At 42.4% G+C, this 144,179-nt stretch overlaps 1 protein-coding gene across 1 annotated transcript; it reads right to left on the bottom strand.

The window, feature by feature from the left end:
• Positions 1 to 28,263: 28,263 nt before the first annotated feature.
• Positions 28,264 to 94,848, bottom strand: LOC148022212 (thiosulfate/3-mercaptopyruvate sulfurtransferase 2-like). The gene is made up of 12 exons (XM_087697859.1): positions 94,648 to 94,848; positions 94,203 to 94,457; positions 52,552 to 52,611; positions 52,370 to 52,432; positions 52,140 to 52,264; positions 51,712 to 51,874; positions 31,399 to 31,458; positions 31,238 to 31,296; positions 30,099 to 30,180; positions 29,847 to 29,910; positions 28,773 to 28,840; positions 28,264 to 28,688 (listed from the first exon to the last, which is right to left on the bottom strand). The coding sequence occupies exons 1-12, from the start codon at positions 94,810 to 94,812 to the stop codon at positions 28,584 to 28,586; spliced, it is 1,269 nt and encodes a 422-aa protein (XP_087553985.1). The 5' UTR covers positions 94,813 to 94,848; the 3' UTR covers positions 28,264 to 28,583.
• Between the last annotated feature and the right edge of the window lie 49,331 nt (positions 94,849 to 144,179).

Raw genomic sequence — 144,179 nt, forward strand, 5'->3', positions numbered from 1 at the left:
ATTGCCTTCCATCATTGGCCTAATCTAATGCCCTAATTGACGCCTTTGGCTACATGTCCCTAGGGACTAGTCTATCCTCTTTGTTAAGCATTCCTTTGGAGTTCATTGCTTATTTTCTCCTTCCATTCTCTTCTTTCATTGTAGTCTTTATTTTCCCTTCCCTCTTTACATTCGTGTTTCCTCTTCTATTGCATTGCTCTCACATGGTACCATTGTTAAAGTGAGGACTTGGAGGTCCTATGAAGAGAATATCACACCCAACTTGCTATTTAGAGCAGATATGTCACAAAGAATGTAGATTTTTTGCCCTTTCAAACTCTCTACGAATTATGTGGGGGGACTACGGCTTCCCTTTGCTAGATATAGAAAATGTTTCCTCTGTTTGGGTAACTCAACACCACAATGCAACATATTCTTGTGTGTTTGCAGGTTCTTTTGAATGATAATGGAGTATCATCACTTCGATGCTTTTGATGACTATGATGTGGAGACTATTCAATCTGCTGCTGCTCCCATCAATTAGAGTGACGTGAAAATCAATATCTAGAGCCGTGTTCTCACTCTAATAAATTGAGAAGATCAAAGGTCCCTTTCCCTCCCCTTACTTCTCTACAAGTTTCTCACATGGGCCACTATAGGTCCTCATATAGCCATGATGGCTCCTTCTGCTCAAATCCTAGTGCTTTCTTTTCTTCCCAAGGAAGATTGACTTGATGATATGGGCTACTCCCTTTAGTCCTATTGGGGTAATGGCCAATGGTCAATAGTCAGGTGGGCACCCCTTGTATATGTACACACTGTATAGTCATATATAAGTGAAGATAACAAAGAATCAGAAAAACTGTTCATTTTAAACCCACATAACTCTCTTGTGTTCTTCTCTCTCTCAACTCTCTTGCACCCCATAGCTTCTACCTCTCATCTCACCATTGCTTTCCTCTCAAATGGTATTAGAGCAACATTCAATGTTTGTGGGAGCCCATGCTTGGAGCAAGGAGCACAAGGAATGAAACTTTGTTGTGAAGGTCAAGGATTTGATCTTCTTCTTCAACATTGATGCTTGCTACCCACACATTGATAGAGGTACTATTCTCATAGCGAGGATCTAGATCTAAGTCAAGCATGTGCTTAAGCCATTGAGGCTTGATTTGGGTTGAAATAGCCCATTTTAGCATTGATTTAGGCATCGAATTAGTGGCTGGAAGTGATGCAAAACAGCTTGGCTTCGAATGCTCAAAAAGAGGTTTTAGATGCTCAAAGATATTGAGTAACATTGAAGCTTTTCAAGAGAAGAAAAATGAGCATGGTCTTCCATTTTCTTTCTCTCAAATGCATATATAGTAGAGGAGAAAGTAAAATTACCTTTCAAGCATTTATTTTGGAGCCATTCTATTCATTTTGACTGGATACAGAGCATGCTATAGAAGTCCTAGATAATTATGGTAGCTTGATAGCACTTTTGTATTTTGGCCATAAATTTTGCATATGATATTGGATTGAGGTGTCCTAAAGCTCAAAACAAAGATACAATGAGACTTATATATACGAGAAATCATAGAGTTGATTTTGTGCAATTTTTTTTCTTTTATTTTACATAGAACATAATAGCTTTGGTTTGGATAGCACTTTTGGATGGGACCTAATGCCATAGCTTTGGTCCACTATTTCATTTTGAATGCATTCCAAGAGATACCATGTGTCCTTACTAAACCATTTCCCAAGAAAACAATCGACTAGCCTACAACTTAGGTCGTCTCACACACTCAAGCGTAAGTCATCATAACGAAAAACAGGTGTTATGCATCTAGTTCTTTGTATTCTGATCCATGGTTGATATGCACATGCAAAAGTGGATGATCCTAAAGTGCTCAAACATAATTTTCAATAAAAAATGTGTTATGCACAATCAGGCTTTCCAATGCTCATTTACTAACTTTTTGTGGCGATGTAAGGATAGCACTGAGACAATGCCCATGCTACTATCCTCTTAATTAAAATACAACGAACCCTATATCATGCTATACATAAGCAAAGTTAGGAATAAACAACACCCAAATCGCATCATTCAAACATCCCACCCCCTACTTTTAGGTAGTGCTTTCGTTGCATAGGTGTAGGGATTTATTTAGTTATGTTTTGATGTATGAAAAGTGATAAATCACGAACTTTGACAAAGAAATAGGGCAAACTGAGGCTAAACCTCATGCTTTGACACTACCATACATTCACAAATACTCATTATATTTTTTCTTATTTTTATGAAGCGTATTTCTAAATCTTCTCTTATTTTTAGCATTTATTTGTCAATAATCACTATTATCTTCTATTTTTTTTTTCATACCAATCATTTCGACATATTGAAATTTAGTTATATTTTTCATTTTTCCCCATAGGAACATATTTCACCCACCCAAAATGACAAAACTATCATTTTACCAAATCGTATTTTGGGTTTTGTAAGATTTAAATAGCACATGTAAATCATTATGAAATCAAAATTTTATGATAAACAAGAATTAAACATGATGCAACCAACACTCAAACAATTTTTCATCGAATAAGAACATCATTTCCATCCTAACATGTCGAAAAAACCTTCATTTCCTTCATAAAAATTCCATGCTACAAATCAGGCGGACGAAGCCTCCATTGCTATAAAAATTCCATTGAATGAATGTGTGACCAGCAGACGAAGCCTCCATTGCTCTCAATTCCATGCTACAAATCAATCTTTAGCATCTCCATTAATCTCCATCATCATTTTCTTCAATCTCCTTCCCGATTCCTCATTCAAAGTAGTGCATGAATAGCCCATAGAGAGGAGAGAGAGAGGGAGGAGAGAGAAATACTAAAATAGGAACTCACCAAGCGGACAGCCATTGAAGCGGAGAATGACGATGGAGGGTGAAGACATCAAGCGCATCAGGCTGGTATGGTCACATCATAGGGTTGTGTTGAGGCTCCATAGCCCCCCCTCCAAAATTCGTCATGCAACAAAGGACGTTGCCATTTTCTCCACGTGCAACACACCCCCCCCCCCCCCGGCGGTCAAATTTTAGGGGCCCCAAGGGGAGCCCCTGAGGGTCACACCCTTTTACACCTCCTTAAGTCTTTTTAGACTTGCCCCCCTTTTGGTCTTGGCCTCGGGCACCCCTGATGAGCTGAAAATTTGTGACTGACCGTCTCAAGCTTCCCTACTTCCTGGCATCTTCTGAAGTCCCGTATGACATGCTAAGAAATTATGAAAATTTCCCAACCATCGTTGGTGGATCTTTAGAACACTTTTGGCACCAGTCAAAATCCCGTATGACATGTCGAGAAATTTTGAAAATTCCCCAATCGTCGCTCGGTGGGTCTTTAGAAGCTTGTTGCTTAAAATCAACTCAACTTTTTATACCACCTTCGACGGGATCCAAAATTTCCTTGAAATTTGGAATTTTTGGCAAATTTTAAGTACCTTCCAGAGACAAAAATCACCGCTCATTGGAGACCACGGGATAGGGCGACTCAGCTCGTCAAATCCCACGAATGGATCTGCACATACAAAACCACAAAGAGTATCAAGCTTATACAAAATAGATACACAACAAAACACATCACAGCTCTCACCCTAACCCCTGTTAATACCAAGGCATGAAATCCACAAGGAGTAGGCTTAGCATAACCTAATAGAAAGCCTAAAGCTGGTCACTAACTGATTGCTCCAACACAGCTAAGCTAAAAAGCACTATCAAAGGGGTCATCCTCAGTGGTGGTCTGAACTACCTTTCTAACTAAGAAAAACTCGACCAAGAGCTCCTCTTAAGTGAGGACTCCTATAGTTTGATCAAGAAATATTTCTTTTAGCACATTTTTCTTTTTAGGCATCGATTTTCCATACTCGAGCATGTAAAAATAAGGAAGTTGAGCATAGTGACCCAAGGAGGACAAGGCATCGCCCTCAAGACCTGTCTCAGTACCCAAGAACCTACCAAGCCCTTGCAAGGCAACAATTAATCCTTTTCTAATACTCACTTTTATTTTCACTCCAACCTTCTCTTATTTCTATTTTTAGCTAGATGCCACCCCTAGGAAGACAAGGTATCGACAGCCCCAGGTCTTGTCTCGTCCCTAGGAACCTACCAGGCCTTCGCAAGGCGATGAACAATTGCGCAAGGATTTTCCTTTCTTTCTTTTCCTATTTTTAGAGGGGTTAGAACCTCTTTTTACACACTTCTGTATATTCATATATTTTCTTTTAGATATTTGGGGTTTTTTCATTTGTATCATCATTTTGTCTGGCAGGCTTTTCTAACTGCCTCACACTAACAGAAACTCCTAGAATGGCCGCCTAGCAAATCAACAGAACAGGGTCACTAGAACTCTCGTCTAAAACAGGTCTTTCAGTGCCTGACAATGCCTTTGTAGGAGGCAATGTCTACTCAAACCTCCCCCAGACATACGAACCTATACATGGGACTTCATGCCTTGATTGTCGCTCCCCAACAAACAAAAAGAAAGTACCCCCTACACATACACATATATCATTATTTGCTTAAGGGAAAATGAAAAATACTCGGGAAGGGGGACAAAACCACATGGAATAGCCACAAGAAGCTCCTCCGTAGCAAAGGCTCCCTCCAGTGACTTCGTCAACCTGTATGATGCAATCACTAAAATAGAAAACTATTAAACATAGTCACACCAAACAAACCAATGGCCCTCTTGGCCTAAAGAAATAGCACATTTTATTACAAACTAACATGCCCTCTTGGCCTAATGAAATAGATCCGATCATTGCAAAACTGACTGGCCCGCTTAGCCTAATGAAATCAAACATTAAAACTCTAAAGCAACTGGTCCTCTTGGACTAATGAAAGTAAACATTAAAACTTGTAAGAAATTGGCCCTCTTGGCCTAATGAAATCAAACATTAAAACTCTTAAGCAACTGGCCCTCTTGGCCGTGTGGTGGGGTTGTCTATTGTGCGCATGAGGTCCAGCTAGTGCCATAGCCAATGTCGGCCCATTTTAGGTCCCATCAGCAACTTACACTCATAGGCTCCTAGACTACTTCTAGCTTGGTATTGCACACAAATTTTCATGGAATTTTTGTCTTAAAGGATTTATCATGCTCGTTTATGCTCAATTTGTATAGATTATATGGGCTGACATCAATTTATGAAGGCAATTTGCATGTACTTGGTCTCAACTGGGTGTTTAATGCTCAAAAGATAGCCAAAACACTTAAAGAAGCTTGCAAAAAATTCATATGCCCTTGGGAGTATTGAAACATCATTTATATATCGGTTTTATGCTAGATTGATATTTCGATAGTTGTTGCTTGGCTCTGTGGGGTGTTGCATTTGTAGCTCGTTGATCTATTTTGAGCTTACAGTTAGGTATTTCTTGTTATTTTTGGTGTGCAAACATACTTTCATCACGATGGCTTCTTCACCAAGTTGAGAGAATGCATTGCTCAATATTAGAAAGCTTGATGTTATAACTTTTTCATATTGGAAATAATCAATATACAATGTATTGGTCTAGAAGAAGTAGGTAAAGCCGATCAAACGTAGTGGGATTAAGCCTAAGACATGGATGCAGATATATGGGAGGAATTGGATGAGCTGGCATACACTAGTATTATGTTTACACTCTCAAAGTCTATATATTTTAATGTGAAAGATATGACAAGTGCATACGGTGTATGGAAAAAGCTTGGTGACTTATATGAAAAAGAAACTGCAACCTCCCAAGTCTATTAGCTGAAAAAATTCATTGATCTCTGCATGTAAGAGGGGACTTTGATGTCTAATCAACTCAATGAATTCAACACCATTTTCAGTCAATTAACATCTCAAAATATTTTTTTTCATGATTAGATGAAGGTCATATTCTTATTAGTCACCTTGTTTGAGAGTTGGGATACTTTTAGAACTTTCATTAGTAACTCCATACCCGTAGGTAGTCTTACCAATGCTCATGTGGAGAGTAGTTTGCTCTCAGTGAGGTCAAAGAACTTTAGTGCACTTATGGTGAGAGAAAGGTCGAATGCCCAGGGAAACTCTTATGAAAAAGGTAAATCAAGAAGTAAGTCACATAGCAAAAAGGATGTAGAATGCTACTTTTGTCACAAAAAGGGAGACATAAAAAAAGATTGCTACAAGTGAAAAAACAAGCAAAAATGTGAGAAGGTAAATGAGAATAATGGCAAAGAGAAAATCAAGGTAAAAATTGAGGAGATTAATACATGTAGCATTGATAATGGTGATATCTTATTTGTATCCTCTTTTGATGATGCATTCTTAGTTGCCATGGACAATGGCATATCTTGAATTTGGCTTATGGATTCTTGAGCATTGTTTGATGTTACTCCACATAGGGATTGGTTCTTTGGTTATGATGCTAGAAAAAGAGAATGCTTTTGTCTTGGAAACAACTATGCATGCATCATTGTTGGCATTGGGGATATACACTTGTCATTGCCAAACGGTTCTTCTTTCACCTTGTGGAATGTATGGCATGTTTCAAATTTGATAAAGAGTTCAATCAATATATGATAGCTTGATGATTGTGGTTACAAAGTGATATTTGGTGATCATATATGGAAGATTTGCAAGGGATATCTTGTTGTGGTCAAAGGGCCGAAATCTAGTACTTTGTATTCTTTGTGTGTTTCTAGTACTAAAGACATGTTGTTTGAAGTATCTTCCTTGTCTAAATTTTTCTAATCATGGTATTTGTGAGCATTGTCTCTTTAGAAAGCAAACTAAAATGCCGCATAAGAGAGGTAGTGGAAGTAGAAGATTAGAATGTCTTGGTTTGGTCCCATAAGGAAGGTTTCGGCTTATCCTCTTTGCAAGAAGAGTGATGTATTGGATGCATTTCAAAAGTTCTTAGCTTTTTCAAAAAATTAGTCAAGCAATAAGCTTAGGTACTTGAGGACTAATAATGGTAGGGAATACACCTCACATGCCTTTATAACTTTTTGTGCAAGTCATAGTATCAAGAGAGAGTTGAGAACTCCTTAGAATACTACTCAAAATGGTGTGGCTAAGAAGATGAACATTTGATCAACTGGTCTCTTAGCAAGCCATTGCATAGCAAGTTATAAGAGAAGTTATGGTCTAGCAAAATACCTTAGTTACAATCACTTGCATGCTTTTAGTTGTGAGGCATTTATGCATATACCTAGGGACAAGTGGAGTAAGCTTGATCCTAAGTCTAAGAAATGTACTTTTTTTGGCTATGCAGAGTCAGGTGAAATATGCTATCACTTGTGGTGTGGGAGCTTTCGCTCAACCGCCAAGACCCATGGACCGTTTATTGCTTCAAGCGTTTTAAGCGAGCTCTAATGGCTATCTCTCACCTAGCCGACGAGCCGTCAATCCTACGACTGTAGTGATCTTACCTTGATGCCAATGTGAGTACCTCCTCTCTTGCACACCTCGGTAGCTCCACAATTCTTGATGCTAGCTCAAGCATCCTCAAGCCTCCTCCATCTACAAGCTCCATCCTCCATAGCCGTGAGTGCAAGAGAAGAGAAGAGAAGAGAGGAGAAGAAGAGAAGAGGAGATGGTGAAGAGCTTCACCCTCTTGATCTCTCACTCCCACACACTCACTCCCTCACACTCTCACACTCCCTCTCTCAAGAGCACACACAAGCAAGAAGGAGAGAAGAAGAGAAGAAGATGAAGATTCCTTTTGCCACACACCAAAAGAATGAGCTTCTCATTCACTTTTCAACCTTATATACAAAACCCTAAATCCTTTTGGGCGGTCATCCCTTTTTCCCCTTTTTTATATGGCCGGCCGTAGCCTAGGCTCTTTTTCCCATTGTCCTTCTATCTTCCTAGCTTCCTTTCCACCACCCGTCTATATTTACAAATTGCACGGGTGAGAGCCCGGCACTCCTTGAATTAAACCATGATGCGCTTGCGCTCTTTTACAATAGTTTGACTTGCGCTTTTCCTTGTGCGCCTTTGTCTTCCGTTTCTCTTTGCCTTGGCCTTTGTCTTTGTCTTCTGTTTTAGCTTTCCGGATTTTCCACTGCCTGGCACTCTTTTACAAGATTTCAGGGTGCGCCCTTATATTTTAAAATGCACATTTCTCCTTTTGCATTTGCCTTGGACTTTTAAGGTTGCCCTTGCGCTTTTGTCATTTTCTCCTCTTCTTTCTTTAGTCAAGCTACCTTTTTTCTGCCTTTGCCCTGTATCTTTTTTATTTTCTTTTGCTTTCTTCATGTTGGGGTTAACATTACCCCCTCCTATATGAGTGCCAGTCCCATGGCACTCATCATCGTAGGTAGGAGGCGTTAGCATGCACCAAAGATATGGGTGGCAAGGACATCAATGGTTACCATGGCAGAGTGTTGGTAGTGGTGGGGAAGAAGGTCGTTGGGGGCACGTTGGTGGGTTAAGTGGTGGTAGGTGGTAGAGCAATGGAAGTTGGTGGTAGGTCTATTCTTTGGGGGGGTTGCACTGATGGAGTACAAGTGGCGGTTTGGTGAGGATTCTATACATGATGATTCATGGCAGGCTTACCAGGTGATAAGGATAGGAAGTCAGAGTTGAGTGTGGATGAAGAGCGAACGACACCTTCGTTGGATCATAATACCTGCAATTGAAAAACCTCTCATGTGGTCTCTCCCTAAGGGGTAGTGCTAGTCTTCTTTATCGTGCACAAGACATATTTTGATTAGTTTGGGAGACATGTCGAACTCTAAGCAAGCCTGGAGTATTGTCCTGCACTTGAGGATCCAAACCGTGTATAGATTATAGTGTGAATATTAAGTGAGTACACGTGCATATTTAGGTATTACTTAGTTAGAAGACTGTCGGCCTGGTTCCTTGTACAGCAATGGGTCAGTGAAGTAAGGGGCTAAGTTGATGGAAAATTTGTCGATGAAGACGGGGACTACACTTGAAGAATGCTTTAGACATCATTATGGTCTTGTCAAGGCAATGTAGCATAATTGAGCTCCTTGATGTCTTAGCTGTTAGTAGCTAGTGGCTATTTGTAGTGCTTGAAAAGTATGGTGTACGTTTCCATTGTCTTTCATGCCTTGCTTACCACTGCTGATTGCAATAGCATTGAGATGGAGTGCAAAATAATTGTGCAAGTGGTTCAGGGTGACAGGTCTAACCATAGGCGAGGCGGGCTCCTGAGGTATGTCTTGCCCTTGATGTGTCCTGAACAATTGTGGGGGATGTACAAAGGGCTAGGGGATTAGGGACGGAGCCAGCCAACCAAGGGCACTGGACGAACCTCACTTAAGGACCCCTAGGTGCGGTGCTGTGAACGTGGGTGCTTCTTATTGCTCCGTGCTTTGTTGTCTTTTTTTTCTTTGCCAAAGTACAACCATGCAATATGCTGAGGCTATGAGCCTTTTTGGCTGGGAAATGTCAAGCCTGGAAGGTTCATGAAATGGATATGACAATGATGATTGTGCCCGAGCCTCGTTGTTGCGATATTGGTGTGATTGCGGGGACACTCGTCGTGAGCCCACTATAGCACTGAGTGGAGCCCATGACTATGCTTTGGTGAGTGCGATGTGGGTACTCGCAAGGGTGATTTTTCACGTTCCGCATCATGGCTGTGTTGTGGTTCGTGTGCGGTTGGTGGTCTTGTGGTGGCCTAGCCATTGGACATGTTTGCGCGAAGACCTGTGTCATCCTACATCCACTTGTCACTTCATGAGAGTATATGCTCGCTTGTGTTAAGTACATCGAACAAATGCAATCATGTTTAGACATAATTTTTTAGAATTCTATGATGTCTATTGGGATACCTATTTCATTGCTTGTTAAGGTCGCATACAGTAACGAGAGGTAACAAAAATGTGTACAAGTGGGGATCTTGCCCCTTTACTCATCAAAAACAAAAAGTTATGGCATGCTGACTTGTCGAGCTACTTGTACATCATAAGGGTTTAGTCGATAGGTACAAGGCAGGGTGAGTCTGGTTGGCTAGGCGACCTGGGTGGTGCTAGTGCGGGGTTCCCGTGAGGTTGGGTAGGGAACATGTCGGCCAGGACATGAATGGTGTAGTCCTGGGCCGCTACCATTTCCAGAATGTCTTTGAACAATTCATTAAATTCTTCTCTATCCCGGGCCACCTTGTCACTTCGTGAGCACCTGGTGCTTGAGCGTGCGTTGGGGGTCTGTGCAACTGGGGTTGCCACATGCTGTGCGTTTCTTTGAGCCTCGACTTTCTTGGCCCAGGGATTCTTCGGCCTTCGTCCGGGACGGTGTCTCTTAGGGCCTTGCTTCTTCGCGTATCTCTTGAGGGTGGGCACGTAGCACACCAATGGAGGGGCACGTGCCGCATGTTCCCGGCGTGTGCAAAGAGCGTCCTTGCATGCCAGCTGACCGTGGTTCTCCATGTTTTTCTTCTGGAAACCTGCAAAATGCAATCCAAGAGTTAGGCTTTGATACGAGATAAGAGCGTTCCCATAGGAGGGACTTGGTGTGGGTTGTCAAACGTATGTGATTAGAAGAGGAAGTGCGGAACACGTTGGACTCTTGTAGTGGTGTCCCTCTGACTGCTGACTATGAGCAGGTCTTGACTCACACTGAGTTGGATCGGTTGGTGGTTCTACGTTTGGAAGGCTCCTCCTCGAAAGGAGAGGCCGGGGAGGGGATCGTGTACAGAGAGAGAGAGACTGCGGCCTGCTTACGTCCTTAGGGATGTTGGACAGAGCTACCATGGTGGTAATGCAGAGCACATGCTCTTTGCGCGGAGGGGGGCATGATCTGGTGAACATGGAACCGGCCTAGCATAGCTTGGCAGCCCCGATTTGTCTGTCTGCGCTTGACTTGTTACGGCTTGTGTGTGTTGATAATGCCTATATAAGGTGATATGAAAATCATTGGATATATATGTGCACATACATTTGTCCGAGCCCTTGTCACTTCACTAGGATAGAAACCAATGGTAGAACTCGGGATTGTACTGAAGCGTGGCACACGCATCTAGCACACGTGGTAGCTTACTTAATACTGATAAATATTTTGCCACATCGAGTAGCATGGAACCTTGTCCGAGTCTACTGGCAACATGTAACTCCTCCTCAGCAATAACTTTATCAAACAGAGGGTTTTCTTGGCCTGGTTCGGCCAAGTCCTTGCCCCGAATGGCAGTCAGTACTTGAAGGGAAGTTGGTGCCACATAGGTTGGGGGTCTTTGGGATCGCCATTTGGCCAATTGCTCCTCAGAGGCTATCACGATCTGAGTCCCTAGTTCGGCCATTGCAACATGGCCTTCGCACCAACGCTGCTCAAATTGACTCTGGCCTACTGACAGTTGCTTTAGTTGCTTTATGTCTACGAGATTTGGTCAGCAGAGCACTTCATTGAACGTGACGGTTAAGCGCAGTTCGTCAGCTTCCTCGCCCGAGATGAGCCGCAAGCGTTCGTATAGGAGCCTGCTATAGTGCTCATCAAGGTGTTCTTGCTCTTCCCAAGATAAAGGGAAGGGCAAGTAATCTCCAAGCTGCTCCTTAGGGAATGTGCCCATGTCTGCAAGGACGTAGACCCGTGAGAACACCTTGAGCTTAGCATCCAACTCAGTTAAGCATTCCGCGACACTTCTATGTTCAACGAGGCTTGCTCGGTTGCTATCTCATGCAAGGTTCTAGGAGTTTGCCTAGGTTTTAGCACAGCTGGGGGTTCAGGCCTATATGAGCAAGATTGGTCAACGCTAGGATTGCTCATGCTCTTGGGGTTTCCATGTTTCTCTTGAGGCTTCATTATTGCATCATGGTTCGCCTTGGGTGTGACTAGTGTGAATTCGTCACCCCATCGTGACAGTGTTGTATCCACTCTTGATTTGTCAATGTGAGTTCTATTATCAGTGGATAGAGTGTTGCAAGTAGCCATTGATGGTAATGACTGCTTTGATTTGTTGGAGAACACGGATGTGTCTGAGGTTTCACCGCTATTAGGAGAGGCATCAATGGGCTCATTGGTGGATGGACTCGATGCTTTATTCATCAGCTCTCCAGCACTCTTCGTCCCAATGTCCTGGGGGTCCGCAACCACCTGTAACTATTGTTGTTTTTGCTGTTTTTTCCTCTTTTTCTTGGTCAGTGTAGGCATCTAACATCTCAAGACCCTGGGCTATATCGACCGTTGATGTGCTTGGTCGGGCCTTAGCATTTCCCTTCTTTAGTGGGTCCTCATGGGACCTAGTCGTGGCTTGCAGAGTAGCCTTGCCAGGTTGCATGGGTACAACTGTCTCCCTTTTGGGGGAGTCTAGATTTTCTGCCTGTTCCCCTATGCTTACTCCTCTAGCCCAGGTTGTAGGCGCTTTGGAAGTGCTGGAGTTGTTAAGGAGGTAGGTTGCGACACCTCCTTCACAGGTAAACTACTAAGGACACGTTCTGCAAGGGGCGTTGTCACGGCCAAAGGCTGTGACTGTTGTGGTCCCTGATTGGAAGTAGTGGTGGCCAGTACAGTGGACTGGATACCATTGGTAGACTGCGGTGTCAAGTCCTTAGGCAGATTAGAAGTGATAGTGTCTTTTGTTGCCCTTTGCGCATTCACTTGTGCAGGTTGAGCAGCAGCACGAGGCTGTTGCCGTGTTTCCCGTGTAAATTTAGGTGAAGATGATGTAGGAGATTTGGGACTCCTATGTGGGCTTGGCACTGACTAGAGAATTTACTTGTGATTGTTAGGTGATTCTGTCATTAGCTTTGTTGAACAATCGGCCTTATCATGAGCAATGTTGTGCCTGTGGTGCTCATTATCCTCTTGGGAAGTCGAGGGCTCCTTGGGCACTAGTGGACCTTGTGCGTGCTCTACAGTTACCTCTGATATATGCTTGCTAAGCACGCTAGGATGAGGATCTGCTTTTTGATAGGTCATGTTCGGTTTCTTGATTTCAATCGTGAGGGGCTCAATCACTCCAATATTTTTGGTTCAAGACTTGGATTTTCATTTAGATTTCCTCCTACACCTCTTTGCCGTTGATATAATTGGGGCTTCTGACAGAGGTGGTTTAGCAAGGGGTTTTGGTACCCAAATCCATTGGTTGCCTGCATAATACCCTTGAGCACGAAGCAACGCTTTGGATATCCATCGCGGCGTTGTGCTGACCCTCCATCGATGCCTACGTCTATAAGGCTTGGGCTTCTTTTGGGGTCTTCTAAGATATTTGTAAGTCCAAAGCCCGTCCTTGGCATTGTCTCTTGACCTTCTTGTTTCAGGCATGGCCTCACTCATTGGTTCTCGTTGTTCGACCTGTGCTTGTATTAACTCTTCCAACAAGTCCTTGCTCTCGTCAGCAAGCTTGACTGTTGTGTCAGCACCTTGCTTGCCTTTCCCTCGAGATTTGATGAGATCACCCTTGCTAAAGGTCGTGACTATCCTTACACTCGGTAGTGTCAGGTGTATCCTCTGTGCTACATAGTTGGCCTCACACTTGGTCGCCCTTTTGAAGGGTCTTCCTAGGAGGGTTTCTTTCCCGTAGCTAGCACTATTTGGAGGAACATGAAATAGGATAGGCAAGCTTTCCGCTTCAATTGTTGCAAGGATTTTGCACTTCCCTATGAGTGCTTGTGGATGTCCCTCATAAGGGCTAAGAGTTGCACTAGTCGGTGTGAGCTCTGGTTGGCCTAGTAGGGTCAATGATTCATAGGTCAAGATGTTAACATCTGCTCCTTCATCAATCAGAGCATCAATAGTATGCTCTCTTTTCACGGTGAGTTTGACCCTAAGATAAGCAGGTGGTACTATGTCTTCATCTTCCGGGTCTTGGCTTGTAAATTTAAGCCTTTTGACAGATGCCCTTGAGTCCCCACTTGCATGATCGGACGTGGATTCTCCACCAATGTCTTGGGTTGTCTGTGCAGTGTTGCTCAAGGTACATCTCTCGTCAAGAGTGTCATGTCTAGTCATCTTGGCATTTGTAGCTTGCTGATGTTGCATTTCGCTCTAACTAGACATGGTCTGAACACAGTGTCTTTGTGTTCTCGTGGTGTGGCCTTTTTTCCCTTGATGGCTAGATTGGCCCGTTAAGGTTCTAGGATCTCTGTTTGCCCCTATTCGAGTGCGCGCTTTTGGTTGCTCTTCTGCAAGGGAGCCTCCATGCTCGCGTAGGGCCATTACTACCCGAGGGTCTAAGTTAGAGGGCCTGATAAGCTTCATCACTCAAGTCCTGGCCGTTCTAGCAGATTCTAGGGTCTACGTTGCTTCTTGCTGTTCACCCAGGGGTCGATCACAAGTCCTACGATTGGATTTCCATTCTCAACGGTTAGGTCGCTGGGGAGTGCTCCAGCACTGTTTCCCTATCCCTTGGTCGTGACTCCTACGTCGCGAACTGCCTACAAGGCATTCGCTATGTTGTCCTGGAGCGGGTTACGCTTCCAGTCGGTCGCGGGGGTCAATTTTTGATGTTTTCTTTTTTTTTGCCTAAGGGTGTGTCCGATTCTGAGAATCGGACGTCCGATTTACCAATGGTCCGATTCCCAAAATCGGACCAGGTCGGTCGGATTTTGAGCTGTCCAATTCTTAGAATCGCACAGGGGTCAAGTGTCCGATTTTCAAAAATCGAACAAGTGGTCCGATCGGACCAGGTGGGTGGGTCCGATTGCTGACGTGTCCTAATCTGTGGGTCCGATTCTACGAATCGGACAGGGGTGGGTCTGATTTCCTCGATCAGATGAGGCGTCCGATCGGACAGGTGGTCCGATTTCCTATGGTCCAATTTCCAAAATCGGACAGGTTGATTCGAGTGGTCCGATCGGACAGGATGGTCTGATCGGACGGTTGTTCGAGCTTCCGATTCTGAGAATTGGACACCGGATTGAGTGTCCGATTCCGCCGACCCGAACGCACTTTTGAGCATGAAATCGTAAAAAATCTTAAGGTATTGATTATTACAAGCTACAAGATTCAACAGGAATGATGCTGGAGTGATGGGGAAGAGATCTATACACCTAGGGATCGCTGATAACAACATAACTCCTCACACTGATCGATCGAAATGGGTCACCCAAGCGCTCTCTCTCTCTCTCTCTCTCAACTAGTTGCAAATGAGGATTTCCTTGCCCTCTAAGAACTTATACCCCTGCTGGATATTAGCTGGATGTTATCGATCACTCTCCTTGCGATTCCTACACATTCAAATGAGCATTTCCTCCATTTTCCACTTGTTTTCCCCGATTTTCTCCCTGTTTTACAATAGCAAAACCGATACCTCTCAGGTGTGATTTCCTAATGTTAGCCTACTCTAAACGCAACAAAAATCGAAAGCAAAAAACTAAAATAATTTCTCCATGTTTTTCAATCATCAAACACACAAAATATCCCAAACTTCCTACCTATCTCAAGCTCCATTTCGGGGATGAATCCCCTACTTCAATGCTCGATATGAGGTGCACAAGTGCTCAAGCTTGAAGTCGTTGGTCATGGCAATGGAACCAAAATGTGGGAGCTTTCACTCAACCGCCAAGACCCACGGACCGCTTATTGCTTCAAGCATTTCAAGCAAGCTCTAATGGCTATCTCTCACTTAGCCGACGCGCCGTCGATCCTACGACTGTAGTGAGCTTACCTTGATGCCAATGTGAGTAGCCTCCTCTCTTGCACACCTTGGTAGCTCCACGATTCTCGATGCTAGCTCAAGCATCCTCAAGCCTCCTCCATCTCCAACCTCCATCCTCCATAGCCGTGCGCGCAAGAGAAGAGAAGAGAAGAGAAGAGAAGAAGAGAAGAGGAGATGGTGAAGAGCTTCACCCTCTTGATCCCTCACTCCCACACACTCTCACACACTCTCTCTCAAGAGCACACACAAGCAAGAAGGAGAGAAGAAGATGAAGACTCCTTTTGCCACACACCAAAAGAATGAGCTTCTCATTCACTTTTCAACCTTATATACAAAACCCTAAATCCCTTTTGGGCAGTCATCCCCTTTTTCCCTTTTTTATATTGCCGACCGTAGCCTAGGCCCTTTTTCCCATTGTCCTTCTATCTTCCTAGCTTCCTTTCCACCGCCCGTCTATATTTACAAATTGCATGAGTGAGAGCCCGATGCTCCTTGAATTAAACCATGATGCGCTTGCGCTCTTTTACAATAGTTTGACTTGCGCTTTTCCTTGTGTGCCTTTGTCTTCCGTTTCTCTTTGCCTTGGCCTTTGTCTTTGTATTCTATTTTAGCTTTTTAGATTTTCCACCGCCTGGCTCTCTTTTACAAGAATTCAGGGTGCACCTTTGTATTTTAAAATGCACATTTCCCCTTTTGCATTTGCCTTGGACTTTTAAGGTTGCCCTTGCGCTTTTGGCCTTTCCTCCTCTTCTTTCTTTAGTTGAGCTACCTTTTTTCCACCTTTGCCCTGCGTCTTTTTTATTTCCTTTTGCTTTCTTCGTGTTGGGGTTAACATGTGGGATCCTAAATTAAAGAAGATGGTACACAACCATGATTTCATCTTTAATGAGAATAAGATGCATAAGCAGCCTATCAAAATAGTTGAGATTTGCAAAGTGGTATTTCAAGAGTATGGGTAGCCGCATATGAGCAAATTGTATGACCTTGTCCACATGATGTAGGGCTTGGACAACCATCAAATACAGAGGTGGGAGTGCCACAAAATGATGGATAACCTTATGTTTTACATGATAGATAAATGGGATAGCCAAAGGCTCTGATTAAGCTAGTTTTATGGAAGTCTATGAGGGTTTCTAGACTGCTAGATAGATATACATCATCTCTAGAATATGTCATGGTCACATATTGTGGTGAGCCTTCTTGTTATGTAGATGCTATGCTAGGTATGACAATCATAAGTGGAAGAGGGCTATGTAGACAAACAGATTCTTTTGAAAAGAATGTTGCATGGGAGTTAGTCTCTTTTTTTTGCTAAGGGCAAAAATACATTGCTATGTAAGTGGGTCTACAGGTTGAAGGTATCTCCATTTGACTGACTGCTAATTCCTGGTCTTAGATTTTTGATGTGGCTAAAGGTCAAAGAAGGTAGAAGATTGAAGGGTGATAGAAGAAGTGCCAATGCAAGTGAAATCTATTCAGTGAAGTCTATCGATGAAGAAGCTTCTCACCATCCTAGGAATCCCTCTTTAAAACATAAGGGTTAGAAAGTCCACAACCGCCCGATCGATATCATCTCCCTCAAGGGATGGAAGATATGATGAAACTAGTAGAGGAGGTGGTGGAAAATGGGATGGAGCTTGTGGAAGAGATAGTGCATGATTGGGAACAAGTGTGGCTATGGAAGACTACCTTGGAGGAATTGTACAATGAAAGGGAAATGAAGTTGTATAACCTCTCTCCTACCAACTTATCATTAAAATGGCTATTGTAGAAGAATTCTCAATAAAGATGTTGGGGGTAAAGGCGCCTCTGCCTAGCCACCCATGTATTACTACATTGACAGTCATCGCCACTGCACACTACAGGTGGCGGGCGCCCGTCTCACTGTCACTTTATTCTTTATTCTTTTAGTGACAGTTTGAATAAAGGAAGGCTTGGTCACACATTATGACTGTTGGAGTTCCCATTTCTAGTCTCTCCCTTTCTTGCTCTTGCTCTCCCGCCATAGCTCTCGAGTCCAACCTTTGATTCGTCACTCCCTTTCAACTGGTATCAGAGCTTTTCTTTCTGACTCTTGAGCTTGGTTCGTGGCATTCTTAGCATCCCATCGACTCCCTACTTGCATTGGGTCTCCTTCCCGGTAGCCATATCCAACTCCTTCGAGCTCCCGTCACTCCCCGGCTTCCCGAGCACCTTTCTAGCATTGTTAGGCACCTTCAGGGCATTACATCAGAGGTATTTTATCATTTTCTTTAGGGTTTACTTCAGCTCTTATGTCTCACAAGCTGTAAACAAGTTGTGGGCAGCCATAGCTCACACCTCTTGGAGCTTCCTTCACCTAGATCTTGCTTCTAGCCTATCAAGGCTTGCTGAGGCTTGGTGTAGGCCTTCTTTGGCTCTCATTTGTGCCCCCTTTGGGCCCCATTGTTGACATGTGGGACAGCAAGCCCCCCAGCAAGCTCACACGTCTTTTTTGCGCATGTTTCAAAATCTGGCCCAAAAATCACTCTTTTTTAGCCTGTTTCAAAATCTGGCCCAAAAATCACTCTTTTTGAGCCTGTTTCAAAATCTGGCCCAAAAATCACGTTTTTTTTGCGCCTATTTCAAAATCTGGCCCAAAAATCACTCTTTTTGTCATATCTCGGGCATTTGAAACCCGATTCAGGCAAGATTTCAGGTCTGAGACAGCATGTATTTGTATGCCTATGCTTGTTTGGGCATGACTACATAACCGGTTTGATGCCTATTGCATCCCGATTGATTGGGGGATTGAAGCTACATGTAATGCTATGATTTTGGCTTGATTTTGGGGCTGGAAATACACAGTTTATAACAGTAAATGCACGCTGAATACTCTTGGACCGAAGCTATCTTTCATGCTTTGACATATGCCTATTGGTTCCGGATATATGTCTGGGTTATGATATGATGTATTGATCATCGAGGGACGACTTTGAGCTTGTCATTGAGTCCGGATGCTTTTGGAAGCTTGAGCTTATTTCAGCCCGCACTTATTGACATTTGGTATATGCTTTGACAGTGATGCTTCTTGGGTTTATGCATACCCGTTGCCTATGGCTTGATGCTCATGTCACGGTTGATTACCCTATGCATATGTTGAGCTTGAGTGCTCATTGAAGCTCCACCTTGGATGTATTTTGGATTATCTGGAGTGGTCTTGGATATTACTTGGCTTGTCAGAGTTTGGATTGGGATGTATTTGATGTCTTACATGCTTACGGATGCTACATACGGATGCTCTACCGCCTACATGTGTTCGGAATGTACTATTGATGTATTGTCTTGGACTTATGTCATTGGCACTGTGTCTTACCTTGTCTTGAGCTCTTGAGCTCATACATACGATTTTTGTGCCAGTGGAAGCATTCTTGAATGCTTATCAGACATTGAGTAGGCGGTACTTTTATGCATTGAGCCGTTACATGCCATTGAGTAGCTACAGACACTTGAGACTTCGGGACTTCTTACCTTTTGGGATGATACATCATATGCCTTGGTTCACTGTATGTTTATGTGCTAAGTCTCAGTTTTGGATTCGTATATTTGTGAGCTGACACCTACTTGTGTCAAGTTTTGGTAGTGGCAGAAACACTCTGCCCCGTTGACTGGGGGGTGTGCCTACTCACACTGGTAGATATTTGTATAACATACTTGGGTGTTGGATTCATGCCTATCAACCGTCATATGCTTATGCTATGCCCGCATGATGCCGGCTTTGGTCTTGGCAATATCTGATTGCCTTGGGATTCGATTTTGGCACTGTTAGCTCTCTTTTACTGAAATCTGAAATTTATTACAGCAAGCATATATGTATGGACTGACATGGATTTTTCATGTTGAAACACTCTGAAATGATGTACTTTCACTAGTACTTGGTGGGCAGCAGCTTTGGTTCCACTTTCCTCGCCATTTTTTCTCGATTTTTGTGATTTTTTGGTCATTTTCTGCAATAAACAGCAAGCAGTTTTGAATTGTCTACAATCTTCCAACCTACATTATGGCGAGTTCGTCCATTGATCATGCTATTTTCAACATCACTAAGCTTGATGGTACGAATTACAATTATTGGAAGAGCCAAATTTGGCAGGTGTTGGTGGAGAAATCGCAGATCAAACCTTTGAGGTTAAGCATGCATCCACTTGCAACTATGCCAGATGAGGAATGGCTTGAGCTCAATGAGTTATGCAAGTCCACCATTGTATTGTCTCTCACAGAACATGTTCATTACAATGTATTTCAGGAAGAATAGAGTGCATGGCAATTGTGGGATAAAATCAAGAATCTCTATGACAAGAAAAGTCCAGCGAGTCAAATGTATTGGCTGAAGCAGCTTATGAATCTGCGCATGAAGGAGAATGTGACCATGTTTGCTCACTTGAGCCATTTCCATGCTATACTCAAGAACTTGACTTCGCAGGACATCACTTTTGCAAAGGATGTCACTCCTCTTTTCTTGCTTGGTACTCTTAATGTTATGGGATGTATTCCGCAGTGCATTATGTGCCTCTAGTGCTACCTTGAAATTATCTAATGTTGAGAGTAATCTTTTGCAAGAAGAGGTTAACCGTAAGAATTTGGATGCCTCTCGTGTGTTGCATGCTATGACAGTTAGAGGCAGGAATGATGGATATGGAAAGCATGGCAGTGGCAGTGGCTGTGGACGGGATTCTCAAAAATCTCGGTCCAAGTCTCGTGGGAAGTCACGTAGCAAATCCTGTGGCAGGAATGCAGATGTTACTTGTCACCATTGTGGAAAAAAGGGCCATATTAGGCCACAATGCCATGAATTGCGCAATGAAAGGCACAAAGATAAGGGGAAAGAAAAAGTGTTGGATAAGTCTTCTAATCGCAGCATAGTGCTTGCAAAGTCCAGTGTTAAAATTGAAGAGATCAATGTTATGCAACCTAAGGATGTTGATGATGATGATTATATCCTTGCAGCTTCTTCTAGTGCTTCGCAGATGACAGAGATACACTCTATGTATGCACAGTGTTGGCTCTTGGACTCAAGTGTATCCTTTCATGTGACACCTTGCCGAGAGTGGTTTCATTCATACCGTACTATTTCGGGTACTGTGCACTTGGGTGATGGCAACTCTCTTGATATTGTGGGCATTGGTGATGTTAGGCTACAGTTTCCTTCTGGCAACAGTTTTGTTATGTAGGATGTACGTTATGTACATGCTTTGACACGCAGTCTCATGTCAGCTGGACAGCTTGATGACGCAGGTTATCATGTATCTTTTGGAGACTTTGCATGGAATATCACTCATGGAAGACTTGTAATTGCGAGAGGTGCCAAGGCTGGCAATCTCTACCCCTTGATTGTATCAGCCTCTTCCCTTGATCATGTTTTGTCTGTGGGTTCTATCCCACATGTATCTCTTTGGCATGCCTGTTTGGGCCATATGTCTTTGAAGGGAATGAAAATGCTTTCTGGTTTGCAGTACTTACCGCCCCTTGATTATGCATGTTTTGATTCATGTGAGCATTGTCTTTATGGCAGGCAAACTAGGTCTACACATAAGAAGTCTGGTAAGCCATGCATGAGTGAGCCCTTGGCATTGGTACATTTGGATGTTTGTGGGCCCATGCCTTGTCAGTCTATGGGTGGTGCAAAGTATTTTGTTACGTTCATAGGTGATTTTTCATGGAAAGTTTGGGCTTATTCCATTAAGCTGAAATCCAATGTCTTGGCTGTGTTTCAGAGATGGCTTGCATTGGTTGAGAACCAATCTAGGTATAGGCTAAAATGCCTAAGGACAGATAATGGGGGTGAGTATGTCTCTTGTGCTTTTGAGCAGTTATGTGATGAGAGGGGTATTAAGCGTCAGTTGACTGCCCCCTACACCCCCCCCCCCCCCCAGAATGGTTTGGCTGAGCTGATGAATAGAACCATCCAGGAGCGTGTACGCACTATGCTTAGTCATGCAGGCCCACCACAGAGCTTTTGGGCTGAGGCAGTTAGTACAGCTGTGCATGTCATAAATAGATCACCTTCTAGTGGTTTGGATTTCCAAGTTGCAGAGGAGGTATGGACTGGAAAACCCCCCTCTTATGCGCATCTCCATATCTTTAGATGTGAGGCATTTTGCCATGTGCCCAGGGACAAGAGAAGTAAGTTGGATCCCAAGAGTGTCAAATGCATTTTCCTTGGTTATGGGGATGCAGGCAAGATGGGTTACTGTCTCTGGGATCCACAGGCGCGGAAAGACATCCGCAGTCATGATGTAGTCTTCCATGAAGACAAGATGCATATGCAGCCTGAGAGAGTTGTTGAGATCCACAGGGTCATATTTCAGGAGGAGCCGAGAGTTCCCGCACAGCCAGTTGGACAACCTACAGTTGGAGTAGATGCTCATGGTTAGGGCGTTGGATAGGCAGCTGGGCAGGCAACAGAGCCTACCGTGAGACGGTCTACTAGAGACAGACGTCCACCAGGTAGATTTCAGCCCTCAATGCATTATGTCTTGGTTATAGATGCAAGAGAGCCTTTCACTTATGATGAGGCTATGCGTAGGGGTGACAGTCACTCTTGAGAGAGGGCTATGCAGTCTGAGATAGACTCCCTACATAAGAATGTCACTTGGGATTTGGTTTCCTTGCCTACGAGCAAGAAGGCTTTGCCATGCAAGTGGGTGTACAAGCTAAAATGTATCCCTAGACACCCCAAGCCGGCATACAATACTAGATTGGTAGCAAAGGGTTTTAAGTAGGAGCATGGTGTGGACTTTGATGAGGTCTTTTCTCCTGTGGTTAAGATGACCACCCTGCGCTTAGTCTTGTCTTTGGTTGCTCAGCTTGACTTGGATTTATACCAGATGGATGTCAAGACGGCTTTCTTACATGGGGATTTGCATGATGAGATTTATATGGAGCAGCCTAAGGGCTTTGCAAAACCTGGCAGGGAGCACCTAGTGTGCAAATTGAAGAAAAGTATTTATGGCTTGAAACATGCACCTAGGGAGTGGTATCATAAGTTTGATGCCTTTATGCAGTCACAGGGTTACAGCCGGAGTGCTATGGATCTGTGTCTTTACACGAAGAAAGCTTGTGATGGTTCTTTATTGATTTTGGTACTCTATGTGGATGATATGTTGATAGCAGGGAAAGCTCATGATGAGCTAGATGCTCTTAAGGCTCAGCTCAAGAAGAGCTTTGAGATAAAAGATCTTGGATAGGCCGCTCACATACTTGGTATGCGCATTACATGCAACAGGCATCAGAGACTCCTCTACTTGTCACAAAGGGAGTACATTCATAAAGTCCTTGAGCGCTTCCGCATGCAGGACGTAAAGCCTATTGGCTGTCCATTGCCTTATTATGTGAAGGTATCACAGGCTGATTTTCCGCAGACAAAAGAGCAGAAGGCCGAGATGGCCAAGATTCCCTATGCATCCGTAGTGGGCAGTCTTATGTATGCCATGATAGCCACTCATCCAGATATTGCATTTGCAGTTGGTGTTGTGGCAAGCTATATGACTACACCTGGCAAGAAGCATTGGGATGCCGTGAAGGGTATCATGAGGTACCTGAAGGGCACTCTAGATATGTGCATATGCTATGGAAGCCAGGATACAGGAGTCGTGGGGTACACTGACTTTGATTATGCAAGACATGCAAATAGTAGGAAGTCCACTTTCGGCTATGTATTTACCTATGCTGGAGGTGCTGTTTCTTGGATGTCCAGGGTGCAGAAATGCACGGCTTTTTCTACTACAAAGACCGAGTATGTTACAGCCACTGAGGCTTGCAAGGAGGCCATTTGGTTGGGTCGTTTAGTTGCTGGCCTTGGTATTGATGCTATCCCTACACTATTCGGATTCTATGAGTGCTATTTAGTTAGCCAAGAATTCGATCTTCCATGCAAAGATGAAACACATTGAGGTGAGGTATCGCTTCATATGTGGGGTCGTAGGACAAGTCTGTTGATCTTGTCAAGTTCTCGACTGACTAGAATCCTACAGATCTGCTCACGAAAAGCCTCTCTACAGAGCGCTTTGTCTTTCTCAGGAGGTTGATGGGCGTGGGATGAGATGACGTATTTCCTCACCCTGTTGTACATGTATACATGTTGTATTGTCTTTTTTCTTTTTCTTTTCACTCCTCACTGGGGCAAATGCGCCTTTAAGTGGGAGGTTGTTGGGGGTAAAGGCGCCTCTGCCTAGCCGCCCGTGTATTACTACACTGACAATCACCACCACTGCACACTGCAGGTGGCGGGCGCCCGTCACCGTCACTTTATTCTTTATTCTTTTAGTGACAGTTTGAATAAAGGAAGGCTTGGTCACACATTGTGACTGTTGGAGTTCTCATTTCTAGTCTCTCCCTTTCTTGCTCTTGTTCTCCCGCCATAGCTCTCGAGTCCAACCTTCGATCCGTCGCTCCCTTTCAAAAGATAGCCTTCTCAATGAAGACAAATCGCGCACAGAGTCAAGTAAGATCATGAACCAAGAGGAGTGGGAAGCCTAAGTCTAGGACATGTAGGACTTTTGAAACAAAGCTCGATGGATGATCACACAATAGTGGCAAAGTGCCAACACTACTAATAGACATTGAACAAATGTCATAAACATATGACTCGATGCACCATTATCAATGAGCCAAGGCCGCTCTAAAGATGAAATAGTTGATGAAGAAGGTTTCTCCAACTCATGGATGTGAAGGAATATGAACTCATGTGTAACGGTTGGTAAAGAAGCATACGACTTAGACTTTTTAGCTCCATCCTTCACTCCCCAATAAAGATGAGGGTATTTCTTTCAACACTTCTCCTCAAGATGGATACCCTTCCCATAGTGTGGGCATTTAGGATTCTCCGAATCTATATGAGAGTCCAAGAAACACTCCAAATGTTTAACTTGCTTCTTCTTCTTGTGATTGGCCTCTTTGTCCTTCTTATTGCCCCCTCCTAATCTTGCAGTAAATCAATCTAATGTTGCCAATCTCTCTAATCACTCTTTGTGCTTCAAAACAACAGATCTAATGTTGCCAATGGATGCAAGCTCATCCCATGTGTCCTCCATATTGTTGATATGATTCTACATAGAAGGGGAATCATCAATTGAGAGCATCCGAAGTTTCTTCTCTGTGCTAATATGGTGGGTAAAGGTCTTCTAACGGTAGAGAGAAAAGAGCTTTGTCCACATCCTCATTGTGGTCCAAAGTCTACGCATATATATAAGGACACAATACTACAAACTCATGAAGAGAAAGGATTATGCTTTAGGATTGAGATGATCTCAAACGGCTACTTCGTCTATCGTAGAACCAATGTAAGAATCCTCCATTGGATGGGAGGTACCAAAGATACACTTCACTTTGCAAGACCTAAGAGGGAAGTAATGATGGGATGTAAGGTAGAAGTTATTAAGTGCAAGAGGGTTGAGAGAGAGAAGAACACAAGAGAGTTATGTGGGTACAAAAGGAACAGTGCCCTTATTCTTTGTTATCTTCGCTTATATATGATTGTACAGTGTGCACATATACAAAGGGTACCCATCCCTAGCTATTGACCATTGGCCTTTATCCTAACAACTTTCCACTTGAATCTTTATGGGAGTATAAGAATAAAGTGAAGATACTATCCAATGCCCATTAGCACTTTGCAATGTGCAAAGTGCTCAAAAGGTAAACTCTTAGTAAGAAAATTTGTAGGGTTATCATTTATATGGATCTTGACAAGCTCAATGCACTTGTCTTGAAGCACCTACCTAATGAAGTGATACTTCATCTCAATGTGCTTTACATTTACATAAAGGTAGGGTTCCATGCCAATTGTCGGTACCTCTCTTACAATGCCCAAGTCTCCCACTAGACGAGTAAGCCATATAGCTTCCTTGCAGGCCTTAGCGGTTGCAACATACTCTACCTTTGTGGTAGATAAAGATGTATATGGTTGCAATTAAGAGATCCAAGAGTCTGCACCACTTGTGAAAGTAAAGACAAAACTTGAAGTAGATCTCTTAAAGTCTACACTCCCTGCAAAAGCAGCATTTACATATCCAAGAATAGACACATCCTTCCTTCAAAAGCATATCCATATAAATCTACTACCATTCAAGTATCTCATAATACTCTTTGTTTCCTCCCAATTCTCCATATACCTACTAACTACTCCCACTACATAGGCAATGATTAGTTGTTTAGTAACCATGGCTTACATCAAGCTACCAACTACATATGTATAAGGAACCTTGGTCATTTCAATATTCTGCTAATCTAACATGGGACTGTCCTCTTGGCTAAGTTTCAAACATGCATACAATGGAATACTAATAGCCTTTCCTCTCTTTGCTTGCTTATGTGTGCTTGAGAGAGGGAACATGAGTGTGAGGGTGAGGGATCAAGGAGGTGAACCTCTCCACCATCTCCTCTCTTTCTGTTCTTCTTCTTCTTCTTCTTGTCTTGCATGCGGCTATGGAGGATGGAGCTTGGAGGTAGAGGCTTGAGGATGCTTAAGCTTGCATCAAGAATCATGGAGCTACCGGTGTGCTTGAGGAAGGAGGAAAATCATTGGAGGATCGAGGTAAGCTCACCACACCCCAATAGGATCTAAGGTGTGTCAATTAGGTGAGAGATAGCCATAGGTGCTCACTTGAAATGCTTGACAACCTTTTCTTTAAATCATTGATATCCATAACTAACTTTCCAACAAAACCATATCATCCACATAAAGAATCAAGATCATAAGGCTACCATCCCTAGCCTTCCTTGCGTATAGATAGTAATTGATCTCACTTCTAGTATACCCTTGAGATTGCAGAAAGGCATTGAACTTATGACACTACTCCCTAGGAGCTTGTTTCAAACCATATAAGCTCTTGTGTAGCTTACATACCAATTGTTCTTTGCCTTTCACAACAAACCCCCTAGGTTGTTGCATGTAAATATCCTCATGTAAGAAAGTAGTTTTTATATCCATTTGAATCAACTCCATATCCTCTCTAGCAACCAAAGCAAGAATCGTACAAAGGGTGGCCTTTACATCCATTTGAACCAACTCCATATCCTCTCTAGTAACCAAAGAAAGAGATATATGAAGGGTGGTCATCTTGACTATTGGTGAAAAGATCTCAACAAAGTTAATCCCCGTCTCCTACTTAAATCCTTTGGCTACTAATCTTGCCTTATACTTGGGCAATGCACATAGTCATCTCCTACTTATGAGTCTCAACCTAAGTCAAACAAGGACATTAGAAGCTTGATATTCAATCTATCATGCGTTTCAATAAAAGCTTGACATTCAATCTATTGTATATTTTGATAAAAGAGGCAGCTCTTTTAGAAGCTTTAACATTCAATTTGTCATGTGTTTTGACGAAGGGTATATCTCTTTCCAAAGCATATATTCCTTTTTCAATGAGTTTTGGTGTGTTCAAACTACCAAAGTCAATTTCTAACCCCCTCGCATTTCTTACTCAATGGTTCAATCTACATTTTACATGGACACTAGCATTATTTTATTATTGAAAATGCAATCGACCAACATTTTTGGGACCAATTTAATCAAGTCAATCAAATTTGAAAATTCCTTACTATTTGTAGCAAGATGATTTGGTAGCAATTGTCATTTATAGATTTTGGTACAACTCTATGTAGCCCAAACTCTATTTTGACTTAATTGTTCTCTCAAGATCTATAATGGTACAACTCTATACACTGCCCACATTTTGGTTGGACATGGTTAAAATCTAATTCTTAATCTTAATATATATTATCAAATGCAAGAAAGTATGCTCATATGCTCTTATTGTAATGCATTTGAAACATTTTAGAATACATAGTTGATTATCCTTTGTCACTGTTGTTAACAATGTAGATTATCAAATGCAAGAAAGCATGCTCATCCACTCTTATTGTAATGCATTTGAAACATTTTAGAATACATAGTTGATTATCCTTTGTCACCGTTGTTAACAATGTAGATTTTGCCTCACGTCATATGTAATGCTTTGATTTGAAGTACACTATCTAAAATATTAGGGTCATGAACACTCATTGGTCAAAACGTTTTAATGCCCTCTCTAATGATCAACATATAAGACATATATAAAGGAAACATGCATACAAAGCATTCACTTTTGAGTAAAGTATGACATGTTAGCATACATCACATGGTATGGCAAATATTATCATTCTTGTTATTTGATCAATGATGAATAGAAGAACAAAGGATCAATTTATATAAATGATATTGTGATATACAAATACGTTTTATGTATTGTTTCACCTAATCTATGCTTGAAAGGGCATTTGAAGCCAACTTGGACATCACCACCACACCAGCTATTTCTAACCAACAATGCCATCTCTTTCTCCAACTATAATTACATTGCATGTATAGTTGTGCAAACACTTCAAATAGCCTTTAATAACAAAACCTCAACGCTCTCTTGAGATTCATTGCAAATGCTTTATCTACAAAGTCTATCATTGCCCTTATTTAAAGCATGTTGCCCCTTGTTGCAAGGTTTGAAGATGCCATCAATTACTTATGGAGGCATACTAGACTTTAGGTATCAATCTTAGGATGCAACCTATGACTTCATGTCTATTCATATAATAGCCTCTCTACTTTGAGTACAATAGCCACAACTCCTATACATGCCTCAAAATGTGTGTGTGTGTGTGTGAAAGAGAGATCATGACAAAGGCAAAGGGTTACAAATCAAGCAAACATCAACGAATCAAGAGAACAAGAAAGCGGTCGAGATTAAGAAACTAAATCGCCCACCAACCTCAAGTCTAGTTTCAATAGGCCTGGGTTTGATCCATTGTTATTTATTGTGCAAGGTATCTATTGAACAAGGGATTACCAAGCATGTAGCCAAAGTAAAGAGGTTTGTGAAAGGTTTACAACTAACCTTTCACAAAAGTGAAGCCTAAAATTCTTTCCTTCATGACGTAGGAGACCTCTTGTGAACCCTTCATTGAAACTCTGATGAAGCTTTCGTGAGGTAAAGTTTACTTGCCTGCCAGCATAATGGACAACTCTCACAACAGCATATGATTTACAGAGTTTCTAACAACAAATCATGACTGGCAGTTTGTGGCAATGGGAGTATCAGGTTTGCTCCCCCATTCAGTCCAGGATCCATCATACACAGCAACATCATTGCAGCCAAGGCGATGCAGTGCCTGCATACAATCCACTCTCATCAACACTTCTATAGAATGTATGTCATACTGCACAAAAGGCAAGAGTTGAAAACAAAAACTTACCAATGCTAAAACACAAGCAGTTACCCCAGTACCACAAGATGTAACAATTGGAGAACTCAGATCCACCCCTGCCAAAAGCCATAAATCAAGCTTAGTAACTAGCTGCCTGGTTCACATATTCTAAACAGCCGTGAAGATGAAAATCCTACTGCCACTAGGATAATCTACAGGAACAGCTAAACCCTGGATTCCTTCTCCAATTAATTTTAGTACCTTCAAAGGATTAACTGAAATTTGAAACCTAAAACAGCATCAATCCTTTGGAAGTTAGTGAGTATATAATTTCGGTTGAGTAGGACCTAAGGTAGTATACTGAGAATCTTTCAAATATTTATTCCAATGTTCCACTCACAGTTGAAACACCGAAGAGTGTCAAGCCTTGGGATGTTATATGAAATTGTGAGTACATGATATCAGTTCTGTCTAGGACCAAAATATTGTATACTGAGACAATCACAAGTGTACTCGTCCATGCTCTGCACATTTTTTCAACTTGTGCGTACGCAAGTATTATCACTTCATGCTCCACTTTGGATGGGAATTTATTTTCTGAAGGGAAACCACCATTTTGATGAAAACAGGGTCGTTTTTGGGTTTTGGGGTTTTGGGGGGGGGCGCGGGATGGGATCATGCACAACCACATATACGAAGGTTATTGACAAGGAAGATCTGATTTTATGATCTTATTGAGTGACGCAGGCTGTGTTGGGTGTTGAAGCCCACAAGAGATGAAACAGTAGCTATAGCAGACGGAACTCCATGAGAGCAGAAGAGACTTATCCAGCCGAGAATGAGACCACATCTGACACATGCATACCACTCAAACATGTATTAGCACAGCAAGAGGTAGGACCAATGACTGCACCTTCCAAACTGTGTAGAGAGCTTCAGTCCACTTTGTGGGCTCCTGATCTAACTACTTTGACTGCAACCTATGAATACAAAGTAGAGAGCTTCTACTTTGTGGGACACCAGTGCTCAGACCAACTCAGCCTCAAGTCTTAGCCTTTGCCTGCTTTATCACATTTTACAAAATCTAGCGATACAGTTTTTGTTTTTTACAGGAATGCATACCTGCTTCCTTGAACTTTTTTTCTAACTCCTCCTGTCTTAGTAGTGTTGCACCATCCTTGAGAACCTATTTGACCACAGCTCAAACATGAGGATTCGTAATCAAGGATTTTAAAACCGCCCCAAAGTCATCTCATGATCAAAATTTGTTTCATTTGAGTTAGCACTTATAAACATTCACATCAGAATTTCTAAGTATATGCACATACAGCATCTGAATCGCAAACCCGCATAATTTATTTTCAAATTACTTACTTCATTAAAGGGCACACACTTGCTTCCCGGAACATGACCTCCCCTGATACCTTTCCGTGGCTCTGGCACGACACCATCAAATCTGTAAGGCAAACAAATCTACATCAAGGTTGGATCCACTACACACTTCCTCTCAAAAGCCCAGCATTACAACTTACAGCCCATATCCAGCTGTATAATAAGGACTCGTATACGTTAACAGCAGGCTCCAGTACATTTGTTGTTATGTCACAAATTTGATCTGAGTGCTGAGCTAAAACAGTACAACTAAGAAAGAAAAGGGTATAGTCACTGATGCATGTCTACCTGCCACCCCACTCCCTGCATGCATGCACATACCTATATAGTCACCTGCCTGCCTGCCTACTCACCCACATACGTGCCAGCCTGTCTGCCTACCTACTGTGTACTTACCTACCTATGTACCTGTGTATCTCACTAGCTCCCTGCTAAGCACGTACAAACGTACCTACCTGTCTACCTTTCGACCTACATGGCCACCTACTACCTAGTGTGCATGCATGTAATAGATACTGTCTTAACAGGCACATACCTACCTATGTACATGCATGCGTGGCATTCTACAGACCTATCTACCTACATATATGCCTGCCTAGCTGCATACACAAATGTATGTAGGCATGTACTAGGTTCGTGCTTACACATGTACCTATTTACCTACCTACTTAAGTCTGTGTCAGCCGGTCTGCCCACCTTTCAGCCTACACACCCATCAACCTGCCCACTTATCTGCAGGCCTACCTATCTTCTTACCCATACCTACCTACCTACCTATCTATCTATCTGTGTGGTGCCAGGCAAGGATAATGTATGCAGGTTACCTCTCTGGCAAGTATATCTCTACTTACACACAAAACATCATAGATAGATGCATGTATACGTGCATAGTACAAATGTACATGCATTACCCACATGGTCAACCTGTATGGTATACGTTACCTTATTATTGAGTAAGAGAGATTACAGTGTTTGTACATAGCTTGTTTTGACTGGAACTCAAAAACTCGAAAACACATCCAAACCATTACGTGCTCTTTATCTCCTGGAGAAAATGCAATTTACCTGACACACTAAACAGATCATCTCTAAATCATGTCCAAAAATGTGAAAATACAGACCTAGCCTTGCTGCGTGCATCTATAAGCTCTCGGTTTTTCTCCTCTATGTTGCATTTCACCTGAAACGCCATTATAAAGTCAGGTTCTCTGCTCTCATTTCATAAATGATGTCATCTGAAATATGCAACTACACATACATACAAAGGTCTTCTTTATCATACTTGTTCTAGTGACCACACAAGATGTGGTCGAAATTTTGCTTTGAAAGTTTGGGCATCAACCTGTGACAAAAAGAAAATCATTCTGTTGAAATTCATCGAGGTTTTGATGCTCAAAAGAATGGCACATCCCAATAGTGCACAAAAAGAGAATATCAGAAAGTAAATGTTTAGGTTCAATGGGTTAAATTTTTCTTGTCACATTTTTTCTGCCAAATAAGATAAAAATTCTGATATCCATGGAGATTATCTGTTGGAAACTTTGGAGCTGCCAGCAAAGCTCTCTGTTCAACAAAGGATACTCTAAGTAGCTTCAAGATCCATGACCTTTGTGCCTGAGTCAGTGATGTTACAAACAATGGTCAGTCAGTTGTAAGAGTACATGTGCTGGGTGAACGACAACCCTCTGCATGCTAATGTCCATCCATTTGGAGCAACAAGGGATAGTCCAGAAACTTTCACCCTGCATATATGAGCACTATAATTTCAGGTTGGGCAGGAACTGTCCGAAATTTTACCAGAAGCATCTCATGTCAAAATTCCCCCATGATTTTCTCGGACTGTCCAACCATGTCTCCAAAGAAAAACCAGTGCATATGGCACACAAATGTGACCTCCCCAGGATTGACATGACTATCATCCATGGTCATGACTCGTAAGGGACAACGTTTTTTTTGGAAAACTCGGATGCACATTATTATTGCCCTAAGATGAGATGGTGTTCCTTGCACTTCATTACATGGTATATCATCATCTTCACAGTTTCATTTTCAGTCTTTAAATGATAAAAATGAACAAAAAGAATCTACACCTCACTTTCAAAACCCACCCATCCCACCACATTCTTCCGCTACTTCACCACTTCCATTTACACCATTTACATTTCCATTTCAGACACCTCATGTCGCACCGCACATCACTCCGGGGGGTTATGGAAACATAGGCACATCCTTTAGGACCTCGTTCTTCCCTCAGTCGGGTGGTGTTCCACCTACCTCATACACACTTTCGGGATCATTGCAGCCTGGGTATCCCACTCAATCTCTCCTAAGTGTGGATCAATTGCCTCCACAATTTGCCTCCATGCCATTGCCTAGTGGACCTTCTGGTCACAATGCTATGTCCTAGCCTTACTTTGGACAAGGCTACTGTGTCCCAGTGCCTCCACCTACACCGGCACCTTATGGAAACATTCATGTTCCAGTGCCTCCGCATCAATCGGGACTCATTGGACACTCACAGCCTACTTCTGCCTACCCACCTCTTCCCCCTCCTTCTTACTCTTATCAGACACTCTCACCTCCACCATCTTTCCCACCATCATCTTACTCCACCTACCCGACACCTCATGGTTCTAGCTCATCTTTTGCCAAGAATGCATTTAATGAAAAGACTCGTTTTAACGGGTCAAACTTTACTATGTCAAATTTGATGAGACATGTCATTGATTCACAGAACCTATCGGATCTAGTGCAGAGGTTGAAACCCCAACCCGATCCCACATTTGTTCCATACAAGTCATCCGCTCATGGAAGGCTAGGAATGCCTCCGCTATTGTGGAGCTGATGCAGGACTTATTGCCAGAGTTTTATTCTCAGCTTCAGCATTTTGACTTAGCGTCAAAGCAATGGGCACACTTGGCTGACCACTATGCAGCTCGAGATAGGATCCATCGTATTAATCTTGACCATGAGCTTCAGCTTTTCAAAATCACTGACCGGGATGACTTGAAAGTCAAGTTGGCTGAGTATCGGCGTTTCCTCGTTGAATTCTCCGCTACGGGGACTCCCAAGTCATCTGACGACCAGGTCACATTGTTCCTAAATAAACTCCCCAAGAAATACTTCAATTTTGTGGAAGGAATAGTTTCAAAGCCTATCATGCCTACATTCTATGAATTTGAGTGTCAGTTGTTGCGTTACGCACGGTTGTTCGATCAATTTCATATGAATTCCTCTTCAGAGGGGGCTCTTCTTGCTCATTCTCAGAAAGGGCAACAAGGGAAAGGCAAACCAAACCAAACCTCCACCCAAAATCAAAATCAAACTCAAAAGCTAAATCAATCTAGGGATTCTCAAGGAAACTCCCAATCACAACTCAAACTTGGGTGGCAGAATGTACTTAAGAAGAATAGGTATTGTCAGCATTGTCAAAAGGCCGGCCATTTTGATGACGAGTGTCGATCAAAGGCATGAGGCACAACACCAAAACCTAAGCCTCAAATCCCCACCCCTCAGTCGGGCAACCCCCAGCAGGGGAGGCAGGGTGATGGCAAGGGGCAGTTTAAAGGTCAGACAAACACTGCCACCGCACAATCATCTCAGTCGCGACAACGTTCTCAACTCCAGAGGGCTTGTCTGACTGGTCTGCAAAGGCCCATATCGTCTCCATAGAGACATCAGATGCGAGTCTCGTCCACATCTGTGAGTTGCCTCCCGACAAGGTTACTGCAGAGGCCCACTCGTCACAGCCGAGCACTTCAACTCCAGTTCGGATTGTGAACAGTGGAGCTACACATCACATGACTCCTATAGAGGACATTTTCCGTACCCGAGCCCCTGCAGCCGAGCGAGTCCGTGTAGGAAACAACTCCTCGATCAAGATTCAGGCTCAAGGTTGCATCAATTTTGCCACTAACAAGGGTCCGGATCTGGCTTCGCTGGACAATGTATATCATGTCCCTCAGCTTGGGGTGAACTTGTTATTTGTTCAGCAGCTTTGCCGGTTGGGGCGAGCAATTTTCTTTATAGCAACCACAGTCGAGGTTCTTGACTCTCTGACTAGTTTAGTGCTTGCTCGTGGTGAGGCACAGCCTAATGGCCTATACCACATGACACACTTTCTAACTGAGTCGACCGCCGAAGGCTCTATGTTCTATAGCTTCCAAGCCTTAGCCACATCTCGGGAGTCTACACACAATGAGCATCTTTGGCAATTTTGCTTAGGGCATCTTGGTTACGACTCACTTTATGAGTTATCACGCCATGAGCTGGTTGAGGGCCTTCCACGCTTGAAGCTAGCTTGAGATGTCTGTAAAGCCTGTCAGCTCGGGAAGCAACACCGTACCCCATTTCCTGAGCAGTCTACACATAGAGCTGAGGAGCCTCTTAGATTGATTCACGTTGATCTTTACGGGCCGACATCCACTGCTGCTATTAACGGCACGTTGTACTTCTTTTTGATAGCGGATGATCACTCTCAATACATGTGGGTGTATTTCCTCAAGCATAAGTCATATGCTTTCACATATTTTTCTACTTGGGTATTGTTGGTTCATAACCAGACTGGTTGTCGTATTGGGTACATGAGGAGTGATAGCGGTGGTGAGTTTATCTCCCACGAGTTTTCCGAGTTTCTACAGAAGCATGGCATTTCTCGCCAGCTCACCTCTACCAACTCCCCCTCTCAGAATGGAGGCGTACAACGTAGGAACCGTACAGTCATGGAAATGGCACGATCTATCCTGTCCGCAGCAGAGCTTCTTGAGCGCCTTTGGGTCGAGGCTGTTAACACTTCGATGTACATCCTCAACCGGTGCCCGACTGCGGCTCTTCCTCAGAAAACCCCATATGAGGCATTTTTTGGCTCTCAGCTTGTTATTTTCCATTTCAAAGTCTTCGGGTGTCATACGTACACACGCACACCTGATGACAAGATAAGAGAGTACTTACTCCTTGAGCTGATCTCCTTATTTTTATGGGATATTCCTTTGAAGCGAAAGCCTATCGTTTGTTCAATCCTTGGACAAACAAGGTGATCGTTAGGCGGGATGTCATCTTTGACAAGAGGGATATTGTGCAATCTTCTGCACCGGATTCCGACCCGCTTCCTTCTTCCACATCATCAAAGATTGTGCCTTATGAGCTTGGTCTACTTCCCACTCCTGACATTCCTGTAGTTTCTTCACCTCCCAGGCCCCCTTTGCGAGACCCGTTACCTCGCTGGTACTAGCAGACCGTGAGGGATTCGAGGATCCTACCACCGGATTCCACTCCGGAGGGACCTAGAAGATCTGCCCGACTTGCTCCTCAGGCATCATTTGCATCTTTGTTTACAAATGATTACATAGTGCATTCTGAGCCGAATACCTAGCAAGAGGCTCTTCAGCACCCTCAACGGCAAGAGGCCATGGAAAGGGAGCTAGAGAGTATTGACTAAAATGAGACTTGGACATTGGTGGATCGTCCGAGCCACAAGAAAGTCATCAGGACAAAGTGGATTTTTCGGACAAAGCTAAAAGCTTATGGAACTTTAGCCAAGTACAAGGCTCGCCTTGTAGTGCAAGGGTTTCAACAAAAGCATGGTATTGATTATGAAGAGACCTTTGCCCCTACTGCACGGTTGACTTCCTTTTGGTTGCTACTCACACTCGCCACTCACCACGGCTGGCCGATACATCAGGTGGATGTCAAGAGTGCCTTCCTGAACGGATACTTGAAGGAGGAAGTCTATGTGAAGCAGCCACCGGGCTTTCCCTCAGGGAACCCTAGGGATACGGTATTCCGCTTGCAAAAAGCTCTTTATGGGCTGAAGCGAGCGCCACAGTCTTGGTTCCATAGAATGGATGAGTTCTTACAGACTCACGGATACCATTCTACCCCTTATGACCCAAACTTATATATTCGATCCACTCTAGAGGGGGTTAGCTATATCCTGCTATATGTTAATGACTTACTCATCACAGGTTCAGATTCTACTGCCATAGCGGAAATTAAGACTAAGCTTAAAGCTACATTTGAAATGACAAGCCTTGGTTTGTTGTCTTATTTTTTGGGGATGGAGGTAGTTCGTTCTGGAGGATGTATTTTGTGTCACAGCAGAAGTACGCACTTCAGCTTGTGGAACAATACACTTCGGATCAGACACGGCCAGTGGCCACGCCTATTGATCCTACTGTCTACTTGTCGAAGGATACCCTAGGACAGCCCTTCGATGCACACACCTATCGTTCTGTTGTAGGAAAACTTCTTTGGTTAATTCACACTAGGCCAGATTTTGCTAACTCAGTTAGCATACTCAGTCAGTATTTCACAGCACCTAGGATGTCACATTGGATTGCATATCTTCGTGTGTTGCGTTATTTGCCGTGTACTTTTTCTTATGGCTTGACGTATGGTTTTGGTTTATGTTTGCAAGGGTACATTGATTCTGATTGGGCAGGAGATCCTGACACCTGGCGTTCCCATGGCGACTACCTCTTTACCTTGGACACGGCTCCCATTTCTTGGTCCAGCTGTAAGCAAGAGATGGTCGCGGCTTCCACGGCTGAGACTGAGTACCGGGCTCTCTTTGATGGCACTACCAAGGCCATCTATCTAAGAAGTTTACTAGCGGCGCTTCATTTTCCATGTGACTCTCCCACAGTTGTCTACTGTGACAACCAGAGTGCCATTGCCCTTGCGAGCAATCCGATCATCACACCACGAACACGGCATGTGGGAGTCCACTTCCACTTTTCCAGAGAGCAAGTTAAGCTAGGCACTATTCGCCTAGAGTTTGTGCCTTCATCAGTTAATTTTGTAGATATCTTGACCAAGGCAGTCAACCGGCCGGTTCTTCAGTACCTACTACCTAGGATCGGCTTGGGTACACCCTTCCCTACTTCTTCAGCTTGACAGGGAGAGGATGCTTCCCTCTTGCTTTCCCTTCCAGTTTGAGAGGGGACGGCTCCTACTCTTGATCATGAGAATGATGATGCTTACAGTTTTTTAGACATTACATTCACTTATTCTTTTGTATTGTATTATGTGCATTTGTAACTTCATCTGCACTATCAAGATGACCTGATTGTAAAAGGGCACTTTGACAAGTGAACACTTCCCCTGCGAGGGCACTGTCCCAGCGGCACCGTTGCATAGCATATTGCATGAGCATGACATCTTGCATCTCCCTTTGCATTACCCTATGCATTGGCATTCTGTTCATGTCAACATGCATCTGTGCGCATTTATCCCTTTTCGGTCTTTTGGAGTGGTCGACTTTAGGATCCACCATATTCGTAGCATAACACATGGTAGTTTTCCTAAAGGCAGTTTCCCTACCCTTGCTTGCTTGCTTACTTGCTTTGCTTGTCTTGCTAAGCCCACCATTTTTTTTGCCTTTGCCATATTCAACATATGATTGGCACATACACTCACTTTTATCATCCTTAGGCACTTATCCTCGTCAATGCGAGGGATTAACTTGCTAGTTTTATGAATAACTTGGGTTTAAAACTCTCTTTATTTTTTCCTATCTGTCACTTAAACGGTCATTGCCCCTATATTACTTATGTATTTTCAAAACACTTTTCAAAAAAAAAAAACAAAAAAAACAAAACAAAACAAACAAGTCCATTGTTGATTCCATCCGCCTTTGTAGGCCTTGGTAGACCCTTGGGCAGCCGACGAGCACCCTTGGTCTAATACCCTGACCTCTTTGGGGTGATCACTTGGGCTCCCTTGGTAAGATATCCATCGCCTCTGTAGTCTTGGTAGGCCACTGGGCAGCCAACGTGGACCTTTTATCCGATGCCCTGGCTGCTTTGGGATGGGACGCCTTGGGGTAAATCAAAATTTAGGTTGGCCTACTTCTCTCGCCCTATTTTGGGCCTGAGAGGGGGTATTGTGCTAAGAAATGCACTTACCCACTTAAACAGCACCAAAACATGCTTATTTTAGGCTTATTTTAGCCAAAACCCTAAAACGGGGAGCGGATCGAGAAGTGGGAGAGAATCTAGAACCCTAATTTTCTATAAATTGACAACCAGCCCTCCACTCTTTCACAATCTCGTTTTTGCAGGTTTCAAGTATTACTAGCCACACCCCGGTCACAGAGGACATCTCAGCCCTTGCTGTCCATCACTGTTCCCTGCAATCTGGCACCTGTTTCCAGCCCTCCACACGCTGATTGCTGCTGTTTCTGACTAGCGACTGACTGTTATTCATCTCCACTGCTATCGTACAGCCTGCCACGCCAACAAACTGCTGCGTTTGCAGGCTCCAGCTGCCGCCATGACAGTTTTCTCTCTTCTGCCTGCGTTTTTAGTCTGTCCTGCCTGCGTTTTCAGTCTTTCACTCTCCTGCAGGCTCCATTTTTAGTCTTTCTCTCTCCTGCAGTCTGTCCTGCCTACATTTTCAGTCATTCTCTCTCTTGCAGGCTCCGTTTTTAGTCTTTCTCTCTCCTCACTGCTGTTTGCATTAGATCCAGTTGCTCACTGCTGCATTTGCTGGTGTTCAAAATTCAAGGCTGCCTTGCTGCGATTCGGGATCCATTCGGAGTACGACACACTCTCCAGCTCATTACCCCTGCCCTAATCCTAGAGATACAAGAGTTCGAGATTCAATATTCATTCACTGTATAGTGTGTTTGTTGCATGAGCATCGTGTTATTAGTAGTCATATCATTTCATTTATTCACTGTGTTCATTGTCTCTGAGTTACTCTAACCCTAACGCTAACTGTGTTTTTTTTATCAGTCTGTGCTTTGCCGTACGGTTTCTGTTTATGTTTCTGTGTTAGGGTATTTTTCTTTACAACAACTAACACCCCAATTCATACAAGGTGGTCAAGGAACACTATGTCATCACTTGTTGCAATAAAGCTGAAATATTCTTGAGGCAACTATCATAAGCTGCATAGCAATCGATCAAGTGTGCCCACCAATCAAATGCTAGGTCAAAATGTTGTAATCAAGAGTGAACCTCAAGTAGCAAACCTTGCATCGGCTCGACTATGGCTGTGGCATTTCTTATTTTCCAAGAGTAAAAGGCTTGTATGAAGACGATCAATGGTCTAGTTAGGATTCTAGCCCTTGAACAAGGTTCCATAAGTCTTGAGAATCCAACACATGCTGCATGAGATTGGGCCAAGCAATGAAGTTTAACCCAGTAAACCTCTATACGTCCTGTCTGTGGAAAGCCAATCTCTGCCAACAAGCAACGGAGCCAAACTACCTTCTGAGCTATAGAACAAAGTGCATAGTACTCAGCCTCCATAGAAGATAAGGCCGCGGTAGGCTACTTTTCAATGCTCCAAGAGATAGCTCCCAATCCAAGGGAGGAAGCAAGACCTGTAGTGGAGCATCTTGATTCTACATCACCTATCCAATCTCAACCACTCCATCCAACAAGAGTGGCCCCCTCTCCATACATGATCCTAGAGGATCGAGTCCCTTGTAAGTAGCGCAACATGTGCATTGCAAAGCAACTCTCCAATGAGCCTGGTAGGAGACTTTATAAAAGAAGACAACAAGGCCACCACAGAAGAGATATCTTGCCAAGTATGAATGAGCACATTTCTTCTTGTCCACATGGACATAAGCATTGCACCCAAAGATGTGAAAGTGGAACACAGAAGGCTTCTTCCCAAAGAAAGCCTCATATAGAGTCATGTCTTTCAAAGTCGAAGTCAGAGACTTATTACCAATAAGGACTGTTGCGAAAAAGAGAATGAGGAAGACCTCAATGCTCTACTATCAATTGAGCTATCTTAAGCATGGTTCGATTGGCACGCTCCACCACACATCTATCTAAAAACCTAAGATACACTCTCGTCATTGTACCTACAAACGTGCTCACTCTCTACTCTGCTCTCTCTCACTCTCTCTGTCTCTCACTGCGCGTAACAACAGTCTATCTCGATCTTCGTGCCTAACCGGTCCCTACAAACTAGTATCAGAGCTATGGTTGAGGCGTTCGTACCTCTCGAAGTTTAAGCAGGACAAATGAGCAAGTTGTGAGCTGTAGGCATCGTGGGCACCCGCAGGCGAGCAGGAAGTGTCGCAATCAGGCTCGACAGAAGTTGCAGGTGTCGTAGGGCGTGCAACAAGTTGACAAACAACAAGCCGCAATTGACGAGAGCGACAGTCGACTGGAGCAGGGGACTACAGTTGACGTGGACCAAGGGCGTGACGGACAACAACTGAAGCGTGAGCAGGAGACCAGGCGTCGTCGCGTAACGACTGGGCGACTGGCGACAAGCACGAGCAGGCAGGCACCGTCGTCGTGAGCACGCATCGTCAGCGTCACGCGACGCCTAGTGGGTCAATGGACCCATCAAAATTTTCTGTCAAACTCAATCTTTTTTTTTTAATTCCTTTTACCCACTAATGGGCGTTCACGCGTGGAGACACAGCTTCCAATTTTCATGCAATCTTGGCCAAAAATTTCGGGTTTTTCCCAGATTTGGGGAATTTGATGCAGGACAAGCAAATTTGTCTCAAAAATTGCAAGAATTTGTGACATTTTGTCCCCGACATTGGGCCTTTTCATGTACATGCACAAATTGGGCTGAAATTTACCCAATTTTCTCAACATTGATGCACATTGGACCTCGTGCAATTTGGGGCTTTTGCAGTTTGAGCAAAATTTGTGCAGCATTTGGGCATTTTATGTACATGCATGTTGAATTCCACACAATTTCGACATCAACACTAGATAAATTTTGGGGCTTTTGCTGAAATTGCTCTATTTTGGCAACACTGGCCTGTCCCATGCATGACACAGAAAATGCAGATGTGTGTTTGATGCTTTGAGCACAAATTTTTGGGGCTTTTGACCGTTCGTGTCAAATTTTATGCCCGTGGGTACACGTACAACAGAAATTGCAGCTGAAATTTTGGGATTTCTCATGTAATGTGATGCATATGCCCTTGGAACAGCTGTAATCAGTTGGACAATGCTGTAGCACATGGATCAGTGCTTCTGAAAATTTAATTACAGATCTGAAATCTGTGCTTCTGCGTGGTCATTTATTGCTGATTGGTACTTGTTTGTACCTTGGTCACTTGGGTGACAGTTTGGGCCTGCATTTGCTGTTTCTGGTCACATTTGGGCTGAAAATCATGGCTGGCAGCAATGACAGCAATAATCTGATGCACATAAAGAAGCTTGAAGGCGCACATAACTTTGAAATTTGGCAAAAGCAATGCTACAATATCTTGTTACAAAAGAAGCAGGCAAAGCCGATCAAAACCAAAGGGGCAAAGCCCACGGACATGGAACAGGACGATTGGGATGAGTTAAATGAGCTTGCACGCTCAACCATAGAGCTATCGATTTCTGATGCCTTGCTGTTCAACATTGAAGGTTTGGATTCTACATATGCTAAATGGACTAGACTGGAAGAACTGTATGCACAAAAGAGTGTGACAAGCAAAGTGTATTGGCTGAAAAAGCTTATGGATTTGCGTATGAAAGAGGGTACAGCAATGTCTACTCACTTCAATGAGTTTAACTCCATTTTCAGCCAGCTAGTTGCCTTGAAGTTCATGATTGATGAGGACTTTCTTACTTTGCACTCTACCAGTGAGTTGGGATACATTCAGGACTGCTATGAGCAATTCTAATGTAATCCTTTTGTATGCTGATGTAGAGAGTGCTCTACTTATGGAAGAGATGAATCGGCAGAACAATGCATCCAGTAAGTCTTCTAGTGCTTTGCATACTAGGGGCAGATCACAACAAAAGGGCAAATATGATGGCAAGGGACGCAATAAATCACGTGGCAAAGATGTTGAATGCCCTCATTGTGGCAAGAAGGATCACTTTAAACATGACTGCTACAAATGGAAGAAAGAGAAAGGAAAAGACAAGAAGACAGATAATAGCAAGGAAGAGAAGAAGGAAGAGCACTGTAAAAATTGAAGAGGTGAATGTAGTCACTCATGATACTGACAATGAGAGTGGCGTACTCTTTGTCTCTTCACACTTTGGTGCGCATACTTTACTTGCAAATACAGATGATGACATGCATACCTGGATTCTCAATTCAAGTGCTTCCTTTCATGTCACACCTCATCGTGAGTGGTTCTCCGCATATACAGGGGGTCGACATGGTGTTGTCCATCTTGGGACAACTATGCATGTGAGATTGCAGGTATTGGCAATGTGCAGTTATAGTTTCAACATGGCTCTGTCTTTATACTTCAGCATGTACGGCATGTATCTCAGCTCAAGAAGAGCTTGATTAGCACAGGGCAGCTAGATGATGATTGTTTTCATATCACCTTTGGTGATGGAAAATGGAAGATCTCTAAGGGATCTAGGGTTATTGCCAGAGGTTGCAAGAGAGATACTTTGTATCCACTTCATGTATCTAGTGTGTCTAACCATATTGTTGCCGTGACCGAGCAACCAAGCATTTCTTTGTGGCATGGCCGGTTGGGACACATGAATCAAACAGGAATGAAAGTGTTTTCTCATTTGGGTTACTTGCCTTGTCTTCATTATGCTGATTTTGAGCATTGTGATCATTGTATTTATGGCAAACATGCACAGATGTCTTACAAAAAGTCCCTTTCTTTGAAATCTTCTCCTCTAGAGTTAGCACATTCGAATGTGTTTACCCTATTCGTAGCAAGGATGAAGTGCTTAACAAGTTTAAAAGATTTTTGGCATTGGCTAAAAATCAGACAGATAAGACACTTAAGTGTCTTCGCTCTGACAATGGTGGGAAATATGTGGTCAAGGCCTTTCAAGCATTTTGTGACAGCAAAGGGATAAAGAGGGAGCTCACTGCTCCTCATAATCCGCCCCAAAATGGAGTTGCAAAGCATTTGAATCGGACCATACAGGATAAGGTCCGTACAATGCTGTCTCATGCTGCATCATCCCATGGTTTTTAGGCAGAGGCTGTTATGACAGTTGTTCACTTAATTAATCAATCACCAAATAGGTCTTTGGGGGGGGGGAGTTCCTCAAGAAGTGTGGTTGAGTAAGCCACCTTGATATGCTCATCTGTTGAAGATTGAGGTAAAGGGAGCAAGAGAGGATAAGAGCCAAAGAAGCAAAGGATCCTCAAGTACTCAAATCAAACAAAGAATCTTTAGAAATGGGAGAGTGGAATATCACATACCTTGCATTGAAAATTTGAAGCTATTTTATCTTTTTTGATATCTTCTAAACTATCATGATCAATCTTCAATCATCTTTACTCAATATGGAAGAAGAATTATTAGCAATAACGTAAGAAAAGTGCATATGGAATATTTTTGTTTTTGCAAAACTGGAAAGCATAGTTAAGATGACTACATTGAGAACCATTTTCAGCTTGGTTGCAGTTGAGGATATGGAGCTCATACAGATGGATGTAAAGACTGCGTTTTTACATGATGATCTGCATGAAGACATGTATATGCAGCAGCCTAAAGGGTTTGTTGAACAAGGGAAAGAAAAAATGGTATGTAAACTCAAAAGGAGTTTGTATGGGCTGAAACAAGCACCAAGAGAATGGTATCATAAGTTTGATACATTCATGCAGTCCCAAGGCTTTCATAGAAGTCAAGTGGATCACTGCTTGTACACCAAGAAGGCAGCAGATGGCAGCCTGATTATCTTAGTTTTGTATGTTGATGACATGCTGATTGCTGGCAAGGATACACATGCCTTGGATTCATTGAAGCAAAGTCTTCATGGCAGCTTTGACATGAAGGATCTTGGTGATGCAAATCACATTCTTGGCATGCAAATACTCAGAGATAGATCAAAAGGCTTACTCTATCTATCTCAGCAGGAGTATATCTCCAAGGTTTTGCAGCGTTTCAATATGGAGGGGGGAAAAACAAATGGGGTTCCATTGCCTCCATATGTGAAACTTAGTGCAGAGGACAGCCCTACATTTGATGATGACAAGGCTGAAATAGCCAAGATACCATATGCTTCAGCTGTTGGCAGTTTGATATATGCTATGGTTGCTACACGTCCTGACATTGCCTTTGCAGTGGGAGTGGTTAGCAGATACATCGCAACCCCTGGCAAGAAGCATTGGGATGCAGTGAAAGGTATTATGAGATACCTCAAAGGCACAAAGGAATTGTGCATCCGCTTTGGAAAGTAGAAGGCATTTGTTGTTGGCTTTACGGATGCAGACTATGCTGGTCATGCGGACTACAGGAAGTCCACTTTTGGGTATGTGTTTACTTTCACAGGAGGAGCAGTCTCTTGGATCTCCAGGCTACAAAAGTGTGCTGCATTGTCTACTACAAAGGCAGAGTATGTGGCTGCCAATGAGGTATGCAAGGAGGCTTTATGGCTTTCACATCTAATGGGAGAGCTTGACATCTCAGAGTTACCTGTTCTCCATTGTGATAGTCAGAGTGCTATCATGCTAGCACGGAATCCTATCTTTCATGCAAAGACAACGCACATACAAGTGAAATACCACTTCATTAGAGATGTACTTGACAGCAAGAGCATTGAGCTTGCCAAAGTGCATACAGATGATAACCCTGCAGACCTTCTCACGAAGGGTCTTCCAGCAGAGCGGTTTGCTCATTGTCGACAGATGATGGGAGTTGGATAGATATATGTATTTTAGCTTTGTACATACCTAGACTTAGCTGATTCTTTTCTCCTCTTAAGGCACATTGCCTTTAGGTGGGAGGTGTTGGGAATAAAGGCTTCGTGCCTTTTAAATGTGCTCGGGGGTGAACGCACCCTTAGCACTTGTACTTCCACGTATATATCTATCTAAAAATCTAAGGTACACTCTCGTCTTGTACCTACAAACGTGCTCACTCTCTACTCTGCTCTCTCTCACTCTCTATCTCTCACTGCGCGTAATGACAGTCTATCTTGATCTCAGTGCCTAACCGGTCCCTATATGTTTGGATGGGAATATTCCATCCTGATACTATTAATCCCTGCAAAACTTAGAAAAAACATTAGAACAAAACTCGCCATTGAGATCAACTTAGACACCTCGAACCTTGAAAGTAATTTGTGTTTCCACAAACACCTTCTAGTCATAGAAGTTAGAGTACCTCTCACTCTTGTACTCCAAGAAGTCGGCATACATATATGGTGAAATCATCAATAATTTCCATCAAATACTTGGCCTTTCCAAGCGAGGCCATGCCCACATGTCTACATAAGTCAATGTGCACCAACTCTACCGATATAGAAGTCCTCCAAGAAGCAACCTATGGATAAGGCCACCTATGCTACTTGCCTTACAAGCAGTTAGGACATAACATACGAATGGGAGGAAAATCTGGTAGTCCCTCCACTAACATCTTCTCAGAAGCCTTGCATATGGAGTTGAAATTCAAGTGTCCATAACAAGCATACAAAAGTAGCCCAAGCTCATGGGAAGTGCGCGCAACAGGGTAGTGAGCTTATAAAGCCCACCCTCCTAAGTACTCGTCCAAAGAGTAGAACCTGTAGAAGAATCCTCAATTGTCAATATGCTAGGTAAAGACCAACAAATATCTAGTTGATGGATCAAAAGAAGGTTAACATCCAAAGCTAGTACATAAAAAGCTTTGGTTTTTGAAGCCTAATAATCTAGCAAAAGCAGAATAGTCCCCACTCCACGAGCTGGTGCAGAAGAGATTTTACCAATGGTGACCAAACCCCCTCTAGAATGATCTTGAAGCCAATTATATCAATAGGTCATATGGAAAGCAGCCTCACTATCAACAAGCCATGGCTTCTCCTGAATGGAGGAAGAAAGGGTCCTCAACCTCAAATAGATGCAAAAAAATACACTCATTAGTAGTAGGGATAACCTTTGAGTCCTTCGAACCATCGTTTTAGCTTCAAATGGAGATACTTCTGCCAACACTTCTCCTTAGGATGAGCATTGTTCCCACTGTGTGAGCACTTGGGCTTAGACTTCTTCTCGTCCTATTTCATGTTGTTGTCGTTTGCCTTCATATTCCCCTTCTTGTTCCCCCTTCTTGCACTTGCAGTAAATGCTTTAGTAGAGCCAAACCAATTGGCTCCTATCTCTTTGAGACACTTCTCATGCTCCAAGACAAGCAGGGCTAACTCCTCCCAAAGAAGAGTCTTATGGACTCTCGAGATAAGAAGGTTGATGTAGAAAATATCATAAGAGATGGAAGTTGGGTAAGTAGAAACATTGCCTATCCTCCGAAAATATCATGCGTCCAAGGGACGCCAAGGCTTCCCTCGTATCCTCCATTATGTTGATGTGGTTCTTCATAGAAAGAGAGTCGTCAACCAAAAGCATGCAAAGCTTCTTCTCCAAGGTGATACAATGGGCAAAAATTTTCTAATGATAGAAAGAAGAAAGCTTTTGTCTAGGCTTCTGCGGTCGTCTTTAACCTACATACATGAACAAGGATAGAATCTTGTAGCTCATAAAGAGAGAGGAGTGGGCTCGAGTTGAGCTCATCCCAAAGGATTGCACAATCCATAGATGAAATAATAGTGGGATCCTCCATAGATGAAATCTTGTAGCTCATAAAGAGAGAGGAGATGGGCTCGAGTTGAGCCCATCCCAAAGGATTGCACGATCCATAAAGAGAGAGGAGATGGGCTCGAGTTGAGCCCATCCCAAAGGATTGCACAATCCATAGATGAAATAATAGTGGGATCCTCCATAGGCCTAGGAATAGGGGTAGTCACAAAAGCCAAAAGATCAAATGTACATTGTATAAGGAATACACTCCACGTTGCAAGACCAAAGGGAGTAACTAGATCCATCCAAACAAATCTTTGGGTAAAGAAGGAAGAACAGGCACCTGTATGGAAGGTGCTATCATAGGGCATCCTTGGGCCAAAAGGATGGGCTCTATGAGAGAGATGAAGAGAGGGGGAGGAGATGGCTGCTCCAATCTTTGCAACCTATCAGGTGATGGTTCCCATGTAGAATGGGATTCTGACCTTTGATCTTCACAATGATCAAGACACCTATCAAAGGGAGCATGTATAGACTCCTCATCTGAGTCATCAAAGCCTTGGAACTAGTGATAATCCATGTTTGTCTCGACTCTCTAGGCCTACAAGCATACCAAATCTGTTGTGTTTTGTTGTAGAAGAGCCCAAACGGAGAGAATAATCAGCTGCACCTGCAAGAAATTAGTTGTAGATGTCTCACCTTTGTCAAAAGCACCTGTAGAACGCAAAAAATCTGTGTTTTCTGCAGCAAACAAGAAGCTGAAATTTTGTGTTTTCAACAATAGGGTGGTCTTCTCTGTAGGAAACTTCCATGTTCTCACTTAGGCGGTGATATTCTATGAGAATACACAACAAAAGAGAAACATGAATACAAAGAGAAAAGAATAAGAGAAAGACATCAAGAATGGAAGAGAAATCTGCACTGAATCTGAAAACAATGCTGAATACAACAACGATGGACTGATCAGTCCTTGCACACAACCCAAAGCGTCACTAGGAGGGCACCAGATCAAGCTGATGATGATGGCAGCGCTGGGGAAGGAGTGTGCAGCCTGTAGAAAACACAAGTGATCTGCCCCACCCCAAGTGGCCTGCTATAAATAGTAAAAAACCAGCCCAACTGACTGACCTACCATAAATGCCACTAAAATTAGCAATCAGCATGCCAAAACTTTTAGCACTTATGTTTGGCATGCACTGTCATCTCCTCCCCAATGCCTCAATCTGAGTCAAACACGGACATTAGTAGCTCTGGCATGTTTGTCATGTGCTTTGACAGAGAAGGCAGCTCATTTTAGAGTTTGCATTTCTTCTAGTTGGTGTTTGGCACTTGTGCAGCCCAAGATGGTTGCGGACTCTCGTGTCAACATGTGCAGTTGCCAGCATTTATTGCTGCCACATCAGCATTTTATGCAGGTCAGACAGCATTTATGGCCTTCTTTATTGCTGGTTGGCCAGTTTCCAGCATATTCGGCTATTTATAGCCGTACCCAGCTAGCTGGTCGTTCATTCACTTTCTGACATAGGTGCTCCATCAGGTGGCTGCAGTCTTCTCCATCTCTGGCATGGACAACAGACTGCATACTCTCCCTCACCGTTACTATCCCCATCACCATCGCTCGCTTTGGTCTTGTAACGTGGAATGTATTCTTCACACCTTCGATCTTTGGGAGTTTGTAACCCACCCTATTCCCCATCCCATGGAGGATCCTAGAGTGGGATTGACAATGGATCATGCAACCCTATGGAATCGGTTCAATTCTAGAGCTCAATCTTTCCTCTTTATAAACTTACAAGATTCTGTCCTAGTGCATGTGTGCAAGTTGCAGTAGGCAGCGGAAATGTGGAAAAAACTTACTTTTTTATACCATCAAAAGCCATTTGTCCATCAGCTTACTCTAGAGAAGAAATTACGGATGCTCACTATTGATGACTCTCCTTCCAAGAAGGATCACATCAACACGTTGGAGGATATGAGAATGAGCTTTCTTCCCTCGACAAGATCATCTCATCAAAGGATATGACCATGATTCTTTTGACTCGGCTCTGCCCTCTCCAAAATATGATGTCTTCTACACCAGCCTGCTTACAATGAGGGCCCAAGATACTCTTCTATGGGAAGAGTTTGCCCCACTTGTCTTGGAGAATGATGAGTGTCTAGAAGAGGTAGCCAATGGATCCAGCTCTACGAAAGCTTTTACTGCAAGTATGGGAGGAGGAGAAGAAGGAGAAAACAAAGGCCAAGCCCCAGAGGGAGACATAAAAACATTCCTCAAGCTCTTAACATAGATTGAGAGAAGCCTTGATGCCCACACTATGGAAAGGGGACACATCCTCAGAAGTGTTGGAAGTAGTACCCTCACCTTCATCTGGGAGCGAAGAATGGAGCTACATCATCCGAGCCTTCCTCTACCTCTACACCAACTGTTATCCATGAGTCCGTGTTCCTTCATATTTATGAGTTGGAGGAGCCTTCTTCCATGGTTGACTCATCTTTAGAGATCCCTTGGCTCATTGACAATGGTGCTTCGATCATATGACTCGACAAGGAGATATGCTACAATATGTTTGTCCATCTAAGGGTTAAGTCACCATTCGTGACATTTCTATGGTGCCTATTATTGGTATTGGCACTTTGCCATTATTGCCAAACCGTTCCTCGCGCTCCATTTTGGAGGTCCTACATGTTCCAAACTTGGGCTTTCCACTCCGCCCAGTTTAAGGCCTTACTAGACTTGGTACCCGAATGGTCTTCACCGAGCAAGTCATGTTTATTGAGGATTTTTCTTCGCCAGTTGTTTTAGCAATAGGTTGGTAAGAGAGCGGGCTCTACAGGCTCCATTCCCCTTCTCTTATGCAAGGTCCTCCGAGGTAGTTATCAATTCCTACCCCCGTTCCTACTTGTACACCCTCTATTCCACAGGTTCTTTCCCATCCCCCACCCTCTCCTCCAGTGGTTTCCTCATACCACCCCCCATCCCTTTTAGAGGGGAATGATATCAGTGATGCGGTTGTGGCTTTCCTAGACCCTAGTGTTTCAGAGAGGGATTCCTAGGATCATGAGGAGCTTCTTCGTCGGTGGTCTAAATTGACGGCCTTCATCGGCATTGATACTTTTCTTGTCACCCTCGGATCTACATCTTTTTCAGCCTTCAAACCCATCTAGGATCTGAGAGGGGGTGTTAGCAGTCAGGTTTGTCATGCACTATCATCTCCTACCTGTGAGCCTTTATCTAAGTCAAACAGGGACATTAGGAGCTCTGACATGTTAATCATATGCTTTGACAGAGGAGCCAGCTCATTTTAGAGTCTACATTTCTTCTTTTAGTCTGTGTGTGGCACCTATGCAGCCCCAGATGGCTGCAGACTGCCATGTTTGCATTTACTGTGAAATCGCCAGCATTTATTGCTGCCACATTAGCAGTCACCAGCAGTTTGTGATGCCCCGTCAGCATTTTATGCAGGTCGGACAGCATTTATGGCCTTATTTATTGCTGGTCAGTCAGTTTTGAGCATATTAGGCTATTTATAGCCATACCCAGCTGGCTGGTCATTCATTCACTTTCTGATACACATGCTCTGTCAGTTGGCTGCAGTCTTCTCCATCTCCGGTGTGAGGACAGCAGGCTGCATACTCTCCATCACTGTCAACAATGTTCTCATCATTTTTCAGCCTGATCCAGTGCCCTCACTGATGCCTTGGGCTGCGTGTAGGGACTGATCAATCCTCATTGTATTCAACCTTCTTCTTTGTTCTGTGCAGATCAATCTTCTCTTTCTACTTTCCCTTCCTCTCTCCTTTTCTCTCAGTGTTCATGATTCTCTTCTATTGAAATTGGCCGACCAGCACTAACTACTTATGAAAATGCTTACGTGGCACTAACTGGGGCAAACCACAATTGGACAGGCTGTCCAGCCCCTAGCAAAGCTGGAAAATGACTGTCTACTCAGTGTGAACACACCTGACACTAAGGAAGAAATGCACACAAAACAGAATGGGAAAACGCAATCAGAGCTCCAGTGTCTCCATCAGCTCACACCCAAGAGATGACAAACTGACAAAATATGGCAGCCTAACACATTCTTCAGTCTCTCTCCCGTCCAACAAGTTGGCACCCTAATCATCAAAGTTCCTACTCCTGCATTTGGGTTTCTAGCAGGTCGCCTTGCTGTCCACAACATCCTCACTGCTTCGGCAGTTCATTTGCTGGACTAGTGACTCTATCATACAAATTGTGACCTGTCACAGCTGGTTTGTACCTGTGTTTTGCTGAGTAGGAGGGCATGTAGCAGATATCATCATCAACACTCATTCTCCATCTGTCTAAGACCTATTACAACCTGTTTACACCTGCATATTACATCATGGAGACTCCTTCACAATGGCGATATCATTTTCAGTGTGTTCGACCAGCTTGCAGTCCTCTTACTGCTGCATTTGGTCGGCAGCTGTTCTTCAACAGCAGACACCATCCACACTTTTGCATTTTCTCCTCCAATCGGTTTTCCAAATGTCAAATTGCTAGCAGCCATTATTCCAAATAGAGTACAGCATCATCTGCAGCTCAAGGACCGCATTTCGCTCCCTCTACTGCTCAGTGCTGTCATCCAGTGTGGCCAACATACCCCTGCCCAAAGGATTTCATTTCTCTCCCTCCACAGAGCACCCTCTCGGCCAGGACAGTACAGTCATTTCCATGCTTTGATCAGCTCCATCGACTCAACTCTGCTCATCTCAGTACTGATCTTAGCCTCACTGTCTATTACTTCTCAATGTATGACTTAGCAATCAATCCTGTGCAGCCATGAAGCAGAAGTACCGAGATACAGTTGGGGTGTGTTCTTCTTAAGTGCACTTCAAGTGGCATTTAAACACTAGAACAAAAGTTTGTCCCTCTGTAAAAGTGTTATGATACAGAATTCTGATTAACAAATCAAAGAGGCAGTTTCTGTATAGTGTGAACCCCTCCTAGCTCTATGGCCCTTATAATACATTTAGGCCATCACTTTATGAGACCAAAACAACAAACACAACATTTAATGAGACTGTTGGGACAGATTTCTAAATATCAGATTTAAGAGGCTGTATATAATGCAGATGCTTCTCATTCTACAGCCATTAGAATGCATTTTGGCCTAGCTTATAAGACTTTAGCTAAACTGATTCAGATGCACCCTCCTGCATCGCTTTTTACCTGCTGTCCTTGGTAGACACACTTTACTGATTCAGATGCACCCTTTATTCCTTCTAGCACCTCCATAGGAGTGCTACTTTCCACATCAAAACCAGCAGCACGCCATTGTGGTAGCCCTCCATCTAGGACCACGACGTTGTCATGACCAAAAGCTCGGAACATCCTACATGTTCGGGCATTATATACTCCGTCAGGATGTCCTCATCAAGATGAAAATCCCGAAGTTCAAGCCCCCAATTATCTGCATAGTATGAACATAATCTATACACATATTTTTAGTGATGTTTATACCACACCAAAGCAAATTTGGCAAATGATGTTTGCTTCTTTGGCTAGGAGAAAGGACATTGAAGTTGAGGGAGTAAGAAAAGAATAATATACATGTCATGATATCACAATGAGTAACCACAGAAAGTTATGGACTATACCACCAGACTCGTGCTGCACTGAATATTCCTGCCCCATCATATACAACCAAGGTATCACTATTGCAGATGCCTAGAGAAGATACAGCAGCAGAAAAAGCTGACTCTGATGGCAACATGTGGGGCAACTGCAGTGTGAAGAAATTTGTTTTTCAGGTTAATGAGGAAGTTGGCAAGAATGCAATCATAATAGGAACTCTTCCAAATGCACAAAATCTTGTGTGCCTACTTACATTGGAGGTGGGATCTACCACTCCATCAACATCAAAGAAGAGAGCACCTGGAATATGAGAAACCTGCACACAAAAAACATTAGAAACCTGCATACAAAATATGTGACCCCAAATTTGCGTTTTAAAATACAAGTTGTCTTGAGTATCACTTATATGAATAAACCTGGCTCAGATTACTACACCTTGTATTCTTGAAAAGGATCCCTTTTCTCATTTGGCATGTACCAAGATGCATCCAACACCTGCAACAATAGCAATTTCTCAAATCTGTATATTTCAGCAATGCGTAAATAGCAATATGCATCAACTGAGCACAGTTTCTATAATAAAGCCTAAACATGACAATACTGGCTGGGAATGTGTGTGAAACCTGGAAGACATCAAACTAAAATTTGAAAATAAAAAATATACACAGATGGTTGAGCACGCAGAGACTTTCTAGGTTTAGATTCATGACATGTAATCCTTGTCAAGCTACCCAAGATACACACACTTGTGTTCACTCGCTAACATTTGGGCCACAGAGACATGACTGGACAGGGAAAAGTGTTAAGGTCTCACCAGTCTAGATAGATTAGAGACGTTAGAGGCACAACCAATGTAGCCAAAAGTTTCAGAAATGGGAGAATGGACCTGAACCCGGGTGATCTATCCATGACCAGGATGAAGCTTGGGTGAAACTAAGTGGGAGTTAGGTTGTGTTATGCACTAGCTTAAGTGGGGATTCTAAGGCCTAGCTTATTTGTATCTTTCAATATAAACTTACTTGAAAGTGGGTTTGGGACCCCATGGAGTCTTGAAATATTCTCTCTCAAACCCCTACACTCCTTACATTCGAGTTCAATAATGCTAATGATAGAGCCCAACGGTTGGCTCCAATTGAAGTATCAAGGTAAAGTTATAACAAAGAGGTGATTCTACCAAATCATCCTCCTCCATCCATTTCGCATCAAGTGGTGCATAGTTCTAAACCTCGAACGGTGACAAGGGACTCTACCCTTAACCTTCCTTTCCTTATGTGCAATATCTACTCAAGAACCAAGTTTTCATCCAAGTTCCTCAGACTTTGGCTCCATCTTATCACTAATATCCTCAGGCACATCACCACAAAAAGACCTAAGAAGACTCACATAAAAAGCATTGTGAATCTTCCAATGACTAGATAGCTTCGGTCTATAAGTCATCTCATTGATTCTTTGCAACATTTCAAAGGGACCATAGTACCTCATATTGAGTTTGGGAAAAAGATGCTCTTTACCATTCATTTTCTTTAACTTGGCCTTTTCAAAGCATAACAAGACCCAATCACCCTTTAAACACCAAAGCTCTACAGTGACGGTTAATTGCTTTCTTTCACTTATCTCACGTCTTTTGAAGAGCTACATTCACTTTAGCATAAGCTTCATCCATATTCTCAACATCCTTATCAACCTCAAATACCTTATCCTTTGTATCCAAAATGGGTGGGACTTTCTTCCCCCCTTCCACAATCTCAAACAATGCCTTGACATAGTGAAACTATGCATTGTGTTGTTATAAGCATATTCCATAAGAAACAAAAACTATTCCCATTTGGTTGTATGCTCAAACACATCATTTCAAAAGATATAAAACAATAGCATTTGCCTCTTCAAACTGCCCATTTGTCTATGAATGAGAAGAAGATAAGGACTTTAGGGTCGTACCCATATTCTCAAAACTCTCTCTCCAAAAGAGACTCATCGTGCAAGGTGTTGAGAAACCACTTCTTCAATTTACACACTTCATTTAGGGCTTCGCACTCACTACCCCAAAAAGGATTGGTGTCCACACTTTGGTCATTTTTCAGTGGGCACCCACACAATGGTGCACCACCCTAGATAGTTTTGTCAAAGTGAAGCAATGCGGAAGCAAATGACCGTGACAAAGAGTGAACAGAGAGAGAAGAGTGTCATGAGGACATGTATTTTTGAAACCTCACTTAACATGTGGATTAACTTTTAATCACATGATTAAGTAAATGTTGCACATGTGAAGTGCAATAGGGGTTAGAGTAAATTTATGAGCCTGGGACCCGAGAAAATCACGAGATGTCAAAGGCAAAAGTTGCTATAAGTTATGCCGCATAGGTACTTGGTGGTATCTGATGCCAGTTGTTGGCGTAGGTTGTGGCATTAGAGAAGTGGCGTTTAATGGTACCTAACGCCAATCTGATGGTCAAATATGGCACAGAGACACTCAAGAATGGAAGTTGCCTAGCCAATTTAATTATTGATCAATTAGACTATTTTTAAGGGCACTGAAATAATTATTAGATTAATTTTCAGTATTTAAGGACTGAGAACTAATATTTAATTATGGTTAATGTTGGACAAACTATTTGGGAAGGCTACTACTTGTCAAAAATGCCCATGCAAGACTGAAAAACGTCTTTAGAGGCTCAAGAGAGGCATTTTTAGTATATTCAGCCTCCAAGAGAGAGGGAGGAGATGTTGCTAGTCTGATTTGCAGCCATTGGAGGACCTTCTGAGGCAGCCAAGGGCAAGAGAAGACCAATCAACAGCAAATGACAGTATCTACAGGCTGTTGAGTCAGAGCAACAACAATAAATGACTGATTTTCTTTAGTTCTTTGCATCTACAAGCTGTTGTGGCCGGGCAACAATTGCATTTGACTGCTTTTCAGTCATTCTTCGCGACAAAAGTCTAAATTTTCTCTCTCTACAGCTTTCTCTCTCATTTTCCAGCCATTTCACAGCCTTGCTCTAAATATCTTATCATTTGGACCGTTGAAGGCTGAGAGATTGCAAATTTCTCTACTGTGATCCCTAATTTACAGCAGAAATTAGGACTTAGCAGCAGCCTTGGAAAGCGTGCCAAAAATTGGAAGCTCCAAGACTTAGATTCAACATGACTGAAGGTGAATTTCAGCTAAATTCAAGTGGAAGACTAGCCAACCATTGAATTTGCGACATTTCCATCGTCTATGAAGTGGGTGAAGGCCAATTAAGTGTCCGAATCAAGGGGCAAAATAGATTGAAGACTTGCTAGTCACTTTGGACAGCAAGGGGAGTTTGGATTGCGAAGGGGATCAAGAGAATCCCATTGTAAATCAACTTCTTCTTCAATAAAGCTAAAGAAATACCAAAAGGGAAACCAATTTTGGGGGCAATCGGATGTGCATTGTCCAAGATCAATAGATAAATTTGTATTTTCAAGTTTGCATTAATTGTTTGCTGTTGTAATTGAGTTGTAATTAAGGATTTACCACCCCTTCACAGAAGAAAGGCTGGTTACATGGTTCCATTGCCGAGATACCATCAAATCCTTTGAATTGGTGAGCCCGTGGTACTTGATTGCAACTTGGGACTATTGCATTATTGCTAAAATTGTTCTCAGCAGTGAATTACAACAAGCATGTCTTCACATGGTGATACGGGATCAAGTGGAGAGGATACATCACTCCCTCCTTGGTCAATCACGTGGTGAAGGGGGAAATGCAAGGACTGATATTGGGCATGGTTCTCAACATGGACAGCATGCTGAAAATGTGGAAAATGTCCCAAATGTTGGCACTTCAATGCATAAAGAGGCTGATGACCAGCAAGGGGCTGAAGAATTTGATGATAGCTTCAAGGATCAAATGTGTACAACAACAAATCTTTTTGCTGAATTGGCAAAGGATCCCCAATTTACTCGATTCTTGAATGCCCCAAAGAAGGACAGCAAAGGCAAAGAGAAAAAGACACCTTCTACAGCTTCGGGACAGCCACAAGATTCGAAGGAAATGCCTAAGCCTTCTTTAGAAGAGCCCAAAATGCTTGATGATCACAAACAGTTGGTATCCATGGGACAGCAAGTGCAAATGCATGGCCAACTTGGTAGTGCCAATCCATGGGAACATGGGCAACAAGGCAATTATGCACTTGCAAGCATGGGATAGCAAGGATACTTTGGTAGTGGTACCATTTTTCATGCTTTGGTTGGATAGGCACCACATATGGGAATGTATGGCATAAATCCCTATGGTATGCAACAGCCAATGCATGGCTCACAACACCCAATATATCTGGGTAAAGCAAGTGGAATGCCTAATCCCATATATTGCAGAATAGGCATGATGCCTGGGGCACGAAGCAAGCCATATAGATATATATTGGCACCCCCAAGGACTATTGGAGCACAAGGATTTGGTGCTGGTCATGTAGGTGCTTCAGATAGTGTTGGTTTTTATGCAAATACAACCAATGCACCCTTTTTGCAGCAGCCCATTTATGATAACTTGACTCCCATAGGTCTGCCGAAGGACTATGATGAAGGTGGCAAAAGCGTGAAGTTTGAGCCTTTCAGTGGTGCACAAGATAGACTGAAAGCACTTGTTTTTATTTAGCAATTTGATGCAGCCTATTCTAGAGGCAACTTCACAAAGGCATCTAAGATACGCAAGGCAGCCACATTTTTAAAGGGAAATGCATTGCAGTGGTGGATTACACTTCTTATTCAAGGGAAGTCACCTACCACTTGGGTCCAATTCAAGTAAATGTTTGCTTCAAATTGATTGACAAGTATCTTTGAAGTAGACATTATGATAGCTTGGAATTAGTTGAATTCCAAAGATTGCAAGAACTTGGATCAGTATAATAAGAAGTTTTGGGATGCATTGTTGCCAATTACTTCTTATTAAACAGTACCCCTCCATGAGCAGGTGGAGAAGTATATTTATGGTTTGCCAAAGGGTATTCGGGATTTTTGCATTAAGTCCACTGTTTTCAGCATGTCTTAGCTTATAGAAACTGCTACTACAGGCGACACATTGTTGCGTGGAGAGGATACAGGATTCCACGATGATGATACCAAGTCACATGTCAAAGAGGCAAAAGCTTAGAAAAAGGGTAAATCTGAAAATAAAGCTGAAAATCAAGGCAGATCTGAAAAATAAGGCTGGAAAGAGGAACAGATCGCAGAGAAAGAGTGGGAAAAGTGATGCACTGTCATGTAAACCTCAGTGATCGGCTGTCAATATGGTTTCTCACACTGAGTTGGATGCCATGAAAGAGCAATACATTGTTGATTCGAACTTTGCTAATGTTTATGATCAGCTTTGCAATGCCCAAAGGCATGGACACTTTGTGTAAGAGATGGATTTCTGATGATGCATGGACGACTATGTGTCACAAAGCAATTAAGGCCTAGAGTTATCTCTGAAAGTCATGCTCCTCCGTATGCAAGACATAGAGGTATTGATGCCACGATCAAGGCAGTGGAGCATTTCTTTTATTGGCCAACTTTGAGGTATGATGTAGAACAATTTGTTAAGACATGCATTGTATGCCAGAAGATAAAGCATGATAGGCAAAAGATATCGGGTTTGTTGCAGCCCTTGCCTATTCCAGATAGGCCTTGGTAGAGCATTGCAATGGACTTTATTTTTTAGCTTCCTAAGACACCCACAGGGAATGATGGGATATGGACTATCATTTGCAGGTTTAGCAAACAAGCCCATTTCATTCCAATGAGGAAGAAAATAAAGGCTGATCATATGCCACAATTGTTTTTACAGCACATCTTTAAGTATCATGGTATGCTAGAGTCGATCATTAGTGATTGAGACCCCCAGATGACCAGTTTATTTTGAAAGGGTTTGTTTGAGAATATGGGTACCACATGAAATTCTCATCATCCTTCAATCCGCAAACAGATGGTCAATCTGAGGAAGCAAATTCCATAGTGTTAGATCTTTTGAGATGCTATGTTTCAGACCACAAGACGACGTTGTAGTGTTGCACATCCACACATGGAAAAACTACAAAATCTCTACAGGATTTACAGGAAGCAAAATTGGTTTACTAGAATAGTCTAAAATCTCTAGTATCATGTCTAGATGACCTAATTCTCACTTTAGATGGATCCAAACATATACTGTGACTTATTTTGAAGGGAATAAGTCGTCCAAGACAAAAGATGAAGAAAAATAGAGTGATTTACGAAAGTCAATATTTTCGTCTATTTTTTCTGGATTTTCGCAATTTTGCCCGCCTTGGCTTGCTGACCAAATGCATTGCGATCATTTTGAGTACCCGGAGACTATATTCGAAGTTCATATCACAAAGTTATGATCCAAACAAGTTGCAAACAAAAATAGGGCGGAAAAAACGAAAATAGTGAAAAGCAGTAAAAAAATGCATAAGCTTTAAAGCTAAACGCCTTAAGCTTTTATGAGTGGAAGGGAATGGAAAAAAACTATAAAAGGGAGGACAAGGAGAGAAGGAGGAGCCATCATCAAACCAAGGGAGAGAGGCTAGAGGTTGAGCTTGTATCCCTCGCCTTCTTCGAAAACCGTCATCGAATTTTGGAGAGAAGGCTTGAAGACGAGCTTTCAGCCCCTTGCCTGCATCGAAGTTTCCATCATCGCCTTCCTTGAAGATCTTTCCACAAATCATGACATCTCACCTTCTTCTCAAAATTAATAGATGCAGTTATCTATGTAGTAGCAACAGCAGTTACATCAGCAACAATTGGATCAACAACGAATGTTACATCAAGAACAAGAGCATACGCATGGTGCAACCAAAGCGATCGAGGTTGTGGTTAGTGAGCGTAAATTATTTGATGGCCGGAATGTTTCAACCTATCTTAAAGCCTTTGAAAGCCAAATGTGCTTCTTTGGAGTTCCATCCAATCGAAGCAACTATTTCCTACGGCTTGTCACGCCTGCTTTGCGGGTCAAAGTGACTGATTTATTCGTGCAAGAATCAAACTGCAATGTTTTCAAGAAGGCGCTTAAAGATGAATATTTTCTGGAGGATTATGGTATTGCTACGTGGAAGACATTCAGAGAGTGGATCTATCAGTCTAACAAAGGACTTGTTGCTTCTGAGTTGTTGCGGGAGTTTGAAGAATGATACAACCAGTTGGATGCACGAAAGCAAAGAGCTCTAAACTCAGAGAAAGTGGAGTTATTCTTACAAGCGGCTGATCCTGCACTTCATGACGAGTTGGGAGAGCTTCTTGAAGACCGTATGCAGCCTATGGGATTGAATACTGATTGGCAGAATGTTGTTGATGCGGTTTCCACATTGACAAAGAGAAGGAGGAAATGGAAGGCTCGCTTGCAAAACCGCATGCAATCAACCCCAACGATGTCTTCTCCTACCTCAACTTCTCCTACTTTTCATGTTGCTCCTTCCACTTCTATTTCTCATCTTGTGTCTATGCTTACTTCTATGCCTATGCCTATGCCTATTCCTAATGCAATTGACAAATCATTTGCGATACCGACTATCGAAGATATGATAGTGTTAGAGATCAGCACCTGGTGGAACTGCACAGTCCAGTCGGACTGTGCAGTCGGACTGCCACGTGGCAGTCCGACTGTCTGCAGTCCAGTCGGCTGCATTTAATGCAGCCAACCTGCCCTGGTTTTCCCCCAGTTTCCTGGCTATAAATAGCCGAGGACTTTAGCAGTCTCCTACACTTCTCTGCTCACAGATTACAGACCGGTGACACGCGCAGATTCCGTCTCTGTTCGCAGATTTCAAACAAGAGACAGTGCAGACTGCAGCGGACTTCGAGGTGAACAGCAGGTTGTATCGTCGAGGTGGAGACACATAGTCCAGCGCACTGCGCCCGTGTATATATCTGCATATCTTTGTATTCAGTACACTTTATACAGCAGATCTTCATCATCCACTGTCTCTCTCTCTCTCTTCTCTTTCTGCGTTCTCTCTCTCTCAGTCCTACGCTTCCGCACCGCTGCACTCTGACATGGTATCAGAGCAGTGTTAGAGGGCTGACTGAGCGCAGAACCAACCTAAAGAGGAGTTTCTATCGCGACACAAATTTGCGTTTTCAATGTTCGAGGGCAGACAGGAGGGCTGCGCCTCGGAACAAGGCTGAAGCGAGCGTGGGCGCGCAGGAAAGGAGTCCAAGTGGTGGATTTGCTGCTGTTTACTGCTGTTTGACGCGGAGGAAGTTTGAGTTTTCAGCTTTCAAGTGCAGGTTTTGCTTTTTCATCGCCTCCGACGGGTGAAGAAGTTTCCCGACGCGGAAGAGCCTTAGTAGGCTGAGTTTTCCCAGTCAGAGGGGGCTGCTTTTGCGTTTGTGAAGGCATTACAGGTGAAGATGTCTACAGAGATTGACTTGGAGTTCCAGTCGATTATGGACCGGAAGGTGCCTGTCTTACCGGCTCTTCTTGCAGATCAGAAGCTCGACGGCGACAACTACCGCATGGCGCGTCATGATGTTGGCCATTCTTGAGTCCTATGATTTGGCGGAGCTTGTACAGGAGGAGATTGACTGGCCCTCGTTAAGAGATGAGTCCAAACTCTCTTCCGAGGCTCGTGCAGAGTTGGCCAAGGCTCAGTCTCATTGGGACAAACTGAATGCCAGGATTCCTTCCTTTCTTTTTCTATGTACTACAGCCGTGATAGCTCACATCGAGCACTTGAAGGTGGCTCGGGAGATATGGCTAGAGCTTGATCAGATGTACAACTGGATGACCCTTATGAAGCGGGTTTCTTTGGAGGTTCAGATGCGGACCTTGTCCGTAAACAAGTCTTCTTCGCTGAGGGAGCACATCAACAAGCTAAGACAGCTTCAGATGCAGGTTCAAAATGCAGGGAAGCCGATTTCCTCCGAAGACATGGCCATCACACTATTGTCCCAGTTGCCGCCACGATTCGGTACATTCTACTCTGCCCTTATTGCTTCGGGGCAAGAGTCTACTCTTCGTTGGGAAGAGTTGGTTCCTATGGTCTTGGACCAAGAGGAATAGCTAAAGGGACAGAATGCTTCCAAGTCGGAGGCGCTGACAGGTCAAGCCTCTCAGAAGAAGGGGAAGGACCAAAAGAAGAATAAGGGGGATAACAAGTCAAAGAAGGACAAGGACAAGGACAAGGACAAAGAATCCACATGTCATATTTGTCGAAAGACTGGCCATTGGAAGAAGGATTGCCCTGACAAAGACAAGAAGAACACCAACAAGAAGGACACGAAGGATTCTGGAGCGGTGGCTGCACCCTCATCAGCTGCATTTCTTCATCTAGCTGTCATTGAGGACTCTTCACCGAATGCTTTTGATACTGCGATGACGGCTCCCCAGGCTCGAGAGTGGATCGTTGATAGTGGTGCCTCCCGGCACATGACTCCTTCATCAAATGGTATTGCCCAGTTGCGACCCTTGCGTGGGCAGATTCTCATTGGAGATAGCTCTTCAGTGTCTATTGCAGGACGGGGTAAGATGCAACTTATTCCAAATGGCTGTGGTGGTACCCATACCTCAGAGGTCTTGCATGTACTGGGTTTAGGATATCATCTCCTGTCAGTTCATAAGATTTGCTCCCTTGGACTTTTGGTGGAGTTTGACAGTAATTCGGTGCGAGTCCTTGATCGTGGGTCAAGGAAGGTTCTATCATCCGGATATGAGGAGAACGGCATCTATAAATTGAAGTCTTCCACCGCCCTCTCTACTCTTCTTCTTACCTCTCAGACAGTCAGAGTTATGGCATACTCGAGTTGGTCACCTCAACTATGATTATCTTCGGAGAGCATCACATGGACAGCTTGTTCGAGGGTTGCCGGATATAGTGGTGAGCCAGCAGCCATGTGTCTCCTGCATTCGTGGGAAGCAGTATAGGGATGCCATTCCCCACACAGCTTCGCAGTGGTCTACTTCACCGATGGAGCTTGTATCTACGGATCTCTGTGGCCCTATGAGGAACGAGTCCTTGCGTGGGCGCTCGTACTTCATGTTGATCGTAGATGACTACAGCAAGATGACATGGGCCTATTTCTTAGCCTTGAAGTCAGAAGCTTTCTCCGACTTCAAGGATTGGCTTCTCTTTGAGGAGAACCGATCGGGCCGGAAGTTGAAGACCTTGCGATCTGACAAGGGTGGTGAATTTGTTTCTAATGAGTTTGCTTGGTTTTGTGCAAATAAAGGTATTCACCAGGAGTTTGCCAATACCAACACTCCTCAAGAAAATGGCATTCTTGAATGGAAGAACCGCAGTGTGATCGAGATGGCGCGCACCATGATGGAACACCGCCAGACCCCTCAGGTTCTGTGGGTTGAGGCTGTGGCTACTGCAGTCCACATCCTTAATCGATCCCCCACTTCGGCCGTTGAAGGGATGACCCCTTTTGAGGCTTACTTTGGGACTAAGCTTGATGTTTCTTACTTTCGGGTCTTTGGGTGTGATGTCTATGTTTACATTTCCAAGGTCACCGTGATAAATTTGAAGCAACTTCCCGAAGACAGGTATTTGTTGGCTACAACTCCCAGTCCCAAGGCTATCGATTGTATGATCCCGTCAAGCGGGATGTGTACACTAGTCGTGATGTGCGGTTTGTAGAGGTTCCGGCCATATCAACGGGTGAGGAGCATCCCGTTCTTAGAGATCCAAGGGAGAGTTGGGCTCCTGCTACAGTTTCATTGGAGCCCGTGTCTTTTGATTATGATTCTGTTTCTAACACAGAGTCTACTGTTCCACCGGTCACCCCTGAGGAGTTACCACTTCAGCTGATGGAGAGAGACGAGGGGAGGTTCAGCCTCCTCCTCGATGAGCCTCCTCGATGGGCCCGTGACACACTCCGTGATTCACGGATCGAGGGGGTTCCTAAGGAGTGGTGACACACTCCGTGATTCAGAGCATCAGGCACATTCTACGGAGCTTGTTTGCTCTAACTATTGTTTGTTGTCCCATGTTATGCAGGATCGAGAGCCCACCCCCGTGAAGGAGGCTTTACAGTCCGCACCATGAAAGAAAGCTATGGAAGCCGAGTTGGAGGCTATTGAGAGAAATGGCACTTGGTCACTCATGCCCCGCCCCCCGAATAAGAAGGTGATTGGCGTCAAATGAGTCTTCAAGACCAAATACCTTAGCAATGGTTCTTTGGATAAGCACAAGGCTCGCCTTGTTGCTAAAGGTTTTGCACAGCGCCCAGGGATTGATTGTCATGATACTTTTGCCCCCACAGCTCGTATGGCGACCATTAGAGCTGTTCTTGCCTTGGATGGCCATAGGCGATGGCCTGTTTACCAGTTGGATGTGAAGTCGGCCTTCCTCAATGGTGATTTGAAGGAGGAGATCTATGTTGAGCAGCCTCCTGGCTTTGGATCTTCGGATGGGCAAGTCTACAGGTTGAAGAAGGCCTTGTATGGCCTCAAGCAGGCTCCGCGTGCATGGAACGAGAAGATTGATTCATTCCTTCAGTCTCAGTTGGGATATCGGCGTTCTAAGGCCGATCCGCAGCTTTATGTTCACACTTCTGAGGATGGTTGTATGCTTTTTGTGCTGTATGTTGATGACTTGATTGTCACAAGTGATCATGCACAGCAGGTCCAAGAGACGAAGTCAGGTTTACATCGAACGTTCGAGATGACGGACTTGGGTCTACTCCATTTCTTTTTGGGCCATGAGATTTATCAGTCTCAGAGGGGGATATTCATCTCTCGGCAGAGATATGTACAGGAGCTCTTAGTGTCTTTTGCGATGGAGGATTGTCGGGCCCTTTCTACTCCTATGAATCCGAACTGGAAGGCCACTTCCCATTCCGCTTCTCCCCTAGCAGATGCTTCCCGCTATCGTCAGTTGATTGGATCCTTGATTTGACTTCTCAACACTCGTGTTGATCTTTGTTTTGCTGTTGGGCTCTTGGCAGGGTTCATGAGTGAACCTAAGACGGCCGGTGCATTGGCAAGCTGCTCAGAGGATACTTCGGTATTTGAGGGGGACGTCTGATTTAGGGATTCATTATCCCGTAGGGACAAATGGTTCAGATCTTGTACTTTCCGGTTGGAGCGACTCGGATTGGGCCGGTGATGTGGACCACAGGCGGTCTACTACAGGTTACTGTTTTACCTTGGGTGCAGGTGTTATCTCATGGAGTAGCAAGAAGCAGCCCACGGTAGCCCTTTCGTCTACTGAGGCAGAGTATCGGGCCGCGTCTTCCACCACATGTGAGGCTGTGTGGCTTCGGAGATTATTAGAGAAGCTTGGGTGTCCCCAGACTCGTCCTACTTTACTGCAATGTGACAATGAGAGTTGCATTGCCTTGGCACGGAACCCTGTTTTTCATGCCCGGACGAAGCACATAGAGATCCAGTACCACTTCATCAGAGAGAAGCTTCTGGATGAGACCATCACTGTGGAGTACTGCAAGACGGAGGACAATCTTGCAGATTTGTTTACGAAGGCACTTCCCCAGTGTGACATTAATGTGACATTAAAATGGATATTTAATGTCACATTAAGGTCATAAGTGTGAAATGTGACATTAAAAGGGATATTTAATGTTACATTAAGGTAAATTTAGGGGAACATGCACGAGAGTGACCGTCCGGGCTCTTGGGCGCCCGAACGGGGTCAAGGGGAGCCTAGAGAGTAAGGGAGTCCAGGAATAGTAGGACTCCAGCAAGTTGACGGCTGGCAAAGAGATAAGATTGAGGGCCAGCACTTATCTAGGCGTGGCTGGGAGGTGAAGGACACTCGTGCTTCCATCAGTCTGAAGAAATCTATCTCCCGTAATCTAACATTGGTATCAGAGCCTATGTTTCTGATCATTCGTCAAACAAGAATCCGTCAGGTCGTCAGTTTGGTCATATCGTGTGAGCAGCCGGAATCAGGAGCTGTGAAGACGTGACGTGATTCATCACGGAAATAATCGTTGGGGTCGCTGGTCATCAAGACGTCGCGTTAATACTTGACGGGTCGTCAGTTAGAAAATAAGCCGCCAGTCAGAAATGCCCCGTCCCGTCGCGTTAGAAAACGGGCCGTCAAAATTTTAAAGATTGCAGTGCCACGTCACATAAGTGACATTGAATACTGGTCTAACGTCACGGGGACCTGCGACAGGAACGAAACGGGCAGAAAAAAAAATTTAAAAAAAACGTAAAGACCAGCGCGAAGACCAACTAGACCAAACGTGCAGCCGCCAGCATCCACGAGGACCAGGAGTAGAGTCGCCAGCATTCGCGAGGACCAATCAGCTCAGATGAAGCTGCCAGCAGCTGCGAGAAACAGATCAGAAGTGGAGCTGTCAGTATCAGATTGCTGAGTCGGATTGGACTGCGACTGCTGTGAGATAGGCAGAAAAACTTCATATATAACTGAAGCCACAGCCTGCCATAAAAATCAGGGAAGTATTTTATCTTGTATGCAAATTTCTTATTTTTGCTTTCCAATTCCAGTGTATTAATGGCAGAAAAAGGGAAAGAAAGGGTAATGGAAAGTCCTAGTTCTGGGGATCAACCTATGGTAGATCCCCATGAACCAGACATACAAGAAGAACAATGGGAAGAATTTTTTGCCACGAGAGAGCAATTTGATGATCTTTCTGCTCGTGTGCAAACTCAAGGGGTTCAAATGGAGTTTTTAACTCAAACACTTACTGAAATAAAATCTCAGCTAACTTTATTGTTGGAAAAAGATAAAAATAAAATAGAAATCTCGGATGTCCCATCTTCATCGAAAAATTTAGATGCGACTATTCGAGATTCTAGAGAACCCCAAACCCATCATAAATTGAGGGATAATCTGGTTTTAAAAGATATGAAACCACCTCAATTTTACGGGGAGGAAAAAGATAGGAATAAAGATACAATCTTTAATTTCCTCCAAAAATGGGAAGATTTACATAAATTAAAAAATACACCACCACATCTCCAAGCACTGGAGGCCAGTTTAACTTTGGGCCCCAAAGCATATAAGTGGTGGCGAACCTTAAAGGAGGCGAATAAAATACCTGAAACTTGGGCTCAATTTGAATCCGTATTTTTAAAAGAATTTCTTCCTGAAAATGAAATGGAAAGAAATTGGGAAGATTGGGATTATGTCAGACAAAAGGGACGACCCCTACTGACATATTTGGAGGAATATCGTGAGATAATCCTCAAACTGGAAGGAATTGATGAATTCCAAAAAACTAGAGGATTCATTAGGGGACTGGATAAAGCCTGTAAAAAGGAAGTAAAACGGAGTTTACCTAAGACGCTTGAAGAGACAATTAAATTTGCATTAATTTATGAAGATAGTACGTGTCCAGGTACACTCACCAGTTTCACTGATATGGAGCCCAAGTCTAAGGAATTAGAAACCTCAAAATTTGTGGGCAAATTTAAAAGAAAAATGCCATTTTTCAAGGGTAAAAAACAACCCTTTGAAAAGAAACCATATATGAGGCCAAAGCTAAGTCCTGATGACTTTGATAAGGCCAAAAAACAAAAATTGTGTTTTAATTGCCTATCCCCTAACCATGCTGCTTGGAATTGCCCTCAAAAGAAAAAGGGGGAAGACAAAGAAAAGGACAAGGGCAAGGGAAAAGAAAAACAAATCCATGTAGTGTAGACCTTAGAATTAAAGGGTCATGAAAAGTATAAATCTTTAAAGGTCTTGCACATGGATGTACAACATAAGTGTTGTATGTCAACTTCTTTGTGGCAGCCTACCTTTGGGCCACATGATTTACTTAGAGTACATGGATTGATAGCTGGAAAACGGGTTAGAGTCATGATTGATGACTCTGCCACACATAATTTTATAAATTATGCACTTGTCAAAAAATTGAAACTTCCCCAACAAAACAGTGAGCATCAATACGTTGTGCGTATGATGCAAGGCCAAGACAATAAAATATGGGATACAATGGTATCCAATTTGGAAATCGAGATTCAAGGATATAAAGATAAGCTTGATTTCCAAATAATGAACATGGAAAGAGCTGACATTGCTCTAGGGAGGGAGTGGCTATGGGGATTGGAACCATCCTTGAAACGTAGCTATCACCATAATACACTGGAATTTGAAAGGGATGGTAAGACTTTTGTCATTCAAGGTGAACATGAAGTATCTGATAATCCTTTGCTGTGTTCTACTGAAGTTCAGAAGTTGATAAAGAAGGAAGTTTGTGAGGTATATATGCTATGGTCTTTTCCTGTACAAAATACTTTTATTTCCTGTAATATAAAGCAACAATTTTCTTATGTCTGCGAATTGAATGTAAATAATGAATTGAACAGTTTGTTAGATGATTTTAAAGATGTGTTTCCTTCTGATTTACCTAGTGGCCTTCCACCAGACAGGGGTGAAATAAATCACCCAATTGATATAAATAAGGACACACACCCAATTTCAAAACCACCATATAGGTTAAGTGAAACACAGCATCAAGAAGTTGAAAGACAAATTAAGGATTACCTGGATAAAGGGTTTATTCAACCCAGTAATTCACCTTGGGCTTCACCAATTTTATTGGTAAAGAAAAAAGATGGTTCTATGCGACTTTGTGTTGACTATAGAGCACTTAATAAAATAACGGTGAATAATAAATTTCCTATGCCCAGAATGGAAGATCTTTTTGATCAATTGCAAGGGGCAAAATTCTTCACAAAGATAGACTTAAGATCAGGTTATCACCAAATAAGAATTAAGGCACAAGATATTTCCAAAACGGCATTTTGTACTAGATACGGGCATTATGATTTTTTAGTGATGCCTTTTGGTCTCACTAATGCACCAGCTACTTTTATGAAGCTGATGAATAGTGTTTTACGGCCCTATCTAGGACATTTTGTAGTAGTCTTTTTGGATGATATCTTGATCTTTAGTAAATCAAGAGAAGAACATTTGGAACACTTATTATTAGTATTCCAACTGTTAAGAACACATTCCCTTTATGCGAAGAAAACTAAATGTGAATTCTTTGTACAAGAGGTCAAATATTTAGGGCATATAATCTCGAAAGAGGGAATCAACATGGATCCAGAAAAAGTAAGGGCAATTATTGAATGGCCACCTCCACGGAACCTGGAAGAGCTGCAGATCTTCCTAGGTTTATCTGGATTTTATCGTAGATTCATTCGAGATTATGCCAAAATAGCTGTTCCAATGACAGACCAACTTAAAGGGAAAGGGAAAAGTTTTAATTGGGGAACAAACCAAAATGAAAGTTTTCAAAAACTTAAGGTAGCTATTGCTACAGCTCCAGTATTATTAATAGTGGATCCCAATAAACCATTTGTGGTTGAAGCTGATGCCAGTGACAAGGCAATAGGCGTGGTCTTATTACAAGAAGGTCGACCAGTTGCTTTTGAAAGCAAGAAATTAGATCGTGCAAAACAGAATTATTCTGATTATGAGAGGGAGCTGTATGCAATAGTACATGCAATGAAGAAATGGAGACATTATTTGTATGGTGCCAAACTTTTGATCTTATCGGATCATGAAAGCATTAAGTGGCTTAATGATCAACCAGATTTACATGGGCGTAAAGCCAGATGGGCCGAACTCCTCCAAGAGTTCGACTATGAAATAAGATATAGAAAAGGAAAGTATAATATAGTAGCTGATGCACTCAGCAGAATGCCCATCATTAATGAATTGAGTTTTACTCAGTTCACTTCCAACTTGCTTGAATCTTTAAAAGGGAAATGTCAGGTTGATCCGGCATATTCCAACATATGGGAAGCAATAAAAAATGGGGATCCAAATAAAAGTGCTTCTACTGAGGAAGGAATATCTGAGGATGTTCAACTAGGAAATGGAGCATCAGGGGTTGCTCAAACTGGATTCAAGTGGAAGAATTTTACCATTGATAATGGTTATTTACTCTACAAGGGTAGGGTATGTGTCCCGAAAGATATAGAAATAAGGCGCCAGATACTCTTTGAGTGTCATGATACCCCTAGTGCGGGACATCCAGGAGTTAATAAGACTTATAGTCTTATTAAAAGGCAGTTCTATTGGCCTGGAATGAATAAGGACGTCCTTGACTATGTGGTCAAATGTAATAAATGCCAGGTTAATAAAGCTGAAAAATTAAAAATGGGAGGACTTCTCCATCCATTAGAAATTCCTTCGGGAAAATGGGAGAGTATCTCCATGGATTTTATTGTTGCTTTACCTAGAACACAGAGGGGGCACGATTCTGTGTGGGTAATTGTGGATAGGTTAACCAAAATGGCTAGGTTTATTCCAACTTCAACTGATGTTAAAACACCAGAATTGGCTAGATTGTTCGTAGAGAACATATACCGATTGTATGGCCTTCCGGCAAATATAGTTTCTGATCGGGATAGAAAATTTGATAGCCATTTTTGACGTGCGGTATTTAAGAAATTGGATACTAAACTTAGCATGAGTACGGCGGATCATCCGCAAACAGATGGGCAAACTGAAAGGGTTAACCAAATTCTTGAAGATATGCTTAGGGCATATGTAAGCAAAAGGCAAACTAATTGGGAAGAGTATTTACCGATAGCAGAGTTTGCATATAACAGTGCCAAACACTCTTCCACTGGATATAGTCCGTTTATGTTGATGTATGGGTTTCAGCCCAGAGCTCCTTTTGCAGTAGGACTGCATAAGGAAAAGGTTCAGGCAGCTAAAGACTTTTTGGAGGATATGAATAATATGTTAAAATTTGCTCAAGAAAATATTAAAAAGGCTCAAAGTCGAGCTAGAGCATATGCAGATCCTCACCGAAGAGACATCTCCTTTGAAGAAGGAGAATTGGTCTATCTTAAGGTGCCTGAACAAACTAAAACTATGAAAAAGGGACATTGTCCAAAGCTTTCACCAAGGTATTGTGGTCCTTTCATAATACTTAAAAGGGTGGGAGAATTGGCTTACAAGCTCCAACTACCTGCTGGTAGTAAAATACATCCAGTTTTTCATGTAAGTAAACTAAGGAAGAAGCTGGGGGATTTGGATAATCTAATCCTAAATGATGATATTGAGGAGTTATTCTATGACCAATCTAATCCACATGAACCAGAAAAAATATTAAATGTTCGTAATAGACGAACGAGGAATACTATTTATCAAGAATGTTTGGTTAAGTGGAAAGATTGTTCAGAGGAAAGCTCAACATGGGAGCGAGTAAGTACTTTAAAGAAAAGGTTTCCCGATTTACAATTAGACCTTCCAAATATCGTTTTCGAGGACGAAACCGATTCTTAAGGGGAAGGAAATGTGACATTAATGTGACATTAAAAGGGATATTTAATGTCACATTAAGGTCATAAGTGTGAAATGTGACATTAAAAGGGATATTTAATGTTACATTAAGGTAAATTTAGGGGAACATGCACGAGAGTGACCGTCCGGGCTCTTGGGCGCCCGAACGGGGTCAAGGGGAGCCTAGAGAGTAAGGGAGTCCAGGAATAGTAGGACTCCAGCAAGTTGACGGCTGGCAAAGAGATAAGATTGAGGGCCAGCACTTATCTAGGCGTGGCTGGGAGGTGAAGGACACTCGTGCTTCCATCAGTCTGAAGAAATCTATCTCCCGTAATCTAACACCCAGGCTCTACTTCGGAGACATTCCAAATCCCTCAGGCTTTTGCCCCGCCTAGGCTCTGAGAGGGGGTATTAGAGATCAGCACCTGGCGGAACTGCAGGCAGTCGGACTGCCACGTGGCAGTCCGACTGCCTGCAGTCCATGCCCGACCTACCCTGGTTTTCCCCCAGTTTCCTGGCTATAAATAGCCGAGGACTTCAGCAGTCTCCTACACTTCTCTGCTCACAAATTACAGACCGGTGACACGCGCAGATTCCGTCTCTATTCGTAGATTTCAGACAGGAGACAGTGCAGACTGCACCGGACTTCGAGGTGAACAACAGGTCACATCATCGAGGTGGAGACACGCAGTCCTGCGCACTGCGCCTGTGTATATATCTGCATATCTTTGTATTCAGCACACTTTATACAGTAGATCTTCATCATCCACTGTCTCTTTCTCTCTCTTCTCTTTCTGCGTTCTCTCTCTCTCAGTCCTACGCTTCCGCACCGCTGCACTCTGACAGATAGAGGGAATTTTAAAGAACTTAAAAAGACCTTCAAAACAAGATGGCTAGAAGGGAACAGCATCAACCAGCTCCAGTTTTAGCCCCAATTCATCTACCCTTGCAAATTCTTCCATAATGGTGAAATCTTAAGGAGTCAAAGCGCTTATTGAGGGGAAGCAAAAAAGAGATGATTCAGTTTCCCAGCCTTCTTATTCAGGACCAGAGCAGAGTATGGCTGAAGTTCAAAAGCCGAAAGTACAAGAAGATCAAAAATCCCCAAAGAGAAAGGATCCGAAACCGGAAAAGCAACCTGGATTCAAGCTCCTATTCGACACTGAGACGACTACAGACTTGAGAAAGAGTGAGAAGATTGATTCTGATGAAGAGGTTACTAATGGTCTTTATAACGGGCTATTATGCTCAGATGCTATGGAGGATCTTTCAGCATTGCTAAAAACTGAAAATCAAGAGTTATCATACGTCTCACATGTCAATTCTTTGGTGATGAATTGCAAATTTGTTGATTTCATGCAACAAGAAAATTTGGGTGCTAAGAATTCTCAACAAACGGTGTTTTTTGTTGAAATATTTCAGTAAAAAGATTTACAGAGTGCCGATTTACAGCAGCAAACAAGATTTACAGCTGAAGTAAGCTATGAGCCTCACTGTTGGGCTGTTAATATGCAGTCTGAAAAAGATATGGCTGATTTTTGTCTGTCAAAAGAATTGGGTGTTATTTATACACAACAAAATTTGTGTTTTCCAAGGTATTTGCAGCAAAAGCTGAAATTTGCAGGTTGTAGCAAAGAAGCCAGAGTACAGAGACTTTGGACAGTGTTGATGATTTTCCAATCATGGATATGAATAAGATTGGAGTCACAGGATGAACCAGCCAAAGAAGATCTAAAAGCTATGGAGTAGATTTTTGTAGGAGAGAAGACTATGCCATTGGATGCTGTGATGATCTATGAAAACTTAACTACTTTGATCTGTCCATATGATCCAGGAGGATGCTGTGATAACACATGCCAACTTACCTACATGTCATATTACCTAGATGATTACCCATATGATCCTGGTGGCAACAATATTATAAGTGGTAAACGAGTTGACACATGCTGGAAGATGTGCAAGTTTGGAGGGGCAGATGTTGTGGTGTTCCCACGTCCACACATGGAAAAACTACAAAATCTCGACAGGATTTACAGGAAGCAGGACTAGTTTACTAGAATAGTTTGAAATCTCTAGTATCATGTTTAGATGACTTAATTCTCACTTTAGATGGATCCAAACATATATTGTGACTTATTTTGAAATGAATAAGTTGTCCAAGACAAAAGATGGAGAAAAATAGAGTGATTTATGAAAATCAATATTTTTATCTATTTTTTATGGACTTTGGCAATTCTGTTCGCGTTGGCTTGTCAAGCAAATGCGTTGCGACCATTTTGAGTACCCGGACGACTATATTCAAAGTTCATATGACGAAGTTATGATCCAAACAAGTTGTAGACAAAAACAGGACAGAAAAAAAGAAAATAGTGAAAAGCAGTAAAAAAAAGCATAAGCTTTAAAGCTAAACGCCTTAAGCTTTTATGAGTGGAAGGAAGTGGAGAAAAACTATAAAAGGGATGACATGGAGAGAAGGAGGGACCATCATCAAACCAAGGAAGAGAGGCTAGAGATTGAGCTTATATCCCTCGCCTTCTTTGAAAACCATCATCGAATTTTGGAGAGAAGGCTTGAGGACGAGCTTTGAGCCCCTCACCTGCATCGAAGTTTCCATTATCGCCTTCCTTGAAGATCTTTCCACAAATCATGACATCTCACCTTCTTTTTTTTTCTCTCATTTCAAAATCTATGAACCTGTATTTTACCTATATTTTTTAAATCAAGAATTTGTTTTCCTCATTCAAAATTCTTATGAATAAGTTTTATTTTGTTTAGTTCTCTCATCTCAAAGCATCCCTGCGGCGAGCAGCTTTCACGAACCCCCTGCGCAAATCCCGTGCAACAACGCAATGGGAGCAGTATTTGCCCTTGGTTGAGTTTCCTTACAGCAACACAGTGTATAGTTCTACGGGCAAAGCTCCATTTGAGGTGGTAGAGGGTGGTAAGAAAGTACCCCCTATTTTACACACAAAAGAAAAGATCTTTGAGTTTGATCGCTATGTGGAAAGCATGGATGCAACTTAACTAAAGGTTAAGTATGCGCTTCAAAGATCACAGGATAAGCAAAAGAGAGCAACTGATCGTCATAGGCGTGCTTTGCACTTTGCAAAGGGCGATTATGTATTGCTGCAATTTGAAAAGGCATGGCTGAAAAAGATGAAGGGCAAAGAGTGATTGTATCCAAAGTTGTCTATGAGATACTATGGGCCATTTCAAGTGTTGAAGAGGACCACTGATGCATGCTATAGGCTGAAATTGCCTCCACACTGGCGGATACACAATGCCTTTCATGTGAGCTTGCTTAACCTTTTCATGGAGATGTGCCAAAGAATGTCTCTGCTGAAATTCAGTCGAAGGTCGAAGAGCTCGATGAAATATTGGTACCAAAGCAGATTTTGGCACACAAAGAGAGGAAGATCAAGGGTAAGGGTTCCAGAAGGTACTTGGTTAAGTTTCAAAATTATTCACCAATGGATGCCAAATGGATTGCGGAGGATGACTTGGCAGACCATCCTCAGTTGTTGCAGCTTTACCTTGATGCTTTCCGGTTAGAGCCGACTTTAGTTCGGGCTCAATCAAGTTCAACAGAGCAGAGGTCCAGATTATTACCTGATGCTTGTGAGGGAGCTAGCACCTTCGCTCCTCAGTAATGGACAGCTCTAGAAGTAGTGGATCTCGAATGTATTCAACATACATTCAGGGTACTGTAGATAGCTGAACAGTATGTTTGCCACAGGATCACTATTCAGTGTACTAGTCACTATGTTTGGTATGCAGATCGGTATGGTTTTCACTACAGCTCTAAAACTGTACATTTGCATCCGTTATGCTCGGTGTCATCAGTTATGCTTGGTATGGCATTGGTTATGTTTGGTGTAGCAACAGTTAATGATCATCAAGGGCTGATTATCGAATGTTGGTTTTCAACGTATGATCATTAATATTTAGTGGTATTCAGCTCAGTTTTTTATCAGCTTGAGAACCGTTTATGGTCACTTTTTGGATCTGTTTTGCATCTGTTTTTGCATTGATTGCTGGTCAGTTTTAGCAATGAGTTTGTGATCAATTTAGGGTCACATTTGCAGCAGTTTGTGTTCAGTTCTCAAATCAGCAAGTGATCAGTTTATGATCAGATTATGCTCAGATTTCAATGGTTCCATGGACAACAGCATATGTTATGATGCCATTGATGTTTTAGCCATGGTTTATGCTTGGTTATGCTATGCTATGGTTTGGTTTTGCCACATGAGTTGAGCTCATGAGAAATAGACATGTCACATGATAATCTAGCAATGTTTTTGAGATTCTTTGTGAATCTTATGTTATGTTATGTTGGCTGGTAATTTTCAACATACGTCAAGCATATGGAATGGTTGAACAACACTGCACAATGTTGTGTTGACTATGATACCTTATGGAAAACTCCGGTGTAGTACTTTGCTTTTGATGCATTTGGCAGTGCAATCGAGGACGATTGAAAGGATTTCAAGGGGGAGGACTATCATGAGAACATGTATTTTTGAAACCTCACTCAACATGTGGATTAACTTTTAATCACATGATTAAGTAAATGTTGCACATGTGAGGTGCAACTGGGTTTAGAGTAAATTTACGGGCCTGGGACCCGAGGAAATCACAAGATGTCAAAGACAAAAGTTGCTATAAGTTATGCCGCACAAGTACTTGGTGGTATATGGTGCCAGTTGTGGGCCTAGGTCATTCATTTGGCTATAAGTGTCAGTTTGGTGACACTAGAGAAGTGGCGTTTAATGGTACCTAACACCAATCTGATGGTCAAAGATGACACAGGGACACTCGGGAATGAAAGTTATCTAGCCAATTTAATTATTGGCCAGTCAGATTATTTTTCAAGGCACTGAAATAATTATTAGATTAGTTTTCAGTATTTAAAGACTGAAAATTAATATTTAATTATGGCTAATGCTGGACAAACCATTTGAGAAGGCTATCACTTATCAAAAATGCCCATGCAAGACTGAAAAACGTCTTTAGAGGCTGGAGAGAGACATTTTTAGTATATTTAGCCTGCAAGAGAGAGGAAAGAGATACTGCTGGTTTGATTTGCAACCATTGAAGGACCTTTTGAGGCAACCAAGGGCAAGAGAATACCAATCAACAATAGGTGACAGCATCTACAAGCTGTTGAGACAGGGCAACAGCAATAAATGACTGATTTTCTTCCGTTTTTTGCAATCCATCCAATAACATTACCAATATCCTACAACTATGCAATAAAGTGATCTTCATTTACAGCCACTCACATGTTTTGTATAAGTTTCAAAACAATGATATATTACCACAAATCAGAACAAAATAGAGGCAATTACAAGTGAACTTTGAGCATTCTTATTTTGGGCAATATTATGAATATTATGAGAGTCATGAAAAGTAACTTTCTCTACGTAAATGAATTAGCAATCATAGAATAGCTCTCAATTTCATCAATATCTTGCTTGTCGTTTACATTGGATGTAGAACCATGCCTAGTTGTAAATCTAGTAGTTGCACTATCATGGACCTTATAAATGTAATTGTATAAATAATTTATTAATACAATCATCGAGCGCACCTCTACATTTATATGATCATTATACTTGGAACTCAAATAAAGATTATCAGGCACAACCCATCAATTATCTAAGATACTTCCATGCCATGGGATGGGTTGATGCATTTTTTGCAACATCGTTGAGCACTAGCACGACATGATACCCACTACATCTACATGTAGTAAATCTTAGATACACACATACCTGAGAGAGCACCTTCATTGTGCACACACGATTCTTTGCATGCACGAGAGTTGGGATTTTCATCACCAAATTAGGAACCTCAGGTTGAGTGCAAAAGATGGTTGGGTGAGATTGAGGGTTATGAAGGATGCCTACAATTGTGAGATGGGTTGTTTGTCTGGTCATCTTGAGAACCATTACTTTCATGAGTGCTTGTGAGATTTGGGCAGGTGGAGTAGAGTGCAATTTTTTTCTTTCTTTGAGAGTTGAGAGGTGAGGTTAAGGATCATAAAGTAATCAAACAATTATGTTTGCATCTTGCATAACACACGCACTTGTAGATAGGCTAGGAATTAATCATTTCGGTGTAATCATTTTCTTTGTGTATGGCATTGCGGGCATGATTGCATGGCATAAATTCCGACTTTGCATTTCTTCTTAAACTCATATATAACTGGGCATTAAGTACATTCTCAAAGCATATTTCTCGAATAGGCACATGGCACATTGTATTAAGAAAAGGAGATGTGAAAGGAGATGTGAAGGGATGATGCATGTTATGTAGCAGCTACCCATACTGAAGGAGGCATTCATCAAATTCAAGGGTCCCCACTTGCTTGATTATTATAAGCAAGTGAGTTTCCTTCTTAAAGGTGTGGACTAGTAAAGTGATCCAACAATGACTCTAATAGGAGATGAAGAAGGCAAGGAAACTTGTTGGGGAGAGCAATTTAATTGTTTTGCTGGTTGAGCCAGACTCAAAAGAGTATGATGAAGACCATGGAGAGTGGCAATGCTGTCTTTGAACTTGGTTTCAAGGATGTTGGATAGGTGAGTGTTTTGAAAGAGCATAATGATGGCTCAAGAGATGGTAGCAATTTATAATACTTTGGAAGACCAAGGCAATAAAGATTTTGAGATAGGATCAAATGTTTCATGCTTGGATATTCTATATGAATGAGGAAGTGGCCTCTAAAATGGAATTTGCAATGTTGTAATGGCAAGGTGTTATCTTTATGAGAGAGATGGAGGATACACTAGTTTGATGATGATGTGGCATCATAGGAGTTGGTCAGATATTAAGTATTCTACTAAAGTTAGAAAGGACAAAAGTTGGCCATTAAGGCACTATTTTAGAAGCATAATTTGAAGAGATTGATCTTGGAGTCTTCCAATGAGCAAGTATAATCAAAATGAGGAGAAATGGAGCCATTTATAGTTGTGAAAAGCACAAAGGTCATGAATAAAATATGTGTTGCTGCAATGATTATGATGAGGAAGACTGGATGTTTTGTGGAATGAAAGCCCACCCGCTTGATTGGAGGACACATCAACACGCCTTTCGAGGAGTGGAATTACAGTCGTCATATCAGAGAAGTGTATCATCATCAAGTTGCTCGAAAGGTTGTTGGCGTGTTCATGGAGGATGATAGTGTGTTTTTTTGTTGTAGCAGCCAAGCTTTTGATGAAGTGTTTTCTGTGGTTATGGGGTGGACTATGATTGTAAAGATGATCATGATTTGGTTGGTCATCCTCAAGTGACTTAAAATAAGCTGTGGTATCACAAGTGCTTGTCGAAGGAACTAAAATGGTGTATAGACAACTAGCACGTAGAGAAGTGAAAGCTAGGCCGAGGCTACTTATCGTGTTTCCTGGGGACTACATACATGATCATATAGGGACTCCATTTGGTATTGGTGCATTAAAGTTATGCAAGGTGGTATGGCCGTTATTGCTGAGCTGTAAAATATAGCAGCTCAAAATGAGAGATGATGTAGCAGCATCAAGGATAAAAGGAAGGAGAAGGAAATTAAAGGGAAGCGCTTAAGGGTGGCGGCCTACCTTTGAAGCAAAAGCACCAAAATATAAAGAAAAGCTTAACGCTTTTCATTGAGAGAAACATAAATAAAAGCTTAAATGCTTTTGAAAAAGCATGTCATGTGTAAGGGAAGGAGAAAACTATAAAAGAAGGGTATCTTACAGAGTAGAGGCCCGTGTCTTGGTTATCTCAAGTCTCAAATTTTGTTGAAGCAAGATCTTTATTTTTCGAACGTTTTCAAGTATGTTATCAATTTCTCAATATATCACAACAATCAAAATTAGAGATATGAAGATTGAGAAAAGTTATTTTTACGAGCTCAAGTTCTTTGCTTTGTAGATTTGAGGTTATAGATATTCTACATTGTGTGTGCTCTCCTTGTGTTTTATGGTTATAAGAGGCATTAAAGTTGGATTGTGGATTGAGTGAGCTGGTTCTTAGGATAAAGGGCAGTGCCAGTGTCCACCCGTAAGGGCCAAACTGTACATAGTACATATACCTATCTGAAATCATTATTGAGGTACACTCTTTAGTACCACAAATCATGTGTCTCTATCTCTTCTCTCTCTCTCAATTTGCATCTCTACACAAAAGCTCCATTGCAGCTAACTCAACAAACTGATATCAGAGCTTGGTTTTGGCAATCAAGAGCTTGGCATTTCTTTAGGTGCAGGAGCTTGAAGTTGAAGAAGAGTACATTGTGAAGAGTCTGCATGCAGGGTAGCAAGGTTTGAAGCTTCTTCTTGAAGCTTGAAGCTTCCCTCTTCATTCAAGCTTGTTGGTGAGCCATCCTTGGCCATTTGAGGACCCTCCCCATCATCTCCAACACTTGGATCAGCATTTTAATCCCTTAAAGACTGAGAAATTGTAAATTTCTCTACTGTAAACCCTAATTTACAGCAGAAATTAGGGCTTAGTAGCAACCTTGGGAAGCGTGCCAGAAATTGGAAGCTTCAAAACTTGGATTCGACAAGGTTGAAGGTGAATTTCAGCTAAATTCAAGTGGAGGACTAGCCAGCCATTGAATTTGGGGCATTTCCATCATCTATGAAGATGAAGGCCAATTAAGTGTCCGAATCAAGGGGCAAAATAGATTGAAGACTTGCTGGTCACTTTGGAAAGCAAGGGGAGTTTGGATTGAGAAGGGGATCAGGAGAATCCCATTGTAAATCAAATTCTTCTTCAATAAAACTAAAGAAATACCAAAAGGGGCACCAATTTTGGAGCCAATCAGGTGTGCATTGTCCAAGATCAATGTAAAATATTACACGGCGCAGCGAACAGAATCTGAGAAAGAGATAGAGAGTACACAACAGATAAGAGGAGAATCAGTAAATTCTTTAACTCCAAACAACTGATACAAAGATGGCTCTGTCCACCCGTGCGCTTCCACTGAGTGAAGCTTAGATGGCGATCTAGACAGAAGATAGGTGAAGAGCTTAAGGCTAGCTGGAACAACAACTCTGACTGGGTGAAAGATGAGTGTAAGATGGCTGCGAAGGGGTTTAGCTTTTATAGCCCGCGAAGGTTGTTAGGTCGGCCTGCTGACCGACCTACCATATGAGCCTCCACTAGTCGGCCAGGGAATATTCCAGGGAATATTCCCTTTACCATCGGGCCGGGGGCGCTGCCCCCGGACCCCCGCCAGGGGGGCCGCTAGCCCCCCTGGGACCCCCCAGCCAGGGGCCGCTTCCGCGGCCCCCGGACCCCACAATAGGGGCTCCTTTTAACTCCCTTACCACGCAACTCAATGCAATGTGCCTCGAGTTGCTACCAGCTTAACCACTCCGTCTAACCCAAAGATTAGACCCACAACAGTCACCTTTTTGCCATCCGGTCACATAGACCTCATCTGATATACAAGTCAGGACTCAACCAATGTCCGGGCTCACATTTGGCTTCTCCTCATAATGGGGGCCTTACAACTTTGAGCACCATGGATCATTGGTAGCACCTAATGAGGGTGGGGCATTGATCATATCTAACACCCCCCCTCAATGTCCACCCATAGGTGAACTATCTCCTCGGCCCAATGCCGAGTCTCTGAAGATGAACTTGAAGCAGATCCTTCGTAAGTGCTTTGGTGAAGATATCTGCTCCATTCTCCTCTGTTGGACAGTAGACCAATTCCACTATCCCATCCTCCATCAAATCACGCACATAGTGATACTGGATCTCTATATGTTTGGTGCGTGCATGAAACACTGGATTTTTGGCAATGGCGATGCAACTCTGATTGTCACATCTCAGCACAGTTGGTTCTTCATCCTGCACTCCCATATGCCATAGAATCCTTCTCAACCATACGGCCTCACATGCAGCAAAACAAGCTGCCTTGTACTCTGCTTCGGTAGAAGACAATGCCACTGTTGGTTGCTTCTTACTAATCCAAGAGAAAATTCCTGAACCCAAAGAGAAACAATAACCAGAAACTGACTTCCTGGAATCAATGTCTCCTGCCCAATCTGAGTCACAGTTCCCCACAAGAGAAGTTCCGAAACTGTATGTGATACCATAGTCAAGAGTTTTCTTCAAGTATCTGAGCACCCGCATCCCAGCCTTCCAATGACTCTCATGAGGTTTGTTTGAGAACCTGCTCAAAACACCAACAGCAAAACTGATATCTGGTCTGGTGTTACACAAGTAGATTAGACTGCCGACCAACCTCCTATACCTCCCAATGTCTGCTAGTGCTGATGTATCCTCAACGGATAACTTTACATTCACCTCCATAGGTGTAGCTATCTCCTTGCACTCGGTCATGCCAAATGCCTTCAAGATCTCCCATGCATACTTCTTCTGAGAGATGAAGATCTTTCCTGGCTCTTGCCAGACTTCAATCCCCAAACAATAGTGCAGCAAGCCCAAGTCTGTCATTTCAAACTCAAAACTCAAAGCCTTTCGAGTTTGGTTGATCATATCTTCATAGTCACCTGTAATAAGAAGGTCGTCCACATATAGGACAATCACTACAGACTTTTTACCATCCCTGTAAACATACAAGTTAGCATCTGAGGCACATCTTTTGAAGTTTAGGTTTAAAAAGAACCTATCTATCCGCTGGTACCATGCTCTGGGGGCTTGTTTCAGCCCATACAATGCCTTCTTCAGTTTACACACTTTGTTCTCAGAATGGGGGGCCTCAAACCCTGGTGGCTGAGCCACGTACACCTCCTCCTTGAGGTCACCATTTAAGAACGCTGACTTAACATCCATTTGGTACACTGGCCACTTCTTGTGGGCAGCCACTGCAAGTACCGTGCGAATAGTGGTCATTCTGGCAGTTGGGGCAAATGACTCTTGAAAATCAAACCCTTCAACTTGTGAAAATCCTTGGGCAACCAGTCTAGCTTTGTACTTTTCTAAGGTACCATCAGCCTTGTACTTTACCTTCCAGATCCACTTGGTGCCAATAATCTTCCGCTTTGCTGGCCGATCCACTAGCACCCAAGTGTCATTCTTCATTATGCTGTCATACTCCGCCTGCATAGCAGCCTTCCATGATGGATCTGCAAGTGCTTCTTCTAAGTCAGTTGGCTCCTTTACTTCTCTCATAATCTCAACCATCAAGGCCATGTTGACTATGTGAGCAGAAGCCCTCCTTTGCTCCTCTATTCTCTGAGACCTCCTTGGTCCGTCTGCCTTCTCCTCAACAGATGCAGGCATAGGATTATTGTGGTCATAGAGCTGCTTCACCCAGCGCGGCAATGGCTTTTCCGGTGGGGTGATGTCAGGTTGGTGAACTTTTTCCTCATCATCTGAAGATGATGCTTCCTCCTCCTTAAGGATAGGGATAGCTCTCGGGACAGGTTCATAGTGGACTACTTCTTCGCTTGATGATAAAGTGGAAGACCTTGCCTTCTCCTCCTCCACTGTATGCGGCTCCTCCTTGAACACCACATCACGGCTCGCGATGATCTTCTTTGCCTCTTGGTCATATAACTTGTAAGCCTTCTGCTCATCACTATAACCCAAGAAGATACATTTTCTGCTTTTTGGTTGTAACTTGTTTCTCTTCTCATCTGGAACATGTGCATAACATTCACATCCAAAAATTCTGAAATGTGAAACAGATGGTTTCTTACCAGTGTAAGCCTCATGAGGTGTTTTTCCCTTGAGAGCCTTTGTGTAGCTCCGATTTAGAATGTAGACTGCAGTATTAACAGCTTCAGCCCAAAAATGGTTAGGCAATCCCTTGCCCTTTAGCATGCATCTTGCCATCTCCACAATGGTACGATTCCTGCGTTCCACAACACCATTCTGCTGAGGTGTGTGAGGCGTCGTCAATTGACGCTTGATCCCTTTGCTCTTGCAAAAGCCTTCAAACTCCTTTGAGTTGAACTCACCACCACCATCTGTTCTAAATTTCTTCACACTTTTCCCTGTTTCATTCTCAACAAGTATTAGCCATTCTTTAAACTTACCAAAAGCTTGAGCCTTATCACGAAGGAAGTACACCCACATCTTCCTACTGTAGTCGTCGACAATCAACATAAAATAAGAAGATCCCCCCAAGGCCTGTGTAGGCATCTTACCACACAAGTCAGCATGCACCAACTCTAGAGGAGCATGTGCTCTATTCTTGCTTTCTTGTGGAAATGCCTTTCTCTGTTGCTTGCCCATCATACAAGCTTCACATGGTTCCTTCAATTCAGTTATTGTAGGTAGGTGAGCAACCATACCTTGCTTTTGCATCTCCTTCAATACTGCAAATCCGATGTGTCCAAACCTTTCATGCCAAAGCTTACTTGTGCCCACTCCAGCGGTGGCTGTAAGAGCACTTAGCTCATACAGGTTGTTCCTCCTTTCTCCTTTGCCAACAATTGTGCCAGCACTATCAATAATTTCTGCACCTGTCTTCTTGAACCTCACTTCATGACCAAGATCAGTTATGGCAGCAACTGATAAGAGATTTCTTCTGATTTCGGGAACATACAACACATTTGAAAGCTTTTTGACTTCACCATTTGCAGCAACAAAAGAAATAGTACCTGTGCCCGCAGCAGGGCATTTAGCATCATTTCCAACCGTCACAGTGATGGATTCTTGTAGAGGCTGCATAGAACTGTATAGACCTTTCTTGTTGGTCATGTGACGGGAGGCCCCACTATCCAACACCCAAGAGTCAGTGGTAGATTCTTCTTGCGCCGAGGAGCACACTTCCTCAATGGTCGCCATGAATAATTCCAACTCTGCTTCAGCCGTATTGGCTGTCTCTTTCCCTTTAGTTTTAAGGGTACCATTCTTTTCATCTGCCTTCTTGACACGACAATCTGCAATTGCATGTCCTTTCTTCTTACAGTAGAAGCACTCTCCTTGAAACCTCTTCTTGCCGCCCTTTTTCTTTTTGTCACCATCATTTTTGGTGGAGGAAACACCTTTGCCTTTTGCATTGGCAGAGAATGCAGCATCTCCATTGTTGCTTCCTTCTCGGGCTTTCAGCCTCAACTCCTCCTCCATTAATAATGCACAAAACTCCTCAAAAGTCAAAGCTTGAGGTCTCACCTGAGTATTAAGGGCAGTTACTAGTCCATCAAACTTTTGTGGACAAATCCGAAGACACCTCCGAGCTAGCTCTTCGCTAGTCTTTTGTATCCCAGCGCCAGCCATCTGGTCGCGCAGATTCTTAATCCGAGTGATGAATGCTTCAACCGTCTCTCCTTCAGCAAACTTCTCCGCTGCTAGTTGATTCTCCAAGTTTTGAATCCTTGTTTGGTTTCGTGTTTCATACTGACTCCTTAGTACATTCCAAGCCTCTGACGCTTTGGTTGTATGCTGAATCAGAGTCAAAACACTGTCAGAACAGCTTGTAACTAAGGCACACAATGCATCTGCATTCCTTCGTTTCCAAGCTCGTAGAAGATCTGCATTCGGAGGAATCATCACACTAGGATTTGATGGGTCGGGGGTAGGCTGTGGTTCTGCGTCAGTCCCCAGCACAGTCTCCAGAAGCTCATAAGAATCAAGGATAGTTGTAATTTTGAACTTCCACAAGGTGTAGTTTGTACCATCTAACTTGCCTTCGCTGAAGGTTGGTGGACGAATCCTCAGTGTTTGAATAGCCGGTACAGCAGCACCACCTCCTGCACCGCTTCCTGATGCGCCAGAACTGCTTCCCGGAGTCGACATCGTTTCTCTTTGCTGTTGAAGCCTTTGCCTCTTGCACGCTCTCCGATCTCTAGAGCCCCCTGGGCTCTGATACCATGTAAAATATTACACGGCGCAGCGAACAGAATCTGAGAAAGAGATAGAGAGTACACAACAGATAAGAGGAGAATCAGTAAATTCTTTAACTCCAAACAACTGATACAAAGATGGCTCTGTCCACCCGTGCGCTTCCACTGAGTGAAGCTTAGATGGCGATCTAGACAGAAGATAGGTGAAGAGCTTAAGGCTAGCTGGAACAACAACTCTGACTGGGTGAAAGATGAGTGTAAGATGGCTGCGAAGGGGTTTAGCTTTTATAGCCCGCGAAGGTTGTTAGGTCGGCCTGCTGACCGACCTACCATATGAGCCTCCACTAGTCGGCCAGGGAATATTCCAGGGAATATTCCCTTTACCATCGGGCCGGGGGCGCTGCCCCCGGACCCCCGCCAGGGGGGCCGCTAGCCCCCCTGGGACCCCCCAGCCAGGGGCCGCTTCCGCGGCCCCCGGACCCCACAATAGGGGCTCCTTTTAACTCCCTTACCACGCAACTCAATGCAATGTGCCTCGAGTTGCTACCAGCTTAACCACTCCGTCTAACCCAAAGATTAGACCCACAACAGTCACCTTTTTGCCATCCGGTCACATAGACCTCATCTGATATACAAGTCAGGACTCAACCAATGTCCGGGCTCACATTTGGCTTCTCCTCATAATGGGGGCCTTACAACTTTGAGCACCATGGATCATTGGTAGCACCTAATGAGGGTGGGGCATTGATCATATCTAACAATCAATAGGTAAATTTGTATTTTCAGGTTTGCATTAATTGTTTGCTGCTGTAATTAAGTTGTAATCAGGGATTTACCACCCATCCACGGAAGGAAAGCTGGTTACAAAAGAGAGAGAGAGAAAGAGACAGTGAAACGCAGAAAATCTGCAGTGAAGAATGCTGTATAAGGATGCAGAATTATACATGGGTGCAGAGAAAATATTTGCGTAAGTCTCCACCTTGAGGATCTCAATCTCCGTCAGCCCCGAGTGCAGTCTCTGTCACCAACAAGGTAAAATCTGTCAGATACAAGTGTTGAAGTCTGCTGGAAACTCAGTCTTATAAAGGCTGGAAAGAATGCCTCAGAAATGACCCGTAATAACCATGTCAGCTGCATTTAATGCAACGGACATTCCGACTACTGCCACGTGGCACTATTGACGTGGCAGGAGATGACTTTCAACACCCCCTCTCAGATCCTAGACAAGGCAGCAGATGGAGGGATCTGGAATGTCGATGAAGTAAAGCCTGGGGAAGTGCCTTCGTAAACAAATCTGCAAGATTGTCTTCAGTCTTACTGTACTCCACATCAATGGTCGCATCCAGAAGCTTCTCCCTAATGAAGTGATATTGGATCTCTATGTGCTTCGTCCGGGCATGGAATACAGGATTCCATGCCAAGGCAATGCAACTCTCATTGTTGCACTACAAGATAGTAGGACGAGCCTAGGGGCAACCAAGCTCCAACAACTGCCGCCGAAGCCACATAATCTCACATGTGGTAGAAGACGCAGCCCGATTCTCTCCCTCGCTCAAAGATAGAGCTACTATGGGCTGCTTCTTGCTACTCCAAGTGATAGCACCAGCACCCAAGGTAAAACAATAACCTGTTGTAGACCGCCTTTGATCCACATCACCAGCCCAATCTAAATCACTCCAACCTACAAGAACAAGATCAGAAGCACCTGTACCTGTTGGATAGAAAATCTCGAGGTCAAAGGTCCCCCTCAGAAACTGAAGTATCCTTTGAGCAGCTTGTCAATGCACCTGCTAAGGGACACTCATAAACCCAACCAAGAGACCTACAGCAAAACATAGATCAACCAATGTGTTGAGGAGCCAAATCAATGATCTAATCTGCTGACAGTAGCGAGTAGCATCCACCAAAGGAGAATCTGCGTGTGAAGTGGCCTTCCAGTTCGGATCCATAGGAGTAGAAATGGACTGACAATCCTCCATCTCAAAAGTCACCAAGAGCTCCTACACATCTCTCTGCTGAGAGATGAAAATCCCCCTCTAAGACTGATAAATCTCGTGGCCCAAAAAGAAATGGAAAAGTCCTAAATCCGTCATCTCGAACTTCTGATGTAGCGCTACCTTCGTTTCATCAACCTTTTGAGCATGATCACCTATAACAATCAAGTCATCAACATACAAAACAAACAACACACGACCTCCCTCAGAAGTGTGCACATAAAGCTGCGGATCGGTCCTAGAGCACCAATATCCCAACTTGGCCTGGAGAAACAAATCAATCTTCTTGTTTCAAGCACGTGGAGCTTGCTTCAGGCCATACAAGCCCTCCTTCAACTTGTAAACCTTTCCATCTGAGAAACCAAAGCCAGGAGATTGCTCTACATAGATCTCCTCCTTCAAATCACCATTCAAAAAGGTCGACTTCACATCCAACGGAAAAACAGGCCATCTCCTATGACCAGCCAAGGCAAGAACAACATGAATAGTCGCCATGCGAGCTGTAAGGATAAAAGTATCATGGAAGTCAACACCTGGGCGTTGTGCAAAACCTTTAGCAACAAGGCAAGCCTTGTGCTTGTCCAAAGATCCATCACTATGGTACTTGGTCTTGAAGAACCATTTGACACCAATCACCTTCTTATGAGAGAAACGAGGCACAAGAAACCAAGTGCCATTCTGCTTAATAGTCTCCAAATTGGCTTCCATTGCCTTCCGCCAATGATCAAACTATGAAGCCTCCTTCACGGATATAGACTCTCTATCTTGCGTAACACGGGACATCAAACAATAGTTAGAGCAAACAAGCTCTGTAGAATGTGCCTGGTGCCTCCATGACCTCTGCCGTCCATCCTGCAGTTCCTACTCCTCAAGAACCCCCGTGATCCCTAAATCTCGAAGTGTGTCACAAGCCCAACGAGGAGGCCGGATCTCTCCTCAACACTCTCCAATTATTGAAGACTCGAGTACATCTACCGGCGGGATCTCCACTGGGGTGGCCGGTGGAAGAGAAGACTCGGAATCTAAAGAAGAATCTCCATCAAGAGGCTCTGGTTCCAAAGGAACTGTCTCGGGAACCCAACTCTCCCCTGGATCTCCAAGTACGCGGAGTTCCTCACACCCTTCTGTGGCCAGAACTTCTACAAATCACACATCTCGACTCGTGTAGACATCTCGCTTCACAGGATCATACAAGCGATAACCTTGGGACTGGGAGTTGTAGCCAACAAATACCTATTGTCCAGAAGTCGCCTCAAATTTGTCATGCTGCCTCTTCAAGATGTATATATAGGCGTCACACCCAAAGATCCTGAAATAAGAGACATCAAGCTTAGTCCCAAAATAAGCCTCAAAAGGTGTCATCCTATCAACGGTTAATTTAGGATGTGGACTGCTATAGCCATTGCCTCGGCTCACAGAAACTAAGGTGTCCATCGGTGCTCCATCATGGTGTGTGCCATCTCGATCACACTTCAGTTCTTCCGCTACAAAATGCCATTCTCTTGAGGAGTGTTGGTATTAGCAAACTCCTGGTGAATGCCTCTATCGGCTGCTGGTCTGATTTGCAGCCATTGAAAGACCTTCTGAGGCAACCAAGGGGCAAAAGACGACCAATCAACAGTAGGTGACAACATCTACAGGCTGTTGAGACAAGGCAGCAGCAATAAATGACTGATTTTCTTCAGTTCTTTGCATCTACATGCTGTTGTGGCAGGACAACAGCTGCATTTGACGGATTTTCAGTCATTCTTCGCGACAAATCTGTAAAATTTTCTCTTTACAGCTTTCCCTCTTATCTCCCAACCATTTCACAGTCTTGCTCCGAAGATCTCAACATTTGGATCCTTGGAGGCTGAGAAATTTCAGATTTCTCTGCTGTAAACCCTAATCTACAACAGAAATTAGGGTTTAGCAACATCCTCATGAAGTGTGCCAGAAATTGGAAGCTCCAAGACTTGGATTCAACAGGATTGAAGCTGTTTTTTATCTATTCAAGTGGAGGGGCCAGTAAATAATTGAATTTGGGGCATTTTCCATCTCCACCAAAGTGAATGAAGGCCAATTGATTGCCCGAATCAAGGGAAAATCAAGTTAAAGACTTGCTAGTGATTTTGAACAGCAAGGGGAGTTGGAATACTGAAAGGGATTGGGAGAAACCCGTTGTAAATCAACTTCTTCTTCAATAAAGCTAAAGAAATACCGAAAGGGACACCAATTTTGAAACCAATCGGGTGTGCATTGTCCAAGATTAGTAGGTAAATTTGTATTTTCAGATTTGCATTAATTGTTTGCTGCTATAATTAAGTTGTAATCAAGGATTTACCACCCATCCACGGAAGGCAGGCTAGTTACAGCACCTCTGGGAAATCTGCAGAGTGAAGGGAGCGAAGCGCAGTCCTCTGGGCAATGGGCTATCAAAGTAATCACTCGAAGATGAAGGATAACAATTGAGGGAGCGGATCGTAGTCCTCTGATGCCGTCAAAGATGTGGAAGTTGATCACCAGCTGTCGAGGAAGTGTACCGCAGTCGTCTGATGCCGAGGAGTAACCAGGGCAGCAAAACGCAAATCCCAAAGTGTCGGAGCTATCAAATGCAAGAAGAGCAATCTAGACGCTGACGCTAAATGATGACGCCAGATGATGCAAGATGAGCCGGCCTGCAAAAACGTAGGTCCTAGTAACCTTTGTAACAAACGAATAACGCCACGTGATGGAGGAGGAGCCATGCTGCAAAAACACAAATCCGAATAGCCTCTGTGACAAACAAGTGATGTCCAGTGATGAAAGAGAAGCCAAGTTGCAAAAAAGCAGGTCCCAGCAACCCCTATGATAGACAAGTGACGCCAGGTGATGGAGGAGGAGCCAAGCTACAAAAACGTAAGTCCCAGCAACCCCTGTGATAGACGAGTGATGAAATCGCTGACACTCGGTAATGTAGACTGTCGCCAAAGGCTAAGATGCTAACACTAAGCTGGAGATAATAACGTCGGGCAAGAAGATCTCCACACTAAAAAACGCAAGAGAAGATGGAGCCTAATGGAAAAGGGTGTTGATACCAAGTAGATGATGGTGATGCCAAGTAAAATATACTCCAAACGCAAGGCTTGATGAAGAAACGAGGCATGTAAAGCAAAAGAGGAAGGGTGAAGGCAGCCACGAGCCATGAACCGCAATGTCCTCCTCAAGGGGTGTGAGGGTAGTGGAAGGGGTTGCTGAGAGACGAGAAGTGGTGGTGGTGGCCGAAAAAGGTGGTGAAGAATGACTAAAGAGTGAGGTGGTAATGAATGAAGTGAATGCCTATTTATAGGCATAAGCTATCTAGGGTGGTGCACCACTGTGTGGGCGCCCACTGAAAAAGTGGCCAAAATGTGGACACAACCCTTTTTGGGACTATCAGTGCGAAACCCTAAATGAGGTGTGTAAACTGAAGAAGTGGTTTCTCAACAAAACATGTTGCCTTATGTCAATCAAAGTTGACCTTCTAAAATACAATGCATGTATGCACAAAGTGATCCATATCACATCTCAAAGCTGACTAATAGATAAAATTCATACCTCCTTTCACAATAGCATCAATGCCATAATGCCCAACATATAGAAATACATGACTTTCAACCATAACCTTGGCTCTTAATTGCTTTGTAACACATAATTGACCATGCATCATAAGAAAGCCCTTTCTAAGAGTGCAGTGTTGATGGTGCTAACCATTTGATAACAAATCACAAACTCAAGTCCTCATCCTCTACATACTGTCTTTTTATCTCATCTAACTTACAATGATACGCTATAGACGCTACTAAAACCTATGGTTTCGTAGATAATACATCAGCCACAACATTCTTTTTACCCTCCATATGCACTATCTAAGAGTGAGACATAGATTAAAAAATTGGCCCATTGTATATGCTTCTCAGGCAACTTAGTCAAAGTAAGAAAATATCACAAAGTTTGACGATTTGTTTGTGCAATAAAATTGGCCCCTACCATGTCAAAGTGCATTGGCAGGCTGCTCAGAGGATACTTCGGTATTTGAGGGGGATGTTTGATTTAGGGATTCATTATCCCGGAGGGACAGATGGTTCAGATCTTGTACTTGCCGGTTGGAGCGACTCGGATTGGGCCGGTGATGTGGACCACAGGCGGTCTACTACAGATTACTGTTTTACCTTGGGTACAGGTGTTATCTCATGGAGTAGCAAGAAGCAGCCCACGGTAGCCCTTTCGTCTACTGAGGCGGAGTATCGGGCCACGTCTTCCACCACATGTGAGGCTGTGTGGCTTCGGAGATTATTGGAGGAGCTTGGGTGTCCCCAGACTCGTCCTACTTTACTGCAATGTGACAATGAGAGTTGCATTGCCTTGGCATGGAACCCTGTTTTTCATGCCCGGACGAAGCACATAGAGATCCAGTACCACTTCATCAGAGAGAAGCTTTTGGATGAGACCATCACTGTGGAGTACTGCAAGACGGAGGACAATCTTGCAGATTTGTTTACGAAGGGACTTCCCCACACTCTACTTCGGAGACATTCCACATCCCTCAGGCTTCTGCCCCGCCCAGGCTCTGAGAGGGGGTGTTAGAGGTCAGCGCCTTTACGGGACTGCACAGCAATCGGACTGCCACGTTGGCAATCCGACTGCCTGCAGTCCAGTCGGCTGCATTTAATGCAGCCGACCTGCCCTGGTTTTCGCCCAGTTTCCTGGCTATAAATAGCCGAGGACTTCAGCAGTCTCCTACACTTCTCTACTTGCAGATTACAGACTGGTGGCATGCGCAGATTCCGTCTCTGTTCGCAAATTTCAGACAGGAGACAGTGCAGACTGCAGCGGACTTCGAGGTGAACAGCAGGTTGCATCGTCGAGGTGGAGACACGCAGTCCAACGCACTGCACCCGTGTATATATCTGCATATCTTTGTATTCAGCACACTTTATACAGCAGATCTTCATCTTCCACTGTCTCTCTCTCTTCTCTCTCTACGTTCTCTCTCTCTCAATCCTAATCTTCCGCACCGCTGCACTCTGACACCTATCAACTTGTAAACTTAGACTCTCAAATGCCACAAAATGACCTTCTTGCATAAGAACTGCACCAAAAGCTTTTCGAAGATCTGGGAAGATCAACACTGGATTCGAAGTAAGCTTATCTTTCATCTTATTGAATGCTGCAATTTCCTTATTAACCCATATGAATGGAGCTCCCTTCTTTTGCAATGCATGAAGGGGTGAAGCAATTTCAACGAAGTGGTGTATAAACCTTCTATAGCACAAACACAAATCCCAAAAGTTGCATATATGAAAGCAAGGTTCTCAAATGAGGCTAGTTGGTATTGCTTCCACTTTTGCAAGATCCATTCTAACACCATCTTTTAAGACAATATGCCCTAAGAAGTGAATCTTTGATACAAAGAATTCACTTTTTTTTGCATGGATAGCCAGCTTGTGTTTTCTAAGTTCCTCAAACAAAGTAGTCGCATGCATCACATGTTCTACCTCACTCTTTGAGTAGATTATAATGTCATCAAAGAATGTGCCAATGAAAGAACTGTAGGGTCAAAAAATGTGATCCATCATGTGATTAGATGTTGCAGTTGCGTTTGTAAGCCCAAATGGCATGACTAAGAACTCATATAAAACCAAAAGTGGTCCTAAAAGTTGTCTTGTACACATCTTCTAGCCTAAGTGGCAAATGCACTCACTGATCATGAGTTTCAATGTGAATAGACAATTGGAAACTAACATGTTTGAAATGAAGAAGATTGGCATATGAAAATGAATGACAAATTGAGACAATGACAAAGCTCTCAAAGTCCTTGTCTAACTCAAACTAACACTCACAAGCAAGAAATATACACATAAAAGGGCAAAACAACATATCTATGAAACAAATTATCCACCAAGGGATAATGTGCAGCGTGTTTCTTATAAACAACCAACTATTCCATATCCTTTGGTACTATCAAGATACTTTGGTAGGGGTTTAGTATCAAGCTATGGTTGGTAATGCCTTGGATAAGTCTTGGAATATAAGGAAATTAAGCTATTGGTTTTCAATGTACTGTGCAAGATTTGCAAAGGGAATATATTTGGGGGGGTTGTAAACCCGAAATGCATACTAGCATATGTGGTAACATGGATATGCAGCCATTTAGACAAATTAGTATGTTTGCACAATTGAGGGCCCTACATGGCAATTCACTATGCTAATTATTGGGGCTATTTCTTGAAGCTTTGAAATGGGCTTTGTATATGCTCATTTGGAACCATGCAAAGCATCATTTCAAATTTTGAGAAGCATGCATGAGGTTTCCAATCAAGTTTTTGTTATGTGAAATGTCATGGTTGGTGAGAGCAATTGATGAAAAAAGCATGAAGGACAAGAGAGAGCTCATCAAAGCATAATCCAAATCCATTTTCTCACAAGAGGGGTCATTGTTTGTGTGAGAGATGATTGGCAAAGGCACACAAGACGTGGTGGGACTAATTAGAGGGAATAGTGATCGGTTTTGAAAGGTCAATGTTTATGTGTAGCATAACTGATAATTGATTTGAAAGAAGGCATATAGTTAATTTGGGGCAAGAGTGATAATTTATTCGATATTGTAAATAAGATACTTCAGCATTGTTTTGCTACTATGCAATTAGGATTGACAAAGGGAATCGCTCTCCTAGATTGCCAAAACCATTGACAGTAAGGATATGTCACTAGAATGAGAAATGTATAATAATAATTTTGTTGAACATTTTGTCAAATTTCATCTAAAATTTTTAATAAATAAACTCTAATTCTAGTATTCTTAGATCTGGCTAAGATGCCCATTGCACTAGCCGAAGGATTTGACAAAGCACATGCAATGGAACATTGTATGTGCTATGATTAGGAGCTTCCACATCCCAAGTTTATATCATGTTTACAAAATGGTACCAATAAAATGTAAGTTTTCAATGTTTCACATAATATATCAATACACTTGTTTCGTAATAAGCAAACCCACCTCTCAACCACAAACCTCTTGCGGCATCTTCCACACTAACCTAAAATGTTGGCTAACAAGTGATGGGAGCCCATAGCTAGCATTAATGCTTGGTACATATGGACAGCCAGATGTAGCCAGGCTCTTGATTTTCTGAATAGGATCTTGACTGAGATTGTGCATACTCTGCGTGGGAGATGGGAGAGAATAGAGGGCAGTTCGAAGAATATGAGGAGGAGGAGAGATGGTTTTCTCAGGATATGGGATTCCGGCACTTAATTCCTTTTCCAAAACCACATGGTTGGCATTATAGACCTCCCAACTGGCTAGTCATTCAAGCTTTGTAATAGATTTCCCCTTGTTACATGTTTCTTGATATGGAAGTCCCTTACAGGGCAGCTTTTGTATTTTGCTTTTTGCCCTTGAGACACCTTGTCCCGAGGAGAATTAATACTTTTCCCCCCAAAAAAGAGTATCCAGGTTGTTTCTGTCTGCTTGAATTCAATCATATCCAAAGGCTTGTAACATGGGATGAAAACATAATCAGAATATGCACTTCTGTTCCAACTTGGTAAAGCCAACTAAGCGACCTTACACAGTTATCAACCATGGAATATCAGGCCCTTCAATCCAACTTTCTCATAGATATGAGCAAACCTCACAACAAGCAAGGTACAGTTTTTCGGCTCAAAGGTAAGGTAAACAAATGCAAACAGCAACAATGAAGACATGGTTCAACGAACACTGCTCCTATCATAGTGATTATGCTGTGCCAGAATGAGAAAGGTGCATCACCCAATCACATGTAAATACATATATACTTGTCTGTGGCAATGTGAAATGAGAATCATCAATCTAAGAAAATGATGAAGACAGGCCGAGGAAGGATTCATGGACAAGCAATAACTTTGCTCAGACATGATGGGAAATACCATGTATCAATTGTCCTCAACCATTTTTTGGATATATCATGCTGGTCTATCGACTGTAATGTGGCACTCCCTCTCCTTCTCCCTCTTCCTCCCCTGTACCTCGCCCTCCCCCTCTGCCCCCTATTCCCCCCCCTGCACCTCTCCCTCGCCCTCGCCCTCGCCCTTTTCCACACCTCCCTCTCCCTCAAAGTAAGGGCTCATAGTTCAAATTTTTTAACAAAAGCAGTGAGTAACGCATTGTATTGTATTGCCTTGATGTTAGGGTCGCCGAGATGTTGGTGAAGCCATTCCACAGAAAGGACAGGATCAGTAAGCTCCCCAATCTGTGACTTGTTGGCCATTTGAGTTGCAAAGCAGGCCGCAGACCCCACGTGCCCAAGGGATACCCAGACAGGGGAGGCGGCGGCAGCAAGAGGCCTCATCTTCCCTGAGCTCCTGGTAGGCAGGCAGGACTGTGCTGCGAGCACTGCCACAACTCGCGGCCCTTTGCATATTGCAGCCCTGGCCTGCAGAGGAAGCCATTATTGAGTCATGACACACACGTAACACATTTAATGGCGTAAAGTCGCGTCACTCCAAGGACAAAGCCATCCATGGACGCTAGTGAACCACAATTGGAGTGATTCCACGTAGAAATGTGTGTGGTTGACATGGTTTTGCACTGTGAAAATGAAAGATCAGGAATCGGACTCTTACAAGCCATGGCTGAGCACACGAATGAACCAGAACCCTGGCTCTGCACGCTGGCTGGGCTGCCATGGATGCCGAGGCCATAGTCCCAAAGCTGCTTACCAGTCCACAAAGAATACTTCCAAAGAAAATGATCAAGCAAACAAACATTTTGTCATAGACAAATAGCATTTTGTGAGAACTCAAAAGGTTAGAAGTGAAGCACTATTTTGAAATGGCATTGATCGAAGCTCCCCATTTTCAATGAGCATCTTTCTTTATTATTATTGAGGAATCTATGTGCTCCTTGCAAAAACTTTACACATAAACAACAAGAATATGATCCAAACTTGATGCTCAATTGCCACTCGCAAAAGGTTGCTACATTCCTTGGTCTGTCATGGCTATTTAGCTTGAGACCACATTAACAAGATGTGTTGACATAATCATAACTTAGAATTTGATTTCACATTGAAGGAGATACCTTTTGCAATATATTGCTCACAAGAACTTGCTCTCAAATCAAATTGGTTTTCCTCCTTTTGGGAATTTAAAAGGAGTGTACAATGTTGACCAACACTTCTACAATTTTCTTCATATCTTATCAAATAATTTCTTACCATAGGGGTAATGCAATGATCCCATTCTAAGGAGCCATAGCATAATTAAGGAACTATGCATTATTTGTCAAAACCAATGACAAATATTGCACACAACAAAAAGTCCAAAATTGAAACCACTTAAGTGGAATCGTTGAAAACCTTAGGTTCTTCTATAATATCTTAAGCAACAACTTGTTATCATACAACTTAAGGACATTGAAGTAGATATTACACTCAAGAATGGTGCATTCAATCTCTATATCCACAAGTTGTTACCACTCTCTAAGAAAGATAATCAACCATCTCATAGTACTCGAGGCTTGGGAGAGAGAGGATTTTCTTTCCAATTATGCATGAGACTCGACCCTTTGCCTTTTGTCACATGTGGAGCTGAACATGGATATTGATCTAGAGCTACCAACAATGAAGGCATCAATGGAAGACCATAGGGCCAATGTTGAAAACTTAATCATGGGTGGGTGTTGATGTAGATGCACTTCTACAAGATCCAACGGTTCTCATCTCCAAGAGAATATCATCCACAATACTTTGGAAGATCTCTCTGCATGGAGCAACTTGCCCATCATCTTGAATAGGTATTGGAGAAACCTAATTGCACCACTTGTGTAGGGCTTACCAATTACTTGCATGTCCATTGGTGGGAGTTGGACGTCTTTGTATTTTTCTCCACATATATGCCATGCAACACAAAGGCTTCATGCTTCTCTTGTCTCATGATGATTAGAGAGTCACAAGTGGATGATGGAATTGGAGTATATATACATATGTATATATACATATATGTATATGCACACACACACACACACACACACACACACACACACACACACACACACATGTATGTATGTATGTATGTATGTATGTATGTATGTATGTATGTATGTATGTATGTATGTATGTATGTATGTATGTATGTATGTAGATAGATAGAGAGAGAGAGAGGAGTTGGTCCACCACTAGCATGACATTCTTTGACTACTAGTGCCAAGAGTTTGTATTTGCAATTTTAGTGAGGATGTTTATTGCCCATCATATCCTATGGTCATTAGGTGGATGATCCTAATATGTCATTTGGCCCATTTGAGTCCATACTTGAACATCTATGCCCCCTAAAATGATAACCTTGAACATCTTAAGTTATGGAGAATATGATGTGCTAAGAGCCTCTTGTACCCAATTGCTTTTTGATGATAATGTCAAATGTTGTTTATGCAAAGAAAAATGTGTAAGGATTCATTCCCTATCTAGGATTTCAACAATTTTCTGAGGATAAGGTTTTTAGATGCTTTAAAAGGTTAGAAAAGAGAGTTTGGGCAAGGGTTTGGAAATGAGAAGATGATGAACTTAAATTAGTAGGATGACTTTGTTACCATATTTTGATAGTAATGTGTATGGACACACTTAGAACAACCAAGTTACTTTTGTCCCTCTCTAAGAGGTTTTTTTCCTTTGACCTTGTATGTATACCTACTTCACTATAGGAGAAATGTTAGTTTGTTTTGTCGATTGTCATTGACACCTAGAGTTTGTTTAGTGGAACAAAAGCATTTTTTATAAAGCATATCACTCGAATCTCTAGTAAATAGCGATAGGAGAGCCAATTTGAATATTATTGCTAGTATGTGGATTGTATGAAGAGCTTTTGATTACATATAGCAATTTTACATTATGCCAAGGGCACCGATCTACACTTAAATGAGTAACTCCCATAAGCAAGACAAAAACAAGGACAACACCTCGAAGTGCAGATTGGGGGAGGGGACAAGCAATGGTTGTATAAGAATTGGGGCTAAGAGGCCTGTGACAAGTACTTTCTTTGTTTTTATTCATTTCCTCCCTTCTTTCCTCCCTCCTCCCCCCCCCGAACATGTGAACCTTCTTTTTCTCTTTTTCCCATTTTCTTTTCCTCCCCCCCCCCCCCCCCCCCCATGTGTGAACCCCAATTCTTGTTAATTCACCTTTTTCCTTCTTCTTTCAAAAAAAGAAAAAAAAAGTGTTAGCTTTTAGCAACCGGGGCTTTCTTAGTCTAGTCCCCCCCCCTCCCCTTTCTTCATTCATTATCACCTTCATCTAGATCTTCGGAGCTGTTCCCATAGTGGTTTTCGAGGGGGTTCATGAGTATTTTTTAAAAATTGAAAACCCCTCAAGGCCACATGGGGGGGGTTTTGATTTCGGTAGAAAACCCCCAATTCCCTCAAAAAGTCACATTCCACCATTTCTTCACGCAAAACCTCTTCCTTTTTTAACCATGATTCCTCTGTCCCACCATTCCCCTCTTCCAAATTTGGCCTCTTTTGAACATTAGAATTTGGTGCAATGCCTCCTCTCTTAGCTGAACTGCACACCGCAACCGTCTCGATATAACAACAGGCATGATTCCTAAAGGACCACCAACCCTAGCAATAATCAAGAACATTTGTAGGTAATGTAGTCTATGCTTTTCATCTTTTGAATTATTTCACTTTGCATGCTATGAAACATCTCTCTCTCTCTCTCTCTCTCTCTCTCTCTCTCTCTCTCTCTCTCTCTCTCTCTCTCTCTCTCTCTCTCTCCATTTCTGATGATGGTCTTTTTGAATCCAAACCTTTCAACATTTTGCCTACTTACCTACTTTGTTTTTCAATTTTGTGTCCAAATTGCAACCACTCCCTTGATTTGGACATTTTTGTGGTGAATCATCTGCTCAGTGTTGCATGTAGTCACGCATTTAGATTGGCTTTGCAAAGCACCCTATTGCAATCACCTTTAAGGATTTGAGGTTCCTCCTCTCTCCCTCCCTTTGTGTGTGTGTGTGTGTGTGTGTGTGTGTGTGTGTGTGTGTGTGTGTGTGTGTGTGTGTGTGTGTGTGTGTGTGTGTGTGTGTGTGTGTGTGTGTGTGTGTGTGTGTGTGTGTGTGTGTGTGTGTGTGTGTGTGTGTGTGTGTGTGTGTGTGTGTGTGTGTGTGTGTGTGTGTGTGTGTGTGTGTGTGTGTGTGTGTGTGTGTGTGTGTGTGTGTGTGTGTGTGTGTGTGTGTGTGTGTGTGTTGAAAACAACTAGAATTCCCATTCAAAGGGTCTCCCCCTTTTACAACAACTATAACAAACTGGTATAAATAGGATTCTCTCTATCTACTGAGAACAACCAAATTTCTCATTCTAAGGGTCTACCCTTTCCATAGATAAAGCTCCCTTATAGAGATGCTCATGAATGCAATCTCTAAAAACACACATTCTATAGGTAGCAACTTTTAGACATCAAATAAGAAAAGTTGTGATGTGACGACCATACTCCATTGCTTTGAATTTCTAGATCAATATTGTTTTCTTTAGATTAATGTAAAGCAACTTCTACCAATTAATGTAAAGCATGAGTCAATACATTTTTCTTTATAAGACTAAAATTTTCTATGAGTAAATTGGTCATCAATTCAGGATCCATTCATGAATCTTATGAGCATTGTGGCCCTTCATCAATGCAGGTTATGATAATGCATATTTGTTATGCACTTGTTGAAAGAGTTTTTGGGCTTATGTGAATGAGGCACACTTTGCATTCATGTTCATCACTGTATTGGCCATAGGCATCTCACTTTTATTTCACCATAATTTGACATCAACATGTATATCATTGCCTTTGTCTACAGCTGTAGTGCTTTTTATGACATGTAAACAATGCATAATTGCATTTAGCTACCATTAAAATGGTTTCAATTTCTTAATGCATACTCTCAATAACTTACGATTATTTGTTTTGGGTGATATGCCAATATTTACAGGATGTCTTATCAAGTTTGGTCCCAAAGTGATGACCTGGATGTCCTTAATGAAAGTTTCGTGCCGTCTTTGCAACTCTAGCAAGACATGAAAACTTTATTGTATGGAACTACTCCATTGCCCTGAAACATTCAATGACTAATATGCCCACTGCATGCACTATTTCATTCTTAGCAATCCGACCATTTGGACTTGGACTTCCTCCCTCTCCATTTTGTGTGGGACCTCCACCCTCAACCCCCCCATGAGTGTAGATGGGCTTTGGAATGTCTACATCCCTTAACAAACCAATCTTACAATTCCAAAGTATGAGTCCTATTGGTGACTAGCAATGTAAATCATTTTTGGGGTTAGTGCAGGTTCCTTTTCCTTCTCCACAACATCATAGACCACCAATGCTTGCGTAGGGGCACTCTAAGAATGCACTTTCTCATGATGATGCTTCAGCATCACTGCATATATGTACATATCTGCAAGAGCTTTTTCCATAGTTCATAAAGTAGTTGCCAAGCACCTTGGGATGCTAGCTATTGCAAGACTTCAAAGGTCCTATGAGCACACTTTAAGTCCCACCATAGAAGTTGCTCTACAACCACAGGATTCCACACCTATGGCACAAAACGTTGGCAACATCTAGATACTTTGATTATCGCCATTGACCACAGTGGTGGCGATGAAATCCCTCCATCTAGCAAGCCTGACATGGAGATATGTCCTCCAACAGATGACTCTCAAGCTACCAACAATGATCCTTGGAATGCTCAAGAGACTATGGTCCTCACCATAGCTAAATTGGACTTAGATGAAAAGATAGAGAGTGGTAGCCTTCCCACGCACATCGGAACTATTGGTCGTAGATGGGAACACACACACACACACACACACACACACACACACACACACACACACACACACACACACACACACACACACACACACACACACACACACACACACACAAAATCCTTGTACACATGGGATTCCTTGTAGTAGCTCTATAACATGCATGAGTTGAATTCAAAAAGTCCTTAAGCATAGGTTTAATGTTAGGGACAATCAAATGGAAAATTAATATTATAAATTATATCATATCAATATTTTTTATGGTTGTTGGAAGTAGAAAGCGAAAGAAGGAGTGGGCCATTATTTTGTGATTCCAACTAGTACAAGCAAGAAAATTGAAGTCAATATCTAAAACTCAAAATTTCAAACATTAAAATATATTAATAAGTGAATGGGTGTTGTACTGTTCTATGAAAAAATGCATTGATCTTCCACCATAAGCTATGTGGATAATACACCTCACCATTTGTATCCTAAAATTACACTTGGGATGAAAAATGATAAATCTTACCAATTTGCATTGCATATCTTCTTGCTCAAAGCTACAATTCTCTTATAAGAAAAATATAATTGTGCCCATTAGTATTAATATTTATATGTATGTATGTATGTATATATATATATATATATATATATATATATATATATATATATATATATATATATATATATATATATATATATATAGAGAGAGAGAGAGAGAGAGAGAGAGAGAGAGAGAAATTTAATAAATAGACAACTTACCAAAGATATATCCACTGAAGACGATCTTTTCCTCTTAAGTTGTTTTTTTGAGATTTTGAGCAACAGAAAGATAATATAGATACGTGTCCTCCTTCCAAAGATAATAGCACCAAGAAACCGAAGGGGTAAAATTTGATCATAGTTTTGATCTACAATCTCTAAATTTCTTAGGTTGTCATATTTATTATTATGAAACTATAGATCCTTCTCAAACTCATGGCTCTTGACCCAATTGTACGATTTTATGTGATTAGCACAATATCTAACATTCTGTCTATCTTTATAGTACTTTAGTAAAAATGGTTTTCCAAACTCATGTTTGTCTTCTTGACCAATCTTTTTAGGTGGTTTGAAGATTTGCTCATATGTAGGGGTCTTCATTAAATATACATCCCCTATTTGTATACTATTGATTTTTTTTTGAGGTTGTAATTGGACTCTTTTACTTTGTATTAAAATTGGTTTATACATGCTCATAGTTTGTTCATAACTATCATTCTTTGATTTCAATTCCTCAATTTTTTTTTGCAAAGTGATGGTGGTATGCATCATTGAATCTAGATTTTGATGACTTGGGGGTACCATGAGATAAGCTAAAATTAAATTTAAATAAATTGTGTCAATATTCAATGAACAAAAAACAATTTCATTCTTTATAAAAGGACATAATAATAATCTCTCTCTCTCTCTCTCTCTCTCTCTCTCTCTCTCTCTAAATGAGTTTCTTTCAATCAATGAGTTTTTAAGTTTAAAAAATAATATATAGCATTACAAAATACAATTATACAAATCATAACCTGGGGAGGTCATGAAACAAGCTAAAATCAAATATAAGATTTTATTTGTTAGTATTCATCAAACAAGAAATTATTTCATTCTTTATAAAAGTAGAATACAACACAATAATCTCTCTCTTTCACACACACACACACACACACACACACACACACACTCTCTCTCTCTCTCTCTCTCTCTCTCTCTCTCTCTCTCTCTCTCTCTCTCTCTCTCTCTCTCTCTCTCTCTCTCTCTCTCTCTCTCTCTCTCTCTCTCTCTCTCTCTCTCTCTCTCTCTCATGTCAACTAGGCAAACCTACACATGAGACAAAACACAAGATATATCCATGAAAATATGGGCAATGGATATCAAACTCGCATCCCAACCATAAAACCAAATGAGCTCACCCTCGAGCTTGGGAGCTAGCAGCATATTGGGTCACCACCAGCCCACAACATCCTAGTGTACAAAAACCCATAGATAAAACATAATGATATGCACAATAGAGTGGTGATTAGGCAATAATATCCATTGTGACCAATGCTACTAGCACCCATCTAGATGTCCAATAATGTAACACACATACTCTCTCTAAATAGTCAAGATATTTCACATGATCTCCATACTACCAGAACATCTATAGAATCTCCAATTGATGATGTTATTCTCATTCACTTTGTAGCTTCAAAGTTTGGGAGCACCACATTACACAAGCTCCAATCCCTCCATATATCTTCATCAATATCAATCCTCCATCTACATCTACTATGATTGCACTTTAACCATGGCAATTTGCACTTTTTTCTTTATAATTTACCTTTCTTATCATTGCATGAATATACTCTCTATCCATTTTATCATCATGTTTTCTTGCCAATACAATATCATATTTTTCTAACCAAGGAGGTATACAATCAACTACTCCTATTTGTAACAATACTGTCCTTTGAATTAGATCTTTAACCTCATATGCAACAAGTATATTATCTAAAGGTTGAGGAATAATTTTATGCAATAAAGAACTTAGTAGCCTTATGCAATCCCAAGTAAATGGAAGTCATTGAGTTTGTAGTACACTCATTCCCATGATTGGATCTATTAGTAAGCACTACTTGTTTTCTTTTATAATTATGCATTGCTTATAATATTCCCCACTAAAAAATATGTGAACTCTCCATTCCATTGAATGGAAAAAAAAGAGGTGAGTCTTGCTTTCCAATTACCTACATTTTTAAACATACTACATAAAGTGTCTATTTTTACCACTACATAATCTTCGACCTTGTATGTTTCTCCATTATAACGAATTCTTCTATATGTGATAACTAGACATCCTCGTAAGGAACTCTTGAAGACAAATAAATTGTGCAACATATTTTTGTTCTTTTGATGAAAGTGGCCTATGGTCTCTTCTCTTTTTTGTGATTAAAATGCCTCTTTCACATATCATCATGTGACATGGATATTGGAAATAATCTCTTCAAGGAATTTCCATATCTCCTTTGCTTTCTTAATTGAAGAAACCTCTACAATTCCATTCTCATGAAATGGATAATAGTAAGGTGTGTGTGATAATCAGTAGGTAAAACAAGACAAGAGTGTACTTGGATAAGCATTCTTTCATGTGGTAAAAGCCCATCTACTTCCCTTTCTAAAAAACTTAAATATTAAAGTGAAAAATGTTCTCTTATAGTAATTTACATAGGATATCTCATTAAAATAGCCATTGGTCTTCATTGTTGCATACACCATTCACTGAAAGTCATAACACCAACAAACATCATGTGAGCCATGTCTCAATATGTCATCCACTAGTTCTCCATTTCTTGCAATATGTTCTAAGGGAGAAGAAGTAGCACTAAAGGCTTCTTCCTTTCCAACTCTATAAGCAAAAAAAAAAAAAAAACTGCGTACAATACCTAAACATTCTTTTGACCAACCAATACCTTGACTACAGTTATAAAAGGCATGTGCAATAGCTATGAGCACAAAATCTAAATCACAAATTGGCTTTGGTATCTCATCAACTACATGTAAAACATATAGTAAGCACAAATGGATGAACTTTTGGTTCTCTTTTGCTTTAAAGCTCTCACAATACTTGCTTGGATTGTGAGACCATTGTTCATGACGATGAATTGAGGCTGGAGAAAGCTGATAAACCTTTTAACAACAAAAATATATCACCTTTTTCTTTTCATTAAACATGGTCCTCATGAGTATTCATATATATTTTGGAAACACATTTAGAGATAACACATACATTGCATCATACACCAAGTCTATTGATAAGTTAAAACCATACAAACCATATAGTTTCCATAGAATATACTTTGTAGATGACCTCACAACCTCTAGTTTTCCTTTTTTTTCAACTTGTGTGAAAGCCTTCTTGGAACTTGATATAAGGCATCAACCATTTCACATATGGACTGTTGGACTAGAGGATATCTTGCTTGATATCGAGTACCATTGTAAAAATAACATCCTTGGAATGAGGAATTACTAGTATTTAGAGTCACTTGGGCTTTGTCTCTACAACAAAAAAATTGCCCCTAGGTGTTGCCCCTAGGTAATGAGCACCAAGAGGAACACCAAGGAAAAGGGAATTCTCTTGCAAGAAAATCTATCTTGTAACATCAACAAGCTTTTATTTCATTCTTTTGATCATCAAAACAAAGAAAACAACAATTCTTCACGCAGCATCATAGTAGATATCTCCCACAGCTTTATCTTTAACAAACTTGATCATGTTCTTCATATTCTTCATTAATAGACAAAGAGAATCACAACTTTTGATGGAAAGAAAATCACATAGTATTCATCTTCATTGTCTTCATAGTCTTCTCCCTCATAGAAAGATACAATGTTTCACATAGAATCGACTATTTCTTGCATATGATCTCTCTCACAATAGTATGCTCTCAATACTATATCATATCCTCACTAAAATCACTCAATAATCACTCACAATAATCCTCATTAGATCATGGATACACCTCCCAAAAGGTATGTCAGATGTGAAGGGGCACCAGAGACATCATAGTGTCCTGTGATATCTGTCTTCTGTCACTGTCTTCTATAACCTTCTGTAAATCTTCAGCACTTCAATGAGCTTGGATAGAGCTTCCATTCATCCTTTTCCTAAGACAAGAACACTTCCCAAAACATCCATACATCCATCATAACACTCAACAGAAACAAATGAAACAGACCACAGAACAACAGAGCAACAGACCACAGAACAACAGAGCAACAGGACTACAGAGCTACAGAAGCACAAAAGCTACAGAACTTTACAGAAGATCAACAAAACCCATAAAAACCAAAACAAAACCAATTCAATCTCTCATAAACCTCTTCACACATTTCAATCATCTCTCAAAACATTCATTCAACCATCTCAACTACCAAAACAGAACCAAAACAAAACAAAATAGAAGAAAATCAGGCCTTATAGAACCATATAGAGAGAATTACAGAACTCTTCAGAACAACATATTTCATCAAAAACCAACATAAACCCTTTCAAACATACTCAAACCACTCCAAACACTTCAAAACATCTTCAAACTCAAACAATCAACCACAAAAAACAACCATTCAGCAACAAAAACAACAAAAAGTCAGCCCAAAAACCAACATATTTCATACTCAACATATACCCACACTTAATAAGGAAGCGTCCTCACGACCTAAGAAAATGAAAGAATAAAAGCTCTATGATCTGCTAAAAAGAATCTTCAATTCAGCATAAATCACCCACTTTGATCACAACCCCAACATATCAGCTTCATAACCTAGATTTGAAACACATATGAAAGGAAAACCAATAACACAAAAAAAAACCATTCCAATATTATAAAAACCAAAATAACTCAAACTATTAAAGGATATAAGAGTTCTGCATCCAAATCTGCAACTGCAACCATGTGATAACCAACTGCATCAATCTTCACAGCTTCATCTTCATCAGCTCCACACAATTGGAAAAAAAAAACATCACCCAATACAAAAAATACCCATATACAAATATAGTCTGAATGGCATGGATCCCCAAAAATTGGAGAGCAAAAGAAAAATTTCCATTAATAAAGGAAGAATGATACAATGAGGAAAAAGCTCCAGTGCTAAGTAGGATGAAGGTATTTCTTCTTAAATTGCATACTAAGCTTTAAACGCTCCAAAGCTTTACTCTCATCAACAAAATGCTGAGGCACATTCTGGAGGAACTGTAAGCAACACATCCTTTCCAGTAAGATGAGGAACCTGGTAGGGAATGCTTGTGCAAAGTAGTACAGAATATCCATCTGAGCAACAGTCACATCTACATTTGGATTGATGAGCAACTGAGGGATACTCTTTCGAGTATTCAGCTTTGACTGCTGATGCATGAAAGCAAGATACCAACAAAAATGACCTGCAAGGCGAACAGTGGTATCCTCAGAAGTAGCATGCACTTTGGCAAAATGAAGGTAAGAGTTCGAACATGCTGCAGATGTATCCCAAGACCCTAGAATGAGAGGCCACGGTCCTGTCACACAATCATGTAACGTCCATTGTCTTCGACGGAGTATGTCACTGTCATATCTTGGAGTATCCAGCATTGACTAGGGAGGAAGATTGATATAATCAGATGAAGGGGGCAATGAAATAAGAGGAGAACATTGTAAAGGAGGATAAGATAAATCATAAAAGGAAGGCAAATGAAGGGATAAGAAAGATGGCAAAGATGGAGAATTCAACAAAAAGGTATGAAGGGAATCCACTGAGAAAACAGAAGGAATAGGAGGAACAGAAGGTGGAGGGTTAGAAGGGGTAGGTGATGATGTAGGATCATCAATAAAAGGACATGTAGTAAAAACAGGGATATGAGGAAATCCAGAAGGAGTAAAAGATAAAAGCGGAATGGTATCAGGGCTTGAGGAAAGAAGGGAAATATAAAAAGGGAAACGATACGCCATAAGAGAATAAGAAAGGAGATCACCAGGATCCAAAGGATAGATAGAACAACGGAAATTAAGGTCCTGGAAAAAGGAATCAGTAAATAACGAATGATCAGCAAAATAAAGCTCAACAACTGAGATTGTAATGGCTGGATATCAGATTTATAGAAAACACTTAGAAGACGACGAGGTTCCAAAGCATTAGCCTCCAAAGGTGGATGCCAAGCATGTCCCTTACACCAAGACATTTGCTCATGATAATACTTCAAACTATCTGTTAGCAGGAGCTCAACTGAGTGCACATACATGACTGCTTGTAAGATCACATCCCCCACATAAACATTCAAGTCCTGTTCATCAGGAATTTGCAGATGTCTGACAAGATACATGAAAGATAATAACTAAACCTCATGGGAAACCAACTCATCCACAAATCTATAAAAAACTGCTCTCAAGAGACCCGCAGACCAAAGATTTGACCACCCATCCTCTGAAGGTTCCAAATCCACATTGCTCAAGGAGATGTATAAGGCAAACCTCTGCTGATTATATTTGATCCAAAAGGATGGAGGAGGTGACACCAATTCAGTATAGCAGGTAAAATCTTCCTGCACATAGTTCATCCTCTGTTGAAGGCGTTCCACTTTAGTGGAGAACCCATCACATAATTTAGCTTTATGGTGCAACCGATCAAGCTCTCCTTTGAAAGATATGACTGAAGAGACAATAGGAGTTGGAGAAGGAACAGAAAGAATAGCCACTTTTTGGTTAAGTTCTTCAATAACTTTCTGTTGGGACTCTACAGTTGCCTGAAAGTGCTGCAACTGACCTTCACTAGTGCCAAGTTTACTAGCCAACGTGACCATTTCCTCAAGGGCAGAATTTTTCTCAAGCTGCAAGGATGCATTCTCCTCTTCCAACTTAGCAACCTTAGATTCTAACTCTTGGATAGTTGCCTTCTGGGAATCCATTAAGGATGTGGCAGCAGTCATTTGAGTACTAATATCACCGACTGTAGCCCTTTCTGCAGACAAATCCTCTAGTGCCTTAGTCAACTGACTAGTCAAGGAATCCACCTTGTCTTGCAAGCAAGTATAAACATTGGTATACATTGTCTGAAGACAAGAGGTAAGAGAGGTTTCCAGAGTGGATTGGACATTTGAAACTAGCTGTGAAAGCATAGGTCCAGATAATATAGTATGTAAGGATGAAGGCATTTGCTGATCAATTTGTCCTTCCTTTTGGGCTGAAAATAAATTAGGACAGGAGAGGAAAGAAGGAAGGGCACTACCAGACACAATAGAAATAGGTGCGGGTACAGGGGAAGCAAGTACAAGAGGGCTGGAAGGACCCTTTGTACAAAGGCGTTTCTTGCGAGAAAATATAACAGGGGGCTCCGCATCTTCTAAATTTGGTTGCATAGGTGGAGGGGAAGGGACTGATGGTGGAGACTGCAACGGTAAAGGAACAGAATCAGGCACTGGCATACCACCAGGAGGAGGTGCAAAAGTGATAATGCGCAGTAAGAAAGCACCATAGGAAACATTAATGATCTGACCCTTTCGTACATGCTGGAAATGTTGATCCATCTTGGAGAGTAAGAAGCTTGCCCAGTTGAACCTAGCACCCTCTAGGATCTTCACAGAAGCTGTGAACAGTTCCTTGGAAAGATACTTAGAAGCTGACTTACTCGTCATAAATCGGTCCTGGAGGAACTGACATAACTGCTTCCATACTGGAGAAGAGATAGGAGCAATAGAGACCCCTGAACTGTTAATAAGTTGATTGAGAAGCAAGGGGGTAGAAGTTTCCTTCTTCAAGAGCGTAACTATCTCTTCAGCAGTAAGTAACTGGTTACCGCTGGGCACAAAGGAAGCAGAAAGGGGCAAGGACAACGCTTCATGGATATTAGCTGTAGATAAGCAGAAGGTACGGTTATAAACCAGGCCAGACTGGTTTTTATAAGAAGCCAAGAAGGAGTAACAAAGCTTCTCATCTATCGACGGCAATGTGAGGGCAACAAATGGTTTGAGGCCTGCACGTCGGATGTAATCCGCCTCTAGAAGGAGAGAATAATCATGGACTGCGAGGGGAACATGCTGTACCACAATCGGAGGGGAAGAAGAAGATGATGATGCCATTCAGACTATAGCAAAAACCACACTCACAAACCAGGAATCAAAGAGAAAACCTGCAAAACCCACAAACAAAACCACCACTGAGACCATCGACAGGAGAAAGATTTAGGACAAGACCGACTGGACTAAACCACCCCAAGCAAACCACATCCTACCAAAAATTCGACATGACCTACGCACATATGCAATCGAAAGCTTGGTGAATATGCAGTACAAACACGTACCCAAAACCCCGTAATCAAGCACACAAAATAAAACAAAAGTTTCACACATACTATAACCCAGACACTGACCAGACTCCAAACAGAATCACAGACTCGAACTAGTAAAATAGACATAAACAGATATGACCGACATCTTTGACCAAGAAAACCCAATCCCCGTAAATGTTCAGGGTCCTATAGTGCGGTGAAGTGGATGGGTGAAACTAACTACTCATTTTGTTTAAATAATCAATTAAGCATAGTTCATTATTAATGTTTTATCTGTTAATGCATGGTGAGTCGAAAACGTAGCCCAGCCCCTCTCAGACTTGACACGACTTTACTTGACTGGGTCTCTACTAGTGCAGTTCATTGTTATAATTACATGATCTGTGGCACTTGAGTGCATGCATGCGTGACTTGGGGGGAGGGGGGGGGGGGGGTTCATTTTATTACAAGTTAAAGATGTCTGTAACGTGTGTGCATGTGCATTGGTGAATAGGTTTTAATTTACAAAAATTAAGTGGGTTATGGTGCAAAGGTGCTCGTGCAACGGCGGGGTTCCTTTTACAATTAACATTCGGGTTTGTTTTATTACAATTTTATGAAGTGCAGTCTGTTAATTTTGTGTATGTGCAACGGTCAATTGATTTTAATTACAATTTAAATGTGTGTTATGGTGCAACGTGAGAGAGGGAAACAGAGAAAAAACCTGGCAATGTGTGGGTCTGTCTGCAAAGTCTGAAACGATGGCCTCGAAAAGGGAGAGACGCAATCCACCGATAATCCACAAAATTGACAAAAGGCCGACTAAGACTAGTCGTCTTGTCGTACAGGAAAACGGAAAAACAACTAACACATTGACCAAAAAGAAATAATAAAACAAATGCGACGTGTGACCAAAGAAAAAAAATGGAGATGTTGGGGGTTTGGATTGATTGGGATTTAAGATTATGATTGTTTGGTTTTGTGGGTTGTTTTTGTTTTTTTTTGTTTTTATAAAATAGTTTTGTTTGGTTGTAGTGTTTGTTTGTTTTTGTTTTTAAAGTGTGTTTTGATGTGTTTGTTTGTTTTTTTAAAAAAATGATGTGGACATGACATTTCAACAACCAATCATGAGCATCAAGTGTAAAGAAGGTGATCGGATTTAATTCATTTTTTTCAACTCATTTGTGGGATTAAAAATGATTTTTTTCATTGAATTTTGTTTTTAAATTAGGGTTTTGGCTCCAATTAATACTTTTGCCAATTAAGGAAAGCATTGTCAATGAGAAAATATTGGCAAAATGTACAAAAAAATTTGTATAAATTTCAAAAAAAATTTCGGACATTATTTTGGCATTTTTATGAATTTTTAAGGAATTTTTTGCATGGTTTTGAAAAGAATTTCAATTTAAAAAAATTGTAATTTTTGTAATATTTTAGTTTGGAAAAATATGTCAATTCTTTGCAAAAATCTTGGGATTTTTTTAGGAATTGTTTCTGTAAATTTTTTAATTTTAATTGATTTTTAAGGAATTTTTGAATTTTTAAATGTGTTTTTAGGGTTTTTCGAGATTTTAAATTAAAAGGGCAATACCCGGCTGCATGTGAATAGCTGATAAGGATTGCGTGTGAACGGTGGGCTTCAGCACACCACCACACAGACAAGTCCAAACGTGTGTCTCGCGTGTGAACGGCCGATAAAAGACGCTTCTGCACGAATAACGCACAAAGGCTGGAAACAGCGGCCACGTGCACACCCTGCGTGTGACAGGGGGCCTAGAAGGGGATGCGATTGGTCTTGTTGTGGAGAAAATTAATGTTTTGTGGCTGCGGTTCGGGGGGGTGGGTGGGAAAAGGGGCTTAGGAGGGGAGTTTGCGTGTATGTGGGAATGGGGGCTTGTGGGGGTGGGTTTGTGTGACCGGGGGGGGGGGGGGGGGTTGTTTTGGGAGTGGTGGGGGGAATGGGGGCTTGTGGGGGAGGGAAGTGTATGACTAGGGGCTTTGAGGGGGTGTTTGTATGTGTGGGGGAATGGGGGCTTGGAGGGGGGGTGTGTGTTTGTGGGCCGGGGGGGTTGGGAATGGAGGAGGGAATGGGGGCTTATGGGGGGTGGGGGTTGGAAGGTGGAAGGCGGCCGGCCCAAGGGCAGGCGCTGGAAGTGGCGGAGCCCAGAGGGAACATCGCAGGCGGCGGGCTGTAGGGCGGCGAGGCAGGCGTCACGGGCAGGGCGGCTGGAGCGGGCGGCGTCCACAAAACGGGCAGTCGGCGGGATCTTCCCGCTTGCGGGCGGCGTCGTCAAAACGGGCAGGCGGCGTACCAGAGCCCGGCGGCGAGGCATATACCAGGCAGGCAGCGAAAGCAAAAGGCGGGCAGGCGTGAGGGGGGAGGGAGGAGAAGGAGGTGGTGAAAGGGAGGAGGTGGGGTGGAGGAGAAGAAGAGGAGGGCAGGGAGAAACAGAAGGAGGAGGGTGGAGGGAGGATGGAGGTTACGGGGAGAGAGAGGGAGGGGGAGGAGAGAGAAAAGAAAGAAAGAAAGAAAGAAAAGAAGAGGAGAGAGGAGAGAGAGGAGGGAAGGAGAGAGGAGAGGTATCGACCGTGGGAGGGGGAAATATAAGTAATTTTTAAAAAGAAAATAATAAAGAAAATTTCTTCGTTAAAATAAATAAATAAATGAAGTAAAAGAAAGGCATGCCCCCGTCCCGCGCGTGTGCGCGGGGCGGGGTAAAAAAAATTACCGTGGCGGGATTGGAATGGCACCGGGATGTCGGCACGGGGTATGCGTACGCAACCGGGGCGTGTGGAGACGCATAAAATAAAAAACGGGCGCGTTCATGCGCGGGACGAGTCGTGCGAGACACGTCAAAACAAGGAAAAATTAATATCTCACAATCCGATCGTCGAAACGAAATGATATAAAAACAAAAATTGGGCAAGACGGCAGGGGGAAGACAGAGAAAAAGTGCAATGGGGATTCCAAGGGGGAAGACATGGCGTTCACATGCAAAAAAGGGTCCAAAAACGCAAACAAAAATTAATATCGAAAGATCCGTGCATCGGAATGAAGTGCGGAAAAAAGGAAAAAAGTGCAGAAGAACGTGCCCGACTACCCTATTCGACAAAACACCATTCCGACTAAGATAAGACGCGTTCACATGGAAAAAACTTGAAAAACGGATCCGAAAAGGAATTCGGAAATTAATACGGAACGATCCATGCACCGAAACGAAGTGGAGTAAAAATGCAAAATATGCGGGGGATGGAGTTTCATAGGCCTGTCACGTTAAAACGCAATTCTGAAAGGGTTAGGAGGTGTTCACATGCAAAAAATTTCAAAAACAGCCCCGAAAACACTTTTAAAAATTAATAATTAAAAAATACGAAATTCAAAATAGGGGGGAGAAAAAATGAAAAATATAGGGAAAGGCGCGGTAGACACGGCTGTCAAGTCAAATTGGAATTCCGATGCAAACAGGGAAGACTCACATGGAAAAATGTCAAAAAGACGCACGAAAAGGTCTCGAAAAACCGCAAAATTAATATTGGACAAACCGTGCATCAGAAGGACACAGAGTAAAAAGGAAAAATGTCAGGGGGAAAGTGGTTGTCAGGGCTGTTTCAAAGCAAGACGCGCTCACATGGAAAACCGTCTAATGTACGCAAAATCGTTCAAAAATTAATAACTCAAAAATCGTGCATCAGAACAGGGGTAGGTAAAAAGGAAAATTGGACAGTTCGAAGGGACGACGAGGGCTATAAGTTTAGATTGCAATTTGGGGGAACATAGGGTGCGTTCACATGGAAAGCCATCAAAAGAAGGAAAAAAGAGAAATGGAGGAGGAACAGCCCCAAGGGAGGGGGGACAGTGGACAAGTGGGTGGGGAAGGGACCCAGGAGGATAAAAGGAAGTCATGGCATACATGCATGATCCAAGTGAGGCATATGCAGGACGGTATGCAAGGTAGACACGCATGAACACGTCCTCACACTTAAAACCTTAACGGGTAGGGTTGACCGAGCAACAGGGACCTAATACCACACAACAGACCAATCACTAATGTCCCCACACTTAAAACATGAACATCATTGACAACACAAGGTGTAGGGTTAGAAAAACTTAGCCCATGTTGTCGAGAATCAAGGTTAACTGTCGATGACACGTCCACTGTCATTGTCAGCTGCAGGAGGTACCAAGGTATCTTCACAGCACACGTCCTTCGTGGTAGGGACCACACGACAGCACCTAGGGAGGTAGCTGGTGGATGAATCTCGTTGAGTCAGTGTCGCTGATGAAGAATAGTCACTCAGCTTACAGCACTCAGATGGGATGAGAGAACAGTCACTCGCCCCATTACGGGCATCACTCGATGAATAATGATTGAAATCCATATCTCACACCCGATTTAGGATTTGACAAGGAAATGGTGTAGAGGGAGTATGCCAGGGTACACAGTTGATGGTGCACTAGTGCGTCCAACCCGTCTAGCATAGGTGCAAGCAGGAAGGCAAGGGAGCCTTATAGTGCAGTGTACAGAACAGGGTGACGTGTCTGGTGTTGCTGGCAGAGACCCACCCCGTGGGTGCATAGGGAAAAGAGAACATACCTTGCGCCAAAGGTCGTAACGTCCCTCAATCTCACCTCTCGGTAATTGATTGAAGAAACTCCAGTCACGCTCAGCCCACCCTATGTCTCACGCTCTGTTGATAGTTACAGAGGGAAGCCCTTTCCTGAAACCCATTGATGTAATCCTCATGGTCACTTGTGCAAAGATTGTATGCCTTGTGCGCATTTGATGGTGCAACTGTGCATCCCTCCCTGTGCCGGCATACGGTGCGAGAAGGAAGGCCATGGAGCCTTATGGTGCAGTGCACAGAAACAGATCGTGCTTTGTGCATTGAGAGGCCCATCCCATGTGTGCAAAACTTAATTTACACTTCTCACCTCTCATTTGATTGGAAGGGAAAATATTGGTCACTCGTCCCACCCTCTGTCTCACTCTCTGTTGATAGTTACAAAGGGAAACCATACTCACTTCCCCATCCGGTTAGGATGAAAGCTCGCATAACTCAATTGTTTGTCAATGAAGATCATGTCGTCAGCTGTTGAAGAGGCATACCTAGGGAGGTAGCCATCAGAGCGAATGTTGTGTTGGATAGGACATGGGGTCTGCTAGAGGACTGTCAAACGCTCTGCAGAAAGGCTTAGGACACAGCGTACCAAGGGAGGTAGCTTCGAAACTAGATCTTGGGGATGTCAATTGATGAATCCACTTTCTGGAGTGCTAGGTGTTGCCACCTTTTCCATAGCCAGCTTCCCGCCCAAGGGTTTGTCTTGGAACGAGGCCTACTATGACAGGGAATTTCTTCCTTTTCTCCCATAACATTTTTTTTATTTTCTTTTCATTTGTTTATGTTTTGTTTTTTTTTTTTTTCTCTATTCCCGAGGGTGTCTCCACCTTTTCTCGAAGAATAGGTCGGCATGACAGGGACCGAAGTCCTTTTCTCCCATGATCGATCTATATATATTTTTTCCTTTTTTTTTCGAATTTAAGCAAGGGAATGGTGGAAATACCATTTGTTAGAACCCACCTCTCCACTGTCGTTGGTGGAAAATAGTGGATAAGAGAGCAGGGCTGGAAGGTGGGGCTGAGGGGACAGAGGGTTGCGTCCACCTCATCAAGAGTGGCTGAAGAACGGCTATCAGAAGTAGCATCATAAGAGTTATAGTGCCACGCCAACGGGGGGAAGGATCGGGTGACCGTGATTGTCAAGATCCCCAAGGAGGGAAGTACTTCTTCAGGCGATATCCATTGATCAGGAAGGGATCATCAGAGGCATCAATGGTCTGCACTTGGACAGAGCCATTAGGATTGACATCAAGTACCTTATATGGGCCCATCCACCGCTGTTGAAGCTTGCCAGAAAACTTGCCAAATCTCGAATCATAGGCTAGGACCAAATTACCTTCTTTGAACTCCTTGTGCTTGATGAAGCTGTCATGGTAAGCCTTACATCGAGCTTGCGTGGCTTTCATGCATTGTAGACCCATCCTGCGAGTTTCGTCCAAACATTCCAAGTGCAAGAGACGACGTTGCAGTGAATCATCGTCTCCCAAACGCTCTTTGATAGCCACTCGCAAAGAGGGCAATTCCAGTTCAACAGGGAAAACAGCTTCTGTACCATACACCAGCTGGAAGGGTGTCTGTCCTGTTGCTACTTTATGGGAGGTTCGATACGCCCAGAGGGCCTTTGTAAGTCGATCATCCGAATCACGACGATGTGCGGCAATCGTCCTTGTTAGAATCGAGCAGAGGATGCGATTGGTGACTTCGACTTGGCCGTTGGCTCTAGGGTAATAAGGAGTGGACTTGCGATGGCGGATCTTATACAGCTCTATTAACTCTTCCATGACTTTATTAATGAAATGAGTGCCTCTGTCACTTACTAGCTCTAGGGGACTGCCAAAATGGGTGATGATATTCTCGTACATGAACAGGGCCATGTTGTTACCATCGTCCTGCTTTAGAGCTTTGGCTTCACAACACTTTGTAACATAATCCGTACATACCAAGATGTATCTATTTTGTTTCCTTCTGGTGGGAGGATCAATTGGGCCGACGAAGTTTATGCCCCACTTCTCTAACAGCTTCAAAGGAAGGATAGGTTGCAGTGGCATAGCACTGGTCTTGGTGGGTTTCCCCATCCTCTGACAGGCATCACATCGCTTGCAGTAGTCATATGCATCCTTGTGGAGGGTCGGCCACCAGTATCCTACTAGTAGAGCTTTCCTGGCTGTAGCTTCTCCTGCAAAGTGGCCTCCACATGGCTCGTCATGGCAAGCCTTCAAAACAATCCCAATCTCATCTCCTGCAACACATCTTCTGAGCACTTCATCTTTGCCTTTCTTGTACAGTGCACCGCCTAACAGGGTGTAGGGGGCCGATTCTAACATAAGCTTCTTCCTTTCCCGACTAGAAATGCCAGGAGGGTACTGTTGGGTTGCCAGCAGATTGACAATGTTTGCATACCAGGGGGTTACAATTTCTACCAAAAATAGGGAAGCATCAGGGAGGTTTGGATCATCCTGCTCCTTGTTTGTAGTCTGTGGGATAAGCGACAGATGATCAGCCAGAACATGGAAATGACCAGGTTTGGTAATTACCTCAAAGTCAAACTCTTGGAATAGAAGGAACCATCTCATCATTCATCCTTTCACGTCTGCTTTGTTCATCAGGAAGGACAGGGCCTCATGATCCACATAAAATTTAAAGTGGGTAGACAGTAGGTAGTGGCGAAACTTCTCCACTACCTACTTTGTTCACGTATGCTTTGTTCATCAGGAAGGACAGGGCCTCATGATTCACATAAAATTTAAAGTGGGTAGACAGTAGGTAGTGGAGAAACTTCTCCACTACCTACTTTGTTCACGTATGCTTTGTTCATCAGGAAGGACAGGGCCTCATGATCCACATAAAATTTAAAGTGGGTAGACAGTAGGTAGTGGCGAAACTTCTCTAGTGTAAACACCATTGCCAAGCACTCCAGCTCTGTCACTAGATAGTTCCGTTCCCTATCAGTGACTTTTTGGCTTGCATAATATATCGGTTGATCTAATTTGGAGGGGCCCTTTTGACATAGGAGAACACTTAGCCCTTCAACTGATGCATCTGTGTGCACATGGAACTCTCGTCTAATCAGGAGGCTGTAAAATAGGTGCCTCAATTAGGCATTGTTTTAGGGTATTAAAGGCTTCTTCACAGTCATCCGTCCAAAGGAAATCAGCTTCTTTCCTTAGGAGCTTGTGCAGAGGGGCTGCCTTAGTTGCAAAATGTGCAATAAATCGCATGTAATAGCCCACATGGCCAAGAAATCCTCTCAATTGCTTGAGGTTTGTTGGTACTGTTAAAGCGGCAATCTTTTCAATATTTGCCAGGTTTGTTGCAATTCCTTGTGCAGAGACAATATGGCCCAACAGAACTCCAGAAGAGACTCCAAAGACACATTTGTTGGGGTTGAGAGAAATCCCATACTCTCGGCATCTGTCAAAACATTGCTCTAGGTGTCTCCAGTGCTCACGGATCAAACTATAGACACAAAAGTCATCAAGATACACCTCAATGAAATCATGCAGATAGTTTTGGAAGGCGGCCATCATGACTCACTGGAAAGTAGCAGGGGCATTGTAGAGTCCAAATGGCATCACTCGATAAGCGTAGGTCCCCCATTCTGTGGTGAAGGTTGTTTTGGACTGATCTTCTTCTGCTATCTGCACTTGGTTGTACCCACTGAATCCATCCAGAAGGGAATAAAGCTCATATCCTGCCAATGTGTCCAACAGTTGGTTTGTGAAAGGGATAGGAAAGTGATCCTTCTTTGTCTTGGAATTCAACTTGCGAAAATCCACACATATTCGAAATTTTCCATTCTTCTTGGGTACTACCACGATGGGTGAGACCCATTCACTATTTGCCACTGGATAGATGAACTCGGCTTCCAGAAGCTTCAGCAGCTCTGCTTTCACCAAGGTCGAATAATTTGGATTCATTCCTCTCTAGCGTTGCCGTACTGGCTTGGCATCAGGCTCCAAATCAATATGATGTTGACATATTGTGGGATCAATCCCCTTTAGGACTTTGTAAGACCATGCAAACACATCCAAATTCTCTTTCAACAAGTTGTACAAGGTTGACAACTCCTCTTCTGGTAGGCTGCTACCCACCTTCAAATGGCGTTTAGTGCCATCTGCATCCACAAAGGTTAACTGCCTTTCACACGGACTGCTTCTGGGTACAGATCCGACTCCTTCAAGGGGGTGGTGTCCTCTTCTGATGTCCCACTAGATCCAACGTCTTCTTGCAATAAGGACTTAGGTTGCCCCTTGAAATAGTGAAATGGGATCAACACTGTCTTGGTTTTGGTTTGAATGTTAATTACCTTAGAGCTTGAGGACTCCTCTTCAGAGGATGCATCTAGGAATGTTACAAAATAGGGGCTCTCGGAATTTCTGTTGTGGCCTTGGGATTGGTACTTGTTGACAAGGAGCATCATCATCATCCTTTCTTGACAAGTGTGGATGGGTGTGACAAGAACCATTGATAAAAGACGGCTTATTTTGCTTGATCCACTTTTTATATAGGCTTTGCCTATGGAAAGATCCATTTACCAATCCAAAGGGTACCATTGCCATTCCGTCCCACAGCATGGAGTCTTCTGCTTCTGGAGCTTCTAGAACTCCCTCCTCATCTATGCCTCCTATGGGTGGAATGATTTCTTCTGTTTCGCTTTCAAAGTCTCCTTCTTCAGATTCATCATTATCCTCTTCAGACTTCGGCTCTGCCTTTGTAGGCGCTCTCTAAGAGAAGAACAGGTCCTCTGTTTTGCCTTCTGCCTCTGCCATTGGCTCTGCTATGGCCATGTAACAGGGAGAGCAGTATATCCATGCTTCTATCTCACTGTCAGAAGTGATTTCGGAAATCGTTCCTGGTTCAGGCAGGAAGTATTCACCCATTGATAATGGCTTTGCATCTTTTGGGAGTTGGCTTACAGTGCCCACTGTCAGGGACTGTGCCTCTATTTTCTTGGGAAGGATCTGTTTGACAACATCTTCTTCTCCTGATGTTCCATCTGTAGCCTCATTGGGGGAGTCAGAAGATAATTCCAAGGAGGTGGATCCATGTCCTTTTTGAGCACCATATGACTTCAGCACCACTTTATTGGGTCCTCTACCCAAGGTCAAGGTTCCTTTGAACCAATCCGTCCTTGCTCTGGCTTCAAAAAGCCATGGTCTGCCCAGTAACAGGGGGTAGGATGTACCATAAGAGTTTGGCTTCACTACCAGATAGGTTAGCCAATAATCTTTTCCAGCCATTGTAGGCTTCACATATGGGAGAATGCCCAAAGGCTTGATTCTGCTATGATCCGCCAGTTTGATGAGCCATTGAGTTGGTTGCACACCTTGTAGGCCTAGATCCTTCATTGTCACATCCGTCATAATGTTCACTAATGAGCCACCATCAATCAGTGCATTTGCAATAAAGCATCCTTCTATCCACACACCAGTCTCTGGGGTACCCGGATCTAGGAAGGCGTTAGCCACATCCACTTCTTTTACAGGCTCTGGAGCTTTGTTGGACTTTGTTGCTGTTGAGGGAGCAATCCTTAATCTACGTCTTCTTGTCAGTATACTTTTGAATGTTTTTCAGCAACTGGGAGACAACATCAACAATTATCGTAATGTGACGTTTGGCTTAAAGGTATCTAGATCTTTGACCAGATCGTATTCCTTAATAGGGTCCACTGGCTTCTCTAACCAGTTAGGGAATGGGGCAACACCCATTTTCATTTTCCTTCTTTCTTCCAAGGGCATCATGGGGACTTCTTCTGCCACTTGTGGCACTTCCTCCTCTTCTATCTCCTGGACCTCTGGTCCTATCTCTGGAACTGTCTCTGTGACTCTCTATGGCACTGTAATGCTCTGTTGCTTATGAAAAAAAAGTTTTGGTATTAAAATATTTATTGTACAAATTTTTAGTGATGATATGATAGTTAAGATATTATATGGATTATGATGGTGTATTGAACTTATAAAACATATTTTAAAATAATATGGGCATATAGATGCAACCTAGGTAAGACACGTATGCATTATAGAGGTCCTCATTATAGATCAGGGTAGCGTGAAACTTGAGATGAATTGCATCGTGCAATGTTAGGATATCTGGAGACAAACTATATAAACCTCACGAAATGATTTTCAACTTAATTGTTTAGAAAGGGTTTTCTTCATATGTTTTTGTATGTGTGCCTAGAGAATGTTTCTAATCTCCTCAATATTGTATGACTCCTAATTAGATAACTAGAGATGATAGGTGTGTTGGGTGAAAATTACATGGCTAACTGTCCCAAAAATGCAATCCTACAACAAATGGGTGGACAGAAAAGATTAAAGGGCTTTCTATATGCTTAGTTAGGACTAAAGCTGATTGATTGTGATTGTTTAAATGTTGATTACCATGGAAATATAGAGTCCCTCAAGTCAATCCTAGTCGGTTGAGGCTTTAACATTCTACTGGTAGGTAGAATTTGAAACAATGCAACTATCTAAGTTTGTGAATCCTATGAGATTTGAATGATGCTTCTTGGGAAAGGCATCTAAGTAACCACTAAACATTTCCTCCCTAGCCTAGCTAGGAGTCTGTATGTTACATAGGGTATGAGAGGAAAAATAAACAATGAGATATCTAATGTTGTTAATATTATTGATAAGTAGTTAGAGCTAAGGTATGATCAAAATAGAATGGTTACTCTAGTTAGAGTTGTAGTATAACTTGAATAGAATAAATATTTTATTTGTTGTCAAGATTAGTACATCTCAATTTTTCTAAGGAAGTAAGATTTAATACACCAGAATTTGGACCCTCAAAGATTGGAGCTCTAACTACTCACATGTCAATCATGGTTTCCTCAAAGGAATAGTCTATACTATATACTTTCTTACCTGAGATGCACTTATAAAAGTTGGGATTAGTGACTCTAACAACAACAATATTTAAGGAAAATGGAGAACGCTAACATTAGCTAGAAAACAAGTACTACATAAGAGTAAAGTTTAATGCTTATAAGACAATATTTTGAAAAATGATAAGGGTTTCTTTAACAAATTTCAAGGTTAAATAACTTTAAGGGTTAACATTTATTTAATAGGTAGACATAAGGTAAAAAGGTAGGATTTTTAAGAAGGTTTTGACTTGGATTTTATAAGTTTGGTATAGTAGATGTAAAGGTTAGATAGATTAGACTAATGGCTCTAAAGGTTTAGTATCACTCCCCTTCTCCCTATCATTATGGATAGCAACTTGTCAATCCCTTCTTTCTCATGCATTTTTCATCTCCCCATATTAGTACTTACACCAATGTTAGCACTTAGACATGCCATCATATCCTCTCCTATGTGTACACCATTCATGAAGTCCATGTTAGTGGCTACTCTACTTCTTTGATGTATCTTTCTCCTCTTCCTTCCTTTGAACATTGTTGGTAGCCATACTAGTTTCTAGCATGTGTTGATATGGCCATCCTAGCTTGTTTTCCCCTCCTTTCATCCCATATATAATTATATAACTATCCCCTCCCCCCCAACCAAGGGATGCATAGATGATAGTTAGAAATTAGGATACTAGGGAGTTAGGATATTAGGGAGTATATAAATAATGTTGGTGCACACACACACGCATGCATATGTGTGTTTGTGTAGAGAGAGAGAGAGAGAGAGAGAGAGAGAGAGAGAGAGAGAGAGAGAGAGAGAGAGAGAGAGAGAGAGAGAGAGAGAGAGAGAGAGAGAGAGAGAGAGAGAGAGAGAGAGAGAGAGAGAGAGAGAGAGAGAGAGAGAGAGAGAGAGAGAGAGAGAGAGAGAGATCTTTTGGAGGGTTGATAACACATATAATCTCACCTATAGCAACAATGTCAAATGTTAAGGAAAATGATAGATTAAGAGGGGGAAGGTCCCTTTACAATTAGGGGGTGAGTACATGATATAGTATATCCAACGACTTGTAGTATAATACGATAGTAAAGGACATATATGTTCCACATGGCATGGTAGTATAGGGGAGAGTTGGTGAGAGATAGTGATGGCTTGTTAGATAAGAGAGAGAATTAGAAACAAGATTAGAATATCTTAGAGTAAAAGTTAAGGTTAATAGAAGGAGAGGTTGGTAATATAGTATGAAGGGATGCTAGGAGAGAGAGTGAGAGAGGGATAGTGAGAAAGGGAGAGGAGCTAAAAGGAGGTAGTGTATTAGGAAGAGGTGAGAGTACTATACTACAGAAGAATAGAAGGTGAGCTTAAAAAAGAGAGTGAATAAGTAAACAAAGAATGAGAGATGATGAGTAGTTCAAAGAGAAATAGATTAGTAAATAATGAGAGAGATAAGAGGGCGAGTTCTAAAGAGGAAGTGAGAAGTAGTAGATACAGAGAGTGAAGGCTAGAAGAAAAGAGAGGAGTTAGAAATAAAAGCAAGTAGAGAGAGAAGTTAGCAAAATTAGTAGTTAGAGAAAGAGAGAGAGGAAGGTAATATGTTAGGACCACCTACATTCACCATGATTATCATCATCTTCGTCTCTAGCAACAATCTAATCCTTGTTTATACTTAAGGCTTTGGACACTAAAAGGAGAAATCTCTTATTTAAGGAATGAAAGAGCAAGATAATGGTGTCAAAAAAGCATTTAGTAGACTCAAAATCCACAAGCAACTCATTTAACTCCTTCAAGGACATTTATGATAAAGTTCCACCATCTAGATAGTTACATAATTAAACTCATCTCTTCTAAAGTATGGTCTTGGTGATATTTGGTTGCATAGAATTGGTAGAGTAGATCAATTGAAAAAAGGAAAAGCAGACAAGGAGATCATTTGATGATCTAAATGAAAAGTGGATTATGATTGAATAATCTAATACTTCTAGGCCTCCTAGTGCAAGAAGAGTAGGAAAAACTAGCCTAAAGAAGTAAGTCCATAAGAAGTAGTTGAATATCAAAGAATGTGGTCACTTCTAGCCATACTAAAAATTGTTTTATGAGCAATTTCTTTGAGAGCAGATGCTTTGTTTGAGCACTCTAATACCTAATGCCTATGGATAGCTATATAATCTTTAGCTACCCACTTCTTTTCTCTTTCTTTTGGCTTAGTTTTGGGGCCTATTTTCTATAATTATAGCAATCCATACTCTTCTAGTTTGTAGTCCTTTGTAGGCATTGTGGTGGTAGGTGCTTCAAATGCATCTAATGATAGTGCTATTTTCAACATTGAAAAGTTGGATGGCAACAACTTCTAGTATTGGAAGATGCAAATATGGTAGGTATTGGTAAAAATGAATCATGTTAGACCATTGAAAGCCAAGGGTATAAAGTTAGAAAATCTGGGATGAGCTTGATGAGTTATGCAAATCTAGAATCATACTGTCTTTGTCTAAGTAGGTATACTTCAATGTTATTTTTATGGATAGTGGTGCATATGATTTATGGAAAAAGATATGTGATCTTTATGATAAGCAGAGTTATGCATCTTAGTTGTATTGGTTAAAGAAGCTTGTGGGCCTTTGCATGAAGGAGGGCACCCCTATGCCTACTCATCTTTATGAGTTCCACTCTATTTTCAACTAGCTTATCTCATAGAGCATTTAGTTTGATGATCATATAAAGTCTCATATATCCCACCCTAGAGTGGTATTGCAAAGCACATGAATAAGATTATTCAAGAAAGAGTCTACAATATACTTAATCAAGCCATCTTACCACAATAATTTTAGGCTGAGATAGTTTCAACTATCGTTCATCTCATTTTAATAGATCCCCATGCATTGCTCTTGGTAGTCGAGTTATAGAGGAGGTATAGTCAAGTAAACCTCCATCCTATGCACACTTGTAAGATATGTGCTTTTGTTATGGTGGCTAGGATATTGAGTCATGGTCTACACGGAATTTGATTATGCAAGACATGCAGATAGTAGAAAACCCACTTCTAGCTATGCCTTTATCTTTGATGCTAGAGGTGCTCTTTCTTAAATGTCTAGGGTGTAGAAATGTGTGGCATTGTCTACTAGCAAGGACAAGTACATTGAGGCTTATAAGAAGGACCTATGGTTAGGAAGTTTAGTGGCAAAGCTACAACTCCTACATTGCATTTAGACTCTATGAGTGCCATTGAGATGACACGTAATCTTGTCTTTCATATGAAGACCAAGCACATTGAGGTATGTTATCACTTCATGAGAGAGATGATTGAAAATAAGGAGGTAGAGCTTGTCAAGATCTTGACTGATGAGAATCCTACAGATTCGCTAACTAAAAGTCTCCCAGTGGAATGCTATGCCTTCCTTGAAAAGGTAATAGGTGTAGGATAAGATTGTGTCTATATCTCACCATATTGTACTTCTATGTATACTTTGAACTGTCACTTTTTTATTCCTCACCCAAAATTTGAAAGTGGGAGGTTGTTGGGGATTAAAGGTCATTTATGCCTAGCTGCCTACATTTACTTGTACCTATCACTCATACGCATGTACATTGTAGATAGTGACCACTTTATCATTGCCACTTTATCCTTTATTCTTATTTTGAAATTAGAATAAGGGAGGCATGTCACACATTGTGACTATTGTACTTTCCACACACCCATCTCTCTCTTCTTTGCTTGAACTTCATAGCTCTTGCTTTTGCTTTTGCCACCACTTTAGCTCCACCTTTCATTTGTGACTTATATAGAGGCTATGGGTGTAGAGAGGAGATGCATGATGTTTGTATATATTAATTGTATTACTTACATGTATGCAATTTACATTTTATTCAAGAGTTGTTATAGTTTGTGTTTATATCTTGTTACGATATTGGATGTCTATGAAGGCATTGAGTGAGGAGGAGAACTTAGATTAGGGATTTCATTCTTCTTTACTTTATATATACTTAATTCTATCACTTGGATTTATAGTTTATGGATTCTTATTTTTATAATTTGTAGTTGCATAGTTTGGATTTATAGATATGCATTTGTAGGTATATCACTTGCAATCATATCATTTGAGCTTCTTTTGGTATTTTTTCTACTTTGAAGTTGATTGTTGTATCTTTCTTATATATATTTACATGTTTTTATTGATTTTTTGGATTTTTTATATTTGTGAAAACTAATCCATGCAAATCTAGACCACAAAGATCTCATTCTCGAAGATGCACAACACAGAGAGAATGTGCACAAGATAGAAAACTGAAAATCCTAACCTTTATTATTATTATTATTCTCCACTATGAAGGTCCACTAAGAACAAATATAGTGTATACTATACATAATATACAAGTGGTCTATAGTGTGAATACACTAACTAGAAAGATGACTAGATAGATATCTGATAACTCTAATAGATGGTCAAATTGATATCTAGAATTAATGTCCAACTATGAAGTATCACAAGAAATATATGTCGATGCAACCATGTGAGTGATAAGAATGTAGAAATAGTCATCTAGGTATATGAGTATCAGCTTGTGTTGAGCTTTGACATCTTAGCGCTTCCAAATCCATGACTTGTACTCCAAGTAAGCATTGAAATTGTTGAATCTTTTTTGCTCCTAGGGCCTTGGTGAAAATATTTGCACATGGTCCTCTGTGCTCACATATATGAGACCAATGTCACATGCCAAGATCCATTCTCTCATGAAATAGTAATGAGCCTCAATGTACTTCATGCACGCATGAAATATTAGGTTCCTCGCAAACCATATGCTACTCATGTTATCACAGCAAGGAAAACTCTCTTATCTATATGTATCCCTAAATCATCAAGTAGGTTTCATATCCAACTACCTCACATGCTACCATAATAGCATCTATATACTCTTCTATATCTGATAATGTAATAGTGGATTGTTTCTTACATTTGTGTATCATGTTTGGCAATTAATCTTACCTTATATCCACACATACTTCCATTTGCATTATGCTTAATTTTTGTAAACCCACTTGCAACCTATAGCTTTCTTGATCCATGGATTTGTCCTAATGCACATGGCCAATAGCTTTCTCAAAAAAAGTGGGCTCAACTGATTTTATAACACTTGCCATAGATGCATAATGGTGAATAATATAAACATCATATGTCAACGTGTGTATGGGATACCTTACTCTTGTTGACTTGCACACTTGTGGAGCACTTTGCAATGTTTTTACATCATCCTTGGTTTTCTTTACACGAGTGTACAAGCAACTTAACTACCAAAATCCTTATCCATAGTTTAATTTCAGCCATTACACTCACTATCTACATGTGAATAGCATACAAAAACATTAGGCATACAAAGTGTTACTTGTATGCAATTTGCCACTCCATGGTCTCTTAGTAGACCTACTAGAAGAAGACTCTTCTAGCCCACTCAATGTTTGTGTCTACGAACCCACATTTTCTATAGCTATCTATTCTTTTATATCATTTGCAACAATCTATTTTCTAGCAGTATACCACCTGCTCATCTAATCAAGTATCAAAACTTTGCTCACTTATAAATTGTGTACAATTGGATTATAACACATATAATCCTTTTTCTCAAGGGAATAACCAACAAATTCATACTTTTCAGCTTTTGGATCCAACTTCTTTATTAGCTTATCATGCACATGTACATATGCAATGCATCCAAACGTTTTAACAGGTGCCAAATATGGTTTCTTGCCAGTAAACTTTTCCTCTAGTGTCACATCATGCATTACAATAGCGAAAGTCCTAATCATCACATATACAACTGTAGAGATAGCTTTAATCCAATTATAATAGGGTATGTTCTTTTTAGCCTCATCAAGGTTCATGCAATTTCTACAATGTGCATATTCTTCCTTTCATCAATACAATTTTGTTACAGAGTATACCTACATGTGGATTGCCTTTGAATTCCATGCTATTTCAAACAAATTACTAAATTCATTGGAGAGGTACTCTCCCTGTCCATTTGACCTCAAGCACTTAATTTGCACGCTTGTTTGTTTCTCAACTAGGTTTTTAAAATCTCCAAGGTAAGAGAAAACCTCTTTCTCCTTCATGAAATACATTCATACTTCCTTGTATGGTCATCATAAAGGCTACATAATACTTACATCCAACCACCCATTTATGTATTATTTGTAGGACCCCATACACCAAATGTATAATATCAAGTAAATGCTTGCTTACATATTTATCATGAGGAAATGCATGCCTCGTGTATTTTCCAAATTGAATTTCTTCATAGACTTTTGCATATCAACCACCTTGAACTTAGGCAAGCTTGTTATGATACCACATGACTACATTTTTTTCCACTGCTACACATCTACATGTCAAATATGTTTTTGCCAAATGTCAATCTTAGCCACAACTCCTGCATCTTGTGTAAACATAGCAACCTTCAGATTCTCAAATACATTTACATCCAAGGCAAACATTCTTCCCACATGCTTTATTTTTGTAATAAATTTATGTCTATTCTTGAAATGTTCCCAAAGCAACCATCTAGATCGAACTTTACTTACCATCCCTACTTAACCATTTTCCCAATATAAAATAAATTCACATATGCATCCATATACTATATATCATCACACTATTGATGCATTTGTATTTACTACATTTATCATGTGCTACATAATGAATACCTTCTCACTATCAGCCTCATCATTGGTCGACACATAATTGCTACATTCCTTTCCCCCATTTCTAAATTTTCCATCTCTTGTCTTTTCTAGATAGTCATATGCAAGGTGACCTTTTGACCATTTTCATAGCATTCTTTGTTATCATAACATGGGTTTTTTCTACATATTCTCTATGGCTCCCCTTCCTCGATATTGGCCTCTACCACCCATATGTGATTGTTCTTGTGATTCATGGGATTGATTGTCATTTTTCCCATAATGCCCACTACCATGGCCTCTACCACCATCATATCTCTCTCTACTTACGTATAAGCATACCCTAAGTAATACCTGTAATGCTTGAGGGTCCACAAATATTATCTGACACACATGATATTGATCCAGGTTTTTTACAAATCAGATTTCTACCACAAAATTTGGCCAAAACCCCTATCAAGAGCCTTACCATATCACTTTGGGTTTACTCTTCAAGCACTAGGTATGCTACATTGCTTCTCCATTATGATAACTCTAGCAAATGGGGGGAACAAGTTCTTAGGAGGGATGTCAATGTAAAGGGTAAAAGGGATGGTTATCTTAGTGAAGATGGAAATGGATTACACCTAGGATTTGAGTGAGTGCATAGATTTTTCAAAGGACTAGCCTCCAACTACACGTGGGTTCCGCTTGCATCACTAAGATTTGGAATCTATCACCATCATTAGAGGATACCTCACCATAGTACACAAGTCAATACCCACATCATGGTGTCATTTGGATCTTACACAAAAGGTTACAAGCATGGATCTCTTCTGTCACATGCTTATATGTATTTATATATATATAAGGAACTAAAGTCAAAGTAGCTTTTGGAAGCCGTTCTTTATAATCTCAATAACTCCCAAGGGGAAGCGAATTTCAAGAAAATTCTCACGAGGCCTGATCAGTTTTGACTTGGTCTACAAAGTTGCAAAATAAACTTTTTCTAGATTCTTCACCGATTTGAAGTTACGAAGGCACAGACTGCTAGCTACATGCAATTTTCTTCTCTCTTTCACCACATCAACTTTCCATTCTATCCTTCTTGTAAATATATTATAATAATGTGCTTTGGGCATCCACCTCTTGTAATCTAGCTCCCTTTCTCTATTTTGTCTACCACCACCCTTGGCTTCTTGCATGATGACCAAGGTGGGGACTTGTCCCATCTACTATTTTCCATATTTTCAAAGATGCCATACATCATTTAGGATTATGTTAATCAAGAAGATTAGCTTAACCTAATCTCTCATGGAGGCTATATAAGGATCCCTTGGAGATGTAAAGAGACAATGACAAATACATGAGAGAACTCTAGAATACCCTCATGCTAGTCCATCTCTTTGAGGTAAGCTATGAGTGAGTCTCTTTTATTATGTAGCATAATGGCAAGCTTCCTCTACCTCTTCTGCTCTTGTCTCCCTCTCTTATAGTGTCTAGTACATATATTCTCTCTTGTGAAGTTGTGTCTTGGTTCTTTCCATTCTCTTTGAGAAAAGGGATGTCCTAGCCCATCCTCCCTTTGGCTAGGTGGTGCCCCTCTTTAGTTCTCTTAGTGAGGATTGGAGGTTGGGTGGGTAAAAGGCAACCCATTCATCTTTTTAGCCCTCAGATACCTACAATCTATTTGCAAAATGACAAGTTTTGCAAAGTTCCCAAGCCTTACTAGATTCGTATATGAATTGAAAGTAGATGATAGGTTTGATGGGGATGCACAACGGAAGATAGTTGACAAGGAGAGACTCATGCTATCTTCATCCTCTTCTTCTTCTTCAATATTCTTCCACCATATCTCCAAAAGACAGTCTACTCACAAAAAGTGGTATCCTCAAAAGATAGATGCCCCCAAACTTAAGGACACTTTACATACAACAATATGATAAGGCTAAGACTATACCTTAGACTTTTGGCTTATTTCTCAACACTCCCCCTCAAGCTCAGAATGAGCTTGCACACATAAGACTCCAAGTGCACTCCTGAAGTACTCAAACTTATCTTTACCTAATGCTTTGGTAAAGATATCAGCAACTTGGTCATTGGTCTTCACATGGACCAAGTCAATCTCTCCATCAATGACTTTTTCTCTAATGAAATGATAGAGCACTTCTATATGTTTTGTCCTTGCATGATAGACTGGGTTCTTTGCCAACATAATGATGCTGACATTGTCACAATACATAATAACTCCACCATCAATCTCTATCCCCATGTCATATAGGATCAATCTCAGCCATGTCTGCTCACATGCTGCCAATGCAATGCCTCTATATTCTGCTTCAGTGCTTGATAAAGCAACTGTAGATTGCTTCTTACTGCTCCAACTTACCATGGCTGATCCAAATGAGAATGCATAGCCACTAGTAGATCTTCTATCCATAGAGCTACCTGCCTAGTCTGCATCTGAGTATCCAACCAGTGTAGGCTTAATTCCTTTTTCATAAAACAATCCAAATCCAACTGTCTTTTTCACATATCTAAGAACTCTTCTTACTACATCCAAATGAGATTTGCATGGTTTCTGCATAAACTGACTTACCAATCCAACAACGTAACTCAAGTCTGGTCTTGTAATGGCCAAGTAGATAGATAAGACTACCAACCATCTTTCTAAACATAGTAACATCCTCAACATAAGATCCATCATCAATCAACTTAGCATTTTGATCCAATGGTGTATCAACCGGTTTGCATCCTGTCATGCCATATTTTTCCAACATCTCCAATGCATATTGCCTTTGTATCAGCCATATACCATGAGGTGTATCAATAACCTCAATACCCAAGAAGTATCTCAACAAACCAAGATCCTTTATATCAAACTCTTTATGTAACCCATACTTGACTTCAGTAATCTCCTTCTCAAGTATACCTGTAATACTGAGATCGTCAACATAGATGACCACAACACCATACCATCTTCTGTATGCCTCACATAAAGTGAATAATCAGCTTTGCTCTACTGAAATCCCATACTGCATAAGAATTTGCTGATTCTATCACACCATGCTCTTGGTGCTTGCTTCAGTCCATATAAAGCTTTCTTCAACCTGCATACATAATGTGGGTATTTTGGATCCACGTAGCCCTCTGGTTGATCCATGTACACTTCCTCTTCTAAGTTGCCATTCAAAAATGCATTTTTCACATCCATTTGATAAAGCCTCCAACCATAGATAGAAGCCAAAGCAATTACTGATCTTACTGTCGTCATTTTAGCTACTGGAATGAATGTTTCTTCATAGTCCAAATCATAAGTTTGTGCATATCCTTTTGCAACTAGCCTTGCTTTATACCTTTCAAGAGAACCATCTGACTTACATTTGACCTTATAAACCCATTTACATCCAATGGACTTCTTGCCATAAGGTAGTTTCACCAAATCCCAAGTCTTGTTTTTCCTTATGCATCCATCTTTTCATCCATTGCTTGTCTCCACTCTTTGCTCTCTACTGCTTCTTCAAAGCAAGTAGGTTCCACATTTTGTACATAAGAAACCATGTATGCATAATGCATCTTCATGAACCCATTGTAAGTCAATCTATCAACTGGATACCTTACTATTTCTGACCTTCTCAATTGAGGTGCACTACCATGTGTCTCATCTGATCTAGCATGTGGTGGCACATACTTTCCTGCACTTCTAGTGCCAGGTGTTTTAACATGCAGAATGCCATACTCATCATCTATAGATTCATATTCTGAACTTTCAGTCATTGGTCTCTTACCTTTTGCAACTTCTGCACTCCTTTGTGCATTTCTCAATCTACCACTCCATGGACTGTAGCTACCACTGCTTTCCACATTCTCTTGAGGTCCTGAAGCATCTTCCACATGCTGATTTTCAGCCTTGCTGTTTGCTGAAATTTTCCTTCCATAGGCATTATCATCATTGCTTTCATAAGAATCAACATCCACTACAATTTTGGGCTTGTACCATGATTCATATTCACTGAATTTGACATCCCTGCTTATGTATACTTCCTTACTCACTGGATCATAGCATTTGTATCCCTTCTTCTCATCAGGATATCCAAGGAAAATGCATTTTACAGCCTTAGGTTCCATCTTCTTCCTCAAATAATCCGGAACATGAACATAACAGACACATCCAAAGACTCTAAAGTATGCAACAGTAGGTTTCATGCCATACGTTCTCTCATATGGTGACATATTATGAATCAAGGCTGTAGGTGTTCTATTCATAATGTGAACTGCAGTATGCACTGCTTCTGCCCAATATGACAATGGCATGTTCATTTGGTTCATCATTGCCCTTGCAACCTCTGCAATAATTCGATTCTTCCTTTCAGCCACACCATTTTGTTGAGGTGTATACCTGCATGTCAATTGCCTTTTGATACCATGATCTCTCAAGAAGTCGCAAAACTCATATGACATGTACTCTCCACCATTATCTGACCTCAAACATTTTATGTAGCATCCAAACTGCTTTTCAACCATAGATTTAAATTCCAAGAACTTTTCAAACGCTTCACTTTTATGCTGCATAAAGTACACCCAAGTCATCCTACTGAAATCATCAATGAAAGTGATATAGAATCTACATTTTCCGCTCATGGAAACATTCTGACATGGGCCCCAAATATCCGAGTGTATTATTTCCAAAGGATAGCTGCTTATTCTCCCCCTCTTTGGAAATGGTAATCTGGATTGCTTGCCAAATTGACAAGCCTCACATACATGATCAAAATTTACATATCCTAAATGCGGTAGACCACGGACTATCTGTTTTGATTGCATTTGCTTCAATCTTTGCAAATTAACATGACCAGTCCGTCTATGCCATAATTCCACATCCTTATCTTGCCCATGTCCTCTCTCAACATACATAGAGTTTTGAATCACTGGAGTACCTGCATCCAAGGCAAACAACCTCCCTTTCTTTCTACCATGAGCGATCACCCTGCCAGTTCTCCCATTATGGAACTCTTCAATGAAACATCCAAACTTATTGAATCTCACCTGCAATCCTTGATCTGTCATTTGACCAACCGATGCTAGGTTCTTAGTTATTGTGGGCACATAAAGTACATCACCAAGCTTGTTCTCAATTCCATCTTTAGTAACAAGTGGCACATTACCAATATGAGTAATTTTGTGTAAAGTATCATCACCAGTGGCAACATATTCATCATTCTGCACTTGCTCCTTGCTGTCAAACCACTTAGCATGATGGGTCATGTGGTTTGTAGCTCCTGAATCCAAAAACCAATCATTTTCATGAGGAGGATGAGTCATGCTCCCAAGCACATGCTCCATAGCAAATAAATGACCTCTAGGTGATCCACCTCTAGGTCCATAACCTGTACCACCATAAGTGCCTGCATAGTGGCCATATTGGGTCCTTCCACGACCCCTAGACATAGCATTCTGTTTTTGATAACAATCCCTCTCAAAGTGACCAAAATGCCCACAATAATGACAAGTGCCATCTCTCTGTGAAGAAGGACTAGACCGTCCTCTAACTCTAGGGTAAGATCTCCCCTTGCCTCTATGCATGAAGTCACCACGACCAAAGTTGCCTCTTCCACGAGCAAATCCATAATTACTACGACCAGATGAAGAGCCTCTAGCTCTAGATGAGCTGCCACGACCTCTCTGGTGATAGAAAACACTATCTCCACCTGCATTTTTGCCACTGCTAGATGCATTCAATCTCAACTTGATTTCTTCTGTAAAAGTAGCAATCCAATAAGCTCCTCAAAGTCAGGCATAGAGCCTCCCCTAATAGAAATAGAGGTATCCAAAGATTTAAAAGTTGGTCCAAGCCCATTTAGTGTCACGGACACTAAATCATCATCATCAACATGTGCATTAATGGATGCAAGGTCTTCTGCAATTTGCTTGATTTCTGCCACATAGTCACTGATACTGCGATTGCCTCTCCATGCACCATGTAATCTCTGCTTAAGTTGTATCGTACGAGCCTCTGTACATGTTCCATACATTTTTTCTATGATTTCCCATGCCTCCTTATAAGTACTTGCCTTTTTGATATGAGGAATCAAATGACTCTCCTTCTTCTAGGCGGGTGGTGTCCATCAGTGTATCTAGGAAGGCCTTTTGCTGGGTATTAAAGGATACCTAGGTGGCTTTTGCTTTGCTCTCTGCAAGGATCTTTTCTTTCTCTACTAGAGCCAGGTGCCGCGCTAGTGTCTTCACCCTTCTTTCATTTTGCCCTACCCATTCCTTGGCTCTCTTCTTCATCTCTTCCATGCTCTCACCTTGCCTTTGGACCAAGGACACGAGATTCTGCTCTTGGTCCTTTAGCTCTTTACTCATGGTTTCCTATTCTTTCTTTCCTTGGTCTAGCTTGTTTTTGATCTCTTTTTGCTGGTGCTCTAACTCCTCCTGCACCAGTCTCTTCACCCTTCTTTCATTTTGCCCTACCCATTCCTCGGCTCTCTTCTTCATCTCTTCCATTCTCTCACCCTGCCTCTAGACCAGGGACATGAGTTTCTGCTCGATTCTTTAGCTCTTTGCTCATGGTTTCTTGTTCTTTCTTTCCTTGGTCTAGCTTGTCGGTCATGGTTTCGATCTCTTTTTGCTACTGCTCCAACTCCTGCTTTCTTTCCTCGTCCCTAGCAAGAAATTCAGCCATAAGCTTTTTGATCTGATCGATTTTTGCAGTCAACTCTTCATGTTGCACGATCAGGAGCTTGTATTCTCTTTGCATCTTCACGAGTTCCTGTGTTTCATCCTCCAGCCACTGCCTCCAGCTCTCTTCCTTGTCATTCTTAGCCTTTAGCTCCTGTTTGAGATCAAAGATCTCCCTTTGCTACATGGCTATTACTTGGGTCTTTTCGAGTTGAAATGTAGCCACCGACTCTTTTTCTACCGCCAACTCAGCCACAGCTATCTTCCTTTCCTCCTCAGCCTTCTCTAATTGAGAGAGTAGCTCGGCGACGTACTCATCATAATTAGCTCGTGGCGTCATTGTTGTGTGGATGGGAGTGGTTGAGGCCTCCACTTTCTAGTGCTTCTGATCTTGCCTTAACTCGGCATTCATGGCCGGCCTTTTTTGCCCTGTGGCTGTGGTCTTGGTGCTCTTCCCTTGGGCTAGTTCTTTGTTAATATACTACTGCATCCATGCCACAAAGTTTGAGACATCTGCGCTGGTGGGGATACTCGGGGTGAGGGTCATTGCTTCTATGGGAGGCATGAGGAGGGTCGGAATAGGGTGGATGGGAGCCTTGCCTTTTGCCCTCAGTGACGGTCGACGGTACAATTTCTGGCACCTGCGTGTTGAAACCGGGCCCATCCTCTCTGGGCGGGCTCATAGCCCCTAGTTCATCTGCCCTGCTTTGCTGCTCGATTGATTGGCTTGTACGGCCAAGTCTTCCTCCTCCTTCCTTCTTAGCTCCTCCTCTTCTTTAGCAGCTCTTCTCTCCCTCTCTTTCTCTATTTTCCTAGACTCTTCTTCCAATCTATCTGCTTCTTGTTTTTCCTTCTTCTCCCTCTCTTCGACCTCCTTGAGGGATTCCCTCTTTGCCCTCTCTAAATCCTCTTTCTCTTTTTTCTAGCCTTCGTCCTGCTTCTTCTTTTGTGTCGTCTTTTTAATAGGTTTCTTTGCTGTCTTCTTGCTCATCTGTTCCTTCTGTTCTTCCCCTTCTTCTTCACTCTCAGTTCTGTCTCACTGGATACATCTTTATCCTGGTGAGGGAGCGATCTCTCGGGTGTTTCTCCTTCTCCTTCCTCTACATCCTAATCCTGTTTTACCGCCTCTTGAATGAGGGCAGTCAAATGCTTCTGTAGCCAATGAATGAGGCTTTGGATGAGGCCTTATTTCTTTCTATGGTCTTGGACGCTGGGAAATCCCCACCTGCTGGTTTACTACCCAAAGATAGCGCTTTTGCCACCTGGTCAATGGTCTTATGTACATAGCCATTCCAGTCGACTTTGTCCAAGGTGCGAGCTGCCACATTCTTCATCCGTATCAGGAATGTCTTGGATGCTGATGCCGTCATTGGTAAGCACTTCTTCCCTCTTCATCTTAAGCATGGCATAAACATATCTCTTATGCTTTTCTCTACCTTTGGCTCCAATCCCAATGCCTTCTCCACCAACGCTGGGTTTAAGTGTACCTGCACCTGCTTGGCCTTTTCTCCCCTTCCCACCGTCATGGTGCCGCACTCCTGGTCTGGGTTGTACGTCCCGAGGAATTCCACACACTTCGTGTGGTCACGCTCTTGTGCAAACTTCTCAAGGAACTTTGTGAGGTTGCACTACTTGAAAACTCTCTTGGCTATTTCCTCCTTGGCCACCACACCCTCTATGTTATGGATGGTTCGAAATTTGAGCTGGTTGTAGGCATGGTTTTCTAGGGTGATGCGATATTGCATCCTTTCCTCCTCCGTGAATGTGAGTCAGTGGGCACGGTCTTGCTGCGTCATCTTTCGTTCCTGTCATGAACCCAAGCTTTCATTAGTGCTTTCAAAATAATAATTTGCTGGGAAAGAAAGACTCTATGTGTTTATTGAATGAAAGCATTAAAATCCAATGTAGATTCTTCCCTTCAGATCTGACTTTTTTTTCCCTTTATTTCAAAGTTCTCGTGTCATTTTTCCTACCTCACTTGTTTTTTATGTATTTATGCGTTTGCTTGATTTTCCTTGGTTTTGGTTTGATTTACCTTACCCCCTTCCCCTTCGAGCTTGAGAAGAATCCTTCCAAGGATTGAAAGTTAGGAGGTCGAGGGAATTCTACAATGTGGTCTAGGATTTACTTGCGTAGGAGCCAAGTATAGAAATTGGGATTGTACTCTAACTAAGCTTCGTAGTCTAGATCAAAGGGTCAAATGCCTATCTGTGTGATGAATGTGAGAACATCTATTAGGAAGTCACCGGAATCAACACGGCTAGTAATATGTAACCCTTCCTCAGTCAGTAGGTGATCGAGGTAGGGGTATCCTTTGATGTGCTCTTCCATGGGTCGGCCATGAAGAGTGGTTAACACTCTATACGAGGTTGGTGCGATGTAAGTGGGGTCGTACTCTGCTATTTTGATTAGGCGGTGCTACTCAACTTTGGTCATTATTTGGCATCCTTCAACTTCCCATTGCAATCGAAGAGTGTACCAGTGCCTTAAGAACGGGGATTCAATATCAGCAAGTTTTGATAATTCTGCGATTTCTTGGTTAGTAATGGCAGAAGTGGTTCATTTATCATAGGACGTGATGAGGTGCTGTTTGATGGCCTGCAATTTAGATATCTCGCTGGTGAGCAATTCAGCAGTGGAGTTAGAGGCTTTTGCGAATGCAAATTCAAACGTCTCCCAAGAACAAGGCATCATTCAAACTTCATTTGCAAAGGGTTCTTGTAGTAGGCATAAATCCAAGAGATCATAGCTCAGAGCTAATGACATGAAAGTGGCATCGAGTCATCTAATGCAATCAGTCCTCAACTAGATCGGTGGTGCCAGTGTTGAATGATTTCTGCTCATAAGGGGGTCAAAGGGCTGTTGTTGGCAATTGGGGTTTGATAGAACTAGAGCCTTTGACAACAAATAGTTGTAGTTGCAGGTGTTCTTGAGATTGTGGTTGGACCTCTTGAATTAGGGCTGGGATAGTAGTAGTGACGTCTGATGGACTACTGCCTTCGGTATGGATCAGGGAAGTCTAAGCGGCTCTATCGGGTGTTGATTCATGTGACAGTGTTTGTCGTTTGGGCCGATAGGCTTGTTCGACTTTCTTGGGCGTATGTGCGGATGAGCTTGATGGATATGGGTCTTGAAAGCATTGCGGATTCTAGCTTTGAGGTTTTATGGGGCTTGGTGTGATCAAACTTGAGGGTGGCATGTGAGTAGTGCCTCCGGCCATGCGGGCCTTAGGGATCCATATCTAGGCATTTTCCTCATAGTAGCCTTGCACATGCAAGAGGGCTTTAGGGACCCATCTTGGATTGATCATGCGTCAATTTCAATAACTGCGCCTTGGCCTCCTAGGTTTAGAGTTTCTGGTGTTATGAGGACGTGAGCGTCAACTCCTAGGTGGCGATTGTCGTTGCTTGGACCTCCATTCAAGCCTAGGCTATTGGACCTTAGCCTTTGCTACTGTGAGCGGCGATTCTAGAGATTCGATGGGTGGTGGCCGAGCACTATCCCCCTTCTTAGACTTGGCTACTAACATTTCTATCGGTGGTCTTGCAGACTTTGATGAGGTCATGTAGCCCTTGCTGAAGGCTGTAACAATGCGAACACTGCCTATGGCGAGGTGGATATGCTACGATTCATAATCAACATTGCAGTGTGTTTGCTTCTTGAAGGTTCGCCCTAGCAGTGATTTCGTGCCTGCGTCTTCAGTGTTTGGCAACACGTAGAAGATCAATGGTATAGTTTCAGACTCGATAGAAATGGCAGCTCTGCACTCGCAGAGAAGTGCGTATGAGTGGCCCTCATATGGGCTTAAATTGGCATTGGTGGCTGTAGTGGTGGTTTGCCCAGTTGGGTCCAATGATTGTGAGTTAAGACATTGAAGTTTGCTCCCTCGTCGATCAAGGCATTGAAAGCACATGCTCGCTTGGTAGTGACCATGATGTGTAGGTATGCAGGTTCTACGGCTTCCTCATCCTCATCATCCATTTCAGTGATCGTGGCTACTCATACTTTGACAGGGGGTTCTAACATTGGTGGCTCATGCAGAGGATGCGTGGGAGGGTAGTACTTCTTGACACGACTTCCATTGAAGAAGCCTATGCCCTTGCCGTCTAGAGTCTCGAGCTCAATGTTGCCTGTTCGGCTGATTGCATGAAATTTGAAAGGTCCAAGACCTCTAAACTTCATTTTTTGCTTATGCCCCTTAACTGAGTACAGGAGTACTAAGTCTCCCTGTTCAAAATTGCGCTTCTTGACGTGCTTGTCAAACTAGCTCTTGCGTCGTGCCTTTTCACATATGAGTGTGTGAGTGGCTAGAAGACGAGTTTTTGAGAGGCGTTCGAGCTCAACCAGGCATTGCGTCCATGCCGCCTTTTCTTCCCATCGTTCATGAAGTGCTATTCTCAGGCTAGGAACGAAGAACTCTACAGGGAGAATTGCTATTCATGGATTCCTGGGCCATTTGCTTGAGGGTAGTATGGAGAGGATTTTCGATGGATAATTAGAAAGGTGGATAGAAGATGCACTATCACTTCATTGATGAAGTGTGTGCCCTGGTCACTAACTAGTTTGATGGGGCAGCCGAATCGTGAAATCACCTACTCCCACAAGAACTTCGCAATCGTTCTAGCATCATTCTTTCATGTCACTCTTGCTTCTGCCCATTTTGTTAGGTAGTCTATGGCCACAATGATGTATTTGGCTTGTGAATACTGTGCAACTCGGCTGATGGGTCCTATGAAGTCGATTTTCCATTTTTCAAAGGGTTGTCGTGCAATGATTGGGGTCAACTCCATTTGATCCTTGCGAATTAGGACCTTTGTCCGCCGCTGACACTCGTCACAATGCTTAATAAATCGTGTTGCATCACGAAATAACATTGGCCACCATAGTTGAGACTGCAGCACCTTGCGGGCTGCCGTGTCTCTGCTAAAGTGCCCATCAGCGATTCTACTGTGCGCCTCTGAGAGCACATCGTACATCTCATGCTCGCACACGCATCTACGCAACAATCCATCTTGCCCTAGTCGATATAGCTAGCGTGCTATCAACTGGTAGGGTTGGATCTTGCGGATGAGTCGCATAAGTCTTGCCTTTTCTATCGGTCACTCAGGCAGTCCGTGCTCAAGCACTTGGACTATGTCATCTGCCCAATATGGTGTTAGATCAGCCTTAAATAAATCTCTCTCATTGGAAATGTTAAAGAGATGGGTGTCTGGAAATTCATCAACAATGCCTTCTCCAGCGGCCTCTCGCATGGGGATGCGTGCCATATGGTCAACCATATAGTGCTATTTTCATTTTCATACAACCACGGAGAAGTCAAACTCCAAAAGCAAAAGGAGGCATCGAGCTATGTGTCATGTAGTGCAAGGTTTATTCACTAGATATAGCAAGGCTTAATGGTCCACAAAGAAGGTAAAGGGTGTAGCCAATAGATAATGCCGGAATTTCTTCACAGCAAACACCATGGCCAAGCCCTCTCTCTCTGTCATCGAGTAATTTATTTCCGTCTCAATGAGTTGTCTGCTAGCAAAGCTCACTAGTGGGTAGTTAAGGTTGTGTTCGCCAGGTTGGCACAACACTGTCTCCACAGCAAATTTCGAGGCATCGATATGTACGTGGAAGGTAATGGTCCAATATGGGGCTCGTAGAATCGTGTTGTGGTTAGACCTTCTTCAACTCTTTATATGCTCGTTGGCATGCTCCAGTCCATTCAAAGACAATCAACAGCTTGCATAAAGGTCTAGCAATCAACGGTAATTCAACAAAAATCGCCGATAGTATCCCACATGGCCTAAGAAGAATTGAACTCCCTTATAGTTGATTGGGCTTGGAAGGTCAACAATAACCATGACTTTCGAGAAGTCAGTGGCAATGCCGTTCTTTGACACCACGTGCCCTAGGATGCATCCATGCTTCACCCAAAACTGGCACTTTAAGGGGTTCATGGAGAGACAATATAGGCGACATCGCTCAAAGACTGCTCGGAGTTTGTCTAAGTGTTCCCTCCAGGTCGAGTAAACACATAAGTCATCTACGAAGACTTCCAACTCTTTGCGAAGCATGCCTTTAAATATGGCGCACATGAGGTGTTGGAAGGTGGCGGGGGCATTAGTCAACCCGAAGGGCATGACTATGTAAGCAAAGATGCCCCACTCAGTGGCAAAGGCAGTCTTATGCCTGTTGGCAGGATGCACTTGCACCTGATTGTATCCTGAGAAGCCGTCTAGAAAACTATAGGCTTCCTTGCCAGCCACTCTTTCATCGGTGTACGGCAATGGATAGTTGTCCCTCTTAGTAGTAGCGTTCACCTTCTTGTAATTGACGCACACTCTGATTTTTTCATTCTTCTTCATGACAATGACTATGAGCAATACCCAGTCCGTGTGCTCAATTTTGTAAATAAATCATGCTCTCATGAGCTTGTCAATCTCTTCCTTGATTGCGTGAGTGTGTTTTGGATTCATAGGGTACAATCATTGCTTGATTGGCGTAGCATCTGGCGTCATGGGTATGTTATGAGTCACTACACTCGGATCGACCCCCTTAAGCTCTTCTAAGGACCAAGCGAATACGTCTATGCACTCTCGCAAGAGAGTGACAAGACTCATTTCCTCTTCCTCAGTCAAGTCATTGGCAATGAAGACTGGTTGGGGTGTCTCCCCTTCATGGGCTAGGTTCACCTCCTTAACCTTGGCTGGTCCCTCGGTCGGTTCACTCGTTTGCCCTTGACATTTGGCACCCAATAGGATCACTACCCTATCCCCTTTCTTGAATTTCATAAATCTTTAAGGGAGGTCTTGTGGTTTTCTCTGTTCTTCCGTTCGTGTGTCCATGGGTTGTTTTATCATTTCCTCTTTCAACCGTCTACGCCTCAAGTGGATGAGTAGGTCCCCCTTGGTGTGGGCCGGCCTAGGTATCTTTGGGTCCCAATTTGAACTTACCTCCGACTCAGAGTCAAACTCCCCGTCTTCGCTAGAAGAGGTGGTCTCCCCTGGTGGTCGCAACTCAGATGGTGACTTTGTCCTAAGCACTAGTGTCATACCGGATTGGGCTAGGCCTGCTTGATTGAAATCTATGGCTCCTACGTGTTCCAACCAAGCGCGATCACAATCAATGCGCATGACCCCTCGCTCTATCTTGAAGGCACTCTTTTTTTTGCGGCTTGGAGTTTGCCCGCATTTGTTCTAATTCCCGTCCCTCAGTGTTATATTCTGCGGTATCCATCTCACCCTCGCTTTCGCCTTTGAAAGATCGACAGTGTTCGTATTCATCGTTGAAGTCCTCTTCGTCAGACTGCTCGTCGTCTCCTAGGTCTTGGTATATCTCTTGTCTTTGATTGGGGATTAGGGCCTAGTTCTACATGAGATTCAAGTCATGCACCCTGGTCCATTGCCACTTGGATTCATCTAAGAGATCTTGGAGTGGTTTGAAGTTTGTTGCTGGATTGCCAGCTATCTTGCCTGTTAAATATTCCAGAATCTCATGTGGTTCCCTCTTGTTATTTGGCACTTGAAAGGTGACAAGTTTAGGTCTCCCCTGAAGGGTTCCTACCATCATGCAAACTAGTACGGAGGGTGTGTCTTTAGACTTACCGATTGTCTTGATGGCTTGCTTATATGTTTCATGATCTGAGAATGGCAGGTCAATTGTAGCAAGGACATGCATCCAATCTCACTCGTCCTCTAGGCATGGAATATACTTTGTCAAGGGTCCATAGGACTTTTTGACTTGAGCGTTCCCTTTAAGCATAGCGGAGATGGCATCCAAGTCGATTGGTGAGGTCTTCCAAGTGTCCATCTCTACCCTCACGGCGTCTATTGCCAAGGAAGATTAAGTTGTTACCCTAATCTTTGATGACTCTGGCGTTGCGCATCTAGGGTCGGCCTAATAGGATATCGTAGTCCACACCCTTCGTGATTATAAAGTCAACCGAGAACTGGACACCTGCGATTTTCACTGGCCAATTTTTTAGCACCCTGAATGGTTTCACTCTCATACCATTGGCTAGTGTGACATTGAACTTAGCAGTCTCAACAGGTGGGTTTTCCCAAGTCTGAAGCACTGCGTGGCTAAGCATACTAACCCTAGCTCCCGTGTCTACAATTCCCTTTCTCGTTGTGTCACTTAGGGCTAGGACCGGTAAGACTGTATGCATCTCAGTGCCCTCCCAGAAGGCATTAATGTGCAAGGACTTTGGCACAGAGTGGACTGGAGTGTCACTCTATCGATGGGTCACGTAGGGACTAGGCGGCCTAGGTATGCCTGCAGGGTTTATGTCCATCCTAGGAACAACCGGCTTAATGTCGTTAGGCACAGGAAGGGACAATGGGGCTCCCCTTTTGAAGAATGGCTACGGCCTGTTCGCTAGGTAGGGCTAGCCATATGGTTGGGAGTACGGAAGTCTTCTTGGTAATCTATAATGGGCGACGTCGTGACCAAACCTACCGCAGTTAGCGCAAGGTCTTGACACTCGACTAGCAAGTGGTTTCCCCCACGGTACATGCATTGGACATGTGGGTGCATTGGTCATCTCAACATGTCTTGCAGCTTGGCTATCTCCATCTTTACATCAGTCAAGTCCTGGTTTGTCTCGGTGGCTTTTCCCTTATCTTGGGTGGTTGGGCCTGATCATTCGCTAGAGGTTGAACCTCTCTCTGAGCTCCGCGAGTTGCTTTCTTTTGAGTTTAAGCTCCTAGGGCTTCTCTCTTTCAGCCAGTCATCAAATCTGATGGCTTCCTCAAAAACCCTAGCTAGCAGGTCTCACTGCAAGCTTGAGTTGCCTACCAAAGACTTATATAGTTCCTCATTTCAAATTCCGTTGATGAATACAGTTGACACTGCTCTTTCAATTGGTCGTTTGCCCGTAGGAATTCTCTTGAAGAGACTCCTCACATGGGTTACGTAATCGTGAATGTCCTGCTTTTCCTTTTGCTTGACATTCATCAGTTGCACTAGAAGATTGTTCGGAGTATCTAGGCTCGGTAAATCTCTTGATGAAGAGATTCTCGAGGCCATTGAATTTGGCTTGCTCTAAGGCATCTAAACTTGTATACCAAGTCCTAACCTTGTCACCTAAGAAGAGCCCAAATGCTTAAGAGCATTGAGTTAGGTCGGTGAGGCCATTGGCTTCGTAGACTTGCTCAAATTGCTCTACGAAACTGTATGGATCGTCATGGGGGTTGTACTTGTCGAGCTGCTTTGCAACGATTGGGATTTTGGATTGGCTCTTGGAGCCTTGGTTTGCTCCTAATCCTACTAGTAGTGATGTCACTAGTGCTGCAGCACTTTTCTCTGATGATGTGTTGTCTAGTAGTCGCTTCATGAGAAGCTTGCTCAGCATTAAGTCTCCTTCCAAGGCTCTCTCGTGATCAGTTCAGTTTCTACCGGCTAGGTTCAGCACCCATTGTACCTCACGCAATTCTGTGCTTTTCCTTTGGGTCATGCTGGTCTTTGTTGTATTCTACTATGCTTTGCAGTGCCTTGTGGACTAGCTTCCTCTCCTCTTCTAAGTCTACGATGATGGCATTTGCTGTCCTACCGCGGTGCTCATACCGGGCGTCGTGCACATCGTAGCTACTAACCAGCTCTGAATCGCCTCTCGGAAGACTCCTAAGTCGAGTTTCTCATTCAGCACATGGTCTAGGTTTTCTTCTGCCATCGTCATGTTCTCGTGCTCCACCAAGCTATCGATCAAGTTGAGTAAGTTTGTCAAATCCACCTCTTTGGCGCTGCTTGCTTGGTCCTACTCCGTGTATCGATAGTCTGTCTATGTCTTTGGGTCTTCTCCTATTGGTTGGTTCCTTGACTTATTAAATACAATCCTCAATTTATCTCCTCTCAGTGTGTGTGTTCCTTCCCATGTACTTGTGCTAAATCATGCTTTCAGTTTTCCTTAAGTGTACTTCAAGTGCAGAATTAATTCAAGGTGAGTGCGGCAAACAATATCTAAGTGTCTTATGCACTCTTGCTTCGTTTTGGGCTTGATAGGCTTGTCGATCAATTCTCTGGCCATCTTGACAGGGTTTCGGGTTTTCCTGCTACGTTACCTTGCTCGTTCTTGGTCCGGTCAGGGTTTATGTCTTAGTGGGTTGTCTTTAGGACTCTAGGTCTCGTGACAGCCTACGCACGCCTTACGATTTTGCCTATTCCTTGCGCTAGAAATGAGTTCTGAGCATCAATTGGGTCTAGTCAAATTTTTGGAAAATTTGGAAAAGTTCACACTCGGCCCAACTTGTCTGAATTGCAGGGGCCAAGTGGGTGACCCGGACGGGTTGAGGTGCACGGACCGAGAGCCTAATGGACAACTCGGACATGGTGGACTCGGGCGGGCCCAGGTGCTGACTCGGATGGGCCAAAAAGGTCCACTCGATGGGATCACTGAGATGGGCCAAGGCACACGGGCCGAGGGCCGAATCAGGTTTGTTTGAGGGCCAAGTTTTGCATGGGCCGAAGGCTGAGCGGGATAGTTGGCCAAGGGCCAAGTTTGTAAGTGGGGCCGAGTTTTGTCACTTGCACGGGCCAAGTCGGCCGAAAGACAAAGGGTCGAGGGCCGATTCTAGGACTCGACCCAGAAATTGGCCGGTCGGATGGGCCAAGTTGCGCGTGACGAGGCAACGCTGAGGTGATTTTGATCGAAACTGACGATTTAGCTAATCATTTCACACAAAACCTTCTGGATCACAACTAGGGTGCAAGCGGAAGTGATTGATATACCTGAAGCGATCGGTAGGCTCTTTGGTGATGAC

This window comes from Lygodium microphyllum, chromosome 17 (genome assembly GCF_053477565.2).
Source record: "Lygodium microphyllum isolate KBCC chromosome 17, Lygodium_microphyllum_v1.1.10, whole genome shotgun sequence".
NCBI lineage: Eukaryota > Viridiplantae > Streptophyta > Polypodiopsida > Schizaeales > Lygodiaceae > Lygodium > Lygodium microphyllum.

What these genes read in the sequence shown, in the direction of transcription:
- LOC148022212 (XM_087697859.1), bottom strand. Translation starts at nt 94,812, where the DNA reads ATGCTATTTGTCTATGACAAAATGTTTGTTTGCTTGATCATTTTCTTT. An exon ending in GATGCACGCAGCAAGGCTAG is followed by an intron (nt 30,181 to 31,237) that starts GTCTGTATTTTC and finishes TTTGCCTTACAG; the next exon opens with ATTTGATGGTGTCGTGCCAG. An exon ending in AGTGTGTGCCCTTTAATGAA is followed by an intron (nt 29,911 to 30,098) that starts GTAAGTAATTTG and finishes GTGGTCAAATAG; the next exon opens with GTTCTCAAGGATGGTGCAAC.